Raw genomic sequence first — 121,896 nt, 5'->3', positions numbered from 1 at the left:
GCATTCAGGTCATCACAGACCACAAAGTGTCAAAAAATCCTGGATCCTGGACTGGGAGACCCCAGTCAGAAAGTCCGACTCGCTGTCTCAACTGGGCTTATGTAACCCAGAGTGATTACAAATAGAAATTAAGAAAAAAAAGAAGAGAAAAGTAAATTAATAACTGAATTCAGAGGTGCAAAATTTCTTTTGTTATTTTTCTCCTGTTGTGAATGTAAGAAATAGTTGAATGTTATGTTACCTGTAAGAGAATGTGAGGTGGCGTTCACTGCCGATCTATCAGTGTCACATAATGGAGGCTGAGATGGAAGCAATGCAGGTATGGCAGTTTAATAAAACAATACGAAATACAAAGGATCAGGCAGAAAACAAAGTCCAAGGCTGGCTATGGTCAAACGATCAGTGAAACAGGCAAAACTAGGCAGAACAGAGAATCGAGGTCAACAGGGTAAACAAAGTCCATAACCAGAAACGCAACCATGAGATAAGGCTTGGCAATACAACAGATTAAGCAACTGTACATAATACTTCGTGAAGTCATAGTGTTCAAAATGTCTCTTTTATAACGTGGTTGTGAGTGCTGTAAATTGGATGCAGCTGTGCGTGATTAGAATGAGTGTGCCTGTTCTGTGTGTGTATGTCTGTGAGTGTTCTGGGAATTGCAGTCCATGGTGACCATGTTTGTAGGCTGCTGTGCAGTATGGGAAATGTAGTCACTGGTTTGCTGTGATATGACCATCAGGTGAAAGGGAACAGAAAGCAAGGGGATGACGTCAGCAGAACGGGGAAGAGAGAGCAAAATGTGAGCAGAGATAAATTGGCAGATATTCTTAGAGGAAAATAATAACAATTGTGATTTAAAACTATACAGAATGTTTAGAAAGATATTGATCTTATTTAAACTGAAATATCTTTTGTTATGCAAGTAATTTTGAGTTATTTTTGAGTGTTTTCATCATGAACCCGGCAATGACACGGACTGAGTTCATCACCGTGTGGAACAAGATGGCACCAAATCTTGATTAAACTGAATACAGCAAAATATTTCAGAGTATTCATAGTTTTCCCTGGATGAAAAAAAACTGTGCTGGACGACAGAGTGAACTGACATCGAACTCTCTGCTCATCTTAATCGACGGTTGTCTATTTGTTCAGGTCAACACGACAATAGGCCTGAACTGTTACATCCAACGTCTCCCTGATATTTGAAAGATACACTATTGAATCTATTGATTAAACTGTTTACCTATACTGACAGTTGAATTGTGTGTCTTTATCACATATTGAAGTTTAAAGTTACTGGGTATGTAAAAAGTATAACTAAACCAGTGTAGATTTCAATTAAGTACCCTAAAACCTAAAATTAGTTCAAATACATAATTAGAACACTAAAAGACAAATAAGGGTGGGACTAGGAGTTAAACTAGAGGCACTATACTATAAATCTAGGTTTCAAAAAGAAAAAGATTAAAGAGGGAAAAATAGAAGAAAAAATAGAAAGCCCAGAACCTAGTTTATTTGTTTTTTGTTCTGCATTTATTGACAATCAGTGATTTCATTGTTATTCCACTGATCTTCTTTTCTACTGTTTTTGTTTCCCTAAAGAGAAACAATTCATTAATTCATTTCATTCATCATTTTTCTTAATATAAACTTTTAAACATAATTTCAACTTGCCTTTGTTGCCTGTCTGTTTATTCCATTCAATCTCACTGCTGAACCTAGAGTACTGGTCTATGTTTTCCTTTGTATGACTCATCTGGGCATCCATTAAGTCGCGGTGTCCTGGCGACCTAATGGAGGCGTTACACTTACATCAGGGTTTTTTTTTATGCCATTTGGTCAGAGGTCCGATGTTTACTTGTTCAATTTTTAAATCGCATTTAAGGCTCATCTTCTGACTGCAGCATAGGTGCAGCCTGTATCTGATAACAAACTAAACTTGTTAAGCTTATGATTTTTTTTTTCTTTTCTTTTTTTGCCACGACACATAACTATCTAACAAGTGGATCAAAGTGTGACTGTGTTCACTGTCTGAGGAAATCACACGTAGCTAGCAAGGTTTTTGACAACGTTTGGCAGCCTGCCTACATTTACTGATACATTTGCTATGCGGAAACTGCCCCATATCACGTGCGAGATACAATTTTATCAAGGTTTCATCTCAGTTCTTGCATGAAGGTATGTGGGTGAGAAGAATGGCTAGGTGTAGGCCAACATTGTGCCACTGCTCCTTTGTTATCAGGACTGGTTCTGTAGCAGACCTGGGACTTGAACTCATGACATTTTGTTAGCACAGAACCTTAACTGCCACCACTGCCCCAATGGGTACTATTCCTAGTCCTTAGATTTTACTATACAGTACCTTTTTTGTAACTTATCTGCTGTAGTATACCTGTATCAAGCCCTTGAGCCTTATCAGCTCAAAAACATCTAATGAGCAATTATGTTGTGTTTATTAATGAAGTTTCAAAAAAGCTACAATCACCCCAGTCCTCTTAACCCTAACTAGATCTTTTCATCTTCCAAATTTCAAACTGTGGAATGTATTGCTGAGCCGTGAACCAAAACAAATAACATGTGCCACCAACTGGTCCAAAGTCAACATATGGTGTCCTTTTTTTTGCAATAAAAAAATGCAAACACTGTAAATGATCTGATCTCTTCAGTTCCTGGCGTCAAACAGGCATTTAATAGGTACATGTGATGACATCAGGATGTGAAGTTGTTTATCAATTCCTAAGGGCATCTTCTAATATTAGTCACTAGACACTGCTGATGTTCATGTAATCATGAAATGTTTTTTGACCTGTTGTTCCCTTTCAAAGGGAACGCCACGTTGCATTTAGCATAACACTATGGGAGTGCCCTCGTGTGCAACAGGTATCTGAAGCTTGTGTAAAATCATGCCTATTTGTGATTTATATATGGCACCCGTGAACCGCGCCGTCAGCCTTATTATCTTCAGCGAGACTGCATGTCGGTTGTTTGTATAAAGAAACAAAAATACGCTTTCCTCTCTATCTTTTCTAAAAGACTTTTCTATCCCTTTAAAAAAAGAGAAGCAAAAAAAGGAATGAACATGAGAGAAAAATATGAGTGAGATAATTCAGGAAGTATATTACGCCTTGCTCCTCTTTCATCACAGGGAGTAGTGCACACTTTCTGTGTGAAGTGTCTAAGGGTGGAGCATGCAAGGGCAGCCCTTGAGAGGTCTGACTGCGCATTGTAACGCCTAAATTAGGCAGTTCCGCTCGCTCTCTTCTCAAAAGCCGAAGCGAGTTGGGTTTCAGAGCCTCACGGATCTGGGCTGGCCACTGCTGAGGCAGCTAGCCATCTCAGGTCTGGGGGATCTCTTATGTATCCGGAAAAGGAGCTGGAGACGAGCGCTGCTCTATCTCATGCTCTGTCTTCTGGGTCCGGCTGTCTGCTGGATTTTGGAGCTTGCATCATGACTCCTCCTTCCGCTATGGAAAGCCAAAAAAACAACAGCACACACACACACACACACACACAAATAATAGTAATAATTCCTTTCAGAAGGGTGTGCTAAAAACTGAGAGCAGCATATAAAGAGCTGCTTGAAATGATTACTAAGGCTGGATGAGCTTTTTTCTCCCCAGTGAAAGTAAATCCGTCACACTGCAGAAAACTCCCCTTTCTTCCAGAAGTGCATGACAAAATATCAGGCTTCTGGGGGAAAACCATGCATAAGCCATATTTATAAACCCACGATGTTGGATTATTCGGCCATTGTGGGGATGAACGGCATGGCTATTTAGCTATGCTGAAGGTGGAGGGGGCACTTGTGAGCTACCTCTCCCCATTGATGGCAGGTAATTTAGGGGGGGCGGCTTTGCCATCCAATCCACCATGTAAGGCCACCGTGGCATTGGTGGGAAGGCCTATGCAATAGTAGTCTTGCTTGTGGGTCACTGTGACAGTGACAGTGTTGCAGGCCTACCAAGCAGACCTGCTGTGTGAGCTCAACATATGGTGGCATTTAGCCAGTTCCTTCCCTGTTGTGTCGAGTTCACCCAGGCAACCACGAGTGGAGCCAGCGCTAGTGTGTGGGAGACACAGAAGGTGAGTATGGCAGCCCGTCAACCCCCGCAGACTGCCAGGGGAACCGGGCGGCTACTGTCACAGCCTACTACTAGGCCTGATCTGAGAATGCTCATAAAGGCCAAGCAGAAAAAGAGGAGCGGTCCTGAGGGGCTATGAAGGGACATATCGGGGACATAAGGTTGTTAGGGCAGTTAGCCCCCAGTGCTACTATAGGACCGCCCATAGCCAAAGCTGTCCCAAGTTTTCAATATTCTCTTTTCAGTGAGCTGTCACAGGGCAACGAAAATCTGATGCTTTCCTTCCAATAGAATGTGGAATAGTTAACATCACTAAAAGACCCTCTGGCAGCATGGAATCCACTGCCAAATGTGTCTCCATGGGTTCTGTCTACCATAGAAAAGGGTTACCGGGTCTATTACACAGGAGACAGTGGTGGCTGAGAAGTTGGGGGTTTGGTCTGAGGACGAAACCTCTGAGAGTAATCAGTATCATGTGGCGATGCCTATGTGCTCTGAGAATTGAAGTGTTCCCGGTTTCTAGCCTTGGGTCACTCTCTAGGGGTGTCTCCTTAGCGCAAGACAGTAATGACAGACACCTCCCTCATGGGCTGGAGCGCAGTCTTAGACAGCTGTCCAACTCACTGTCTCTGGAGTGGCCCAGAGACAGTGGCAAGGAGGATTATGTCCACGCCCCCTGTTCAGGCAGGCACAACTAATTCTTCTCTGGGCAGAGGGAAAGTTTTGGCAGTGAGTGCAATGTACATTCTGGGCAACTGGAATGTGGGGGCAGACATCCTGTTGAGGCAGGGGCTGAGGTCCAGGGATTGGTGGCTCCATCCACAAGTGGTGGCATCCATAAGGCAGAGGTTTGGCCAAACAGGACTGCATGTGTTCACCTCCAAGGAGACAACACACTGCCCGCAGTGGTTCATCCTCACTCCTCCCACACAATTAGGGCTGGGCACCTTGGTGCACATGTGGCCAAGGTCACATTTGTACGCTTTTCCCTGATCCCTCTGCATCCAGAAGTTCACCAAGACAGTCTAAGTCTGTTGCTAGTAGCACCTTATTGTCCAGCTCGAATATGGTTCTCAAAGATAATATCCCTGCTAGATGGGAGATTCCGATCTGCAGGGATCTACTGTCTCAAGCTGGAGGCTGATTTATCACCCTCGGCCTGAACTATGGAAACTGTGGGTCTGGCCCCTGAGGGGCACCAGCTCATAGATTCTGGTCTCACAACTGAGGTTGTAGGAGGCCGAGGCCCATTGGCAGGCTGCGCATACCTTCCAGGGACGTTCTGTGACCCCGGAAGGTCTGTCAGGGGCCCCATTTGAGCCCTTAGAGTCAGCCTCTGAGAAGCTCCTGTCTCTAAAGGTAGCTCTTCTGCTGGCCCTGACATCTCTCAAGCGAGTAGGAGATCTAGAAGTTCTCTTAGCTGCCCCTTCCTGTCTTGACTTTACCCCTGGATTAGCCAAGGCCTTACTGTATCCTAGGCCAGATTATAATCCTAAAGTGCTACATCTGCTGCCCAGCCTGTGGGGATGCAGGCTTTCTGCCCTCCTCTGTTCCTCATACCAGAACGAGAGAGAATGCACCTGCTGTGTCCAGTAAGTGCTCTCTTTACTTACGTCCACTGCTCCGGCCAGTGGTGTAAGTCAGAGCAGCTGCTGGTCTGCTTGGTGGTGACAGTAGAGGTGATACTGTGTCAAAGCAGCACATGTCTAATTGGATAGTGGAAGAAATCTCTATCACTTGTGAGGCATATAGTCTCGCTACACCTCTGGGTATTAATAATGATATTAATATCATTATTAATATTATCATTTTCTCACACCTTGAGTTTTTCTCTCCTTGTTATTAAAGCTCGTATACAATACTAATTTTTTTTAATGACCCATTTAAAGCAAAAATCTGTATTAAATATTTATTAAAGCTCCTTCATAAAATTGACTGATGACCTGAGTGTATGTGTGTGTGTGACAGGAGAGAGAAAAATATCTATGCATCAGGTTACAATCTGTATCACACACATTGGAAACCTGATGACAGTCAGTAGTCTGCATTGGCCAAGCAGGCAAACTAACACCAATTGAAACCTCATCCTCCTGCTTTAATATTTAGCGTCCCAATGAAACAAGCAGCTTTTCCATTTCTTCTCTTGCGGTTTTTCCGACCAGACCTGAAGAATATCTACATTTTGCAAACAGGTAATTCATCTTTGAATTTTTTCTTTTATTTCATATTACACAGAATCCATGTTTCCATACAGACAGCCTGCTGTTGATGACTGCTGTTGATGATTTGTGCAGTAGCAATTAAAGACTAATCTGTCTATCTACCTATCTACCAATCTATCTATCTATCTATCTATCTATCTATCTATCTATCTATCTATCTATCTATCTATCTATCTCTGGTCAGTGATTCTTTTTCTCTACTATTCTCTCCCCACTTTCTCACACTTTATTCTAACACATTTTCACTATTACCATTATTAAACATTTTACTTGTGCACAAGAACTCTAGGGTGATTGTCTAAGTATACAGTACACTGTGTGCAACATGTAATCATCCTTCATCTTCAATGCACGTCACTTCTGATTAGTTTACACCTTGTGAGTCAGCTCCATCATAGACATCCATCATAGGTACAGGAGAATATTATTTTAAATGTAACACTTGTGGTTTCTGTGTTTCTGTCTGCAGAACAGTACACACACACACACACACACACACACACACACACACACACACACACACACACGCACACACAACATGCATTTAAACTCCAGAGCAGAGAACGTCACACTGTCTTTGAACTTCATGGGGAGGAAGTTACGAAATCACACAGTGGCTCCAGCTGCTAAGCAACGTAAGTTTTGCATACATACACGTTCCTCAGTATGTCCTCAGACAAATACAAAGGGATTTAAGTAGGAGGTGTTGTGTCAGAATTTCAGGTATTGGGTAACTGTTAACTGGAATGTGAGTTTCTACAGGATACTACTGCTCCTATGTGCAGTAAAAGACAGTTAACTCATTTATTCGGATCAGGGTGTGTCTGTATAGGTGTTAGGCAGTATCATTTCTCAACCACTCAACCAACATGACTAAAATTCTTAGTTTTTTGCATCTGGATTAAAAGTCAAGGCTGGGCAGGTAGGGGACATGAACCACTGGGTGGTGTCATTTCAGGGGTCAAGAATAAGATAGGAGCAGTATCAAGGCCTGAATCAGAGCAGTAGTAGAGCATGAATCTGTGACAGGGGCTATAGCAGGGTCTGAATCTAAGATGGGCAATAGCAGGGCTTGGATCTCAAATAGAATCAATAACAGGTCCTAGATTGGAGACAGGGGGATTAGTACAGCTTGAATCTGAGACACTGGCAGGGGCAAATCCTGGATCTGAAATAGGACCAGTAACAGAGCCTGGATCTGAGAGCAGGGCAGGGGCTGGGGCAGGACCTGAATGTTAGATAGAGAAAGTAGCTGGGCCTGAATCTGAAGTCGGATCAGTAACAGAGCCTGAATCTGAGTTAGTGGCAGTGGCAGGGGTGGGTATCAAACAGGGTAGGTTCAGGGCCTGTATCTGACACAGGGGCTTTAGCAGGGCATGAATTTGAAATAGGAGCAGTTGCAACTGGAAGTCTTAGAGAAAGGCATTTCTCTAAGACAAGGGCAGTAGCCATATCTGAATCTGAGACAGGAGATGGGGCAGGAAAAGGCCCAATCATTGAGATAGTGGTATGAGCAGGATTCAGTTTTGATACTGAGGCAAAAACAGGACCAATGCTTCAGACATGGTCAGAAACAGGGACTGTATTTGAAACAGGGGCAGGAGAAAGGCTAATGATTGACAGAAGCAGGAACAAGGTTAGTGGTTGAGCCAGGGACAGAATCAGGATGTAAGACATGGATGTAAGGCTTAAGGAGGCATGACTAGATACCTGAGACAAGATCAGTGACCGAGATCGTCCACTTTTCAGTGGGACAATTAGTAGGATTATTGATGGATTGAAACTTCAGTATATGTTTACATTCTAACATCTCTGTTTGCAAAGCGTCACAGAAATAATCCATGGGCACGAAGCAGGAGTGCGGAAAACAGAAAGCCACACAGGAAAGTTTTGCGAAAGTTTATTAAAAATCAGCTTTTATATGGAAAGTGTGTTCAGTTCATTTGGACTTAAGATGAGTAAGGTTAAAAAAAAGTAAGTAAAAAGGATTCATTTTGCAAAATCTAAATAAAACTGTGCACTTTTAATATTGTATGTCTATTCACATACTTTAGAAGGATTCCCATGGTATGGATTTTGTGTGTCTACTTCTATAATCTTTGTGAATACCTCTAATAATTACCTTGAGGATTAGATATACTGGGTATTTTAAAATAATCGTGACTGTATTTAATTGTAAGTGTAACAAAAAGGATTATTTAGGCCTAGTAGGGCCTGCTACATTATTTTAAAGAAAGAGTCATTGTGATTCAAGGTAATTTGGAAGAATGTATTATATTTCAGGAGCATGGGAGAGAACCAGTCCATCCAAGTGTGCTGAAGAGAATAGAGGAGGTCTGTCCAGAGTGGTGAAAGCACAGCCACTGGTGTGTGCGCAAAACGAGTTGCCAGGAAGCATACAGGACCTGAGGGAGGACGTGCAACATCAGCCCTGCAATGTTCATAATACACACCTTGACCAGGAGAACAATGCAGGTGAGCCAGCTGCACACTCTACACTTCTAGCATGTATTAAGAAGTGAATCACTTAATGTCTAAACATATGCATATATAAAAATGTGTCTATGTACTGTATATCTCTGATGGATTTCAGTGGTACAGGTAATTTGGGATATTTAGTTCATGAAACCACACAACATACTGTAATAAGTTTTGTCCAAATGATATACCATAGTGGGCAGCATAGTGTCCATATTGATATGTATTTGTGCCATTGTTGAAGTAGTTGAAGTAACATTAGCTAGGTAACATTCACATATATAGCTAGCCACAATTGTGGCTTTTGACTTCTCTTTCCTTTTGTCTTTTATGTCAAACACTCTGGGATGAAAGTAACGAGGTGACTTGCCTCCCATCTGAAAAGAGCAAAAGGGAAAAAGAGAGGGAGGATGGGAAAATGAAAGAGCGCTACTGGACCAATCCAAGTTACTATTGTATTTTGAGTTTCCTATAAACTTAACTTTTGTTAAATTAGCAAATACATATAAAAACCACATAACAAGATATCTTGTGATATGGAATGCATTGCCCCAAAATACATTGTGTCTTGAATTGAATGTCTCAAAATGAATATTGAAAATGATCTTTTAAAAGGATCCGCGACTATGAAGACTTGTAGGCCTTAACATGCAGTAATTGCCCTCTCCAACTAAAATACGTTGTTAGAAACACATGAAATATGTTCATAACTTTAAAAACCCTTAATATTTAATACATATTTTAACTGACGGAGGCCGCCATTACCTGACATGCGCAGTGAACTATGAGTAGATGACGTAAAATGGTTGCACTTGAACACTCAAAAGAATTATATGCTAGTATCCACCGCAGCAGGAAAATAATGCCACACTGTGCTGCTTTTGGCTGTAATTTTCTAGTTCTTGTGTGCTGTGATACAAGGGATATCTGTAAATATAATCAAACCCTTGTTCTTGTTAGTGTTTTTTCTGTATATTCTCATAGCATAGAGCTCCTGTAAAATTAGTCTAAAACGCCTGGCCAAGGCAGAACCAAATAAAATTCAATCTGTTCTTGAATAATTTGGAGTACATGTATGGTTTTGGTCTCTTTTGAAAGCTGGACTATTTTTTACATAATTTCATTATTAGGTCATTTGCCAGTGTAACAAGACTGTTTTTGTCAAGATGTTATGGATCAGTGGATTACTATGAGGCTTCATATGAGGTGAGTTGTCTACATTTTGTAAGTGTTTGTTTGTATGTTGGTTGTCTGACAGAGACGTTGATTGTAGCTGCTGTTGTGATTGTATCTCAAAACAGTTATATCAATCAAATTACAAGAATCTTAGCTTTCCAAAGATAGGAGTACCTTCTGTGTAGATAGCATACATTTGTTCATAACATGGCGACAGCAGGCTGGTGGGCTGGTGGAATTTAAATAGGATTAAATATACGATGGTGAGGTAAAAGCTGATAATCTCTAAAATGATTGATATTAGAATACATTTCATTATAAAATGATAGTTTAATCCATATGCTTACCTTGAATAATAAATGCTCTCGGTTGGCATAGACGTGCAGTTGCAACACAGACACCATGGATTTTGCCCCACTCTCGCCTCCTCACCTGTCTGATCATCTTCATTTCGATGTACATTTTGAGTAATGTTTTCTATATTAGCCTCCTCGCTTATGTTATGCTCAGGTTCAAACTGAAAAGGCTGAAGAGATGTTTATATTGCTGTAGGATCGCTGGAGAACGAAGACCATTGCAACCATTTGACGTCACTACCCAGAATGCAATGGGGGCCTATGAGTGCAAGGATTCTTATTTATTTATTTATTTATTTATTTATTTATTTATTTATTTTTTAACTGACATCTTGAGTGTTTTTGTATAGCGGATTTATTTTGCGGATGTCAGTGTTACTCTAATAAGCCATACAAGTCTTCATAGTTGGGGTTCCCTTTAAAATTATATTTAATTAGGAACTCTTATGTTGATAAATTGGTAAATTTTGCATAGTCAGCTTCCACCATACTTGCACTAACACATTTGTGTAACACAAACCTCTAAACTGTTGATAATTGTAGATCCAGATAATTTTTTTGATTAAAATAAAGTACATACATGTATAAAATATAGATTTTTTCATTCATCCTTAACTTTCTTAACTATCCTAAATAGACTAACAAGTAAATCATGACATAAAACTGTAATGTTATTTGCAGACATATTGGGCCTCAGTTATCAGGCTGGATGCAAACAAATTTATTCGTAAATTCGGATGATAGCCGATGCGTTGCGGTGTCTGAGCTACATTATTAGAATATTTAGCCCACAGCGCACCTAGGAAGCACCCTCACATCATTATTATTAATTTCAGCTCGGTAAGGTTTGCCCTTTGTCGTTTTGTGGGTGTCACTTGATGTGAATTAGCGGTGCCTTGATTGTGCTTGGTGTTACCAAACTTAATCCTGGTGGGAATGATTCATTTTTGGTCTATGAAAACATTTACATACTTTACTAAATGGTTGAGAAGTCAGGCTCAGAGATTCAGATAACTCATAAATCTCCAAAATTCACAGCAGATTTATGGGAATATGCAGCAAGCCCCTCCATATATCCATGCCAACTGTGACACTCAAATGGCCTTCAGGTGAAAAACAGATATAGAAACCCTTTTAATGTAAGTTGCAAAAAAACAAACTGATTTTGTTGTCAAGGAGAACAAAACAAATAACTGAGTTAGCGTGGTGCAGTGACTCAGTGACGGTGACACAGTTTTATGTCAATGACTCAGGTAAGGGTTTATTTGAAACCAATCAAGTACTTAACTCCTGTGTAAGTTGGGGTAACCCGAGACACGACAGACTTCAGAGCTGATTTGATACTTTAATGACAATGTAGGGAAAAAACTGCATAGTTACAGCAGCCAAAGTCACCATGGTGCAAGTACATACCCCTTGCAGAATCTGCAAAATGTTAATAATTGAAAAAAGAGGAATAATTAAAATGGCATATTAACCACTTTCGAACATATTAATTTGAGATCAATCTTTTCACACTTATGACAACTGAGAGATTCATACAAAACTATTACAAAAGGTGCAAACATTCACTGGTGCTCAAGAAGGCAACATGATACATCAAGAGTCAGGGGGATGTAAACTTTTGAACAGGATGATCGGTGTAAATTGTTCATTTGTTTAAAGATCTTTTTTTTTTTTAAATTTAGTACTGTTCATCAGAAGCTATATATGATATTTATTTACATGTTTCCCAGAAGACAAAATAATAACAATTTACCCCGATCATTCTGTTAAAAAGTTTATACCCCCAATGATTCCTCTTTTTTTTTTTTCCAATTATTAACATTTTGCAGATTCTGCAAGAGGTATGTAAATTTATGAGCACATAGTAGCTGTGTTTACATAGACAACAATAATCCACTCTTAACTCGATTAAGACCATACTTTGATTAAGAAACTACCATGTAAACAGCAATTTTTAATTACCTTAATCTAATTAAGGCCATAGCTCTAATGGAATTAAGACATGTGGAGTACTCCTGTTTTACTCACATAATGGACGTGTATTACAGACATGTAAACACCTTAATCACATTATGAACGTCGTGTGAGAGTTTTCACCGCATTTTGCGACAGGACATGATCACACACGGCAATTCTCAACATTTTACGGCGAACAAGAGAGTTTGACTGCGTCCCAAATCGCATACTTGCCTACTATAGGCCTATAGTGGGGAAAAATACATATATCTCGGCTACTATAGACAGTAAGTACGCGGTTTGAGACGCAGACCACGGCTTCAAGCAGTTGTCTATTAGCACCTACAGCATGACAAATAATTAACTGCACTAAAAGCATCCGTAAATTTTTTTAAAAATAAAAACACCCAAAACTGTATAGGGTACCATAACGAAGACCAACTGTATGTTGCTACGTGAAATTCTAGAGGGACGTTGGACAGCATGGCGCGGTAACGTAATGACATGGGCTGTTAATCTGAACAGGAACATGACAGGAGTATTCTAAAAGCAACTCAAGTAAACACCTTAATCACAATATTATCTTAATCAGGGTAAGGTCAATAATTAGATTACTGCTGTCCGTGCAATCACTGTAAGTGCTAGATTATGAGAATATGAGACAACTTGGACAACTTTTGTCGACTGTCTAGTCTTGAAAACCAGCTAGACCTGATTGACGTGATTTCTGCCTTTCCTGTTAAGATATAATTTAGTTCCTACTGTAGCTCCACACCCTACGGTGTTCACATTCTCTCACTGTTCACTCCATGTTCCGACAGTGCTGTCTCAAAAGTCTCAAAGCCATACGTCAAACTGTGGCATCTTTTGACAAGAAAGCTATTGTTGCAACATAGTTAAATAGTAAAACAACAGATGCACATACATCTATGAATGGGACAGATGTCCTCATCAGGAACTTTCATTGAATAGCAAGATTTGGACAGCAACCAGAGGAAACCAGCCAAAACATCAACCCAGTACCAAAGCTCAAAAATCCCAAATCCCACATTGAGCTCCATAATCATGACTACCACTGCCAGTTATAGAGTAATATTTACAATGTAATAACATACAAGTTGTAATGGAACACTTTCACTGAAGTCCTGAAATGGATTTGTATGATCTTATACAGTATATTCTCACATATATAAAGTATCTATGAGAATAAGCAAACTACAATTTTTAATTTTATGATTTATATTAATGATTTATATGGAATTATCATGGTAACCAGCAGATGAACTGATTACATTTTGCAGTTCAGGAAAACGGGGCAACGTCACGACAAGGTCAAATGTCTTAAATAGTTTTATAAATAGTTCTTCAATAGTATTTAAGGCACACACATTATAAATGTAACAGACTAGACTTGTTGGTCGCAGAGGCATCCCTGTCGATGTTATTACCCAGTTCTACTTCATTATACAATGCAACCGGAAAGTATTCACAGTGCTTCACTTTTTCCACATTTTGTTATGTTACAGCCTTATTCCAAAATGGATTAAATTCATTATTTTCCTCAAAATTCTACAAACTATACCCCATAATGACAACGTGAAAGAAGTTTGTTTGAAATCTTTGCAAATTTATTAAAAAAAAAAAAAAAAAAAAAAAAAGCACATGTATATAAGTATTCACAGCCTTTGCCATGACACTCAAAATTGAGCTCAGGTGCATCCTGTTTCCACTGATCATCCTTGAGATGTTTCTACAACTTGATTGGAGTCCACCCGTGGTAAATTCAGTTGATTGGACATGATTTGGAAAGGCACACACCTGTCTATATAAGATCCCACAATTAACAATGCATGTCAGAGCACAAACCAAGCCATGAAGTCCAAGGAACTGTCTGTAGACCTCCGAGACAGGATTGTATCGAGGCACAGATCTCGGGACGGGTACAGAAACATTTCTGCAGCATTGAAGGTCCCAATGAGCACAGTGGCCTCCATCATCCGTAAATGGAAGAAGTTTGGAACCAGCAGGACTCTTCCTAGAGCTGAGCGATCGGGGGAGAAGGGCCTTAGTCGGGGTGGTGACCAAAAATCCAATGGTCACTCTGACAGAGCTCCAGCATGTCTCTGTGGAGAGAGGAGAACCTTCCAGAAGAACAAACATCTCTGCAGCACTCCACCAATCAGGCCTCTATGGTAGAGTGGCCAGACGGAAGCCACAGCCCGCCTGGAGTTTGCCAAAAGGCACCTGATGGACTCTCAGACCATGAGAAACAAAATTCTCTGGTCTGATGAAACAAAGATTGAGCTCTTTGGCCTGAATGGCAAGCGTCATGTCTGGAGGAAACCAGGCAGCACTCATCACCTGGCCAATACCATCCCTACAGTGAAGCATGGTGGTGGCAGCATCATGCTGTGGGGATGTTTTTCAGCGGCAGGAACTGGGAGACTAGTCAGGATTGAGGTAAAGATGAATGTAGCAATGTACAGAGACATCCTTGATGAAAACCTGCTCCAGAGCGCTCTGGACCTCAGACTGGGGCGAAGGTTCATCTTCCAACAGGACAATGACCCTAAGCACACAGCCAAGATAACGAAGGAGTGGCTACAGGACAACTCTGTGAATGTCCTTGAGTGGCCCAGCCAGAGCCCAGACTTGAACCCGATTGAACATCTCTGGAGAGATCTGAAAATGGCTGTGCACCGACGCTCCCCATCCAACCTGATGGAGCTTGAGAGGTCCTGCAAAGAAGAATGGGAGAAACTGCCCAACAATAGGTGTGCCTGGCTTGTGGCATCATACTCAAAAAGACTTGAGGCTGTAATTGGTGCCAAAGGTGCTTCAACAAAGTATTGAGCAAAGGCTGTGAATACTTATGTACATGTGCTTTTTTTGTTTTTTATTTTTAATAAATTTGCAAAGATTTCAAACAAACTTCTTTCACATTGTCATTATGGGGTATTGTTTGTAGAATTTTGAGGAAAATAATGAATTTAATCCATTTTGGAATAAGGCTGTAACATAACAAAATGTGGAAAAAGTGAAGCGCTGTGAATACTTTCCGGATGCACTGTAGTTACAATAACATTACTATAGTGACAATACCTTATTACTATTGATAATTCACTACATCCAAGCACAACCACTGCTCACATACATACATATAGTACATGCAATGCATATTTAAATAAATAAACAAACCCCTGCTGCAGGAAAGAATTGGTTAACTAGTTTTGTCTTTGCCCCGTCACTCAATTTTAGTGGACAGCATCCTTTAGGTATTGTATATATATATTTTTTCAAATTTCCCAGGCTTGTTTTGATAACTCCTTGGTTGTCCTGACAATATTTGTTTACCTATGCTCTCTAACAAACACTAGGGCCTTCCAGGAACAGGTATATTTATACAGAGATCATGTGACATTTTACATGATCTCATACCCCCCAACCCCCAATCAATACTATGGACGATTTTGTTCAGATCCATGACATCTGAATAATCTCCATTTTCCACACATTTTTGTAACAATCAAATGTTCAAGGCACTGTAACTGTACCTTATTCACAGACAACAAATAGAGCAGGATATTGTAAATAAAAAAAAAAGTAAAAGCCTCTTTGATATGTGGAGGTGTCTGGAAACGTGGAGGTGCTTCATGGCTGAGGAAAAGCAGAATCAAGTGGAAAACCTTCAAGCGCTGGATGAGTTCAGACCACAGCATTGACCCCAGCAATACTCCAGCCAAAGGTATCAGAGTCACTTTCTCAGGTGTGATCTACTGAGTAGAAGTTACGTGTTTCTTTGTAATAGTTTTATGATTTCATTCCCAGACCCCAATTTAGCCCCATTTAGCACTAGACTGAGAGATCAAGAGGACAGTGCACCAGCGGACATGAAGATTTTCATCCCTTATGATTCTGCCAAACTGTGCATAACCCAAGTACGAAGATTTATTACATTCACTGTCTCATATAATGTGTTTTAAACTAAAATGGAATCTTTTTTTTGCAGTGCAGACTTTACCAGATATATCTCAAAAAGGGCAATGTTCTGAAGGGGAACACACACTTTATTGTTTGAGGGCTTGAGATTCCCTTAAGCTCTTTTTTTCTGTTTTCACATGATAGTCATGATGCTACATGGTTTCTAGATGCAGAATTTTTTCTTTTGTAAAATTAAAAATAAACAGAGATGGTGAATGTACTCAAACATTATTCTCAATAGCAGACTTTTTATAGTGCTGGTTAATAATTTTTAATAAAAAAAAACTATATCCCTTTCATGTATAGTGGTCACAAGTGGACAGCCATTTTCTGGCTATTGCAAGGATTTCAATAGAATAACTGCATAGCCGCCACTAGAGTGGACACTAATTCTTCATTTGAATGCATGCAGTCCACTAGAGTGGACGCTCCTATAACTTTTTTAAAAATGTATGTAAAAGTAAAGTGAAGGTATTTTTTTTATGCCTAAAGAAGAGTAAAAACACAGAGGAAAAATCCTTGATCAGAATTTCATAATTCATGCATGAAAGGGAGACATTTTTTCTTTATATATATATATATATATATATATATATATATATATATATATATATATATATATATATAAAATTGTAGGGATTTTAGCCAGTGGTGGGCGGAGCACAGACACACAGGAGGCTGTTTCAAGGTTATGGGAGATTTACTGAAGACAATCGGTGAGCGGGGGTGCGCGTGTGGGTGCGTGTGTGGGTGTGTGAAGGGCAATCGGGCGGTGAGGGTCTCAGCCGTCGGCAGTTACAGCCAAGTGGGCGGGGCGGAACTGTCACTCGCGTCGGAGTCACCTGAAACCCGAAAAAACACACAACAGTGATTAGCAAACAGGCGCGTCGGTAAAACTGCATAAAACAGGCCAGAGATTTGCGCACATGCTCGGAGATACTTCTCTCTTTCTGCGAGTGGAATATCGCCCTTTTATACTCTCCCCGCTTGCTGGATGGTGGAATCCTTCCGTACGGTGCACCATTCACGAGCCTTGGGTGTGTCGGCGGCCCCGCCCCGCCGCCACGTGCTCTCTGGATGTCCAAAACATTTGGTGGCGCTGAAGCGGAACTGTCTCTTCTGAGCCACTGCGGCAGTTGCGCGAGGAGCGATCTTTCTTTCCTGTGCGCCGGCTACCGGCCTGGCGCCACAATATATCTATCTATCTATCTATCTATCTATCTATCTTTCTATATATATATATATATATATATATATATATATATATATATATATATATATATATATATATATATATATATAATTTATATAAATATATATAAATTTTGTTACTAGTTTACACAATTCTTTGATAAAACTATTGTATGATGTTTTAACTGGATTTTCCCCATTAAGCCACAAATCACTGAAAAGATACAGTGTAATGTAAGTCTCTAAGCCAAAATAATCCTAAATTATTAAGCAGTATGTCATGGGTGTCATCACAGACTTGTAACAAATATGATATTCAGGAATTTCAACAACTGAATACATTCATAATTAAAAGTCTTTACCAAACAGTTTGATAAGGAAAAACGTTAGTCAGTGTAGTTCAGAAAGAAACCCGGGCCAACCACTATTCTCTACTACTCTACCAGATAGCTGATGACATGGTGGCTATGAAGAGCAGGCATCTTGAGATGGTTCAGGAGCTGGAGGAAAACTTCCTTATTGCATCGCGAGAGAACCAGGTAACAAGGTGACCCTTTAAATAGCTTGGAATGAGACATGTTTTAATGCAGAGGCTCTCAAACTTTTAAAATACAGGGGCCACTTTAATTGTAAAAATCATGGATCCTCACAGTACAGATTTATTTTGAGAAGGAAATATGAAGGAAAAAAAGACCCAGATTTATATATTTTTATATATATATATTTATATATATTAACAATGTTTTTTTTTTAATAAAATTTTTATTTTTATTTCTACCCATTAAAATTAAAATTGTTTATATAACAATAATATTATATAATAATAATGAAATATTTTGTGTTTTTATGTCCACCACTGTAATAAAATAAAAATAATAAAGTCACAGACCCCATAACAATGCTTTATGAATCCCTGGGGGTCTCCAGACCCCACTTTACAAACCATGGATCTAATGATTGTAAATTCTCATTTGTATTGGTGACTGTGAGTCAGGTGGTAGAGCGGGTTGTCCACTAATCACAGAGTTGGTGGTTCAATTCCTGGCCCACATGCCTCCACATACCAAATTGTCCATGGACAAGACACTGAACCCCAAGTTGCTCCAGATGGCCAGCCAGCACCTTGCATGGTAGCTCTGCTGCCACTGGTGTGTGAATGGGTGAATGAGAATGAGAGTGTAAAGCACTTTGTAGAATTGTTAAGCATTTAAAAGGAGCTATATAAATGCAGACCATTTACCATATTAAAAAAAATTCAAAGCAAGTACTGTCAGTGGAAAATCAAGGCTTTTTTTTTTTTTTTTTTTTTAACAATTATGCTTTAAAAAAAGTATTTCACCGCATAGTCATACACAACTCTACATTTTCATTTCTTCTGAATGTCAAAACTCTGTAACAGACCATTTATCAAAACTTTCTGTAGCTTAAATAGGAATAATCTGAGATACAAATCCAGGGTATTAAATGTCAGAGAAAATGTATCCATGAGAAATTAAATGCTATTGTTTCATTATTAAATCCGAAATATGAAACCTTGGTGTAATTTCAGTTACTAATTTAAATAATATTTGCTAAGGTTGTTTTCTATCATTTAAGAAACAGTGCTAAGGTTAGGCTTTTTGTGTCCCAGGGTGATGCAGAAAACCTGTGAATTAGCTTTAGTGAATCTAGTGAAGCCAAATTATCTCATTGATAAGGCTGGCACCATCTTAGCCTGAACATGTAGTGCATGTGAACATGTTTAAGCACAGTGGTCTGCTTTGTGGTTGTAGCAAATATGTCTGTTCCCGAGTAGGAAAGAACAGTACACAAAATCAGAACCTATTACCAGAACAAGCTGAATGCTCTGAAGAGGGTCTTGGATATCTACCAGGAGAAGGTGGAGAGGAGAAGTGCACTTTGGGAGGAGAAGATCAAGGTGGATTTAAACATAGCTCCTTCAGAATTACCTGAAACTAGTACATTGGATAGATATTTCAGTTCATTGCAATAGTCTGTCTCTCAGGCAATATGACTGTATTCATCTACTGTATATAGTTTTTTGTTTAATTATTATTTGTTTAATCTCAGAGTCTGCAGAGTGTGAACGAGAGACTGCAGGATGAGCAGAAGGCTTTGCAGGACAGAAACAGACATGACTCGGCAACCTGGGAGAGAGAGAAAGTAACACCATGTTAAACAGCACACACCAGTGACCTTTAACCTCTGACCCTGCTTCTGGAGAGCTCTTCCTGAAAAATTTCTGTAACCATCCTAATCTAACATAGATTGTGTAGAGTTTAGAAGTTTCTGAAGATATTGTGAGGGTTCAAACTAAACAGTTGCATGCACAAATTAATACTATACATTTGCATATAAGGGCATTTGTTACACCACGGCGAACTCACGGCCACCGAGAAGGCGTGGACTACATTTCCCAGCCACGCCCATGCTCAAGTTCGCCGGAATATTGAGTGCCAACACCTGTGTGCCACCCAAGGTTATTTAAGAACTTGTTAACATCAGCACGGCGCGAAGTAACGCTTAGCTTTCCCTAGACGCTAGCTAGTTACCAAGCTCCCTACTACGTTTCGGACTTACATGGTTAAGGACTCTAGCCTCGTTTTCTACTTATGATTCTCGGATCTCGTCTTGGATTATCCCTTTCGCTTCGGACCGAGTGCTTAGCACTTTACGCTTCCCTCGCCTTCCTGTCACTGCTTGGCCCGCGCTTGCGTACAATGTCATCTCACATTGTACGGCCCCGATCACCATGCAGGCCAGTGCCCTCCATTATGAGACCATCGTCCTGTATGTCACGGTCTCTACTCGTCACCCCATCATTCTCAGCTTACCGTGGCTCAAGCGCCATGACCCACAGATATCATGGAAGGCCAAGCAGATAACAAGGTGGTCCCCTCACTGCCTACGTCACTGTCTGACGGGCCCCACGGCTCCAGTAGTCGCCACCACAGTGGAGAGCCCCCTGTCCTCTGTCCCTGTCACCGTGCCATCCGAGTATCATGACCTCCGTGAGGTATTCAGTAAGGAACGAGCAAGTGGCCTGCCCCCACACAGGGCCTATGATTGCGCCATAGACCTCTGCCACGGGGTCAAGTGTACCCACTCTCCCAAGCAGAACAGTGGGCCATGAACGTATACCTTCAAGAGGCACTCCAACAGAGGTACATTCAGCCATCCACGTCACCCGCGTCCACTGTACATCGTCTATAGGGGTCTCAACCAGGTGACCGTTAAGTACCATTACCCCCTGCCACTAGTGCCCGCAGCCCTTGAACAGCTGAGGTCCGCGGCCTTCTTCACGAAGCTGGACTTACTGTACGCAGCGCGTACAATCCGATCCGCATCAGGGAGGGCGACGAATGTAAAACGGCCTTTAGCACCACTTCCGGGCACTATGAATATTTGGTCATGCCATATGGACTCGCTAACACTCCCTCAGTGTTCCAAAATCTGATCAACGACGTCCTGAGGGATGTATTTGGGCACTGCGTCATCGCGTACATTGACGACATACTGATCTACTCTACGTCCCTGAAGGAACACATCAAGTAGGTCCGAGAGGTGCTGTTCCGCTTGATGGAACACCAGCTGTACGTGAAGGCCGAGAAGCGCGAATTTCACCAACGCACTATCACGTTTTTGAGGTATGTCATCAGTCCGGAGGGGGTCGCCATGGACCAAAGCAAGGTGAGGGCGGTGGTGGAGTGGCCCACGCCCCGAACCGTCGAGGAGCTGCAACGCTTCCTGGGTTTTGCGAACTTTTATCAGCGGCTCATCCGAGATTTTTGCAAGATCGCACAACCCCTGACATCCCTCCTAAAGGGGACACCTCGGTGCCTCGCCTGGACCTCTCACACCCAGGGGGCCCTGGAGAGGCTTAAGAGGGCGTTTACCACTGTCCCCATCCTCTGACACCCGGACCCCTCCAGACCGTTCGTCATGGAGGTCGACACGTCTGAGACGGTACTGGGGGCCATCCTGTCTCAGAGGTTCGGGGACAGACCCAAGCTGCACCCGTGGCCTTCTTCTTGTGAAAATTGTCTCCGGCGGAGCGTAATTATGATGTGGGGAACCGGGAGCTCCTGGCCGTCAAATTGGCCCTCGAGGAGTGGAGACATTGGTTGGAGGGTGCCGACCACCCATTCATGATCTACACTGATCAAAAGAACCTCTAATACCTGACGACGGCTAAGCGGCTCACACCCCGCCAAGCATGCTGGTTTTTGTTCTTTTCCCGGTTCCAATTCACCTTGTCATACAGGCAAGGGACTAAGAACACGAAGGCTAATGCTCTGTCCCGCATCCACTCTCCCGAGGGCCTGGCAGATCAGGAAAAGTACATCGTACGCCCCTCCTCCATTGCGGGCGCCATCGAGTGGGTCCTGGACCAAGCCCTAGCTCGCCTCCCCAGGTCACAAATCCCAGCAGCCTGTCCCCCAGGGAAGCAATTCATGCCAGAATGTTACCGTGTGGAGCTTGTCATCTGGGCTCACACGACACGAGCAACGGGACACCCAGGGGCCCAATGCACTTACAAACTGCTAGCTGAAAAATATTGGTGGCCCCACATGCCCAGGGAGGTACAGCATATCATGTCCTCCTGCTCCACCTGTGCCCGCTCAAAGACGCCCCGTGCCTTACCCGTCAGGAAATTGGTACCACTTCCCATACCTGCACGTCCGTGGTCCCATCTGGCCCTGGACTTCCTAATGGACCTGCCGGAATCACAAGGCAACACGGCTATACTAGTGGTCATGGACCAATTTTCTAAGTCCCTGCGCCTGATTCCACTGCCGGCCCTTCCCTCTGCCTTCGCCACAGCCGACCTGTTGTTCCAGCATGTGTTCCGCTACCTCAGCATCCCAGAAGAAATCATGAGCGACAGGAGCCCCCAGTTCATGTCTCGAGTCTGGGCCAGCTTCATGGAGAAGCTGGGGTCTCCGTTAACCTCACCTCCGGCTACCACCCGCAAGCCAACAGACAGGCAGAGAGGGCCAGTCAAGAGATCCTCTGGAACCTTGTCGGGTTCCTCTCAAGGTTTCTTCCTCTTAAAACATCTTAGGGAGTTTTTCCTTGCCACCGTCGCCACTCAGTGGCTTGCTCAGTTGGGATAAATTCACACCTTTAATATCTGTATACCGTGCTGATATTTCTGTAAAGCTGCTTTGAGACAATGTCTATTGTAAAAAGCGCTATACAAATAAAATTGAATTGAATTGAATTGAATTCCTCCGAACCTTCTGCGCCATGAGCCCGGAGGACTGGAGTCACTTCCTCCTGTGGGCAGAGTACGCCCAGAACTCGCTGCGACATTCCACCACCCAGCTAACCCCGTTCCAGTGCGTCTTGGGTTATCAGCCGCTGCTATTCCCCTGGAACGCCGCCACAACTGACTCCCCGCCAGTTGACGAGTGCTTTCACCGCAGCGAGCAGGTCTGGGAACGCGCCCATCAACAGCTGGTACGGGCCTCCCACACCGCCAAAAGAAAGGTGGACAGGAGCCACGGGACTCACCCGATTATTAGCCTGGGGACAGGGTGTGGCTGTCAACGAGAAACCTCAAGGCACCCCTCTTGGGCGGCAAATTAGGACCTAAGCATACCGGGCCTTTCCGGATCCTGAAACGAATAAACGAGGTCACTTATTGCCTAGACCTCCCCAAACACAGCCGCATTGCCCCCTCATTTCATCTCTCCCTACTCAAGTCAGTAACATCGGGGCCCTTAGCCACGGCGGTTCCGGAGAATGCCCCGCCGGACCCGTTAGAGATCGAGGGCCGCCCAGCTTACCGCGTCCGGGTGATCGTGCACTCCCAACGCAGGAGAGGGGGACTTGAGTATTTGGTGGACTGGGAGGGTTACGGCCCAGAGGATCAGTGTTGGATCCCATCCTGGGATATTCTGGACGCAAGCTTGCGTGACAACTTCCACGCTTCTCATCCAGAAAGACCGGCATCCCGGAGGAGAAGATGGCATCAGAGCAGTTCGGCTCCCGGAGTGAGCCCTTTGGGGGGGGCTCTGTTACACCACGGTGAACTTGCGGCCACCGAGACAGCGTGGACTACATTTTCCAGCCACGCCTGCGCTCAAGTTCGCCGGAATATTGAGTGCCAACACCTGTGTGCCACCCAAGGTTATTTAAGACCTTGTTAACATCAGCGCGGCGCGAAGTAACGCTTAGCTTTCCCTAGACGCTAGCTAGTTACCAAGCTCCCTACTACGCTTCGGACTTACATGGTTAAGGACTCTAGCCTCGTTTTCTACTTACGATTCTCAGATCTTGTCTTGGATTATCCCTTTCGCTTCGGACTGAGAGCTTGGCACTTCATGCCTCCCTCCCCTTCCTGCCACTGCTCGGCCTGCGCTTGCCTCCCATCTGGTAACCTAACACCATTTCTGCCATTAAAGATGAACTAAAACCATTGTAAATATATATATAGATTTTTTTTAAACAATTAAGCATATTTTAATATTTAATAGAATTAAACACAGATTTGTCGAGTAACAAATGGTGGGGAAAATAGAAAATTATTTGGAAAAAAATACATGAACATCAAAGATTTCTTCCTCCCTCTTTCAGAACAAGATGATGGAGCTCTTCTCGTCACGTTTAGATCAGCTCCACAACCACCAGGCATCTAGTAAGTTGCATTTATTGATCTAAAGAAATCATAATTTTAGTTCATTTTAGTTATATTGCTACTGATTCTTTATATATACTCATCTGCTACTGATTTATATATATATATATATATATATATATATATATATATATATATATATATATATATATATATATATATGCTTATTTAATTGATATATCACATGAATTTTAGCACTCCAGGAGCTGCAGATGGCCAGGATGGAGATGGGACGTGTGCAGGAGATGCTGCAGACCTCAACGGAAACCAATGAGCCTGAAGCAAAGGAAACAGTAAAAACCACCTACTGACTGTGTTTCAGCTCTCTCTTATTGCCTGTCTGGTTTTAAATATTTTATAAAAAGTAATACAATGCTCAGTTTTTCAGATGACGTTTGTGATTTGCATTTAATTCAATTTCAATTCAATTAAATTTTATTTGTATAGCGCTTTTTACAATAGACATTGTCTCAAAGCAGCTTTACAGAAATATTAACACGGTATACAGATATTAAAGGTGAGAATTTATCCCAACTGAGCAAGCCACTGAGTGGCGACAGTGGCAAGGAAAAACTCCCTAAGATGTTAAGAGGAAGAAACCTTGAGAGGAACCCGACTCAGAAGGGAACCCATCCTCATCTGGGTAACAACAGTTAGTGTGAAAAAGTTCATTATTGATTTATATGAAGTCTGTTTGGCCTTAGAAGCAGCCGTACTCCCGGTAATCTGGAATTGGAGTAGATGAGAGCTCCATCCAGAGGTAGGACATCCTAAACGGATCAGGCAGGTCCAGAGAGCAGAAAGGATCAGGATCTCTAGTATCTTCATAAAATCGTGTGTGGCTCGGCAGAAGGAGAGAGGGAGAGAAAAGATTATTAGGACTGTGCTTAGCATAATAAAAAGTCTAGTCAGGGTAGGCTTGAGTAAACAAATACGTTTAAGCCTAGACTTAAACACTGAGACTGTGTCTGAGTCCCGAACACTCATTGGAAGACTGTTCCATAACTGTGGGGCTCTATAAGAGAAAGCTCACCCCCCGCTGTAGCCTTCACTATTCGAGGTACCAACAAATAGCCTGCATCTTTTGATCTAAGTAGGCGTGGCAGATCATAGAAAACCAAAAGGTCGCTTATATACTGTGGTGCAAGACCGTTTAGTGCTTTATAAGTTAATAGTAGTATTTTATAATCAATGCAAGATTTCACTGGGAGCCAATGCAGTGTTGATAAGATCGGGGTGATGTGGTCGTATCTTCTGGTTCTAGTTAGGACTCTAGCAGCTGCATTCTGGACTAACTGTTTATCTGTTTATGTTCCTACTGGAACATCCAGACAGTAAGGCATTACAGTAATCTTATCTAGAGGTGACGAATGCATGAACTAATATTTCTGCATCATGTAGTGACAATATATTTCTTATCTTAGAAATATTTCTGAGATGAAAGAAGGCTATCCTAGTAATATAATCTACATGAGCATCAAATGATAGGCTGGAGTCAATAATCACACCAAGGTCTTTTACTGCTTCACATGATGAAACAGAAAGACCATCCAGAGTAACTATGTGATCAGAAAGATTACTTCTAGCTACACGTGATCCTAATAAAAGTATTTCTGTCTTATCAGAATTAAGTAAAAGGAAGTTAGTTAACATCCAACGTCTAATGTCCTTTACACAATCCTCAACTTTATTAAGCTGCTGTCTGTCCTCTGGCTTCGCTGAGATATACAATTGTGTATCATCAGCATAACAGTGGAAGCTAATTCCATGTTTATGAATAATTTGACCTAGAGGTAGCATATATAAAGTAAAAAGCAGTGGGCCTAAAACAGAACCTTGTGGTACTCCAAAGTTAACCTCGGTGTGCGTTGAGAAGTCTCTATTTACATCTACGAACTGATAACAATCGGTTAGATAAGACCTGAGCCAGGAGAGGATTGTTCCCTTAATGCCAACAACATTTTCTAATCTATCAAGGAGAATAGTATGATCTATAGTATCAAAAGCTGCACTAAGGTCGAGTAACACAAGCAGTGAGACACAACCCTGATCAGAGGCCAGTAGTAGGTCGTTTACTACTTTAACCAGCGCTGTCTCTGTGCTATGATGAGGTCTAAATCCTGACTGATACATTTCATGAATGTTATTCCTATCTAAGTACGAGCATAACTGCTTTGCTACAACCTTTTCTAAGATCTTAGAGATGAAGGGGAGATTTGATATTAGTCTATAGCTGGACAGTTGAGACGGGTCAAGGTCAGGTATTTTAATCAGGGGTTTAATAACTGCTAATTTAAGTGATTTAGGTACATAGCCAGTGCTAAGGGAAGAATCGATTATATTTAAAAGTCGTTCAATTACTCCTGGACAAATCTGTTTAAAGAAACATGTAGGTACGGGATCTAGTATGCAAGTTTGAATTTGCTGAAGAGATTAATGAAGCTAGTTCGGTCTCTCTAAGGGGAGCAAAACACTCTAAACATTGATCTGATATTGCTATATTATCATCTAATGGGTTAGTTATAATACTGTCTGGTTTTAATTTAATAGCCTGAATTTCAAATCTAATATTTTCAATCTTACCAATGAAAAATTTCATGAAATCTTCACTGCTATGTAATGATTGAGTGTTTCTTTCTGTAGTGGTTTTATTCCTAGTTTATTTTGCTACTGTGTTTAATAGAAATCTAGAATTGTTTTTGTTATCTCCTATTAAGGTGGAGAGATAGACTTTTTTAGCATCGCTAAGAGATTTTCTATAGTTCAGGAGGCTCTCCTTCCATGCGGTTTAAATATTACCAATTTGGTTTATGCCATTTATGTTCTAATTGTCGAGTGGTCTGTTTTAAGGTACGCGTTTGATTGTTATACCAGGGTGCTAGTTTTTTCTCTTTAATTAATTTTCTTTTGAGTGGAGCCACTCTATCTAGCGTGTAGCGGAGCGTTGACTCTAGGCTTTCAGTCACCTGATCGAGTTCTATCGGACCAGACGGTGATCCAAATCTAATTGATGTGTCTGCGAGGTTATTTATGAAGCTCGGTGCAGTGGCTGATGTGAAAGTACGTTTTATGCAGTAGCGAGGCGAGGTGGAAATATTATGATCAATACGTATTATGAACGAGATAAGATAATGGTCTGAGACAACTTCAGAAAAATTACAATATTCTCTATATTTAATGGCATCATTTGAATTTCCCCTTTTATTTTCAATTATATTTTAATGAGGTCACTTTGAAAGTACAAAACACCCTGAAAGTACCCTGTTACCCAAATAACAGTATAGATTGAAAGTAAATATAATTCTTCCTCTTCTTCTTCTTATTGTTGTTGTTATTGTTGTTGTTGTTGTTGTTGTTATTATTATTATTATTATTATTATTATTATACATTCAGTAAATCATTAGAACATTCTTAATGTCCTCAGACTGGATGCTAGTTAACCACATTTTGCATATTTACTAAAATCTGTGCTAAAAATCTCAAAACTGTTAACAGACAATGAAATTGGTCATCAGAAATATCTGTGCATCTTCTGTACTTTTGTTATCTTACAGGAAAGTACTGACTCAGATGCACCTTTAGATGGAGCTAAAGCCCGTCTGGAGGTGCTGAGAGAGAGTTTGTATAAACGAGAGCGTGAGATCTCAATGCTGATCGATGGAGGAGGATTTCAGAATGGTGTGGCACCATCAGCATACACTCGTCTGCTTGCTGCTGTAGTCCGCCAGGTGGGGTGGTAGTAAACAACAGAAACATGAGTCAGCCTTTGATTATGTTCATTTATTTGTCAGTTAATTTATTTATTGCAGCATACTGTAAGAGGCTGCATTTTATTTTAAAGCTCCTACTATGCACATTATTAAAATAAATTTGAAATTGAATGAAGTCGGCATTGCTTTTCTAGATTAAAAACAACATAATAACTACAATAAGGAAGCAGACTAGCATGCTGCCATATGGTCAAGGTAGTTACAACTGTCATTATTGCTAGTGGATTACTCATTATTAATATTTACAAGTTTTGAATTCATTTCACTATGTGTAAATTATCCAGTTATCCTAGCAAGCTGGGTGATGTTTCCTAGCATAGCAGCTAGCTAAATAATTTCTGGAAAGTTCTATGCCAATTTAACTCAGTTAAGCAGCTAGTTAATGTTAATATAAAATACTGCTTACATGACAGGCAAACTCATATTATTATCATTAGAGATATGCACAGGTATTCAAACACCCAGTTAATCATTTCAAATACTGAAATCACTGTTTGGAAATTTGCTATGCCCCACACTCTTAGGGCAAATCTAGAACCCTGTGACATAGTGGCATCATTTTAACTATTTTTGAAAAGTGGTACCTACCTAATATTAAGGTGCATTTTATGAGTAAACCTCTTCCTCAGGCTCATCTCATCTATGCAGAGGTGACAGAGGCAAAGCAGCAGTTTGACCAGATGGCAGAGGACAACCGCAAAGCTGTTGCTGAGGCTAGAAATATACTGACATCCTTCCAGGACAACCAACCAGATATGGAAAGCATAGATCTTAGACCTCTGAGGTAAAAACATACAAAAATCAGAAGAATGAATGACATATCTCACAGAACAATATATAACTTTGCCTTATGAAATCAAACTTGAATAGAATGTGTCATGTCCCATAATAGGATGGACCAATCAGAAATCAGTCTGGGTGATCAGGTACCTCAAGCCGAGGTTAACCTGCAGAAGCATGAAGTCTTACTAGTAGCCCTGGAATGCATCAAAGCAGGGGTTACACCCACCACCACTGGTAAACAAACCACCAAGAACAACAACAAATAAATTCACCGATTTATCAAAATTTCTTTGCAAATGACTTGTGTTTCCATTTTTTTTCTTAAATATCTGTTATTACATTACCAGGCTCTGTCAGTGAGGATGAACTGACAGCGTTGGATGAGAGTGTGAAAGTATGCATGCACAAACGCACTACACAAAGAAATATTTCAAAGAATGACACCTGTACACCGAGCAGCATTGTCACATCAGGTGTTCTTAACTCCAGGCCTGGGGATCCACTGACATGCACAAGTTTAAAGTTTTCTCTACTTCTGACACACCTGATCTAACTGACCAGCTAATTACAGTATAAAGTTGTTAAAAAGGAGAAAAAAGCACCTTTCAGCTATAGATGTTCTGCTTATGCTCCATGAGACTCAAAATGTCTTTCTTTGCCTAGTTTATTATCAGTTATACAGTATAATGAGATTGAGATTGCTTTATAAGAAATGGCCAGACAGTACCTTGTAGAACCAACAGTTTTTGATTTTACATAATAATGCTGTGTAAAATTTATTTTCTAATTGTCTCAGAATTTTGATAATGGAAATTTGAAGTAACCTTAACATGTAGACCTTGTTGGCACTAATGCAAACCCTTGTTCTAAAATGTCAGTGAATCATGTCATATGAAGTTAATATGGAAATAGTGTAGGTTGACGCAATCTTGATATAACCCATGGTCCATTTATACATTTTCTTGTGATCATTCATCCAATTTGATTCCACAGAGCTTTGAGGAAAGGTTCAAAAACAGTGATGTCCTAAACTTAGAGGTTGGGAAGAGTGTGGGCCAGCAGCTGCTATTCCTGCAAGCTGAGGTGAGAATGGCTAGTTAATGTAATATTCAGAATAGTGTTTTCCAAAATCCCCAAACTGAATTATCTCTTACAATATTATTAGTTTCATCCCAACTTAAACACTGCACATGTTAATTTAATGCTGTAATATTTAATTAGCCACTGTAGGTGTTAAGTGACCATTAGTGTCATATCACAGCAAACCAGTGACTACATTTCCCATCCTTCACTGTGATCTACACAAATGGCCGCTATGGACTACACTTCCCACACACACACTCGTTCACCTTCTCCGGAATTCTAATCACACACAGGTGTTGCCAATCTCACACTCACTCACTCCATGCTAAATAAGAGACTTTTTGAACACCATGACTTTGCTTAGTATTGAGTGTATTCTCGTTACCAATCGGTTGTTCCTTGTTTCTCGGTTTGATTCACGGTTTTTGACTTTATTTGTCATTTCTCGTTTTGGATTCTAGCCTTGCCCAGTTTATGCCTGTTTTTAGATGGCTTGACCCATTGCCTGTTTTGACCACGCTCTAATATGATTTGGATGTGTTTGCCTGTCTCTCTCTATTAAACGTCTTTTACTGCATTTGCACCCGTCCTATCTTCCCTTACATTCCGGAACGTGACAGAATACTAGGCCTCAACATGGATGCAGCAGGAGGATGGAGGAGACGTAACATTAGGAAGACCGAGCCAACTGTCCCAGCCTTGGATTTGATCCAGTTTCCGCAATGGACTTTCATGAAGCTGCCCGATCCTTATGATTAATTTATTTTGCTACCCTGAATATTTCCTTGTGGACTGCGCAGCGTGGCACATAAACCTGACTTGCCATTCACCCACTATTATATGCAGGCAAAGAGGGTGGCCGCCACACCAGAGCTCCAACCTGAGACCAACAGGGTGGTCTCAACTGCTGAGCTCCAGCCAGAGATCATTGTAGCTGCCTCGGCTCCAGAGCTCCAGTTCTAGATCCATGAGGTGGTCTCACCTGCCGAGGTCCAGCAGAAGGTCAACATGGTGACCTCTTCTACAGAGCTCCAACCTGAGACCCACGAGGTGGTCTCACCTGTAGAGCTCCAGCCAGAGGTCAAGGTGGTGACCTCAGCTCCAGAACTTGAACCTGAGACTCATGAGGTGGTCTCACCTGCCGAGCTCCAGCCGGAGGTCAACGTGGCAGCTTCGGTTCCAGAGCTCCAGCTTGAGATCCATGTGGTGGTCTCACCTGAAGAGCTCCAGCAGGAGACGCACGAGGCGGACTCATCCCCAGAGCTTCAGCATGAGACCCATGAGGTGGTCTCATTCCCAGAGTTTCAGCCTGAGACTCACAAGGTTGTCTCATCTCCAGAGCTCCAGCATAAAGTCAAGGTCGAAGAGACAACCTCTCAAGCCAAGTTCCTCTCCGGGGTTAAAGAGAAGGCCTCCCACTCCATGGCTGAGGTAGACGGGGCGACCTTCCACGCCACATTCCAGGCTGAAATCGACGTTATGACCAACCAGGCTCTGCTCACGCCTGAAACCAGCGTCACGACCAACCAAGTTATGCTCATGCCATAAGTCGACATCACGATCAACCAGGTTCTGCTCACACCTGAAGCCGATGTCCCAAATTATGCTCACGCCAGAGTATGTTTATACCACCAACCAAGATCTCCTCATGCCTGAAACCAACATCACAACCAACCAGGTTCTGCTCATGCCTGAAGTCAACATCACAACCAACCAAGTTATGCTCACGCCAGAGTATGTTTATACCACCAACCAAGCTCTCCTCATGCCTGAAAGCGACATCACGACCAACCATGTTCTGCTCACGCCTAAAGCCGACGTCACGATCAACCAGGTCCTGCTCACGCCTGAAGCCATTGTCACGGCCAACCACGTTCTGATCACACCCGAGTCTGCTGACACGGACGACCAAGTTCTGTTCACGCATGGGTCTGCTGACACAACCAACCAAGTTCTGCTCACGCCCGTGTCTGCTAACACAACCAACCAAGTTCTGCTCACGCCTGAGTCTGCTGACACAACCAACCAAGTTCTGCTCACGCCCGAGTCTGCTGACAAGGCCAACCAAGATCTGCTCACGCCCGAGTCTGCTGACAAGGACAACCGATTTCTGATCATGTCCAAGTCTGCTGACAAGGATGACCAAGTTCTGTTCACGCCCCGGTCTGCTGACACAGACAACCAAGTTCTGTTTACGTTCGGGTCTGCTGACACAACCAACCAAGTTCTGCTCACGCCCGGGTCTGCTGACAAGGCCAACAAAGATCTGCTCACGCCCGAGTCTGCTGACACTGACGACCAAGTTATGCTCACGCCCGGGTCTGCTGACGTGGATGATCAAATTCTGCTCACGCCCAGGTCTGCTGACGCGGACGACCAAGTTCTGCTCATGCCCGGCTCTGCTGACGTGGATGACCAAGTTCTGCTCACGCCCGAGCCTGCTGACATGGACAACCAAGTTCTCCTCATGCCTGAAACCAATGTCACGTCCAACCCTGTTATGCTCATGCTCGAGTCTGATGACCCCGGTGAACCAGCCCCAGTCTCATGTCTGCTCCTCAGCTCCTCAAGGAACCAGCTACTGCTCGGACAATGGGGGTTCTGTCATGTCACAGCAAACCAGTGACTACATTTCCCATCCTGCACTGCGTCCTACAAACATGGCCGCTATGGACTACACTTCCCACACACACACAATCACACACACACGTTCACCGTCTCAGGAATTCTAATCACACACACCTGTTGCCAATCTCACGCTCACTTCACGCTATATAAGCGACTTTTTGAAAACCATGACTTTGCCTAGTATTGAGTGTATTCTCGTTATCAAGCGGTTGTTCCTTGTTTCTTGGTTTGATTAATGTTTTTTGACAGAGGAGATGTCTTGCTAGGAAGACCAAGCCAACTGTCCCAGCCTTGGATTTTATGCAGTTTCCGCAGTGGACTTTTACTGCACTTGCATCCGTCCTATCCTCCCTTACATTCCGGAACGTGACAATTAGGGATATTTTGTGACAATGTTATTGTTCTTTTCTGAATGTATTTTCATGAAGGAGTTGTTAATTAGCTTATGTGTTGTGTAAGGTGTGTTACAAAACAACACCCTGATTGTAGTGTAATGTAGTCAAAGTCAATGGTTAATCTGTCCTCAGGCCATCATGTTCAACTCAAAGTAAATGCATAAATGCCTTGATGCCTAATGTTAATTGTGACCGATGATGAACAGGCACTTTAATGTAACATTGCAAACTTGGTTAAGAGAAGAATGACCAAGTCTGATTAATTCTGCTTATTCGCTGCTGTATTTTTCTCCAGCTGAAACAGGCCAAAGAAGAGAACAAGAAAATGACTGAGCACTACACGGCAGAGCGGACCCTAAGAAAGAAGTACTACAACATGGTGGAGGACATGAAAGGCATAGTTTTTGATACACATATCACATAAACTTCAGAATATTGTGAGGAGAACCTTGGATTTCGTTGTTTAACTGTATAAAAATGTTAAAGTTTCTTTTCTAATGTCAATGCTTGGGGATGTTTTAGAAAATTCTCATGCATTAACTGTTCTTTTAAATCTATGAAATTATTCTGATTACTTATGATTATTCTGTAAAACGTCATTATAGACAGTAATTCACAGGTAATAATGCACCCATTACACCTGCATGTATTCACAAATATGCAAAAGTATAAACCAGCCCTAAGTCATGAATGCAGCAGTTATTTGGCAACAGTAATAGTTTATTACAGATTTGGTGTTCTCATATTTTTACCAGAACAAACCCATGCAGTTAAGTTATATACATGCATTCTAAACAGGTAAGGTCCGGGTGTTCTGCCGTATAAGGCCTCAGACACGGGCAGAGCTGGTGAGGGGCAGCAGCACCATTGTGTCATGTTTGGATGATTACTCAGTGATTCTGGAAACTCCACGAGGACCTCGAGAGTTTCAATTTGACAAGATCTTCACCACAGAGCACACACAGAGTGATGTGTTTGAGGAGTCCAGCAGGTAACCAACTGCAGTCCTGTTTCAGGAATGTAGGAAAGTGATGATTTAAAAGGATATTCTGTATTCTGAGGTTGTATGCCCTCTCCAAAGGCTAATTCAATCTGCAATCGATGGCTTCAATGTATGCATCTTTGCATATGGACAGACTGGCTCAGGAAAAACATTTACTATGTTGGGGGATAGAGAGCAGAAAAATCCTGGAATCATCCCTAGGACTTTCACTAGGATCTTTGAAATCATCCAAGAGAACGAGACAAAATTTGAGTTCAAGGTGACCTGTAGTCTGACTTGCAAAAATTGTTCAACAACATCTTCAAATTCATTTTCGCAAATCTTTTTTTTTCTATACTTAACCACATAACTTTTATTTTACTCCTTTTCATGTCTTGTAGCACTGGGGTAACAACAGTTTAAATAAGACAAACAGACAACCAAGAGCAAGAGCAAAATGTGAAGTAGAAAGAAACAGATAGATGCAGATATAGATACATATCATATAGAATGCCATTAACACGGACTAGCAATCAATCTAGGGCAAAACTGGTGCGGGTTGACCAGGGTGCAGGTGAAGACACTAATAAGGGAATAATATAAGCTGCCTGTCCTGGCATCCCAACCTCATCTCCAAGAGGAAATGAGCAACCCAGCAGGCAAGCTTGAGGTTGGGTGGTGGCAGTGGGTCAACTTGTGGTTGATTGTGAACTTATGACATCTGCTTTGACATCTTGGATCCATGACAGTAGGAAATATTGAAAGAAAAGCAGGTGTATCCACCTGGTTTGCTGAGGAGACAAGTGTTGATGTTCTTCATGTTTTAATGGTCAGTGCAGATGACCAAGGGATGCAGGGACCAATCCACACAAAGATGTCACACCTTAAGGGTCAGTTTGATGGACAGATTCTTGAGGGACAGTTTCTTAGAGATGTTTTTAAATATTTAAATTTTTAAATAGTTTTCCAAAAAATTATTGTCTCCGAACAGGGTTTTAAGACTAATCATACTTTTAATCTCTGACCTTGTGAACTAGCATAAGGGTGGGTTTTCAATAGGGCCTACAAACTGTAGTCTATTTCTGTAACTCACTCTGGATAAGGACATCTGCAAAATAACAAATATAAATGGGTTGAGAACAGAGGACCATTAATGAGGGAGGTGACATATGTGGCTGCAGTGCTGAGGTGCCTGATGAACTGCCAGTAGTAATTAATGAAACTAAGGGACCTCTGAAGTTTATGGATGGTCTTGGGATTTTCTCTTTTCTTCTCTTCTCTTGTCTTCTCTTGTGATGTATCTAAGACATACTTCTTTCTGTTTACTTGCATGTATTGAATGCTCTAAACTGGAAACAATGTGAATTGGGGTTTTAGAGCATGACCTTGGGAATCTCTGTTGTGTTAAGCTTTAGTGCATTTGAAGTATGATAACACTTAGACAATCATGTGTCATCCTCATCTATCTACTCTTTCTATGCCTTGTCCAGGTGTTGGCTTCTATGTTGGAGTTGTATAACGATCGGCTACAGGACCTCTTTGTGAGCCCAGCTGAGGCACTGTCAAAACGCATTGAGATTAAAAAGGACAAAAAGGGGCTTGTATTTGCCCAAGGAGCAGAGGCAAAGGAAGCGACTAGTGCTGGCGAGCTCTTTGCTCTCTTTGAACTGTGCTCTGCCAACCGACATATTGCAGCTACCAGTATGTTTTAGTCAAAGTTGCTACAAATGTGTAGGACCCTATAGTTTTTCAAACACCATTGGTTAATTTCTTTTTTGGCTCATTGGCCACTACATAACATGCTAAAATTATTTGTGGGTCAATCATAGAAAGATGCTCTAGTGTATGGCATATTTTTCCCATTTTGTTCCCATTGAGTTTGTGACAAAACCTAACAGCAGCAGGTTTTTGCTGTTATTTGTAATACAGTATTGTCTGCTTCACATCTTCAATATTGTTTTGGTTTTTGTGCATAGCTGAGCTCTGGTACTATGATTTAATGGAAATGGGTACACAATGCTACAAAATAGCTACACTACCACCCCTAACCACTCTCTGCTAGGGTGTGATCCTGTTGACTATATGGATTCTAGTATGTTGTGAATTTTAAATGCTGACTTGGTGCTGTGGTTGACCTTACAGAGATGAATATAGAAAGCTCTCGCTCTCACCTGATTATAAGCATCATGTTGGAAAGTCGCAACCTGGCCAATGGCAGCATGACATTTGGCAAACTGAACCTTGTTGACCTGGCAGGAAGCGAGAGAGCGGCGAAGACAGGAGCTAAAGATGACCAGCTGAAGGTGATTATGTTCAGTAAATTAATAGAATTTAAATGTTATACTATATAGTAGCATTGATCTTAAGGTTAAAATAACTGTTAACAGCTCAAGTGAAGACTAGAGGGATTTAATCAAGAACTGAACCTGCAATGATTTGTAAATGGAAAAAAAAACTACCTACCTTAAACTGCTAAATTTAACTGTTAACGCCCTTGAGTTAGGTCCTGGATAGTGTAGGAGCCTATACACCACCCATCCGGTTTGGGTGGTTTGCACTGGAATGGTGCCTTCCTCTTGTTCTTGCTCAGCTGTAAAACTGTAGAACTGCCACAGATCCTGAGGCAGGTGGGTGCCATAGGTTTATTGCTCCTTAGCACTCTGACTTGATGATATAGGACTGGGCCCAAGTGCTTAGTAAAAAGGCAGGCAGGCATGTTTTCACTGTGTTTGGAATTTGGTGCTCAGGACTTTTTTTCTTCATGCTATCCCTTACATGGACAAGATCTCTCACCCTTTAGGCTTGTTCCTCCTGTGGAAATTGTGTAATTTCTTTTGCCATATTTGCACTGTCCATAGATGTGTTCTGGCAAGAAGTTTTTTAACCAAGAGTTCAACAACCTCTATAAGAGACACCCTTGAAACCCCAACGTCAATGGCACAAAGGGAAGGGTGGTCTGTGAGAAGAATCTGAAATCTCCCATACAAAATATTAGTCCAGGTGGAGCCAAGTGGTAGTTCCAACATCATTCTCCCTTTGGTAATACAGCACACCATGGTGTGGCTCTTTCTGAGGCCAGCACAGACAGTATTTTCGGACAGCTGGGATTTCCAATGTGTCAAACAGGGATCCTGTCACTATCTGTCTCCAGTTCTTTATATTTGTATTGCTTCATCCAGTTAAATGGAATTCATCTCGTTCACATTCTGTCTCAGGGCCAAGGTGAGAGTGCAATACACGTCCTGTTGAGGCTGCATTTGTAACTGTTCAGATCTCCCCACATGTCTGAGAGCTAAAGGGACAATGTCATCTGTGTAAGTCTCTAATATTACCCACTGCTAATGTAGCAAGAATATCCACCACAGGCCATGGTGTTTAGAGTTCTACCAGCTTGATACCATTCACATGTGGATTCTAGACCCTTTCCTGCCAGGACTCTGGCTATACTCTGGTGCATGCCAGGCTAATGCTCAACTTGAAAGTCATATTGTCACAATTTTCCAGCCACCTGTCAGGCTGCCGCTCTGGATATCTGAAGTGAAACCACCAAGACAGGCTGTTGTGAGCTGAGAAAAGAAGTGGTGGCTAAGTAAACAGAGTCTGAAACCACAGCCCAATGTGACCATAGCCATGTGAGTCCAAGAGGGCAAAATTTGACTTGCTCTCTTGGTTGGAGGGATGGCTTGTGCTCTCTCTCCTCATTCAGTAACAACACTCATGTATGAGTTCATGCATGTGGAAGAGGGTGGATAGATGGAACCTAAATCTTTGCAACTGCTGCCAAATATTGACTGTCCAGGAGTAAACAAATGAGTTTTTCTTCTTGCTGCTTACTTGCAGATGTAAATAACTCTTGAAGTAAAGGCAGCTTCAGGGCACTAAAGGACTTTAGGCACTCACTATAAGGGGAGTGTACATATTTCTGCTTGTAATAAATGTGGTCAATGTGCCCTGCAATGGACTGGCTCCCTGTCCAGGGTGTACCCTGCCTAGTGCCTGATGCTCCCTGAGATAGGCTCCAGGTTCCCCGTGACCCTGAAAAGGAGTAAGCAGTAGAAGATGGATGGATAAATGTGGTCAAGACTTAACTGGTTGCCAGGAATCACAGGTTGTTCACATGGATTCATCTCTTTGGTGCTGGACTTTACATAGCTTTTCAGAAAATACATTAGAGTGAGGTAGAGATCAGTATTCCCAGGCGGGTGTCTTAATATAGACTGATACCTGCAGGAGATTATCTGCATACTTGAATGGGCAGCTTTTTACCCATTTCCTCAAGGACACTTCCAGAGGTCATGGCATCCACACAGCCAGCAATCACAAGGACTTCTATTATTCCAGGCCTTGGATCTTCTACAAGTCCCAAGACATCACATTTGCTTTGTGGTGGAAGGGCTAAAGGTTTCAATAGAAGCAGTCTGGATGCTGTGTAAATTTTTATAAATCCTTCTGTGACATAGCTGGGAAAAGTCTTATCATTAATCATAATTTTAGGTTCCTTCTGTATGGTTACAACAAAAATTTCCAACATGAAATCTAGCCCCGGGGGGGAAGGGGGGTTACAGATGGAAGCAACATACACAATCCAATCCACATTTTACTACCCAACTGGAATGTTACATCATACACCACAGAAATGCCACAGAAATTACATCATTTGGCCTTTAACTGGCAGTTTTGTTTACTGTCTTCTGCAGGTTAAGTTACATTGCCTCGTTGACTATCTGCCTTGGCCCTAAGGCCTGGCTGATTCTTGTTTCCCTGCCTCATTTTGGGGCTCAGACAGTGTAGGAGGATCTTTTTTCATCAGTTCACATGCAATTCATTGATTGCAGAGACCTCTTAAGAATGCAGTGGCTGCCAACTGGTCGTTTAATTGCAGATCTACTCTTGGGAATATTAGGGATTTACCCAATATTGTTTGTGTGTGTGTGTGTGTGTGTGTGTGTGTGTGTGTGTGTGTGTGTGTGTGTTTTGTGCAGGAGGCTAATTCCATTAATAAGTCTCTGAGTGCTCTTGGTGACGTGATCTCAGCTCTGGCTATGGAGCAAGCTCATGTTCCGTACCGCAACAACAAGCTAACGCAACTCATGCAGGACTCACTGGGGGGCAATGCCAAAACCCTCATGTTCCTCAATATCTCTCCTTCTGACTGCAACCTTGACGAGACCCTTACCTCACTCATGTAAGACACAAACACAAATATGCACATATTTCCAATTACATTTCCTCAATGCTTCTTTGGATGGTTCTAGCTTTCTAAACGGGCTCTATTTGGAACTGCCTTGCATTTTGTAGTGTTACAACCTAGAAATGAACTTAATTGAGAATATACATCATGAATCTACACATAATAGCCCATAATATTGAAGAGGGGAATTACAGATTGCATAAGTATTCCCATTGGTGTGAAACCTGTACTGTAATTTAGTTCCACCAGGAAATGGAGTCCAACCATATGTAACCAAAGTGTCACACAATCTTGTTACAAGTACACCTTTCCTGAAAGGTCCCAGAGTTTGTTAGAGAACACACCTAAATAAATTGCATAATGATGCCAAAGAAGCTATTCAAATGTAGAAAAGGTTAAAGGGGTGAATGCATCGAGGCAATGTTTTTGTAAAAGGGAACCCTCTGTTGTAAGGTTCTGCTTAAGTGTTTTAAGTGTTGTATCTGAAGGAATAGCCAAATTCTTTAGCGGGAAGAGTCTATTAACTTTTTATAGGTGGCAATTGTGCATCCTTGATCTATAAGCTTTCCATCTCCTTCCTTCATTCCTTTCTACTGCATTTAAACAAATTATGCAATTGTAAATTTTGAAGGCTATAAAAAGTTTCTAAACAAGTAAAAGCATTATGAATCAAGCATGAATGTGATATTAATGTAAACAACAACAACAAAATTAATTCCCGATTCAGATATGCCTCCCGGGTGAAGGCCATCACCAACCACGCACAGAGAAATATGGAGAGCAAAGAGATCGCTCAACTCAAAGAGGTCTTTTCTACTACATTTGATTACACTTCTATTGTTCTAATATGTTTAATTAAGATTTTAAGTAACACTGAAAACTGTTATCTTTCTCTGTCACACACATTCTATTCCTAGGTGATTTTGAGACTAAAATCAGGTCAAGCTGTGGAAGAGGAAGATGTGTGAATGAAGCTCACTCAAATCCAGCACTGTTTCGATCAAGTTTTTGGAGATTTATTGTTTGTTTATTATTAGACTGTGCTTGCACTGATGAATTAAGGCCCCAAATAAAATTAATTATGGGTGTTTTGCCTACAGTACACTAAATTGCCCCTAAGTGTCAACAAGTGTGTGAATGTTTGTTTGTGTGCATGGTGTATTTTGAATCTATACATACAACAGCCCCAAAATGAATATTCATTCATTCAGGCAAGCAAAAACCTTCAGTGTGTAATAAGCAAACAAATGATCTAATAATGACCTTTTTAAACAATGCTAGGTTCTGCTATAAAGTATATAGCATGATGTTGTTGAAAGTGATGTCCTTGTGTAAACTGAACTCCATTTGGGTTGTCTGGCTAATCTGCACCATGGCCTTGCTGGATGACGTTATGCCGTTTGGGTGGATGGTGGTTACACAAGTGTGTCACATAAAACTCAGGGCAGGAATGTTACAGCAAGCATGTAAATTCTCAAGACCAACTTTATTTTGTGCTTATCTTTGTAAAGCATGCTCAATCTAATAATAATAATAATAATAATAATAATAATAATAATAATAATAAATAAACCTAATAAATTAAACCTTCATAGACAAATAGCGCTCAAGTGTCTCAAGTACCAAAACTAATTCATTATTCACCAGTGGTTCCTAATAAAGTTCTCATTATCTACTTCCCCGATCTTAATCCCATCTAATCTTGTGTAATCTAAACCAGTCGATTGTAACAACCTGTCAGTCATCTCCAAGTTCATTACTGGTGCACACACAAACATGTCTAAAAGTCTGTCAATTAACAAGAACTGTATTTATTTCATTAGTTGCCATAACAATACATTTAACTCACTTGATATGTATTGATCAGGAATATAGTATTGTAAAAGCAGACAAACCGATTTGTAGCTGTGTAGATTTGGTGTTGTACTTTATATTTTAAAACTAAGATCAGAACTTAATAACTAAGGGCCATATCCAGAGTCCTCGACAAAAATTCAGAATCAATGTTTACGTAGGGATAAGTCAGGTTACAAAGTTGATTTTCTCATGCAAATAAAATTTAACTGGATTGAATCACAATAACGTATGTGGAGTTTTTTTTTTTTATTATGTAGGTTATTTTATCACACTTCTGAGTTGTCATATTAATAAAATAATACATTTTGGCCTTGAATGGTATTCCATAGTTTTCTGAGAGGTTTTATAGCCCAAAACATGAATTTCAGTACATGTCAGAAGTACTGGACTTAATACTGCTCCTCACTTGAGCCAATATCAAGGAAGAAACAATAGCTTAAGTCTAAAATAATAATTGCAGCATAACAGAGACAGGCCAATAACTCAGTAGCACACAACTCCCATTCAACTGTCTGGGTTGAGCTAAGTCTGCAGTTGTGTCTGAGGTCTGAATAATGATGTGTGCAATTTTAGTATTAACTCCTTACTCAATTCTGAATATGGCCCTTAATATTCATACCAAAGTGACGTGTATCCAAAGGCATGTTCAAATATAGGACACACATTCTGGTGACAAAATAACATTTTATTTTGTAAAATGAAATATAAAAATTTCCAATAATAAACAGCTGTGCAGTTGTCTTGTATATCATCCAGGGTGTGTTCCTGCCCCTGGACAGAATATGCTCTGATTCACTGATTGTGTTTCAAAAATACAGAAAACAAAGGGCTTTTTCAACTACACTTAGGCAATATATAATGAATTGCCAATTTGTCCAGATTATTGAATATCATGGAAAATACAATTTGGATTATGCATTATAAATAGATGCTACTTGGTTTGGAGTCTGTACACTAACATAAAATGGCTCCTAAACTTGACCTTTCCTTTTCACTATTGTGGTAACCTCAAGAATATTTACTATATCTTGTACTTTTAGTATGTATCTTTCACGTTGTATTAAAAATGGTGTAGTGCACCTTTAATCCTTTATACATAAAACACCAGTAGCAATTAAAGATCCATTTTAGTGTGTAAAACTCTTTGTGTGTATGTCTTTATGTTTTCATACTTTATATGGTGTTGCAATTTACCTATGGTTAGAACTGTTTTACATTCTGATTTAGTTTTATAAGTTATTTTTTATTAATGAGGCTTTTTTTATATAGGGTTTTTTTTTTTGAGTAATTTATCATTCTTTGGCAATGGAGGTGTTAGAATTAGGGTTATTACAAAAAAATATGAAGGAGCAAAAAAAAAGGGGGAAATATGTAGAGATTGAAGGAAAGAGTACATTTAGAACACTTTAAAATCTACTTTAAATCATACTTACATAAATGTTTACCTTAAAATTTAAAAAATGTCATCTCAGTTTAGGTTCCAGGACCCTCTGATGATAAAACTGCCAAACTGTAAATTTCTCAACCAGAAGGGCTGATGAAATGATCACAACAGAAAAAATCTCCTAGCCTACTTTGGTTATTTTATTTCTTCCTACTGTTACACAAGGTTGAAGAATATTGCTGTGCTGTTGCCAGTTCTTTGAGACAGGTAAGCTCGTTGGAATACCATCAAAACTCAAGGATCTCTCTGACGTCTCTAAAGTTCAGTTCATTATTTTGAATAAACTAACAAATCTATATGGACTTGGGAAAAGAAGAGATGATGTAATGTTAATAAAGATGTTTAGAGTGAAAGACCAATACTGACTCCCTTTCACTGTTTTACTGAAGTGGAATCAATTTATGAACTTTTAAGTTAATAAAACTTGCCTGTGAGCTGAAACAGACAAATAAACCAACAAGAAGTATCCAAAAGCTGACTAACACTATGTATTGAGGTATGCACCATCACTGAGGTATTTCTTGACTTTGCAACACCACCATTTTCACTATAGTGAGTCGAACAGTGAAAGATAAAACAAGGCAGGGGTGTCCAACCTTATCTGTAAAGGGCCGGTGCTGCTGTAGGTATGTGTTCAAATATACACTATGAAGAAAAACTCAAAAAGAATGGACATTACTGTGTGTTACATTCATAAGGTAAGTATAAAACTTTTTCATCGGCTCTGTGGGAATGCTGGTGGCATCAGAGGGGTGAACAATATACACCAAATTTAATGTGGCAAAAATAAGTCATGACTTCAAGAAACTTTTTGTTATTACTTAAATTGCTTAGTTTTTTCTTTAAATGGCAGTAACGGGCTTACGCAAATATAATACATGCCCCTTGGTCGTATTAATGTATGTATACAATTGCAGTTTTGAAGAGACTTTAACTTAGTAAATCATACCACAGGTGGTATATTAATCTATTCACTCTAGTTTGGCTGCATCTGTTTATATCAATGTACATATGTAAAGCTGCTGTGTAATAATGTCTATTGTTAAAGACTTTATACAAATTAGATTGAATTGAAATAATTTAATCAGTTCATCTTGGCCTTCGGTTGAGGCTCAGTTGTGGCTCCTACTTTCCACCTCCCCATACCTGGCCCTTTGAGGATAAGACTGAACATCTGAAATAAGTAGTTTTATTCTTCATTCTGCACCAGGAGACACTCTCACTTGTTCCCCCTCACTTAACTTCCTACTCAATAAACTCCACCAGGGTTTTACTAGCCATATTTGTCCTCATGTTTGTGTACACATAAGACTTGACTAGCTGATATCACTTTTCAAAGTATGTGCTGTGTCTTATCACACTGGCGGAGGTCCTCTTCCACGGGCAGGTGAGCGGGTCACAGGTGCACGGGGATTCACAGCAGCCAATGAAACGTCCTTCTGCATTTTTACTCCTTTACCATTGGTGGCTGTTCCAGCTTTTTCAGTGACCTTCGGAGATTTACCAGCAGGGGGTTGACGGGCAGAATTCTCTGGGGTTCAAGAGGAAAAGAGACAGACAAAAGTGAACACTGAATGCTTTCACTTATCACTCCTGATCACCCTCTTAAATTTAAAGGTTCTAATCTGACCTACCAGATAAATTTTTTAATCCCTGCTCTAAATTAAAATTGTCTTTTGGACCGTAATTGAATTGAGCAGTTCATTATTCCTTTATAACTCCACTAGGGGGCAAAAATAGAGCAATGAACCTCATTTCATTATCAAGCTGAAGATTTTACAGTGTAACCATGGATGTATCCGAACGTCCCTACTACCCTACAGTAGGTGAAAAGCAGTACTGTATGCCAAAGGAGTAGTATGTCTGAATTCTGAATATTCATAAAACAGCAGGAGAGAAATACTATATTATAATTTCAGCCTGATGTTAACTTAATCTGTAGTGCCATTATGTGTTGTGTGGAATTGTATTTATTTTCTAGTACTTTGACTCCATCATAATTATATATATATATAATGTGAAAACAGAAGTGAAAACAGATCTAAACAACACCAGCCAATGGAAGAATTAAATTGAGTAAACGAGTATGAGTCTGCTAACCTGCTTCCTCTTTAGCAGCTGCTGGTGGTATCAAGGATTTGTTGGGCAGAAGATCCTCCAAGTCTTTCATCACCTGATTAGTGCTGTCTTTATTGTTCCTTCGGTTCTTCTCCTCATCTCTTTGCTAGAGCCAAATCAGATACAAGCTCGGCTTTCAGACTTTCATAGTTCACTATAGGATACTACATTTTTGGATTCATTTACTATTAATTGATATTATATGTTAAGTAAAAGCAGAATCCTGTGTTGGAAAGTACTAGAATGTAACATTAGATATAGTCATAAATGGCACACACCATTTGTATCTTCCTCTTCAGATCCATGTTGGCTTTCTGGTAGGCCTTTGAGACTGTATTCAGGTAGTAAATAGCTAGCCTGTTTAACAACAGACGGTTGTTACGCATACACATAATAACACTCAAAGTACAGAGGCTGTCTGTATATGTTCAGGAATGCCGTTATCTATAAAGTAAGATATATAGGAGGTAAGTTTATGGAATTTAATTCATAGCTAATATGCATTGTTTCCTTGAAACATTTTGACAATAATTATAGCCCCACCATGCTATCCCAAATCCCCCCAACCCCCCCACTGAGAACTCACACCATGAGAAGTACGACAGATATGATGAGTCCGGGGTTGGACGCGTAGGTGAAGATGTTGGCCATAAATGCTGGAAGGTTCTGGATCGTCTCAATTACCACATCAAACATCTTTTCTCTCCCACTGTTCAGAAGAACAAACACAACCATCAGTAAACCATAAACCTACTGGTATTTATTGTTTGTTTGTTTATTTGTTTTATCATCTACAACAGTGGTTCTGAAAGTAGGGTCCGTGGACACCCAGGGAACCATGAAACATTGCCAGGAGGTCCATGATTTTATTTATTTATATTTAGTTTTTATAGTTATTATCCCATTTTACTACTGAAATGAATTTTTATTCATTTTCATTCTTTTATTCAAACTCTATTAAGTATAATAAGTACATTTATAAATACAGTGCCCTCCACTAATATTGGCACCCTTGTTAAATATGAGAAAAGAAGGCTGTGAAAAATTGTCTTGAGAAAATGCCAAGAATACATTTCTGGAAATTCTGGAAATATGCACTACCAATCAAAATTTAGACACACTCATTCTTTATTTATTGTTTCCCCCCACATATTAAAATAATAATAAAGTCATCAAAACTCTGAAATAACACAAATGGAACTATGGGAATTATGTTGCGATAAATACCCCCCAAAATAAATCAAAATAATTTAACATTTTAGCATCTTCAAAGTAGACCCCCTTTTTCTCTAGAATTTCCAGAAATCTATTCCTGGTATTTTTCCATCCGATTTCTTGAGGAATTTCCCTGAGATGAGTTCACACCTACGCTGGACAATTATCAGCTGCTTTTTGGAATATTTCGCTCCAAGTCATCCATTTAAAAAATATATTTTTTGCAAGTAAAATGTTAGTTATCTAATGAAAGAAATAAATATGTTGGCATGATTATATTTTTGTCATCGATTTCAAACATTTAATCATACACTTTCAGATCAAAAGGTTTTTAAGATCATGAGAAACATTTCAGTCGAGTGTCTATGACTGAAATACACCATGAATTTCATGTAAGTCACCCTGAACACCATGGCCCATGCCCCAGGGGGAGACCTAGAAAAAGCAGTGCTCCTAGAGCGAACCCTTCTGCGGGTTCTGTTGGTTTTGAGGTTGGGGTGGGGTGACTCTGTCAGGTTAACCCATACAACAAACTCCAGTTCCCAACATGTTCTACAAGCATGGCTGCCTCGGACTCCACGTCCCAGAATACACAAACACTGCCTCGTTCTCCATCACCAGACTTTTGCTCACGCACACATACTCAATCACACATACTCACAGTCTCCTTTTAAAAGAGACTCTCGCACATGCCATTTGCGAAGTATATGCTCGCAATGTATATAAGCTTACATGTGTTTTCTGACATTATCAAGACTGTTTTTCATTGCCATAGATATCCTGCTTTGACTTTATTCCTATTCCTCATTCTCTGTGTTTTGCCTGGCCCAGTTTGTCCTGTTTACTGATCAATAACCAATGCTTCTGTGGCATTTTACATTTTGGACAAAAGTGGTCCATCAGTCAGCGAAATGGCAATAATTAAAAATGTATACACACTAAAAATGCATCCTATACATTGCGAATGCATAATTACCAGCTCAAGATTATCAAGATGATCTGATAGTGTGTGTGTAGGTGTATGTGTGTGACCTGAAGGGTCCACAATCGAATGAAGGAGACATGGTCATCATGGTGTAGACCACAGGCATGAGGCTGAGGAAGAGCACGACAAGCAGGATGCCCATGTAGAAGTTGTTAGAGCGTGACGCTTTGAACACTCTCTCATGAGGGACATTACTGCTCATTACAGCCCAGCACTGGAAATACATGGAGGTCACCAGGCGCAGAATGTTTATACCCACCAGTCCTGGGGCATAAAATGCACCCATCCTAAAGAAAATGCACAAACACACATATATGTAAGTTCCTTAGTTCACTATAATGTATTATTTTATTTTATTTAGTCCTTTTTGAGCAAGTATTGTATAATCACCAGATCATTCCCTGGTTGAAAATGAGCCCAAGTACATTTCCACTGATATCGAACTCTGCATACGAAGGCTGCAAAACATGAATATACAAACACACAGTTTAATGAAGAGCACAATACATTAATGTAAACGTTGCTTTGTATATTGCTCTCTCTCTCGCTCTCACACTCTCTCGCTCTCTTTCTCTCTCTGTAATTAAGTGCACTGAGTAGAGTCAGGTGTCACTGTGTTTGTCTTGTTGGTAGGTATCACCTATCATGCTAGCTTCTTGCTTTCAGGGTATCATGTTTTCAATGAATAAATGAGTTTTGTAACTGTATTTTTGTGAATACTCAAGTAAACAGAGCAGAATCCAGAACATTCTTGTGAAATAATTCAACAGAAATTAGTGTCTTTCTACATTCTTCATGCAAACAAAAAATACAAATGTGTATGAATGTTATAATTATTTTGTGTTGATTGTTTTCATTAAAAATGTATATGTATTCGTCACATTTATTAATAAAAACTACAGCCTACTTAAAAAAAAACTTACTTTACTAAACAAACATCAAGGTAAGTGCTGAAAGAATTAAATAAACCTCTATGATAGTAACCACATGAAAAGCAAATAAATAAAAGTGATTCATAAAATATATCTAATGTCTCTGCACTTTCCCATCTCCAGCTATGTCTTTTGCCCTGCAAAAGTCAAAGGGCCAGTACAAGGACTTTTTTACCAGTATTCCTGGTTGGACCCACCTCATCCAGTACAGAATCAAGATACCGCCAAGGGTATCAGCACAGCAGTAGCTGTACTGCATATCTAAGACCCCATCTGAGAGGAGACAGGTAGGAAAATGCCTATGCTCAAGCTCCATAGTAATGGTACAAAATCAGGATGGCACACTTTAGTTCTGTAATGATTCCCAGAGTCTAAACAAGGTGTTACTTTGACACTGAACCCATGCCCTGGCTAGACAAACTGATCAAGTGCCTGGGGAGGTCACAGTTTGTCTCCTTTTAGAGCTGATACAGGATCCTAATTTGGTGGCCTTTGCACCAGAGGATGCCTCGAGCTATACCTTTTCAGGTATTCTGTTTAAGGCTCCACTTGACTCCAGCAACCTTGCACTTTAAGTGGCTGGACTAACGTCCCCCCCCCCCCCCCCCCCCCCCCCCCCCAATTATAAATTCAGGGGAGTGCTTTCTAAAATGGTTCGCAGACTTTGCCCCACAGTATGAATACATTCCCTGACAAATCTACATCCTCCTCTCCTCCCAAGAAAAACAGAACCATCTTAACTGAAAGAGTCTGGAATGCAGGATGTTAAATATAGTGGTCAGGTGAGTTCCCCCAGTCATCGCTCAAGTGTTTGATCATGAAGGCAGGTAATTATATAAAGAAGTAAGTAAGCAGCAGCAGCAAATTGCCAATTCATGGCATAATCAAAAAACCGCTTCAATGCTACGGTGGCCCCAAAAAGTATTTGGGCACTTAAGTCACAATTATAAATATATAATTTTTTATATAGTTTATATAAATATTATAAATTTCAATGCATTAGAAAATAACATGCCGAACCAAGTGGTGTTTATTTTAAAGAAAGATACCACAAGTACATTTCTTAAGCAAAGTATTTCCCAGAAATAGAGTCTTATGTTTAAAAATAGATTTTTAAAAAAGATATACTGTTCAAAATTAGACAAAAAAAAGCATTCATTAAGGTTCTGGGGAAGCATACTTTCAAAATGCAGCTAGTATGCTTTGAATCAATTTCCTGCTGAAAAATCAATTTCTGTCACTTGAATTATTTCATTGTTGATTTCTGCAAGTTTGCATCCAAAAGGCCTCTGTACAATTCTGAGTTCATGATGCCATCAATGAACACAAGTTCATCAACACCACAGTAGGAATTCTTGATTTTACTCAAAATTATGCCTGTACTTTGTTTTCGTTCACAAGTCCTTCATCTTTGATTTTTTTAAATTATATATCCAACTGTGGAGGAAGGAAGATTTTGTTTTCTGCTGTTCTGGTGAATAGAGTAGCCTACTTTATAACAGATGATGCTAGAACTTTTCCTCAAAACTTACTTTCCTCATCTTAGTCATTTTTACAATTACTCTTAACCAGCTAGTCCCAAGCTAATTTACAGTGGATGTGTGTGTGTGTGTGTGTGTGTGTGTGTGTGTGTGTGTGTGTGTGTGTGTGTGTGTATATATATATATATATATATATATATATATATATATATATATATATATATATATATATATATATATATATATATAACATTAATTATGGATTAACTGTAACAACCAGAATAGGCTTAAGTGTTGAAATACCTTTTTGTCTAATTTTGAATATTCATAGTAAATAACAATCTATTTTGGGGAAAATGTTTTGCTTGAGAAAACACTTGGTTTTGCAAGTTGTTCTATTATGCAGTGAAATTCATACTTTTGTAAGTGTCAGTTAAGTGTCCAGACACTTTTTGGGGGGGCCACTGTATGTATCTTTCTTCCCCAGCTGCAATTTCCTGTTGTCAGTTGCAGACTTATTCCTGTTAGTTCAGTTCAACTGGAGAGTAGAAAAGTGATATATATGCTCCCCAGGATCTTTTGATGGTGGACCAAGTGGGTTGCAGCTTTCAAAGAGAGAATGTACAAAGTCCACACCACCTCATACAGTGCTGTGAAAAAGTATTTTCCCCATCCTGATTTCTTCTGGTTTTGTGTATATCTCATACTAAATTTTTTCAGAAATTAAAATAAAATCTAAGATAAAACAACGACAACCTGAGTAAACACAAAATACAGTTTTTAAAGGATAATGTTATTTATTGAAGCAAAAAATATATCCAATACCAACTGGGCCTGTGTGAAAAGGTATTTGAACCTGTAGTTATTAATTCCCCAAATCTATGAAACTACATTCAAAATGGGGTTCAGCTGGACTAGGGAAGGGTTACAAACCTATTTCAAGGCTCTGGGACTCCAAAGAACCACAGTAAGAGCCATTATCTCCAAATGGAAAAAGCCGGCACAATAGTGAATCACAAGAGCAACTACACATCCAGGAAGTCCCAAAAGAGCCAAGGACAACATCAAAGTAACTACAGGCCTCTCTTGCATCAATAAAGGTCACTGTTCACGACTCCACTATCAGAAAGACACTGGACAAACATGGCATCCATGGAAGAGTGGTGAGGTGAAAACCACTGCTAACCCAGAAGAACATTAAGGCTCGTCTGAATTTTGCCAAAAAACACACCTTTATGATTCTCAAACCTTTTGGGACAACGTTCTGTGGACTGATGAGAAAGTGGAACTGTTTGGAAGACAGATCCCATTACATCTGGCGTAAACCAAACACAGAATTCCATAAAAAGAATATCATACCTACAGTCAAGCATGGTAGTGGTGGCAGTGTGATGGTGTGGGGATGCTTTGCTGCTTCAGGGCCTGGGCAACTGGAAATAATTGAGGGAAACGGGAATTCTGCTGCCACTCCAAAATTTGAACCAATTGAATGTCATGTAAATACCATTAAAAGACTAGAGACTGTGATACCCATCAGCCACTGCGCCTCACTTGATCACTGCACACATCGTCTTTCATTTGTCTCGTTGTGCCATTGTTGTCTGTTGCAGCGTTATGGTCACAGTTTTATGTTTGTTTCCTAGTGTTTTTGCTACGAGTTCCATAGATACTGTTTTGTTTTGATTTGCATTAAACCTTAGCTACACTTGCATCCGCCTTTGCCTCCTGACGTGACATTGAGATGCTGTGGCAGAACATTAAACAGGCAGTTCATGCATGACAACCCTCTGATGTGGCTGAACTAAAGCAGTTCGGCAAAGATGAATTGGCCAAAATTCCTCCACAGCACTGTGATAGACTGTTCTCCAAGATCTTCAGTTATCGTAAACATGTGGTTGCAGTTATTGCTGCTAAAGTTGGCACAACCAGATTATAAATTAAAGGGAGCAATTAGTTTTTCACATGGGTGATAGGTGTTGGATAACTTTTTTTTGCTTCAATAAAAAAAGTAAAATGAAAACTGTATTGTGTGTTTACTCAAATTGCCTTTGTTTTATATTGTATTTTGTTTGAAGATCTAAAACTATTTAGTATGAGATCTGTGTATATCAAAACCAGAAGAAATCAGGATGGGGCAAATACTTTTTTACAGCATTGTACATAAGACTTTCTTCATTATAATAATAATAATTATTATTATTATTATAGTAATGAACACATTACAGAGTGAACAAGAAACAAATTGAACAGTTTTACATTTTACACTCATAAATAGTAGTCATGTGAAGTGTGAAGTTATCAAACATCCATGAACTGCTCAATATTGCTATCTGAAAGGACATTTACTATAAATTTTAATAGATGGCTAGCAGCATTAAATAGCTCTTTATATGGCTGGAATGAGAAGTTACTTAAATACTTAATTCACCAAATTTTACTTTCAGGTTAAATTTTTATCCTAGGCTGTTGAATGATGTTGTTTGAGTGTGCTTTGAAGTAAGAACTATTCTAACAATAGTTAATGTATGAAGTATATATTGAATTTGAACACACATGGCCTGGAATCACAAAGCACCCAAATAAAACATTTAAAACATTAAATTCTTATAATCATGAATAATGTCTCACAAAGCCAGCCTCAAGGTCCCAGCACCAACAGTAGTTGAGGAAACGCACAGTTAAAGCTCTCATGAAGTCTCCGACTAGGATGGTCAGATACGTCACCTGAATATCTGACACCGTTAGCTTTACAAACTCCTATAGCAGGTAAGAGAAATAAATCATTTCAAAATTAGAACTGCTTATTTACAGCAGTAATTGCAATAATTTGTAGTAATATGTGAATAAATATGCTGGTGTTAATGGATCACATTTGTTCAATAATAAGAAAATGGGCTGGTACGCACAATTCCTACTTCGGTCTCCCAGCAAGGACCCCTAATAACATCAGCAGGTGAGATGTCTGGTGGGGGAATATTCTCTGTCACGTTGTGATACAGTGTGTAGTTAGCATAGTACTGGTTTAGAGCCCAGTCGGTTTCATTCTTTATCAGTTTCTCCTTCTCCAGCTTTTGATGAAGCATTAAAAAGGAATTTAATGTTAAAAATTGTTTTATTAAACATACACTTAGTATGGCTTAAAACATCATGGCATATTTGCCTCCAATATCTGTTGTACCTTCTCATTGACATCATCAATAAGGGCAAACAGGAAGGTATAGAGGTTTCCCAGGAACAGGGCAAAGATGCGGCCCAGCTGCCACTTCAGGGCAATCCGAGGATGATAATCCTCCAGTTCAGCGATGGTCTCAAACAAAGGTGGACACACCAAACCCAACAGAGACATTACAATCTCCACCTGTAGGACACATCATTATTAAGAAAAAAAATCTCGCAAATTACAGAAAGACGGGGAAAAATAAATAAAAATCGCATTAATATAATTAAATATAAATACTATATAAATAAACAGCAGTAAATATTGCTGTTTATTTCAAATCAGCCATTGATTCAAAGGTCAGATAAAATACAGTGGGGGGTGTTTAAAAAAAAAAAAAGAAGTGTAGTTAGTATTATACATAGTCTAAAAAGCAACATTACAGACGAAACCAACTAAAAGAAACACATTTTTGACGTTACCTCATTTTTCTGATACCAGGATAACTGATTGCGTTCCAGTTTAGCAAAATCTTGTGATCTTTTCACCACAAAATAGATAAGATATCCACTCCCTCCCAGGCTGCACAGGATCAGTAAATTAGCAAGAACACGCAGAAATCTCGTCAAGTGAATGTTTTCGTCCTTCAAATTCTCCTGCTCATCCACTATAGATTCCTATGGGAACATGGGTACAGTCAGAGAAGTTATGCAGGGCTCTAAAGTACATTATACTGTATGGCCCAAAGTATGTGGGCACCTGACCATCGCAGCCATATGTGCGTGTTGAACATCCCATTCCAGATTTATTCCCCTTTTACTGTTATAATACCCTCCACTTTTCTGGAAAGGCTTTCCACTAGATTTTAGAGCATGGCTGTGGGGATTTGTGTCCATTCAGACACATGGGCATTAGTGAGGTCAGGCACTGATGTTGGGTGAGGTCTGGGGTGCAGTTGGCATTCAAGTTCATCCTAAAGGTGTTCAGTGGGGTTGAGCTCTGTGCTGTAGTTCTCCTACTACAAACTTGGCAAACCTTGTCTTTACAGAGCTCACTTTGTGCACTGTCATGTTTGGACATTGTCATGCTGGAACAGGTTTGGGCCTTTTAGTTCCAGTCAAGGGAGACTGTAAAGCAACAGCATACAAAGCCATTCTATACCATTGTGTGCTTCCAACTTTGTGGCTGCAGTTTGGGGAAGAACCATATATGGGTGTGATGGTCACACGTCCGCATACTTTTGGCCATATAGTGTACTAAACTCCTAGATGTGTTAACAGGTTAATTTTCAGCTCTAATTTCATAGATACATGATTTCATAGATCTAAACCTGAGTCAATGCAACTTACAGATGAGTTTTTAGAAGTGGAACAAAGGCTTCAACAATGTACTTTAAATTCATTCAAAATATTTATGTTCTGTGTCACTAAGCTTAAGTCTCGGCCTCAACCACTTCAAGCTTCAACCACTGATCATAATTTTTAAACTGAGTTTATGAAAAACATCAAGATTATTTTTCAAATTAGGCTCAGGAATTACACCAATGTATTAAACCAGAAAGCAGGTTCCCTGTTCTTACACACATAATTCAACTAATAAAGCTTCTTTAAAAAACAAAAAAACAGACTAAAGCGTGTTAAAGCAGAGAACACAGTTCACACGAGGCACTCCCTGTGTTTATTATTGTGTGAGAGATCTTGAAATAGTTGTTTGATTATGGTATACTGCCTTATCTGACCTTGAAGCTAGTTGTGATGGAAGCATACTTGTTGTCCGCTGTCTCTGGGTTTCCGATGAGGTAATCCCAACTAGTGAACAGTTTCCAGCAAAAGATAAAGTCACTCTCCTCTGCACCGTCACCTCCTTCCTTGGCATTTCTTGCCATCCTATAAAAGAATGACATATTAACCAGTGACTATCAGCAAATTTCTCCAAGCAATTTAGCATGATTTAGAATTGCTGCATTACATTAAAAAGATTCCATCTGCCCCTTCAACACAGGAAGGTGAATACAGCACAGGAAAGAAAGACTCACGTCCTTATCACCACCATCAGGCTATAGCCGAATATTCCTATTCCAACTAGGAAATAGGACAAGGGTAGACGGAATTTAAGTAATCCAATAGTATTCTGGTTATTATAGTAGCCATAAAAGAGAACAGAGTACTTGCAGTAGCCCTTTGGAAAAGAAAAAGAAAAAATGTTAAGTCAGTTTTCAACCGTTATTTCATAGTATTTCATTTTATTTTCCTTAACAATATATTCCTTACTCCAAATTCAAAAAGGACTGAAAAGTCCATGGCGGTGGGCTGCTCCTCTCTAGGGACTGTTTTCCTGGCGATGGAGCCATACGGCAAACCCATCAGGACCTCCAGAAAGAGAGCGAGATATGACTTTACAGATTACTTCAATCAACAAATTTGTCTGAAAGAGTAGGAATAGATTCAACAGAATAGTAATATCTGTTCAAATTGCTCATCGTGAATGTCCGAGTTGTCGACAGTATGTATATACCATTTGTTATGTCTGAACTGACGTTTAACCATTTAAACTCTCAGGACCCACAAGCAGGTCCAATCCTACATCCCACACTTTTGTAAATAAATTAATTTTTTACTGGCTGTACTGTTGTTACGAAATAATTCATAGTAGTACTCAGTAAAATATGCTTTAGGATGAACAGCTGAAAAAAATTGTGGGAGGTTAAGTACACAAATTTGGCAACAGTGTTACACATATTGCTAAATTTGTGATGAAAATCTTTCCCATTCAATATTGGTAGCAATGCTATTTGGATAAATCAAACCCCACTCCATCATACTGTTCTGATATCATTATTAAAACCAGTCTTTTTTTTAAAACAAAACAAAAAACAAACAAACAAACATACAAAAAAAAAAACAGCATATGAATGGCTTATTCACAAAATATCACAAATTGCAAGTTTACCTCAGGAATGACAACAAGCCCAAACATGAGGCCAAAGAGGACGAGGTTGAGACCATACATCCACCTGAGGAAGATGAAGTAGGAGGCTACAGATGACCCAAAGTGACCTTAGAAAAAGCAGACCAAGTCAGGAAATCTGAAACAAGCAGGAAATCTAAAACAAGCCTGGAAATCAGATCTGTTTCACTTGGGTATAAATGTAGAGACTCAGCCCAAACCAACTTTCTACTTCTTTGATTTTCCTCTCCCATGGAATGCATGCTGTCTTAAAGTTGTCAAAGTCACGATTGAACTTGATCAATTTCTGAGAAATATAAAACAGAAAAAAAATTACAAAGCATTTAGACTCTGTATGTGTTCCATGGTTTCTTACAGACCACAATGCTCTTTTAAAGAAGACGGCATACCTTGGCCATCATGACTTTGAAGGCGTAGAGCTTCCGCCCTTTCCCTTTGCCCAACGCACCTTCAAACTTCTCTACGAATCCTTGTGCCTCTCTAAAACCATTTACAAAGACAGACAAACAAGATATTCTTCATATGGTGTAGTTACAAAAATAAAAATAAAAATTGTATCAAAATGTAGAGCTTGGCACAAAAAAAGGCCCTCAGAAATCCCCATTTTTTCAATTTATTATGGATTCTTAGGTTCTGCAATAAAAAAAGTCACTGATTCAACAAGGTTGGTTGACTGGGATTTGTATTTAAGTCAGCATGCAGAGTTTGTACACTTGAATCTGACAAACAAGGCATGTTTTAATAGAACTAGTTTTACACTCCCCTGATGCTGTGTTAAACAGTCTACTTATATGCAAATACATTACAACACTAGTTTATTTAATTATGTGCTGTGTCTGAATTGATGTTTGTACTTTTCTTGGCCAACAGTGCTTTTAGTAAGTACAGCAACAGCCACCCAGTTAACATCTCTGAGTTAAAACTAAAGTTGTGTAACACACAGGTGGGACAAGGTTTCTTCTGCTGAAGAAACCAATATAAATATAATATATTGCTTTTCTGTATAGTCATCATTACATGCAGTGAGTGGCCCAATACATCATCTCTGTGGAGTAAACACACACTTTGACACCTGTTCATGGAGATCACATTTCACCCGCTACTAGTTTCCAATGTAACCCAAGACACTGGCCAATTAATTACCTCCTGGACTGATGATATGTGAGGATCATGACAAGACACATTAAATACAAAACAAAAGAAAGACAATATCTTTAGCAATAAAGTGCAACAATCAAACAGAGACAGTTATAAGCCTGGACTAACAATTATACAAATTAAAAAGAATATCATAGTGCACATTTGGGTTTGGTAGTTTTGTATAATTTTTCACAATTTTTTAATTTCAATTTCAAAAACTCTATGCTATCTATGCCATACACCAGAGGAATCATGCTAGTAGAATAAAGCAAATATGTACAATGTCCGCGAAAAGAGCAGAGTGTATTAAGTAGCATTCACAAAAATGTAACTACCAACTCTAACTACCAGCTATTTAATAATACACAGAAATTTCTGCCACATACAATATGACTAAGTCCAGACAGATAATATTCTAATCAAGCAATCAATGAGTTAACTTGTGGCATGTTCTGAAATAATCATCTGAAAAGAATTACTAAAAAAAAAAACCCAATATATCCCGTCATCTAGCCAGGCTGGTAGATCTCCAGGAATTCCTTCCAGGTACCAGGTCAATTAAAAGACTCCCTTGCTACATTGCCACCCTTTTTGTCTAGGGATCTATTTCTCTACCACTGAGGTACTCTGCGAAATACAAACCCCTGAAGCCCAGCTGCCAGCACAGGCTATCAGTGTTCTCTTGGACAGTGTTTGATTCTACTACCTCTGAACTTGTCTAAACTATCACCACCTATTCTGCCTCAAGATTGCCTGGGGCAGTCTGAGGTAAAGGTTCGACATAAGGCCATAGTATTCAAGAGCACTTAAACAAACTTGTTCAGATAGTTTCAGTTTCTACTATTCTATAATATTAGAATTGGGTGATTTCTGCAAGATATATCTGAGCTAGACTCATTAGACAAAACTAGTTCCTGCTGAAAATCACACCAATACAGCCACACTGATGCAATGTGGTGTCAATTCTGTTAAACTTCTAAGAAGGCATCCAAGAGACAGCCATTTAGTGATACAAGAAAAGGCTGTTACCTCAAAATCCCCAGTCTTTTTTTCATCCTCCATGGTTTGTTTCGGAGTGTGGCAATAAGTTTCTTCTTTTCTTCGACCTCCTCTTTTAGCCGAGTCATTTCGCCCTCTGATAGGGACTCGGCGTCTGACTCGGCAGATGAGCTGCCAGAGAGGGACATCAGATATCACAATATGTGGCAATAAGTCTTGGAGTGACTACCAGTGAAATGAGGAAGGCTAATTTCCACTTATTTTTAATCTCTTAAACAGTGCAGTTTGTAAATTGACCATGATAAATGGTCACCCTAACCCTAACCTTAGTATTCTAGCTCAATGGTGTTGAAATATAGAGGAAGGAGAACAAAAGAAACTGATCAAACCTTGGATAGAATTGTCACACTAAAGATTGATTTGCAAGTCACACTGAGGTTCTGAGAAAGCATTTGATGGCATCTAAAAGATGCTTCTGTACACTTCAGAATTCATTCTACTGCAATTGTTTCTAATTAATCAGTATAGTAATACAGTATAGTAAACTGCCAGCCGTGACTCTACCACCACCATGTTTCACACATCAGGAGGTATGCTTTAGGTCCTGTCTTTTCTCTGTTGTCTTCTAAATGATGCAATTCTTTATAAAGATTCCATACATGGTCTATATAAGCCTCAGTCTCAGGGTATTTATATGTAAATACCCTGGATTTAAAAATGAGTTTCAAGCTGACAAATGTAAGATTTAGGAATTTCACATCTCTGGCAGAAAATCCTACAGATAAGTTTCTGAGACCATGGCTGTGAGCTAGCCAGTTGAAGCACAACCTCTCAGGAAAAGGCTGTGTTGTCATGGAGCACTGTTTGCATAGAAATACAAAATGAGCTTGAACGCTTTGCCAGTATTGTGCTAGCTGTAGTTTTTCCAGTTTTAACCTCATTCTCATTGTTTCATTTCAAATCCAAGATGTTGGAATATATATATATATATATATATATATATATATATATATATATATATATATATATATATATATATATATATATATATATATATATGGTCATGTCAATTTCCAGTTAAGGACTTTATGATGTTGGGTTGAAAGTGTGTCAGCCTGATATATTGGAACTTATTGATTTGAATCCAGGCAGTGTAAAGAGAGGTACACTAAAAATCATTCACTTCTCATTGAACCCATCTTATGTGCACTTGAAACAAATTACCAACCCAAACATTCCCCAATGTTAGTGTAATATTCCTTGTAATATTTGGAAGACTTGACCAAGTATTGGGTTATTAAATTAAATTATGAAATATTTAAAGCTAGAAAGAAGGCCTATAGAATACTCTACCCGCTACCATCTCCTTTTTTCTTCTTGTCATCTCCCTTTTCTTTCCCATCTTTACTTGCTCCTTTTCCAGTCTTCTCTGTACTGTTCTCTTCCTCTTTTTCTTTCTTGGTCGCTCCTTTTCCTTTCTTCTTGCTCCATTTGTCTTCTTCACTGTTCACATCAGAGTCCTGGGCCATGGCATTGGTCTTCTTTCTGTTGGCTGCTTTCCTCCGACCACGGGGTCTCCCGCTCTGGTTGTCCTCGGAATTGTCATCTTTCTTCCTTCTTCCTCTTCTTTGGCGAGGAGCTTCATCTTCCTCATCATCGTCACTGTCTGCTGGTTTTGCTTGCGTTCTGCGAGCAGCAGGTCTGGGTCTTCTTGCACTTCTTGGTCTCCTGTTGATGTCCTCTGAAGAACAGGTGACACATTGCACTGTATCGTTTTAAATCGCATGCTGTATACTGTATACAAACAAAAATGCATTCATTTACTCATGTAAAATGTGTAAATGTTAAAAAAAGGTTTTTAATATTATTATTATTTCTTTAGTTATTAAGATAAAACTTGCATTAAAATTGATATCAAACTACATCAAACAAGATTCTATGCTTCATTAATATGTCAAAAAAGTTTCCTTTACTGAATGCGGTGGGGATTAATGAAATTAAATTAATTAATTTGATATATTTCATCTAAATCCAAATTTATTTAAGCTAATTTTTTTTAACTCTCCATTTTAACTTGGAGTGTCTCCTATAATTATTGTCACCTTTCATAAATAAGAAAAAATTTTACTGCGTAAAATAGACATTAAACACAATCAGTCAAATGTTCCTTCCACTCATATAGGAACAGGAAAAAGTCTATTTTGTGGAGGATGCTGCTATATGTATGTTTAAATAATAATTGTTAACCTTTTATAAATAATGTTTTTATAAATAAACTGTAAAATTGAACATAAGTAGTAAAGTAGAAAGTAAAGTTCTATGTGTTCCGTCAAAGACTTGTGCTTTTATACACAGGGCTTAGCTCAAATGTACTCATGTGCATTAACTCGGCAACTGTGTAAACGTGAATAAAAACCATATTTAAATGACACCACTCTCTCTCTCTCTCTCTCTCTCCCTCTCTCTCTCTCTCTCTCTCTCACACACACACACACACATACACACACAGAGATCTAAATACTGAAAGTCATTTTAAAATTTCAATCTATCGCTTTACATGACTTACCATCACTGTCTAACTCGGCATCTATCTCGATCCCAACTATAACACACAAACAAGCAATATGCTGCATGTATTAACATCCTGTTCAATTCTAAAGAATGCATATATTGTTAAATAAACAACTGAGTAAAATTTTTTATACACATATGCATATGTGTATAAAAAAGTAATTACAAAACAATCATTTTTCCAGTAAAATAGAAAAACCCTCAACACAACAAACAAAACACTCAACAAATGCAACCAAATGTACAAGCAAAATGTACATTAACCCTGCTGTTACTCTCACCATCATCCAGACTTGCAGCGATGCCAGTTTTTGGGCGCGGCATTTCCACTGTCTGTGCGTGTGATTTTAGCGTTCGGTCATTCTTGTAACCCGCAGCGTTCTGCTAGTGAAGGCATGTGACGCAGAGGATACAGTTGAGTGGCACTTGGCTCTCAGTGTGTGGCAGGTGCGTAGTTCCAAAGCCCGAGCATCAGATGTCCCCTTGGATACGGCAAACGATATCACTCTGGAAATTGGCATCAAAAAGCTTAGCGTCCAGAGGAGAAATCTCAAGAGGAGAATGGACAAAAGGCGATGTAAAATGACCTGGTCCTAACCTGCACGGAACCACATGTTCAATTGATGAGCACATGGACCTCAGAGATATTGAGTGTAGACAACACTGAAAATATTGTCTACTTCAGGAAAAGTAAGATTCGCAGACCATGCAAATTTTTTTTACACAATAATAATATTTCAGTCACTATATATATATATATATATATATATATATATATATATATATATATATATATATATATATAGTGACTGAAATATTATTATTGTGTAAAAAATATATATATATATATATATATATTGAAAAAGCATCACACTTTTTGTATGTCTAATGTTTGTTTATGACCTGTAAAGGATTAGCTGATTTTTAAAAATTATTTTTTTATGTCTCTTTAATTAGTCAAACACATGTCTGGTTATGTGGACATAGCTCGGCCTGATGAATAATTCAGGTGGGAATCGGACACCAAGGCACAACCTGTGCAACCATTAAAACCTTTTCCTTCCTAGAATTATTGCTCTGTTAAGCTGACCTTCACATGTTGGTTATGTCCAGTCTTTTTTTTTTTTCTTTTTTCTTTCTTTTAAGTGTTAGTGACTTCTGCGTCTTTTCTAATGCAAATAAGACAATGATGTACTGTAATTCCGATAAGTTTATAATATAAAGCACTTTTAAGAGATGATCCTGGAAACAGACAGATATGGGGAATTAATTCTCTGCCACAAAATCACTTTCATGCCAAAACCAAATAACGCCTTGCTGCACTTTGTCCACAAAGCCTTTGGTCATTATATATTTGTGCAGACTGCCTATGTTTGTGTGTATGTGTATATATGTGTATACAGTGCTGTAAAAAAGTTTGCTGATTTCTTCTGTTTTTGTGTATATCTCATACGGAATATTTTTAGATCTTCAAACAAAATACAACATAAATCAAAAGCAACCTGAGTAAACACACAAAGTTTTTATTTGTTTATTTATTTATTATTGAAGTTATCCAACACCTATCACCCATGTGAAAAACTAACTGCCCCCTTAAACTTAAAATCTGGTTGGCCACCTTTAACAGCAATAACTGTAACCAAACACTTCCGACAACTGGAGATCAGTCTTTCACTTACTTCTAGGACTAGGACTTACTCCTATGATTTGGATCATTCTCCCAAAAGGTTTGAGGATCATCAAGGTGTTGTCGTTGGCTCTTTTGTGACTTCCTGGATGAGTCATTGGTGTGCTCTTGGAGGAATTTTGGAAGGTCGTCCACTTCTGGGAAGGTTCACTATTGTGCCGAGTTTTTTCCATTTGGAGATAATGGGATAATTATTTGGAGTCCCAGAGCCTTTGAAATAGCTTTGTAACCCTTCCCAGAATGATGTATCACCTTCTTCCTCATCATTTCTAGAATTTCTTTCAAATTTGCCATAGTGTGTTACTGAGTAAGACCTTTTAACCAACTTCATGCTGTTGAAAAAGTTCTACTTAAGTGTTGATTTGAACAGGGTTTGCAGTAATCAGGCCTGGTCACATCTAGTCCAGCTGAACCCCACTTTGAATGCAGTTTCATAGATTTGGGGAATTAGTAACTACATTATCATTTAAAAAACTGCATTTTGTGTTTACTCAGGCTGCCTTTGTTTTATCTTAGATTTTGTTTTAATTTCTGAAGTCATTTAGCACGAGATATACACAAAAACAGGAAATACTTTTTCACAGCACTGCATCTGCTTATTTGTGCATATGCACTCACTCTCCAATATACTGCGTGACTAGTCTGTCTGTAGGAATGTTTGCCAGGTTCAACATCCTAAATGTGACCTACAGCCAGGTGAGAGAGACTAGGATTTTAACTACTCCCACTGGAATGGCCAATCCTCTATGCTGGCCAGCACACGTATGGTCCCCCTCTGGTGATGGGAAAGCTGTTATATGTGACGTATTATACAAACACTGAGGCCCTGGGACAAGCGGTCTTACATCAGAACTGCATTTCATCATGCAGTTCCCTAAGAGTGCCCCAAGCTTCCCAGGAGGATCAAGGTGTCCATGGCATTTTTTTCAGCCTTAAATTTGAAGGCAGAATTTAATGTGTCCTTCTTGACAAATGCAATCCCACAATGCAACAAGAACGAGTTTCTTCAGTGGAAAATAGGCTGGAAGATTGTGCTACGACCATGACTAGACAAATGGTCAGATTTTTCTGCCCACCAAATTGAGCTTTACTGGATATTTATTATGGCAATCTCTAAGTCAATATATGGCAAATAACATAATTAAGAAGATAAGTGGCATCACCTTTATCAAGAATTAATTAAAGGCTTTTATTCACGTGTAATGGTTTGTGAATTAAAACAATTCATTGTTCAATTGATTGCTTATTGTTTTAGTCGGGCTTTTAGATGGTAAATGGATCCAGTCTAAGTCAGATCCTTGTCAACAGCGGCTTTCGAAAGTGAATGAATAAAGAAAAAAAATTCACTTGTCTTAGATTAATAGTTAATGATATATGCCAGGGCATTTTGCATGAGTGCCTGCAATGTTAATCAAATGTATGCACCAAGTCCCTGATGAATAAATGGCAAGATTGCATAAATTTAACACACAGCTGTTGACAGTCATCGTTGCTCATATTTTAGAGCTAATCAACCATTTTAAATATGTGGAAATCATGTAATTACCAAAGGATGGATACAAAAAAAGTCAGTACACACACAGGGTAATCAGTACTGTAAATGGTACACAAGGGCAGGCCAAATGACGTAGTCAAGGCCATCAGACAATTCATGGGCAACATATATCGGTCCTGCCAAATCTCTAGCAGTGGGGAAAAGGATCTATCTATGGGACACAGTACACCATCAGAGATAACAGTAGATTTGGAAAATACAGTGAGGGGGCATCTGAAACTCCAGCAGTGTATATTTGAAAAGCATGGAAACAATGAGCACAATGTACCTCAGGTTCATTCTGTTTCAAGCATTCAGATACCGCTCTCTATACACCTCGAATTAACTTTAACAGAGCTAGAAACGGGATGTACTTATTACATTGGACCATTTTAAATATTTATACATGAATCCAGGTGTATTTACTTGTAAATGTGTGTCTTATTAGAACATTGGATGTTTCCACTGAATTTGTATTTGTGTTATTTTTGTTTTTCTGTGGTGCACTGTTGAAAATCCACTCTGGATATTTTTAAGATTTTTCTGCCATAAAGCAATTACTTAAATACTTTTTAACTGGGGTTATTTGTTTATTTATTTATTTATATATTACAGATATTATCAGGAACTGGAATACACCACTAAAAATGTTATTGTAGATTGTTTAGTCTGTTTAGAGTTTGGTGATTACAGATTAGATCATTTTGAAAGAAACATTTATGTACTGAAACCTATTTGATGAGGTTGAAATTTAATGAACTCAGAGTAAAAGAAAAAAGAAAAAAAAGAAAATAATTAAATGAATAAAATAACAGAATATATAATAAATTATATTTAAAAAATATATATTATTAGCTCATTTAATTTTTATACCAATTGCATTCATACCATGAATTCATAGGTAGTCCCAGACAGTGTAAATCCTGAAAATAAGCTAAGTACACTATTTCTTTTTCTTTTTTAAAATCCAACAGAACTGAATAATTTTAAAAGTTAAGGGCAGTGTTTTAAGGACTTTTTACTTGTTTTTAATTCATTTTTAAAAACTCATTTAGGGATCTAGATAGCGATCCAGATTTCTGCTTTATGACAATGTCTATTATTAACGGTGATAATCATCATCATCATGATCATCATCATCATTATTATCTTCTAGAGAAATTTTCACATACAAACTAAGACCTCAATATATTGTTGCCATATTTTAACTTATTTGATCACACAGCTTCATAACTGTCAAAGAAAAATATAATGCAGCTACTGGGTCTGTAGAGAGAGAAACATGTTCTGGTGTAGTCATCTCTGAGATCAGACAGGTGAAACTTGACTAAAGATGTGGCAACAATGAGGCATAGAGTGCACAGGGTAAGCCAAGACCTCAATCTGTCACTCACATGAAGGCTTGATAAAGTATTGTTAGTCTGAGATCAAACACAGCTGAGATACTCTATCCATAACGACAAATAAATATCAGGTTCGACTGAAGAAGTAGCAGGTCAGTTTGTTTAACAGGTAAAATTAATACACAATATTATAATATAATGTTGGACACAATAAATATACGTTTGAAAAGCGCTTTAAGATTCCAGGAAGCCTACATGGCAATTCATTCGAAATGACTTTATTCAGAACAATGAAACCCTCTCCCTGAAGAAAAAACAATCTATCGCTGTCACTAAAGCTTCCTTAGCTCCTGTTTGTCTCTTTATCTCCTGCTCTTGCTCTGCCCTCGTCACACTCCTGGATCATTGTTGCCCCATGTCTTTAGTTTATTTGACTTATGTCATGCTGTTCAATGCCCTTTAAATTAGGGGTGCTGGAAATTTAAGCAGAACACGTGTTATGAGGTTATACGCTGTCTTTGGTCATCTTTTGTGACATTCTTGTGATTTGCTTAGGCAATTACTTTGTACTGTACCTAGTTGAAATAAATTTCGCATGACTGCACATCAGCCACAATGTCAAATATGAAAAAATTATGACAATTAAATTTTTTTTTTTTTTACAGAAAATAAAAATACTATTGCTGACACTCAAACTTAAAAATGTAACTTTTTTTAATCTAAGTATTATTAACATGTATTTGTTTAAGTAGGTTTTATTATTATTATTATTATTATTATTATTATTATTATTATTTATTATAGCAGTTACCTGAAAGTTAGCACGCTCATTTCCTGTATACTTGTAGAAGCACATACTCCAGAGTTCTTACACTCATCTGCTATAAAGGTCACTTTGTACGTGTACAATGTCTGATGGTCATTCATCTGTTGATCTAAACAGTTTATCATCCTCCCTCTACTTTAGCCATTAGTGAAAAGAGACCACTAAAATACTATCACATGATATCTTTCATGCCATTATCCCTGCTGGGTTGAGAATGGACCAACACCCAAATAATAGTTAGTTACTCAGCTTTGTGGTATCTTTTGGCCAATGATTGTATAATAATATTCATTTAATTATATTTTTTAATTATATTTTATTTACTCTTTGTACATATTTTTTTTCAACTACTTTATTCAAAAATAAAGCTACATATAGGCTATTAAAGTGAATTATTAAACAGGATAATGCATATATGTTGTCCAAACTAATGTTCAGTTGCGTTGTAATTTAACTTATTTATTAATTTAACATATTTATTAAAGCTATTTATAATAAAGCTTGTCAAATAATGTCTATGAATGGGTATTAGTTTATTTGTTAAAGCATTAAGTTACAGCAAAGTAATTTGTCATCTTAATTAAAATTAGTAATATCAATGACATTTATGTTCCCCTACAGTAATGACCTTTTCTTTTGATAAATAATAAAATCATTTCTTTGTGCATTTATCACAGATCATACAGCTAAAATACATTTAAACATTAATTAAACAATGTTTAATGTCAACATTAAACAACAATAAATCATTCACATATCCTGGTAAAGTCTGGAAACATGTTTTTAATGGTGCATTCAGTAAAACCTCAGAACGTTTGGAACGACAACTGTGTCCCAGAGGACTGGAGACAAGGGAAACAAGGGAAATCTCCTGAAGCAAAAATAAATAAATAAAAATATCCAACCGTGGCATGACTGGCATTGATCAATAAAACATGCATATCTCCACAGGTACAGAATGACTATTTTTGTTTTATTGAAAAGTAAAGCATGACTGAATGTTAATTCAAGTTCTGCTGTTCTGTAAAACAATTCAATCTCCATTCACCACCATGAACTGAATTTGCTGCAGTACATTTGTTTTGAATCCAGAAGGCTTAAAATATAGAAGGGCATATCACATAACAAGAACAGGAGGTGAGGTTTTAACCTGACAGAGCTAGGTAGAATTGACAACCAATATTCTGAATAAAAATATTTTTTAGAATTAGCCACATTAACAATCAATGCCTCTTACCTGCTTGGTCAAATCCATATCAGTGCCTCACCCACCCACTCCCATCCCCACCCCTACTCACTTCCACTTCCACTTCCACCCAACGTTCCTGTCTCCAAATATACTGTATCAAAGTTAAGTCATTGATTTGTCAGTAGATGTTGCAAAGATCTGTGTGTGTCAATATTACCTTGCTCTTAAAGGGAAATCTACGGCATGCAACAGAGATCTGGAATGATGCTTTTCAAATATTCAATTAAAATCATACAGCCCTCTGAAACTACAATTACAATATTACAATATTAAAACACTCTGGTCTAGTGCACTTTAACATTTTGATCAACAACTAAAGGTGTTAACAGTTCTAGATAAAGAATAAAATGTTAACTTATTCTTTTCCCTTTATCTGAAATAAACACCTATGACAATAAGACCAGGTGCCTTAGTTGACAAAACATTTCAGACAGACAACTTCCCACATCTTTATTAGCCAGGGTGAAGAACTTTAAGGCAAGCTGCTAATTCTGAGCAGAACAACATCACTAAAGCCCTTGTTACGACACGGCGAAATCGGCGCGGCAGCTCACAAAGTGTAGTGCTGCCCAGGGACGTGGCGGAGGAGGACTACACTTCCCAGTCATACCCGCGCGCGAGTTCGCCGGACTTCTGATTACGAACACCTGTACACACCTAAGGTTATATAAGGGCCTCCCTAGCATGAGCCGCTTGCGAAGTAACCGCTCAGCAGCCTCGTCTCTGTTTGATTACCAAGCCGGTTTCATTATAAGTGTTTTCCCTGGTGCTCGATTTCACGCTCGTCGCTCACTACGCTTTTGCCTATGTCCCTGATGTATAGCTTACCTGCTCGGTCCCGAGTCGATTCTCGTCCTGTGTTCAGTCACACGCCATTTCTCCGCTCGCCCGCGCTTGTCTCCGTCAGCGCCTCGTAACAGGTTACTTCGCCGTACTATGGAGGCAGCGGTCACCTCGGATTGGAAACGTCTCATCCTGGAACAAAACCGCGCGCTAGCGGTGTACCGGGATGAAATATCCGCGTTGCGTGCCGAAGTCTCGCAACTGAGCGTTTCCGCATCCACCACCGCCACGCCCCCTTCCCTCGTGTCACCACCGCCGACCGCCCCAGCGCATATTCAGCCGACACCAGCGGCGCACAACCCACCTCTGCCCACACCAGAGAGATACGCTGGGGAGCCGGAGCGATGCAAGGGCTTCATGTTACAATGTGCGCTGTTCTTCGAGAGTCACTCAGAGATGCCTGAGCTCCGTAAGTTGACCCATTTTATGGAATTACTCTCCGGAACAGCCTTGGCGTGGGCCAAGATGATTAGATGACTTCCTTGCCCGGTTCCAGGGCGCCTTTGATCATTCTCCTGATGGCTGGGAGACTGGTGATGAGCTCATGCAACTCAAGCAGGGCTCTCGTACTGCAAGAGAGTATGCGCTAGAGTTTCGCACTATCGCTGCCCGAAGTGGCTGGAATGAACCAGCCCTGAAGACCACGTTCTGCCGTGGCCTCGATCCGGAGTTACTGCATGAGTTGGCCTGTCGGGGTGAACTGCTAACTTTTGATGACCTCGTGGATCTGACCATAAGGCTGGACCGTCTGCGCCGTACCAACCATTCCATGTCACACGGTTTACTGCCAGCTGAGCTGGGTGCATCAAGCGAACCCATGCAGCTCGGAAGGGCACGGTCCCGCGAGGAGAAGAGGGAGAGAAGACGCAATGAGTTCCGGTGCTTCTACTGCAGTGAGGACACCCACGGCGTCTGCCAATGCCCGCACCGGAGGCGCCGAGGGAACGGGGGGCGCACTGACAACCCACCTTGTCATGCCCGGGTGAGTCCTAACCAGTCTTGTAGGTCTCACGTATTTTCTGTACCTGTCGTGATAGAACATTCAGGTCGTTCTTTTGTTCTTTCAGCACTCATCGACTCCGGAGCGGCGGAGAACTTCATAGATGAGAGGACGGCACAGGAGCTCGGCCTTCCCACACGTCCCCTCCTCCGTCCTCGTGAGCTCCAGTCCATTGATGGGTCGCCTATAAGGGGGAGGCGTAATATCTCACAGCACACACCCTGTCTGCCTTCAAGTTAGCGCCCTTCACCACGAAACTCTGGTCCTTTACCTCACGGTCTCCACCACACACCCCGTTATACTCTGACTCCCCTGGCTGGAACTGCACAACCCCCAAATCTCCTGGACTGACAAGCAACTCACCCAATGGTCCCCGTATTGCTTGCAGAAATGTTTGAGGGGCCCCACGGTCCCTCTGGCCACCACGACTGTGGAGAGTCCCCTGTCGCCTGCCTCAGTTAAAATTCCCCCCGAGTACCACGACCTCCTTGAGGTGTTCAGCAAGGAGAAGGCCAGTTGTCACCCCCCTCACAGGTCCTACGACTGTGCCATTGACCTCCTCCCCGGGGCCAGCCTACCTCTGGGCCGTGTTTACCCGCTCTCACAAGTGGAGAAGCTGGCCATGGAGGAGTACATTCTGGAGGCTCTCCGGCAGGGGTACATCCGACCGTCCACATCCCCTGCGTCTGCCAGGTTCTTCTTTGTGGAGAAGAAAGGAGGGGGCCTCCGACCATGCATTGATTATCGGGCCCTCAACCAAGTGACCGTTAAGTACCGATATCCGCTGCCTCTCGTCCCCTCAGCCTTGGAGCAGTTACGGTCCGCCACCCTCTTCACTAAGCTGGACCTCCGCAGCGCTTATAACTTAATTCGTATTAGGGAGGGGGACGAGTGGAAAACGGCCTTCAGCACCACGTCCGGCCATTATGAGTACCTGGTCATGCCGTATGGGCTTGCTAACGCCCCCTCCGTGTTCCAGAACTTGATCAACGACGCTCTGAGGGACATGCTAGGAAAATACGTCATCGCCTACATTGACGACATCCTGATCTATTCGACCTCCCTGGAGGAACATGTCCAGCATGTGCTGCAACGCCTCCTGCAGTACCAGCTGTACGTAAAGGCCGAGAAGTGCGAATTCCACAAGCACACAATCGCTTTCCTGGGGTATATCATTGGCCCAAGGGGAGTTGCCATGGACCAGCGTAAGATTCGGGCGGTCATGGAGCGGCCCACTCCGCTAACCGTCAGGGAGTTGCAGCATTTCCTAGGCTTTGCAAATTTTTACCGAAGATTCATTAGAGACTTCAGTAAAGTAGCGCAACCCCTGACGTCGCTCCTGAGAGGTAGGCCCAGACGACTGCTGTGGACCCCAGCTGCCCAGGAGGCCCTGGAGAGACTTAAGCGGGCCTTCACCACAGCTCCCATTCTCAGACACCCGGATCCCTCCAGGCCGTTTGTCGTGGAGGTCGACGCGTCGGAGGAGGGAGCAATTCTATCGCAAAGGTTTGGCGAGAGTCCCAAGTTACACCCCGTGGCCTTTTTTTCCCGGAAGTTGTCGCCAGCAGAGCGCAACTATGATGTGGGGAACCGTGAACTTCTGGCCATCAAGCTGGCCCTTGAAGAGTGGAGACACTGGTTGGAGGGGGCAGTACACCCATTTGTTATCTTCACGGACCATAAAAATTTGGAATATCTACGAACCGCCAAACGGCTCACTCCTTGCCAAGCCCGCTGGTCCTTATTCTTCTCCAGGTTCCAGTTCACCCTGTCTTACCGACCTGGGTCAAAGAATACAAAGGCCGATGCCCTGTCTCGCATTTATGCCCCAGAGTGGCCAACGGAGCAAGAGAGCTACATTGTGCCTCCCTCCTGCATAGTGGGTGCCTTGGAGTGGCCCCTAGCACAGAACTTAGCCCGTATTCCCAGCGCAAGAATCCCAGCAGCCTGTCCTCCTGACAAGCAGTTCATGCCCAAGCGGTACCGTCTTGAACTCATAACCTGGGCCCACACGACTTTGGCCACAGGCCACCCGGGGGCCCGCCGCACTTACCAACTGCTGGCCGAGAAGTACTGGTGGCCCAACATGCCCAGAGAGGTTCAGCGCATCGTATCCTCGTGTTCCTCTTGCGCTCAGTCCAAAGGCCCACGTGCGCTCCCGGCTGGGAAGTTGGTGCCCTTACCCATACCTGAACGTCCGTGGTCCCATCTGGCCCTCAGTTTCATAACCGACCTGCCAAAGTCGCAGGGGAAGTCCGCGATACTGGTGGTCGTAGATCGGTTCTCGAAGTCCCTTCGCTTAATTCCATTACCAGCCATCCCATCTGCCTTCACCACAGCGGAACTCCTGTTTCAACACGTCTTTCGCTACTTTGGCATCCCCGAGGAGATTGTGACTGATAGGGGGCAACAGTTCACATCGCGGGTTTGGGCCAGCTTTATAAGGAAGATGGGGGTCGCCATTAATCTCACGTCCGGTTACCACCCCCAGGCCAACGGACAGGCAGAACGGGCCAACCAGGAAGTCATACGGTTCCTTCGGACTTACTGCTCTACCAACCCAGGGATCTGGAGTCAGTACCTTCCATGGGCGGAATACGCCCAGAACTCGCTACGGAATTCCGCCACCCAGCTCACCCTGTTCCATTGTGTCTTGGGTTACCAACCGCCATTATTCCCCTGGAACACGTCCCACACGGACTCGCCAGCAGTGGATGAGTGGTTCCGCCGAAGTGAACAGGTCTGGGAACGTGCCCATCAACAGCTGGTGCAGGCATCTCACATCGCTAAACGAAAGGCCGACCGGCGCCGGAGGGCTCACCCTAATTATCGACCCGGGGACCAGGTGTGGCTCTCCACAAGAGATCTGAGACCCCTCACGGGCACAAAACTTCAACCGAAGTATATCGGGCCCTTCTGAATACTGAGGCAAATTAATGAAGTCACGTATCGTCTGGACCTTCCGAGACACAGTCGCATTGCCCCGTCTTTCCACGTCTCACTTCTCAAACCGGTGATCTCAGGCCCCTTGGCCACAGCGGTGTCGGGGGATTCCCCACCGGAACCGTTGGAGATAGAAGGCCGCCCAGCCTACCGTGTCCGCGACATTCTAGACTCCAGACGGAGGAGAGGGGGCCTTCAGTATCTGGTAGACTGGGAGGGGTATGGACCAGAGGAACAGTGCTGGGTCCCAGCCCGAGACATTCTGGACGCAGGCCTGCGTAAGGACTTCCACGCGGCTCATCCAGACAAACCGGCCCCTGGAGGGGGGGGGGGGGGCCTCGGAGAACTTCGGCTCCCGGAGTGAGCCCTTTGGGGGGGGCTCCGTTACGACACTGCGAAATCGACGCGGCAGCTCACAAAGTGTAGTGCTGCCCAGGGACGTGGCGGAGGAGGACTACACTTCCCAGTCATACCCGCGCGCGAGTTCGCCGGACTTCTGATTACGAACACCTGTGCACACCTAAGGTTATATAAGGGCCTCCCTAGCATGAGCCGCTTGCGAAGTAACCGCTCAGCAGCCTCGTCTCTGTTTGATTACCAAGCCAGTTTCATTATAAGTGTTTTCCCTGGTGCTCGATTTCACGCTCGTCCCTCACTACGCTTTTGCCTACGTCCCTGATATACAGCTTACCTGCTCGGTCCCGAGTCGATTCTCGTCCTGTGTTCAGTCACACGCCATCTCTCCGCTCGCCCGCGCTTGTCTCCGTCAGCGCCTCGTAACAGCCCCACATTACTATTTTTGTCCAGTCCTTTACATACTATTAGGGCCATGTGTTTATAATGAAAGGTGTTATTCTGATATTCACACTGGCACACAATACATTATCATTCCACTGCGATTATGTTTGCATCTGTACATTATTTTTTGCATTAAACCATCTTACAAACAACAAAAAAAATAATAGTTTTCAAAGTCAAGTCCTGGCCATATTTGACCCCATTAACAGTCTTTTGGAGAGTCAAAACTGAAGAAGGCCACTGCAAGTCTGTGTGTCTTGACAGTGAAGGTACATACAAGACCAGCTGCTGCATGTGAGAGAAGGGACCAATTGTGCTGACAATGTCAAGTTGTTGTTATTGTTATATGCAAGATGGAAAACTGAGTTGGGGTGTGCCAGCAGCCAAGATTGTACAGTACTTGCCATGGTGATAGCATTTAAGACAGCAACTTCCATTTTAAAGCTTGTACTCTTGGGGACAGCTTGATCCAATCCAATACTAGGAAACATTTCTGAAACATGAGGTTGAGGGAATAAATCAGCCCCATAAGCAGCGCACAAGCTTTATCAGTACTGCCACATCCTGGCAAGCTCTCTTTGCCTTCAGGAACGACGGATACATCCACCTCTCCATGAACACCATGGATGTCCAGGATCTTGAGGATGTGTTGAATACCATCACTGTGGCTGTCCTCCTGTATAACATATACAAGAAAAATTAAGACAATTCTACTGAGAAACAAATAAAAATAGAATTGCTTGACTCATTTGAAGTGAATTCTTTATCAGGGCAGAATGAACACTTTCATTAAACACGACCATAATTTAATATAGTTCAGATTACGTTAAACTGAGTGAAACCTATTTTACAGTGAGCCAGAATTAGTAAAACATTTGTAGAACATGGCATAAGATGGCTGCACTCCACAGATTGTAGCTCCCAAATGAATGTTGTGTGAATATTGCATTGTGTGCCTCTCTTACTTTAGGGTTAATTTGTGCTTTAAATGGTAACACAAAATTTTAAAACGTGTCATTTAGCAGACAATCTTAAAAATTTTCTTGCCGAGGTACAGTATGAGGCTGTGGATAATAGCTTCACATCTCATCTCAATGAACAGATTAATATTGTGTCAATACTTAACCATTATTCATACACAATGAACTGTCAAGAGAAAACACAAAAACATACATGTGCAAGGAGCAGTGATTAGAGTGAACAAAGCAAGAGCCACGTCTGGAAAGATGGATTATGATGGGGCATAGGAGGACACTGCTTCCTGTTCCTGTCTGCCTCGCAGTTTGCATTTGTAGCTGTCGAGCTGTATTTTGAATCTGTAATCCGTTACCATTCTGTGCTACTTAAACTGCTAAATATAATCCCAATATTAGCATATATTAAACATGTAGCATCTCAATCAGAATTTTTAACATTAACATTACATTAGTCCTTTTACTTGTCTGTCGTGTGTACCGTCTCTTTTCTCTTTTTCGCCTTCATCTTCTACAAGTCCAACAAACAACTAAGGAAGGTGGAAACCACCTAATAACTACAGTGAGTCATGGCTTCCTCCCTTGTTGTTACTTGTACTACATGCTACATGTTTAGTATAGCTTCATCCATCATTGGGGAGGATTTCATCCAGCAGTTCAGTGACCATAACCTGCTTTAAGCTACATGACCACGCCGCATTGGGAAGGGACCAGAGCATACTGCATCAGACATTGCCTTCACTAATTTACACACCTCTACAACGTTACTCTTATTAACCTCTGACTGAAGAATGCGTATATCATTAGCTTCTACATGAAAAACTATCTCTGAAACTTGTGCTTGCCTAAGGCCCTAAAATTACCTGCTACGTCCAGTACCCTGGCTCTCAGTATAGACCTAACTAAAGCTGCTGGAGCCCTAAAGGCCTATCTAATTTCTCCTGCCTTAAGATAGAGTCTCCTATAACCAGAGCTCTTTCAGGTTTTTCAGCGGTTTCTTCACTGAAGAGAACAAACCTGTTGGACACGTGAAGTGGAGAGGAGTGGTGCTCCAGTGGGTGAGCCTTAGCGTTAGCTTTGCAGTTATGTCACCGAGTCATCACCCATTCGCACCCACTGTGAGGGCTCTAATGCCGGAGTTGGGGGATTGCTGTCTCCGTCTGAGTCATCCAGACGACTTTCACCTACAGAAACTACACTGCTCTCATTCTCACGCTCACTAACCCTCTCTAGAGTCTGGATGTGCACCTCTAATGCTGTAATCTTCTCTGTTAGAGTTAATATACATTTAGTACATTAAGCTATTACTAACAACATCCTGCACTCAACACACTGAACATCTGCCAAATTTAGTGTTTAACATACCTTAGTCAAAGATTAGTTGCAAGGGCGTAACCATGGTATGGACACTGGGGGGTCCAAGCCCCCCCCCCCAAATCCAAAGTTTGATACTGAAAATTTGCATAGAACATAGTTTTAGGATTACAGTTACCATTTGAATTCACGTGATTTCTGAGTGATAGAAGCTCCCACAGCATGGGGAAATCGTAGGGTACTGTGGACGTTTTGTGGGCAGATGTATTCTCTGCTCCATAACCTACCATGAAACCTACCACACCAAGTAGAGGCGAGCTAGGATGTGTGCAGGTAAACCACAAACGCTAAAACATGCAATCACGACTTTTAAACAAACGCAGAAAGGATGGCTACCCATGAAACTAAATACAACACTAAATATGTTGTAAATACAATTACCCCACGGATAAAGATTCCAAGCAATGCTGTGCTGCCTGCATTGTGACCAGGTACCATTATTTTCCCAGAAGAGCAATGACTGACTTAGATGATCATTTTAATTTGATAAACTGAATATTCTGTTTGTGTAACTGGTGTCATTTATTATGTTAATTTCATCATGCTGTTTAGTTTGCTATGTAATAAGTGTACAAAATGTACAACAATATATAGTGGTAACCTGAAACGTTAGCTATGTAAAGGGTACTGGAGTTTTCTTTTCTTAATTCTAAAGACAAACTGCCATAACTAGTTCTGAATGTTTAACTACAATATGGCCACAACTCAGACATTAGTTCCATATCTCTCGTTGCCAAGCTAGCACATCTCGGCATTATGCTGAGCCTTATATTTGTAAAATCATTTAGTTGTCCTTAGGCCAAATGTAGTGTAAAGGAACGAAATGCTGTGCAACTTTCCTCACTTTCACTCGCATTTATAACAGTCTGTCACAACGTGAGGGTTCACAACGAACTCGGCGGGAGGATATGCAAGTGAGTGTAATATTAATGTTCAAAAACTGGAACTGACGTTAGCCTAGCCTACTTCGAGGGTGTGCAGATATTAAAAGTTAATTGACGTTCTTAAGAACAAACCAAACCTTCTATACTAAGCTAAGGTTACCTACTATTTAGGTATCTAGTTACTTACTGTCTGAAAAAAAAGCTTGTATGCTCTGCGGCACTTTTCTACGCTTGGCTGCTGTCTCCATTTCTTACAGAGTGAGCTGCTAAAATATATCAACGAATTTGCATTGAGTATGGGCGCAACCAAGTGTACAATTGGAGGGGGTGCACACACCTATTTTCCTTAACAAACGGAAATATATTAAAAAGGAATAGACATAAATAAATAGAACAGATGAAGAAAAGACAGATCCATTGGCAGGGTTCATTAAGGGGGGACATCCATACATCTTCTATACAGTTTATCCTTCACTTCAGGGTAAGGGGGGAAACCTGGAGCCTATCCCAGGGAGCATCAGGCACAAGGCAGGGTACACCCTGGACAGGGTGCCAGTCCATCGCAGGGCACACTCACATACACATTCACACACCCATTCATACACTACGGACACTTTGGACAAGCCAATCAGCATGTCTTTGGACTGGGGGAGGAAACCAGAGTACCTGGAGGAAACTCCCGCAGCACGGGGAGAACATGCAAACTCTGCACACACAGAGCCACGGTGGGAATCAAACCCCCAACCCTGGAGGTGTGAGGCGAACGTGCTGCAAATATTTTGTACTGTATATTGGGGGGGACAGATTGGTATTTCCACAACATTGGGGGGGAGGGGGGGGGGGGGCACGATCCCCCTAAAGAATGCGTGGTTACGCCCATGATTAGTTGACTTTTTTTTTTGACAGATCCGACGTGGACAGACCCCGCTTGCTGTCTTTAGTCAAAAAACAAAAGCGTTCTTTAAAAAAATTAAAATACGGTAGAAGCGAAAGAGAAACTACAACCAATGAGAATGATGGCACAAAATGAATAATGAAAAAGAAAGGAACAGTATAATTTAAATGCCGACACAAAGATCCCGGCAAACAATTCGAAAAAGTCAGTGACAATCTCAGCCGAGCAAGGAGGTGCACCGCCAACCCCAGATGGTCAAGGGGGCAGCATGATGTCAGCGGTGGTTGCGGGGGGTGAATTCACCAGCTAGGGAGGGTGGGGTGATGGATGACGCCCTCAGTGGTACAGGGAGGCCACGCGATGCCCTCAGCAGGAAAGGTTGAGTGGAATATTAATGAATAATAAAAACAGAGCCTGATTTTTCAAAAAACCTACATCCAAACCAAAATGGCTGACTTCCTGTTGCTTTGAGCTAACAACTGTCATTTTGAAAGTTGTCCTGCATGATGAGAGCAATATATATAGTGAGTTTGGTGACTGTAAGTAAAACTAACCCCCCCTCCCACTTTTCTCAAAAGGTGGCGCTACAGAGCTCCCTCTCCACGCCCGTTTCTAAGGCTTTGCCAGTGTCTAATGACCGACAATTCTGATGCGTGTCATTTGAGCCTCAAAAACAAGAGCCCAAAAACACCCAAGAAGATTATTAAAGTTTGATGCATTGTCATGGCAACAGTATTTAAGATATCAAGAATACTTTCATAGGTCTACATCTGCTGTATTTTGACATTGTTCTGATGAAATTTGAAGCAAATCGGGTAAAAATAAGAGGGTGATTTCAAATCATTTTGAAAAGTTACACACTTCCTGCTGCCAGTTGGTGGCGCTATGACACAATAGTTGCATCCATGTGATCGGCCTCTTTCAACGAATATACAGCTGAAGTTTCATACAAATCAGTCAATGTATGCAAAAGGATGCACTTCCTTTTTAAATTTTCTCACCATAAATTCGTTTCAATGCCACAGGCAAACCGCTCAAGATATCAAAAATCTGCTTGCACTTTAGCATCTATAATGTCTTTTGTTTATGATGACAGAGTTTGGTGGTGATTGGATGAATTCCCTAGGAGGAATATATCAAATTCCAGAGCATGCACTTTTCAAACAACCCTAAATAGCCGACTTCCTGATGGGCCGAGCTAATGACATACAGTTGTTCAGCCCGATGAGATCTATATGTTTACCAAGTTTCAAATATATAGGTGCTAGTATGTATCCAAGATTTCAGTTTGCTTTCAAGGGGGCGCTGTAGAGCCCCCCGCCATGCCTGTGTACCAGCTTATGTGTACCCTAATGGCCACGGATTCCAACCGGTGTCTCAATTATGAATAGTTTTTGACGAGCTTAAGGGCCCCAAAAGCCCCTGAAACCTTGAAGAAAAAATAATAAATATACCTGCAAGCGGCAATGGTGGATTCCTCCTCCACTAATGACTTTGTACTGATAACACTACTTTAGAGACATCATCTGACACCACCTTAGTCATGTCACTTTCTCATCACCCAAAGGCCATACCAGAAAGCTTTGAAGATGAAGGTTGGCTCCATAGTTTACCTATCATCCCCCATTTCACAGCTACTGAGTTGATGGAAAAACAAAGAGCTAATAATGTAATCCGAGAAGTGATCAACCAGATGGAGTCTGGTGTGAGACCCCCACCATCTCTGAGGAAAGAACTCCCTGAGCTCTGTCTAATGGTAAAGGAATGTAACAGGCTCGAACTTGTAAATGGCATATTGTACCGTAAACGACAAGAGGGTGCACAGATGTGTTATCAGTTTGTGCTACCAGAAGAGCTGAGGTCACTGGTCTTGAAGAGTTTGCATGACAACACTGGCCACATGGGCATTGAGCGTACCTTTAACCTTGTCAGGGTGCGGTTCTATTGGCCAAAAATGTCAGCTGACGTAGAAAACAAAATCAAGACCTGCAATCGCTGCATATGACATAAGTTCTTGCCTGAGGAAGCCGCACCGCTTGTTAACATCACAGCTACAAGACCCCTTGAGCTTGTATGTATGGACTTTCTCACAGTAGAACCAGGTTCAAGTAACACCAAAGACATTCTGGCCATCACAGACCATTTTACGAAGTATGCCATAGCAGTCCCCACTCTGAACCAAAAATCTCGAACAGTCGCTAAGTGCTTATGGGACCACTTCCTTGTCCATTATGGCATTCCTGAGAGACTTAATAGTGATCAAGGTCCCGACTTTGAGTCTAAAACAATAAAGGAGTTGTGTGAACTCATCGGTACCCAGAAAATAAGGACTAGACTCTATCTTCCAAAGGGGAACCCCATTGAACGTTTCAACCGGACCCTACTTAACATGTTGGGAACCCTTGAAAATCAGAAAACGTGTCAATGGCATAATTATGTCAAGCCATTAGTACATGCCTATAACTGTACCAAGACTGGAGGTGACTGAGACTGGAGAAGGTCCGCAAAGAACCCTTCACCGTGACCTTCTACTGCCATGTGGTTTCCTTCCCATGACCCCTGTGGAAGGTGAAACCAGCAAGACTAAGAAAGTTAGGCGGCCAAAGACTCGACAGAATCCAAAAGACAACAGCTCAGATGAAACTGATGAGAAGGAATCCCAATCTGACCCTGAGGAATATTATCATGATGGTTATGGGAACATAAAGAGTAGAAACTCTACCTTTCAACCATACCTCTGAAACCATGGAACACCTTCTAGAAATAACTGAACCAGAACCTTCCACAATGACTGCTGTTGAGCAAGATCTTTCGGACGTAGCTGAAGCTTTCCATGGGGATGGAATAGTAGATACTATTGACTTGAACTCACCTGATCCTGAAGAAAGTAATTCACCTAATTCTGGAGAGGGTAACTCACCTGACCCTGAAAGGAGAACCTTACCTGATATTGAGGAGAATCACTTCCCTGTCAACCCTGAAAACCTACCAGGGGAGGACCAGAGTACTGTCCATTCTCCTACTCAAACCATTCTGAGGAACACCTCAGAAGATCCACCAGAGACAGAAAGGGCACCAGATGACTGACTTATCATGAACTAGGGAATCCATTAGTTTAAATAGTCCAGGCTCTATTTCAGAGTTTGAGTGAAGTGATCACAGACTCACTTACAGAATCTAGTTTTCCAGAACCGAGTCATGACAGTGTAGGCTCCTAAGACAATGCACAGGGACGTGCATTGGGTAAAGTGGGGCAGGATGTAACCCACATTGAATTATCACTCCTACCGCTCTGGCAGTGAGTTTACTGGCGTCCCATCATACACAGCAGATCCTCTCTGGCACGAAGAAGCCGAGTTGTCTCTAGAAACTTTGTCCATGGGTTTGGCTCGCCATCTTGTATCCCGTGTCTGTGTATGTGTGCTTAGTCCCCACACGCGGCAGACCAAAGTCCAATTCCAAGCAGGTACATAAACAACAACAACAACAAAAAAAACCTGACCAAAAACATTGTGGTTTTCTTGTATTTAAGCTTCATAAATGCCCAAGTATTGTTTTTGAGCTTCTAAATCAACTCTTCACAAAAGCTTTTAACTTTTTAGCTTGTTAGTCTGTCTGCTTCTCCTCTCCACTCTCTGCTCAGTGCTGCTTCAAAATGGGCCAATGAGTCTCTTAAAGGGGAAGCGTCACCACAATTCCTTACAGCCATACTTCTATTTGTTTACATTAAATCACTGTCAAATTGTTTTTAACCATTCGTAATTGTTTCTTACATGTATGTGTTTTAACTGATTAGCTTATTTATGCATTTTATGAATTATTTATTGGTGATAATTCAATGTGGGTTACATCTACATTACATTAGGAATTGATTGTGTGTGTGTGTGTGTGTGTGTGTGTGTGTGTGTGTGTGTGTGTGTGTGTGTGTGTGTGTGTGTGTGTGTGTGTGTGTGTGTGGTTGTCTGAGAGTGAGAAAGAAAAAACATACTAGTGGGAGGGATGGGCACACCTAGTTGTTAAGGTCCCCCGGGCGGCCCCCACTTTGAAAACCACTAGCATAACACACTGTGGCACAAGGTTCTTTGTCCATTGGATATAGATGAATCGTATTTCAAACCATTTCAAAGTGGGTCCCTCCCTCTGAATGTATGAAGAGATAGGGTACGATGAACAAAATGCAAAAATGCAACTTTTCTGCAGCTGAAAGCCTTTAAGCCATTGACTTATGATGGCACAGAAACAAACACATCCTTCAAGGGCTGGTGAGCGAAAAGCTAAACAGACATCCAAAGAAAGAATGTTAGCTGTCATCATCTATTTTGGAGTGATTGTAATGTATTCTAAAAATAAACTGGGCCTTGTTCTGTCGATCAGAGTCACTTAAGGATAGATTATTTGCCAGTTTATTCAGAGTTCAAAAGAGCGTTGAGGCTGTCAGTGGAGTGACGTCAACTCCCCTCTTCGATTGATTGAATAGAGGAGCTGCAGTGGACCAATGGTGACACTAAAGCCCACCCTCATTTACATGAAACTCGAACTACAACATTTGGAAAAGCAAGCGGAGAATGTGGAAACAAGCGCGAGCGTTCAGAAAAAGAAAACATGAGCAGAAAATGTCAGAGAGCACAAAAACACAGTAATATAACCAAGGAAACATGATTTTGTGTGTGATTCAGAAAACTTTAAATTCATGTTTCAGTCTTGTGTGATACAATTGTAAAAGCATTTTAAAAATTTTGATTTATGCGTATTATTTTTGATCCGTAACCGCAATACTTTTGATGGGAAAGAAATCCCGTATATATCCAGAAAGGGAGACTAGGGGTACTTTACATTGCAATTTACCAAAGGCGGAAAAGTTATTGCTTTTTTGTTTTTGGAACGTTTGTCAAAACAAGTCTCCAGTTACTTACAATCTCCATAGTTAGACTTGGAAAATTATTCATTATCATAAGGAATTGGGAAAAGCATAGATTTGGCTTATTTTTCTTAGTTAATAAATGCTGAGACATCCCTAATGTAATATAATTTAATGCACATGAAATGTGAAAATTAATTTTTTTTTTGTGTGTGAAAATGGATTTTTCTGTTTTTAACCCCATATTTTAGCTTTTCTTCTACTTCAGGTCAGAAATCTATTAACAAAGCTCATTCATTTTTAAATACTGTATAAAAAAATTAAATAAAATAATAAAATAAAATAAAAAAACCAACAACATAGAAATAGTGCATCTTTAAGTATGGTTTGAGTTTTTGGATAGTTCAATATAAATAAAACGCTCAATAGACGTGGGTAATGTTTGATATATTTACATTATTTAAGGTTTTGTACAAAGTTATGTACAATTAAAGGTGTAGTATAATTACACTGAACAATTTAAGTGATACATGTGCACATATACTAATCATAGGTCAAAATTAGGCCTGGACAATAATTCAATATCAATATATATCGCAATATAAATTTTTTCAATAACAGTGATATGATTTTTAAACACATTTCCAATATTTCGATATACATTAAAACATTTGTCACCGACTGACGTTCAGGGCGCAGGAGTCAGTTTGTTGTATTGAAGCCGAGGAGAATGAGCAGAACACAATTAGCTGCGTGCGTGATGACGTAAACCACAGGCACGCAGCCAGTCCTCGGCAGTGTTAAGCTAAGCTCCAACACGGCAAGTTTTAGCTATAAAATGAGTACCCCTGACCACAATACAAATGCGACTGAGCGAGCTTCCACAAGTGAAGAGAAAGTGAGAGGGTGCAGGAGCAACTTAAGTCAGCGTCATATTTTGCGACCACAGCTGACCTGTGGTCAAGCCGAACCTCGGAACCATACTTGAGCCTGACGGTCCACTTTATTGACCAAGATTGGAAGCTTGTCAGCTTATGCCTCCAGACGGTTTACTTTCCCGAGGATCACACGGGCGAAGCAATTGCAGCCAGACCTACGGACGCGCTCGCCTCCTGGGGACTCGGCGAGGACCAGTCTGCATCACCACAGATAGCGGGACCAATATCATCAAAGCTACTGAGTTGAACAGATGGACAAGGCTACAATGCTTCGGGCACCGACTGAACTCCGCTATTGGTAAATTACACACAGTTAATATACATTTGAGTAATGTGTTAAGTTATTCTGCTTATGGTATGAGGATATATTACTACAATCATTGCAGTAACAAATAGGCGATATGCTTAACACAAAATAGGCCTAACCTAATTGTAGCTTATCAGTGCTTGTATGTTTTGATAGCTTTTTTTATATTCTTTATATTTGTTTATAGTATGTTTGTGTTCACACAATTTTATGCTTGCTATGTGGTTGTTGCATGCCATGTCATAAGAATTTCATTGAGCATGTGTTATAATGTGCATTTGATTTGATAATTAAAACACTTGTGTTGAGGTGCTCTGTGTTGTGTAGGCTATGATTTCATGTGATTTCATTCCCCCAGTTTAAGTGACTGAATAGGCTATTCATTTATTCTTTAATTAAGACATACATATTTGTATGGATTTATACATACAGCAGTTATATTAATAAGATTCAAAGGTGTTTTACTGGCATGGAAACAGATGTTTACTTCGCCAAATCAGGTGTGAAATAAAAACAACAAAATGTACATAAGCAGAAGAATTGTGATTTTGCTGTAAGAATAATATAAATAAATCAAAGTTTGTAGTTAAAATACAAATGAGAACTATATATTGCAATATTTTTTTCTCTCTCTCTGTGTACAGAGATAGTTCACCAAGACAAGCGAGTGGACAGAAACCTCTAGAGCCTGTCATAGGGTGTCATCAACCCCCAACAATGTCCCGGCCCCAGCAACGTGCAGTTGTTATTGCTCACACTTGCTGTTTTCTTCAGCAACTCTGAGCATTTTTCTTTTCTTTTTTTTTAATCCTGGCTGAAGCACTTTAATTTCAGTCTATAAGAATAAAATAATCAGCCTATGTTGTAGTTTAAAGTGAACGATATTAATATTGACAAAGGTGAGTGTTTTATGTTTATTTGACGGTGATTTCACATTTCTTGTTTGTATGAAAGTTAAATTCAAATAAAAGGTGAACGTTCATTTATTTATGCCATTTTCATTTCTAAATTATTATATAGTTTTATAGGAGGAGAAGTTTACAGAAGTTTGAAGGTACAGACATCTGTTGTGGGCGTCCTTGGCAGTTTTCTGAGGATTTATATTGTTCATATCGATATCGGAATTATATCGTATCGACTGAAATTAAGAAATATATCGTGATATACATTTTGGCCATATCGTCCAGCCCTAGTCAAAATATTGCTAAATTTGGCTGAATTATAAAATCCAGAAGTCGTAATAAATGAAGAGCCGTTTGGGAGCCGAAAGCCAGCTCCTGTTGCTGATCCAAATGAACTGGCTACATAAAAAGATCTGGAATTCCCATCACTAATTTGTGTATAATATCATTGATTTCTATACTCATCTATAAGTCCTTATTTTTATTATAAATTTTTTTTTAACATTTACAATTTTACAGTACAGTCATATTCAGAAAAAATACCGTCACGGTACTGTCACGTACCGTAGGGAGCATGGAAGCAGAAGCGGGCGGCAGGATCAATATATAGGTAAAGGGGTGATCAAAGTTCGTGGTTGTAAGGCAGGCAGAGGTCAGGCAATCGGCGAACAAAACAATAGGGGGCAAGGCAGGAATTCGTAGTCGGAAACGGAAGCTAAGGTCAAGGAAACTAAGCGAACAAACACTAGAAAACAGAGAACAAGTCTACTAAATGTATACTTCGCAAAATCATTGTGATGAAAGAGTGTCTATATGCTGTGGTGTGAGCGCATGTAAGATTGGTGACAGGTGTGTGTGAATAGAACTCCGGGGAAGGTGAGTGCATGCGTGTGTGGGAGGTGTGTGTTGCTTCTTGTGAAACTGAGTCGTGGCTGGACTGGGATATGACAGAACCCCCCGCCCCCCAAAGGGCTCACTCCGGGAGCAAAGTTCTTTCTGGGTCTCCCCCGGGGTCGTGGACCTGGAAGCTCAGGATGAGTTGCATGGAAGACCTTAATGAGTTGTGGATCCAATATGTCTCGTTTGGAATCCAGCACTGTTCTTCTGGTCCGTAGCCTTCCCACTCGACTAAATATTCAAGCCTGTCCCTCCTGTGCCTAGAGTTGATGATATTCTTGATTAAGTAAGCTGGTTGTCCATCGATCTCCAGTGGAATCGGAGGAGTTTCTGAGGGCACTTCCGTGGCTAGAGGTCCGGTGACAACTGGCTTAAGATGTGATATGTGGAAGGAGGGGGCGATGCGGCTCTGTCGTGGTAGTTGCAGACGATAGGTAACCTCATTGATTTGTTTGAGGATCTTGAAGGGCCCAGTGTATCTCGGGGTGAGTTTCTTACAGCTATGTGGTTGTCTTAAGTCCTTGGTGGATAATCATACTCTATTGCTGGGTTGGTAACATGGATGCTTACTGTGGTGGCGATCAGCTTTGCGCTTGTATGTGTGTGTGATCCGTCTCAGGCGCTGGTGTGTGTCGGCCCAGACTTGCTCACTACATTGGAACCAATGGTCTACTGCAGGTGATTCTGTGGGAGTCGCATTCCAGGGAAATAGTGGAGGTTGGTATCCAAGTACGCACTGGAATGGGGTGAGATTTGTGGCAGAGTGTTGGAGGGAGTTTTGGGCATACTCGGCCCATGGCAGAAATTTGCTCCAATTTTCACGGTTAGAGGAACAGAAAGTTCGGAGGAATCTGCCTAATTCTTGGTTGACCCGTTCCACTTGGCCATTAGCTTGTGGATGATAACCTGATATGAGATTTATGGGGATTCCCATCTTTTCCATAAAGCTGGACCATAGCCTGGAGGTGAATTGAGGGCCCCATCGCAGACTACCTCCTCCGGACTGCTGAAGTACCTGAAAACATGTTGAAATAGTATTCGGCTGTCATAAAGGCGGTGGGCAGGGCGTGTAGTGGAATGAAGCATACTGGCTTTGAGAATCGGTCCACCGTGACAAGAATGGTTGTGTTTCCCTGGGACTTGCGTAGATCGGTTACAAAATCCACAGATATGTGACCAGGGGCGTTCTGGTAAGAGTAAGGGCTTGAGCTTGCCAGCAGGAAGTGTCCGTGGTACCTTACTTTGTGCACACGAGGAACAGGATGCCACCACTCTGTGTACTTCCCTTTCCATATTAGGCCACCAGTACTTTCCCCGTAGCAGATGGTACGTGCGTTGTGCCCCTGGGTGACCTGTACCGACTACTGTGTGGGCCCAGATAATGAGTTTCTGTCGGTAATGCTCGGGCACGAATAGTTTTCCTGATGGACATGTTTCGGGAACTTGTGACTGGGGAACGTTCTCTAATTCTTGATCAAGTTCCCACTCAAGGGCACTGATGATACATGAGGGGGGAATGATGCACTCTTCGTGGTTATTCACAACTTCTGTGTGGTCCAGACGAGACAGGGCGTCGGCTTTCATGTTCTTGGATCCTGGTCGGTATGACGGGGTGAACTGGAACCTGTTAAAAAATAGTGACCATCGGGCTTGACGGGGTGACAGTCTCTTTGCAGCGCGTAAATATTCCAAGTTCTTGTGATCTGTGAATATGACGAAGGGGTGTGTAGCTCCTTCCAACCAGTACCGCCATTCCTCCGGGGCTAACTTAACGGCCAAGAGTTCTCAATTGCCCACATCATAGTTTCTTGTGGCGGATGAGAGCTTACGTGAAAAGAAAGCCACAGGATGGAGTTTTGGCCTTTCTCCGAGAACCGTTCCTACACCTGTCTCCGATGCATCGACCTCCACTAAGAATGGTCTAGATGGGTCTGGGTGTTTGATAATGGGGGTGGTTGTAAAGGCCTTCTTGAGCTGATCAAGTGCTGCTTGGGCAGCTGGGTTCCATGGCAGGCATCTCGGTTTCCCTTTTAGCAAGGACGTCAAAGGATTGGCTATGGCACTAAAATTCTGGATGAATCGTCTGTAAAAATTAGCAAAACCCAGAAACCTCTGTAACTCCTTCACCTTTGTGGGTGTAGGCCAGTTCACCACTGCTTTGACTTTTTCCATGGTAACCCCTTCAGGGCTAATGATGTATGCCAGAAATAAAATAGTGTCCTTATGAAATAAACACTTTTCAGCTTTGACATACAACTGGTGTTGGAGTAATCATTGCAGAACGTGATGGACGTGGTGAATGTGTTCTTCCTTGGAATTGGAGTAGATCAAGATGTCAATGTATGTGATTACATGACGTCCCAGCATGTCCCTTAAGACGTCGTTGATGAGACACTGGAAGACAGAGGGAGCGTTAGGAAGCCCATATGGCATGACCAAGTATTCGTAGTGCCCAGACGTGGTGCTAAACCCCGTTTTCCACTCGTCCCCCTCTCTGATCCGGATTAAGTTGTAAGTGCTGCGTAGATCCAACTTGGTGAAAATGGTAGCAGTGCGCAGCTGTTCTAGAGCGACAGGTACTAATTGTAGTGGATAGCGATACTTGATACAGCATTGGTTTAAGCCCAGATAGTCTATGCATGGTCGTAACCTTCCTAATTTTTTCTCCACAAAGAAAAAACCGTAGATGCTGGGGATGTAGAGGGTCGTATGTAACCCTGGGGTAATGCTTCTTGAATGTATTCTTCCATAGCTCTCTGCTCTGTCTGCGTTAGTGGGTAAACTCTTCCTCGGGGTGGTGTCAGGCCTGGAAGCAGATCGATGGCGCAGTCGTAGGGTCGATGAGGTGGTAATCCTCTAGCCTTTTCTTTACTAAACACTTCACTGAGGTCCTGGTATTCAATGGGAATATGGATGGTGGTCGTATTGTTAGGGCTCTCTATGGACGTGGTTGCTAACATGATCACAAGTGTCTGGAGACAATGTTTGATGCAATGAGGGGACCAGTATATTATCTCCTTTTGAGTCCAAGAAATTCTCGGGTTATGGTGTTCTAGCCAGGGAAGGCCTAGGACCACTGGATGTCAGGCAGACACAGTGACATGGAAAATCATACTCTCCTGATGGAGGGTGCTGGTGCGGAGGTTGACTGGTTCAGTGCAGTGTGTAATGAACCCCCTCCCAAGGGGGGCTCCATCAATAGCTTGAATCCGGCGTGGTGTGATTAGTGGACGGACAGGGATGTTGTGCTGCTGTAGGGTGGTTTGGTCAATGAAATTTCCTGCCGCTCCTGGGTCGATTAGCGCTTCTAAAATACAAGACAACCCTGAGTACTCTAATATGACCGGCATAACAAATGCAGATTGAAACGAGCTCTGGGATGCTGAAACCAAACTCACCCCTGGCTGATGTTGCTTAGTGGTTGCGCTCTCTCCTGGGGCATGGTGTTGCTTAAGAGGGCATTGTTGAACGAAGTGCCTTTCTTCGCAGCAGTAAAAACAGCTATGTTTGCGGCGTCATCGTTCTATCTCCTCCACACTAACCCGTGTCCGATCTAGTTGCATGGGTTCAACGGGAGGACCTTGCACTGCCACCTCGCGGTGTACAGGGCGGCGGCTTTGTAGCAGACGGTCCAGGCAAATGGCCAGGCTAATTAGTGAGTCGCGTGTTAGTTGGTCATCTCGACATGCCAGTTCGGTCACAATGTCAGGATTTAATCCCTGGCGAAACATGGTTTTGAGGGCGGGTTGGTTCCATCCGCTCCTCACTGCTACAGTGCGAAACTCGAGAGCATAATCCGCCACGCAGCGTGATCCTTGTTTCCGGGTTAATAATTTCTCCCCAGTCTCCCTGTTGTCTGAAGAGTGATCAAAGACGGTCCGGAATTGCTCCGTCAGCTGATCATACATGGTTAGGGTGCGATTTCCCTGCTCCCACTCCGCTGTTGCCCAGAGCAGAGCTCTCCCGGTTCCCAAAAGTTCCATAAAATGTATGATCTTCCAACTCTCCGTCATGTCTGGGTAGGTAGAAAAGAACAGGGAGCATTGTAGGAGAAAACCCCGGCAGCGTGCCGGATCCCCGTCGTATTTCTCCGGCGCCGGGGTGGGAGGTAAACGCGTAGTCGCCGCTGTAGCGAACGGCGTGGTTTGATTTGGCATAGCTACCTGATCGGTCAGGTCGGCTAGTCTTTGGTCATGGTCGCTGATAAGCCGGCCGTGGCCGTCGATGGCTTGCTGCCAACGCGGATCACCCGCGGCTTCCATAGGAAGGCGAAGTATTCTGTCACGTACCGTAGGGAGCACAGAAGCAGAAGTGGGCGGCAGGATCAATACGTAGGTAAAGGGATGATCAAAGTTCGTGGTCATAAGGCAAGCAGAGGTCAGGCGATCGGCGAACAAGACAATAAGGGGCAAGGCAGAATTCGTAGTCGGAAACGGAAGCTAAGGTAAGGAAACTAAGCGAACAAACACTAGAAAACAACGGCTTGGAAAAGGACAGTGAACAAGTCTACTGAACGTATACTTCGCAAAGTCATTATGATGAAAGAGTCTCTATATGAGTGTGTGTGAGATTGGTGACAAGTGTGTGTGATTAGAACTCAGGGGAAGGTGAGCGCATGCGTGTGTGGGAGGTGTGTGTTGCTTCTTGGGAAACTGAGTCGTGGCTGGACTGGGATATGACACTTACATAGCCAAGATACCATAAAATACAAATAGAGTCCCACACTGAAGAGTCTTTAAACCAGGATGCGTGTTTTTAGTCTTCTTAATTATTTTTGAATGTCATTATCACCACTGGTTATGAAAATTTGGTTTAAAGTCATTCTAGGTCTTTTTTTATTTTTTTTTACATAGCTTAGATTTAGTTAAACATAGTATGAATCAGATGAAGTCATGCCAGGTTTTATTATAATTTTCTTTAAAGATACCATAAAATTTTTTGTTCATATCACAGTAGACAATGTCTATTGTAAAAAACAAATAAAATTGAACTGAATGAATTGAATTTATATATTACGACCAATGTTTTTAATTTCTCCCATGTATCTTTAGAGCGGTAACACTCTAACAGGAAATGTTAGAGTGTTTCCTCTTCATCAAAGTTAAAATATAAAAGATTTAATAATATTATTTTATAACTTAAATTGCATTTATCAATTTCATCTCATGTTCTCTTTTTTTTTTTTTACCAATTATGATCGACACAACCATTATTGTCATTATATACATATACATATATATATATATATATATATATATATATATATATATATATATATATACATACATACATATATATATATATATATATATATATATATATATATATATATATATATATATATATACACATACATATATATATATATATATATATATATATATATATATATATATATATATATATATACACATACATATATATATATATATATATATATATATATATATATATATATATATATATATATACACACACAGACACACAGTGAGGGGAAAAAAGTATTTGATCTCCTGCTGATTTTGTACGTTTGCCCACTGACAAAGAAATGATCAGTCTATAATTTTAATGGTAGATTTATTTGAACAGTGAGAGACAGAATAACAACAAAAAAATCCAGAAAAACGCATGTCAAAAATGTTATAAATTGATTTGCATTTTAATGAGGGAAATAAGTATTTGACCCCCTCTCAGTGAGAAAGATTTCTGGCTCCCAGGTGTCTTTTATACAAGTAACGAGCTGAGATTAGGAGCACACTCTTAAAGGGAGTGCTCCTAATCTCAGCTTGTTACCTGTATAAAAGACACCTGTCCACAGAAGCAATCAATCAATCAGATTCCAAACTCTCCACCATGGCCAAGACCACAGAGCTCTCCAAGGATGTCAGGGACAAGATTGTAGACCTACACAAGTCTGGAATGGGCTACAAGACCATTGCCCAGCAGCTTGGTGAGAAGGTGACAACAGTTAGTGTGATTATTTGCAAATGGAAGAAACACAAAAGAACTGTCAATCTCCCTCGGCCTGGGGATCCATGCAAGATCTCACCTCGTGGAGTTGCAACGATCATGAGAACAGTGAGGCATCAGCCCAGAACTACACGTCAGGATCTTGTCAATGATCTCAAGACAGCTGGGACCATAGTCACCAAGAAAACAATTGGTAACACAGTACGCCGTGAAGGACTGAAATCCTGCAGCGCCTGCAAGGTCCGCTGCTCAAGAAAGCACATATACATGCCCGTCTGAAGTTTGCCACTGAACATCCGGATGATTCAGAGGACAACTGGGTGAAAGTGTTGTGGTCAGATGAGACCAAAATGGAGCTCTTTGGCATCAACTCAACTTGCCGTGTTTGGAGGAGGAGGAATGCTGCCTATGACCCCAAGAACACCATCCCCACCGTCAAACATGGAGGTGGAAACATTATGCTTTGGGGGTGTTTTTCTGCTAAGGGGACAGGACAACTTCACCGCATCAAAGGGACGATGGACAGGGCCATGTACCGTCAAATCCTGGGTGAGAACCTCCATCCCTCAGCCAGGGCATTGAAAATGGGTCGTGGATGGGTATTCCAGCATGACAATGACCCAAAACACACGGCCAAGGCAACAAAGGAGTGGCTCTAGAAGAAGCACATTAAGGTCCTGGAGTGGCCTAGCCAGTCTCCAGACCTTAATCCCATAGAAAATCTGTGGAGGGAGCTGAAGGTTCGAGTTGCCAAACGTCAGCCTCAAAACCTTAATGACTTGGAGAAGATCTGCAAAGAGGAGTGGGACAAAATCCCTCCTGAGATGTGTGCAAACCTTGTGGCCAACTACAAGAAACGTCTGACCTCTGTGATTGCCAACAAGGGTTTTGCCACCAAGTACTAAGTCATGTTTTGCAGAGGGGTCAAATACTTATTTCCCTCATTAAAATGCAAATCAATTCATAACATTTTTGACATGTGTTTTTCTGGATTTTCTTGTTGTTATTCTGTCTCTCACTGTTCAAATAAATCTACCATTAAAATTATAGACTGATCATTTCTTTGTCAGTGGGCAAACGTACAAAATCAGCAGGGGATCAAATACTTTTTTCCCCTCACTGTGTATATGTATATATATATATATATATATATATAAGTTTTTGGATGGGATTCCAGTTCAGTGTCCACATGTAACCCACTGCGTATTACAGTAAATCACCTGATGACTATTCACCTTTTAATTTACTAGGCCTTGATCTGATGCATAAATTTAATACGTCACTCACTTAATGGGCTTTGCAGTTGTGTGTTCCCAGTTGTCTGTCTCTAGTTTCCAAATCGGACAGTGATGGTGGAATCCCTCATTCTGAACTCGCTAACATACCTGGCACTCTATGGGCTAAACAAGGTCGAAGCAGGACAGGTATGTACACCGTATCAGTCTAAACTGAATCATAGTTGTCGTGTTTTGTAAACAATACCCCTGTCCTCAGAAAAGGAGGAAAGGATACGCACAATTATTCAAGCATGAATTACAGAAGGGTGTGATTGTGCCAACAGGTCCACTATATAGCATAATTATTAACCACTGTCTAAGGCTGGAGGAAGAGGATGGTATTTTACACGAAATGTGTACAATCAATTAACTAGTCATCCCAGTAAATCCATTAGTGTACTGTAGTGTAACTGAAACCTCTTACATTCTACATGATAATCATTATTTTTCTGTTGTTGACCTGTGTTTAGCTCTTTTTCCAGTGTGCCTGTATAAGTGTTTACCCTTTCCCTCCTTCTCTCACATTTCTTGCCACATTCCTTTTATTGCTATTTTTACCCCTTTATTTTTGAATTTGCTTAATGTAATATTTAGTTCTATTTCTGAAGGTATTTTCCAAGGTCTTCTTGGCTGAAGCATCTGCTTCTTCATTCTCTTCCACACCAACATGATATGGTACCCGTATTAAGAACATTTTTGTACCTTGATTTTGTACCCTGAATGTTGTTTGTAGGATTTCAATGACTATATCTTGTCTCGATGTTGATTTACCAAACATTATGCTTATTAATACAGAATAGGAGTCTGAGCAGGTTACCACAATAAGATGACTCATGTCCTCCACCCACTGGACTGCCAACAAAACTGCAATCATCTCTGTTGTGTACAGATCAAAGATTTGATGTCCTTTTACTTATTGTATATTTTAATTTAGGAATGACCACTGCTGAAGTTGTTCGTCCATATTCTGGTTCTTTTGATCCATCTGTATATACACTTGTATACCGTGACTATATTTCATATCCAGATATTGCCTCACTGCCATCTCCTTTGAAACATTTGTTTATCTAGAATGACATTTTTCAGCTGAAGATCATCTGAAGGATAATGATATAATCATGGTGGTATAATAGGCATTAGGGCTAACTTCTATATCAATAATTCTCATTCTCTGTGCCTCTTTATCATCTATCCATCCATAACTTTCCAACTCGGAATATTCAGATTCCCACATTTTCTCCAGGACTTCTAACTGGGTGCTTATTTTCATGACTCTAATGGCATTACCCCCATTTCTACTTGCAATGATGTACAATACCCATAATGCACTTTGATGTTTGAATGGAGTAGAAAATTTAAGTGGAGTTTTGCAGATACACAACGTCTCTCACTCTGCCTTCTGTTGCTCCTGAGGTTTTAAACCAGAACCATAAAGAGGACGGTGTGAAAGGCAGCGGGAATAATACTGAATAAATTCATCCTTTACAACGTCAAGAAAATTCGACCCTACATCACCAAACAGACTACACAGATTCTAGTCCAGGCTCTTGTTATCTCTAAACTGGACTACTGCAACTCACTGCTTTCAGGCCTCCCAGCCAGCTCCATCAAACCCCTTGAGATGATTCAGAATGCTGCAGCGCACCTCGTCTTCAACCAGTCCAAGAGAACCCATGTCACACCCCTCTTCATCTCCCTCCACTGGCTTCCTGTAGCTGCCCGCATCAAGTTCAAGGCCTTGATGCTCACCTACAAGACCTTGTCAGGAACAGCACCCTCCTACCTCAACTCTCTCCTGAAGGCCTACGTTCCCTCTCGCACTCTGCGATCGATTAGCGACCGACATTTAGCAGTTCCAACTCAGCGTGGCGCAAGGTCCCTTTCCAAAACCTTCACACTAACTGTTCCTCAGTGGTGGAATGCACTTCCAATATCAATCCAGACCACAGAATCTCTCACCATCTTCAAAAAAACAACTGAAGACCCACCTCTTCTATGAACACCTAACAAACTCATTTAAAAAAAAATAATAAATAAATAAATAAATAAATAAATAAAAAAATTTAAATTGCACTTACACCTCTACTCTGCACTTTGCTTCTTCTGGAATTCAATTAATAGATCTTGTATGGTAGCACTTCTTGTATTGTTCTCTGCTTGATAGCGCTTTGCTCGTATCTTTCTCATTTGTAAGTCGCTTTGGATAAAAGCGTCTGCTAAGTGAATAAATGTAAATAAATGAAAGGTGAATGGAGATGGAGAGAGTGAAGAGCATGTACAGATGAGAGAATCACGGGACAGTGTGGGCTTGTCAGTGTGTGTTCTCTCCCAGAGACGGGATCAAGCCAGGACCAGCAGATTTAAAGCTTCATGATGAATCTCTCAGTAACTTCACATCATTCACACGCAAACTGAAATTATAACTCGGATGAACATGCTGTAAAACATTCAGCAGTATAAACAGTTTATTTTGATAAAACTTCACAATTCAAAATATGTCTTTAAAACAAAATACAAAATGTATTTAAAAAAAAACAAACATTTTTTTGATGAGGCACTTTTTCAATGTAAACTTGTTCAACATGCTGTAGACTGAATAAAAATAAAACACTAATGACATACAAGAAAAATAACTTCAATTGCTTAAATGCCCACGAGATGTGAAATTGACAGGGCGCATCTAATAGCTGGTGCGAACCTGTTTTAGTCATCTGGGAGTTTTAATCATGATGCTGGAAGAGCAAACAGATCGTGAGGAAGACCAAGCGTTTCAGTGCAAAAATACCATTGGGACGATTCAATCACTGACTACGTGTACATGGACAGCAGTAATCTAATTATTGACCTTATAACATAAAATTAAATCATATTGAATGCACAGCCAGCACTTTTGATCTGAGGCTAGGACTATTAAACATTAGATCTCTTGCGTCTAAGGCTCTTATTGTTAACGACATCATTACTGATCAGGAATGTAATTTAATGTGTTTAACAGAAACTTGGATTAAACCAAACGAGTACATAGCTTTAAATGAAGCCAGTCCTCCTGGATACAGTTATGTACATCAGCCTCGTTCAACTGGTAGAAGAGGAGGTGTTGGTCTCATCCATAGTAAAAATCTAGTCGTCACACAAAAACCTAAGCATAAATTTAATTCTTTTGAAATTCTTTATGCCAGTATAAGTTATGTAGCCACAAAAAATAAGTCAATTTCTCTAATTATTATTTACAGACCCCCAGGGCCATATACTGAATTTCTTAGTGAATTTGCAGACTTTGTCTCAAACCTGGTTGTGTCTGTAGATAAAGCATTAATCGTCGGAGACTTTAATATTCATTTTGATAACCTGGAAGACCCTCTAAGATTAGCAGTTGTGTCCATCGTAGATTCAGTAGGGATTAATCAGAACGTAATCGGGCCTACTCATAATGGTGGTCACACTCTTGACCTCATACTAACATACGGACTAAGTATAGAAAATATCATTTTTCCGCAGTCTGAAGTTGTCTCAGACCATTATCTTATCTCGTTCATAATACGTATTGATCATAATATTTCCAGCTCGCCTCGCTACCGCGTAAAACGTACCTACACATCAGCTACTGCACCGAGCTTCATAAATAACCTCGCAGAAACATCAATTAGATTTGGATCACAGTCAGATCACATAGAACTCGATCAGGCGACTGAAAGCTTGGAGTCAACGCTTCTCTACACTCTATCTAGAGTGGCTCCACTCAAAAGGAAAATAATTAGAGAGAAAAAATTAGCACCCTGGTATAACGATCAAACGCGAACCTTAAAACAGACAACTCGACAATTAGAACGTAAATGGCGTCAAACCAAACTGGTGATATTTCAAACAGCATGGAAGGAGAGCCTACTGAAATATAGGAAATCTCTTGGCGATACTAGAAAAATCTCTCTCTCCACCTTAATAGGAGACAACAAAAACAATTCTAGATTTCTATTCAACACAGTAGCAAAATTAACTAGGAATAAAACCACTACAGAGAGAAACACTCAATCATTACATAGCAGTGAAGATTTCATGAAATTTTTCATTAATAAGGTTGAAAATATTAGACGTGAAATACAGGCCATTAAATTAAAACCAGACAGTACTGTAACAAACCCATTACATGACAATGTAGCGATATCAGATCAATGTTTAGAGTGTTTTGCTCCGCTTAGAGAGACCGAACTAGCTTCATTAATCTCTTCAGCCAATTCATCAACTTGCATACTAGATCCCGTACCTACATGTTTGTTTAAACAGATTTGTCCAGGAGTAATTGAACCACTTTTAAATATAAATCAATTCTTCCCTAAGCACTGGCTATGTACCTAAATCACTTAAATTAGCAGTTATTAAACCCTTGATTAAAAAACCTGATCTTGACCCGTCTCAATTGTCCAGCTATAGACCGATATCAAATCTCCCCTTCCTCTCTAAGATTTTAGAAAAGGTTGTAGCAAAGCAGTTATGCTCGTACTTAGATAGGAACAACATTCATGAAATGTATCAGTCAGGATTTAGACCTCATCATAGCACAGAGACAGCGTTAGTTAAAGTAGTAAATGACCTTCTACTGACTTACGATCAGGGTTATGTCTCGCTGCTTGTGTTACTCGACCTTAGTGCAGCATTTGATACTATAGATCACACTATTCTCCTTGACAGATTAGAAAATGTTGTTGGTATTAAGGGAACAGTCCTCTCCTGGCTCAGGTCTTGTCTGACCGATCGTTATCAGTTCGTAGATGTAAATGGTGATTTCTCCATGCGTACTGAGGATACTTTTGGAGTTCCACAGGGTTCTGTTTTAGGCCCACTGCTCTTTACTTTATATATGCTACCCCTAGGTCAAATTATTCATAAACATGGAATTATCTTCCACTGTTATGCTGCTGATACACAGCTGTATGTTTCAGCGAAGCCAGAGGACAGACAGAAGCTTAATAAAGTTGAGGATTGTGTAAAGGACATTAGACATTGGATGTTAACTAACTTCCTTCTACTTAATTCTGATAAAACAGAAATACTTTTATTAGGCCCACGTGTAGCTAGAAATAATCTTTCTGATCACATGGTTACTCTGGATGGTCTTTCTGTTTCATCATGTGCAGCAATTAAAGACCTTGGAGTGATTATTGACTCCAGCCTATCATTTGATGCTCATGTAGATAATATTACTAGGATAGCCTTCTTTCGTCTCAGAAATATTTCTAAAATAAGAAACATATCACTACATGATGCGGAAATACTAGTTCATGCATTCGTCACCTCTAGATTAGATTACTGTAATGCCTTACTGTCTGGATGTTCCAGTAGGAACATAAACAAACTCCAATTAGTCCAGAATGCAGCTGCTAGAGTCCTAACTAGAACCAGAAGATACGACCACATTACCCCGATCTTATCAACACTGCATTGGCTCCCAGTAAAATCTCGCATTAACTATAAAATACTTTTATTAACCTATAAAGCACTAAACGGTCTCGCACCACAATATCTAAGCAACCTTTTGGTTTTATTTGATCCGCCTCGCCTAATTAGGTCAAAAGACGCAGGCTATTTGTTGGTACCTCGAATAGTGAAGGCTACAGCAGGGGGAAGAGCTTTCTCTTATAGAGCCCCACAGTTATGGAACAGTCTTCCTATTAGTGTTCGGGACTCAGACACAGTCTCAGTGTTTAAGTCTAGGCTGAAAACGTATTTGTTTACTCAAGCCTACCCTGACTAGATTCTGTTATACTATTTCGCAGTCATAATTATCTTTTTTCTCCCTCTCTCCTTTCGGCGAGCCCCACACGAATTTATGGAGATACTGGAGATCCAGATCCTTTCTGCCTCTGGATGGAGCTCAAATCTTCTTTAATTCCAGACTGCTGGGACTACGGCTGCTCCTAAGGCCATACAGACTTCATATAAATCCATAATGAACTTTTTCACACTAACTGTTGTTACCCAGATGAGGATGGGTTCCCTTCTGAGTCGGGTTCCTCTCAAGGTTTCTTCCTCTTAAAACATCTTAGGGAGTTTTTCCTTGCCACCTTTGCCACTCAGTTGGGATAAATTCGCACCTTTAATATCTGTATACCGTGTTGATATTTCTGTAAAGCTGCTTTGAGACAATGTCTATTGTAAAAAGAGCTATACAAATAAAATTGAATTGAATTCTGAATAAGACAATATTGTGATTAAGGTGTTTACATGAGTCGCTTTTAGAATACTCCTTTCATGTTCCCGTTTTACATGTTATAGAACATAGAACAATTAACGGCACACGTTATTACGTCACCGCACCACACCGTCCGTCCAGAATTTCACGTATCAACATACAGTTCGTCTGCGTTATGGTATAGACCCAGTGAACTGCAAGAACGTTTCTCAGCAGGGTTGGCTCCTTCTACACTCAGGGTTTACGTGGCCACCATTTCGGCCAGGGTTTACGTGGCCACCATCTATGGCTTACGAGGCGTGATGGTAAGCAGTAAGGGATAAAAGTTAAGGATAAAATTACAAAAGATGAGTGAAAAGAAGACACTTCGTTGTAAATTGAACAGAAAAGGCAAATAAAAGAGAGAGCAAGAGAGAGAGAGAGAGAGAGACAGGGAGGGGAGAGAAAGTAGGTTTAGGTTTAATATTTTAATGTAAACTAAGTGTAGGGGAAGTTTAGCTTTAAATGGAGAGCTTTACTTATTAGGAGATTATATATTTATAATTAATGTTTAAAGTGAACTCAAAAGAATAAAGTGAATATAATGCAGTTGGCCCCAGTAGATGGACTGTATTTAGGCAATAAAAGGTGCTTCAGAGGATCATCTCTAAACAGCTCTGAGCTCTTATTCAGCTTTTATACTCTACTGTAGTGTAAGAGAGAGGAAGAGAACATGGAGGAGTGTGTGAGACAGCTTTCTGACACACGGTTACTAAAATATTTCTATTGTTTATAGAATCTTCATCTAATTTTCATCTGTCTTTCCTTCAGAGCTGTTTATTCTATTCACCACCTAACAAAATAAATGACAGAGTCTAACTTCCATTGTTTGAGGAGTGAGTGAGTACTTAAAGTTCTTCTCCTGGATTGGGGTTGGCATCTCCATTAGTTTGGGTCAGTGTGAGTTCGGTGTCTGCAGGATTTTTCTGGAGCTGCTGAATTTCTTTCTGCTGATAAACTATCACTCCCATCATCACAGCCATGACCAGTGACATCAGTGCTATCAGTGTAATCCCCCATGCTGGCATAGATCTTTCCTGCTTAAATTCTGGACACGGATTCTCCTCTGCAACACACACAAACAAACATTCTCATTATAACATCACACACATCATTTACAGACAGAATGTTTTGTCCCTGAACCCCAGCAGCGCTGCGTTTTAGTTATTAATCAGTCCGTACAGGATTTCAGAGGGAATATATATATTTTTTTTTTAATTTTTTTTTTATTTAATTTTTTTTTTTTATTACTGTGACCAAAAATGCTCGATTTTGTTACACTTTTTTTTTTTTTTTTTTTGCAGAAAACTACTAGAATCTTCTGCAGTGATGTTTGTTGGTAAATGAGAACTTTTAGCTGTACTCATGTTTGATGCATGTGAATCTAGGAGGGCTTTGGCTGAGTGTGCGTTGTGACGATGTCACATGACACGTCTCGGCCCAAACCTGCAGCAATTTTGAAAAATTGCAAGCTCCTTGGATAGGATCACACACACACGCACACGCGCACGTACCAGAGGAGACACTGCGGCGTCTTCGAATACGAGTCTGGGACACGGGAGCAGCTCCAGAACTCGGCTTTTCTGGTTCAGACCCTAACAAAAACATCACAACATGATGACTCTGCAAGACATCCCCATACTGAGTCAGGATAGAAATGGTGTTTATGTGGTGAAGGTTTGATCCATATGAAAGTGTCCGGAGGTAAAAATACACTCCAAACACATCAGACTTTATTTCTATTTTTACACTGCACCAGTTGTAATTTAGACATAAAGGCTTAGGGTGCTTTTAAAGTGAATTAAAGCCGTCTGCTGATCTGGACTTCCATACAGAAAGGTAGGTGACACCAGAGGATACAGACACCGATACAGATCTACAGAGCTCTTATTGATTCATTCCATCACTGATGGAGAACTGGTGTGGGTCTTGCAGAGTGATGTTGTGATGTAGCCTGACTGACTTCCTGCTTTATTAACTAGATGTGCGCTCTGAGCGCTCTAGAACTGAATCCAGTGTGTTCTGCAGGGAGACGTGCTCTTTCTTGCTGTGTATTAACACACACAGGTTACGCTGAATTACACAGAGACTGCACAACACCTGCTGTGGTGAAATTTACACATTCCGTGCTCTTTACTGCACTGATACAAACACTCAGGCTCCATCACGCCATGACAGTGAGAGTCACTATAAAGCTATTCTGAGAAGAGCTGTTTCTCTCACTGATCAGACTACACCACACACACCTCTACACCACACGCACGTCTACACCACACCTCCAGTCTCATGGAAAAGTCATGGAGAAGTGACCAGTCCAGACATTCACATATAAATTGAAACCCAATCAATGTTTAAAAAGGTGCATCAATGATATAGTGCATGTATACAAACAGAACATTTCTTTAGGAACATCTCGACATCTGCACATTCATGTAATGATCCAATCAGCCAATCATGTGTCAGGAGCACAATGTATAAAATCATAAGACACAGGTCAAGGGTATGTAATATACCATATATGATGATTTTTAAGTCATTCTTACCTCTCATATGGACCGTCACAATGGCTAAAGTCTCATCATTGACTTTATCCCGTACTGTGTAGTTCCCACTGTCAGAGACATCTCCATCTTTAATCTGAAGAGTGTTGAGGAGAGATGCTCTCTCTTTATAATCTGGACTGCACTGGATCTTCTCCTTATCCACGGTGCAGATCTGTGGGTGTGATGGTTGTACGGCACCACTCGCAGTAAATATCACCTCCACCATGTCAGTCAGGGGTAAGTACACATCTATGGGTTCACCTGGGGTAATCACATGGGTCATCTCTAGAGCTAAGGAGAGGAAATAAAATGAGAATGTGTGAGTGCAGATGTACTGATGACCTGCTGATGAGGGATCATGAGATTACCACCCTGAGATGCATGGGTCATTCTTTGGTGGTTTTCCAGCTAGCAGTCTGACAGCAGGGCAGACAGCCTGGGAGATGGGAGAGCTCTCCACCATTCTGATGAACATGTGGCTCTGAGAGTGGCTGGGACAGTCCATGCTGCTGTTAGCATTCACACAGTCCGTCCTCTAGCCCTAACAAATACAGTCCCCTCCAAAAGTATTGGAACAGCAAGGTCTTTTGTCTGAAGACATTTGGGTTCAAGATCAAAAGACTGATGTGAGATTATGGATTATGGATCAGAATATCAGCTTTCATTTCCTGATGTTTACATCTAACATGTGTTAGACAACTAGGGACCTTTTGTTTGAAACCACCCATTTCCTCAAGTGAACAAAAATATTGGAACATGTGATTGAAAGGGGTTTCTTGTTACCTAGGTGTGTCCTGTTAGATCAAATCTTTAAACAATTAAAGAATCCATGTTTGATCTCTGGGTTTGCCTGCAAAGGCATTTGTTATTAAAGGATAAACCAACATGAAGATCAGAGAGCTGTCTATGGGAGAAAAGCGAACCATTTTGACGATGAGAAAAGAGGGAAAATCTATCAGAGGCATTACATAAGCATTGGGTATAACCAATACAACCATTTGGAATGTCCTGAAAAAGATAGAAACCACTGGCGTACTGAGCAACAGACACTGAACAGGTCGACCAAGGAAAACAACAGCTGATTACAACCATTCTAAGAGCTGTGAAAAAAACCCAAAACAACAGTCAGTGACATCACCAACCTGATGGCAGGGGTGAAGGTATCACAATCCACCATTTGAAGAAGACTTCGAGAGCAGAAATACAGAGATCACACGACACGATGCAAACTACAAATCAGCGGTAAGAATGGATTCAGACAGAGAAGAGTCACAAAAGATCTGGAATCAAGACGAACCTCTAAAAACGTCATGGAAAGGCCAAAGTGTGGAGAAAGAAAGGATCTGCTCTTGAACCAGAGCTCATGTGTGAAACATTGTGGGGGTAGTGTCATAGTTTGGGCTTGCATGGCTGCTTCTGGAACATTCTCACTAATCTTTACTGATGATGGAACTCATAAGTAGCAGCAAAATGAAGTCAGAAGTTTACAAGAACATTGTTACCAATTTACAGAGCAATGCATCTAAATTAATCAGGAGGAAGTTCATCATGCAGCAAGAAAACGATCCAAAACACACTTCCATTTCAACATGGGACAACAACTGCAAAAGGCTGTGGTAAAAACCTAGAAAAGTTTCACAGAAGAAACCAGCAGTGTGGTGCCAGTGAGTCGCAGGATTGATGCAGTCACTGCAAGTAAGAAAAATGCAACCAAATATTCCATGTTATTTACTTTAAGACTATCTGTTCCAATACTTTTGCTCATACCCAAACTGGGTGGTGCGTCACCGAAGGTGCCATGTTCTGAGTTGTGTAACACATCTAGATGTAAATATGAGGAAATTAAAGCTGAAATTCTGATCCATCGCCTCATATCCATCTTTTGATCTCAAACCCAAATGTATTCAGTGTATATTGAGAGAGAGAGAGAGAGAGAGAGAGAGAGAGAGAGAGAGAGAGAGAAAAAAAAAAAAAAAATTCCAATACTTTTGGTGGGAACTGTATCGCCATGTCTGTGGTCCACCCAGTGTATTAGCCTCTGTCTTTAGAAAATACTCATTACATGTACATGTCTGTATGAGTGTCAGAATTACCATCAGTGTATTAATAACATGAAGCTACACTCACTGTCCACTTTATTAGGAACACATGTACACATGCAGCAGAAGACCACATCAGGTTCCACTCCTGTCGCCCAAGAACAGGTATATGAGGCACAGGCTCACCCAAACTGGACAGTTCGAGAATGAATATGTTTTAAAAAAAAAAAAAAAAAAAAAAAAAAATCATCTGGCCTTTCTCCAATCTTCAACTGTTCAGACTTGGCGAGTCTGTGCCTATAAACTCCTATAATAAACTCAGATTCCTGTTTTTTGTTTTTCACACCACTGTGTGTAATCACTAGAGAGTGTTGTGTGTGAAAATCCCAGCAGGAGATCAGTAGTTTCTGAAATGCTCAAACCAGCCCATCTGGTACCAACAACCCAGACACGGTTAAAGTCACAGAGGGCAGACTGTTTCTTCATTCTGATGTTTGATGTGAACATGACCCCAGGGTCCTCCCCAAATTCCCCCACTGACCCTCTCCATCACCCCCTAATAATCTCAATCCCTGAACTGGCTACATCACTCTCTCCTCTCCACTAATAGTAGGTGTGTGGTGGGAGTTCTGGAACAATATAGCGGCCATCACATCCTCCAGGTCGAGGATATACACTAGTAGTGGTTAAGGAGACTCCCCCCAATTCTATGTAAAGAGCTTTGAGTATCTAGAAAAGTGCAATATAAATATAACTAAGTAACAGTAGAGCAATAATAAATTTTCAGTATGAATACTCACGAGACAATGTAAAGACGACTTCACAGACTGTCTCAGAGACACACTTGGCCATGTAGAGTCCTCGAAGGCTGTAATCTGCTTTCAGCATCGTCAGGGAGGAATTCCCGTTCAGGTACTGTTCATAAGGGAGAATAAACCCGTGTTTAACCCAGCACGAGACACTGCTACACCTGACCAGAACATCGTCCTGCTTCTGAAACCTGGTCCAGGTCAGTTCACCAGAGCACTGCACAGTACAGGGGAGAGACGCAGACTCATCCAGATTCCCAAACAGTTTGTCTGTCTAAGGACAGCACCACACAGGGGACTGAGAGAGAGAGAGAGAGAGAGAGAGATTTTTATTCATTTCCATCACAGCACATGCTGCTTCAGTACACACATACAAAATAAAAGTCCTTACGTGGCAGTAATATCACTGCTGCACAAAGATGCATGATTGCTGGCGTTGATTGTTCTGGGGAAAGGGGGGGGGGGGGGGGGGGGGTTATAAAAAAAAAAAAAAAAACAGGTTAATGGTGAAAATTAAAAGTGTGGAATGCAAAACTCTACAGTACAATCTGTTCATTAGAGCTTTCCAGTATTTTGGGTAGAGTGTCCGTTATTCTGTGAAGAAGCAAATGTAGTAAATTACTAAAGCAGACTCCCCCTGGTGTGGAGGGACATTGTGGACATTTCATATTCTCAGACAGATCTTCCACACACACACACACACACACACACACACACACACACACACACACACACACACACACACACACACACACACACACGAATTAGAGTAACTAAATGTTTTCAAGGTTTATAAGTTTATAAGTGTTCATACAGAGAGCAGTTTCATGGTTAAACACACATTAACATTATAATTAATGTCAGCATGGACTCTTCTAAAGATCGGATTATACACTAAGAGGAGCTTTTAGCTGTAAACCAAGTGTCTATTGACCTCTTGGGATGGACGCTGAACTACAGCTGATCTAATCAGGGAGGAAATAATCTACACACTGTGTCAAACATTGAGGGCTCTCCATCACCAAATCCCAAATAAGTTACATTTGTTCTTCTCAGGGCGTCTGATCTAACATGGTAAATAAAACGAAAGGAAAATGTGTTGTTCTGCTGTAAACTGATCCTCAGCAGGGGTTCTCTCTGCAACAAACTAAACTCAGTCAGTACATTTACATAGAAAACAATAATCCAATATTAACCCGATTAAGACGAAACTCTGATTAAGAAACCATGTTTTGTAGGAGTTCTCACCGCATTGTGCGACAGGACACGTACACACACGGCAGCGCTCAACCATTTTACAGCAAACAAGAGAGCACGGCTACATCCGAAACCACATACTTACCTGCTATATAGTAGTAGAAATGAATGTATATAGTAGGTGAAATACACAATAGGAAGTCCTAAACTTGGCAGCCTGGTGTTCAAAGAACAACCTGACTCTAAACACCAAGAAAACCAAGGAACTTATTGTAGACTTCAGAAAACACAACACGGAGCTGGCCCCCCTCTTCATTAATGGCGAGTGTGTGGAGAAGGTCCACACCGTCCGGTTTCTTGGCGTCCTTATCTCTGCAAACATCTCCTGGACGGACAACATCACAGCGGTTATCAAGAAGGCTCAAACGCGGCTACACTTCCTGAGGGTTCTCAGGAAGTACAATCTGGACTCCAATCTGCTGCTGATCTTCTACCGCTCGTCCGTCGAGAGCTTGCTGACATACTGTATCACGGTGTGGTACGGTAGCTGCACCGCAGCAGACAGGGAGAGGCTTCAGAGGGTAGTAAGAGCAGCGCAGAAGATCATTGGCTGCCCTCTCCCCTCCCTGATGGATATTTACACTTCCCGTTGCCTCAGCAGAGGAAAAACTATCATTAAGGACAGCTCTCACCCTGGCTTTGATCTGTTCAATCTGTTGCCCTCAGGGAGACGTTACAGGTGCATCAAAACAAGGACTAGTAGATTTAAGAATAGTTTCTTCCCGAAAGCTATTACCATGATAAACACATGTACTGAGTCCACAGCATATGTATATATTGTCTCAAAAACTGTGCATTTCATAGTACCTCCCCCATCCACCCCAATATCTATCTATCTATCTTGCATATCTATCTTGCATATATTGTATATCTTGTTTATTTATTTTGTTTATTTATCTTGTTTATTTATCTGTGTATTATCTGTTTATTCTTCTTGTGAATTGAATGTATATGTTTGCACGGAACAAAAAGGAGTGGCTCTTAATTTCATTGTACATATGTATAGTGACAATAAAAGGCATTCATTCATTCATTCATTCATTCATGCGGTTTGGGACACAGCCCGCGGCTTCAAGCAGTCGCCTATTAGCACGTATAGCATGACAAATAATTACCTGCACTTGAAGCCTTAATAAAATGTTTGAATAAAAACACACAAAACCGTATACGGTACCATAACAAAGACGAACTGTATGTTGATACGTGAAATTCTGGAGGGACGTCGGACGGCGTGGCGTGGGGACGTATTGATGTGTGCCGTTAATCAATCTATGTTCTATAACATGTAAAACATGAACATGAAAGGAATATTCTAAACGTGACTCATGTAAACACCTTAATCACAATATTGTCTTACTCAGAATAAGGTCAATAATTAGATTACTGCTGTCCATGTAAACGCAGTCAGTGAAAGAAGTGACGTCATCACCCAAGGAAGCAAAACGCTAGCTCAATTTCATAATCATTTATTTACTACCTAACCACAGTTTCAAAACAAACCCAATATAATTGTAGCCCATTATGGCCTCAGCTACATTTTACACTGTAATCACTCAGGAGTTTCAAAATCCAAAAAGAATCCCAAAGTCGTGTATTATAAGCGGACTAATATAAGCAACCCTGTGTGTATTCTGACGTGATGCAATATCAAACCTTCATGCTACATCCGTTAGCTATATCCAGAAGTTAGAAACAATCATTTATTAAAATGAATCGTTATTGAGGAATAAATTATCGTAATGCAGACAGATTATTTTATCTCCCAGCATTATTCCACTGACTGGAAGTGTTTATATTTACATTCATTTGATTAAAATTATGGAGGATGTCAGCTAGCTAGCAAACAGAAACAAACAAAAAAAAAACCCTAGTAGTAATAATAATAATAATAATAATAATAATAATAATAATAATAATAATAATACCAAAACGATACTGTATGCACAAAGAAAGTAAAGAGATATATACTATTTATTCGTACTATAGATTACTAAATTCTCTCACTTATACCAGTACTTTTTAAAGAGTTCATTAGGGGGTGGTGCATTTCCCCAGATGTTTCCCCCAGCAAGCTCTCTAGTGTCATGTTTTGTTTTCCAATCTGCATCTCTAGCTCAGTTCTTTCCTCCTCATACCTTTTGCAGTCTAACAGAATGTGTTTCACTGTCTCTTGTGTACTGCAGTGTGTGCAGAGTCCAGTGGGGTGTTTTCCCATTCTGTTTAATGCTAGATTTAAGCCAGCATGACCTATTCTAAGACTCGTAACCATCATCTCTTCCTTTGATTTTCAGTCCTGCCTTACACTCATGCCTACTTGTTTTTGTATGGTATATAGGTGTCGTCTGGTGTCAGCTGTGTCCCAGTATTCCTGCCACATTTTATGCGCGTGTCCCTTTATAAAGGTTTTGATCTCTGCTCTACTTAATGGTACTTGTATATCAACTGTTTCATGCTTTATAGATCTTTTTGCCAGTACATCCAAATTTCATTCCCTTCTACCCCTACATGTGCAGGAACCCAGAAGAAGGAAACACTCAGCCCCTAGCATGAAGTATGAGAATCAGATTAAGTATTTGGTAGACAATGTCTTGTCTGCATGATGTTTTCCCAGACTGTATGCTTGATAGCGCTGATAGACTGTCAGAAGCTATAGCGACATCTTGGCTCTGATGATTTTTTTTCCAACCACTGCAGTGCCAATAGGACTCCTAGTAACTCTACAGTGTACACTGATAAATAATCGGTCGTCCTTTTTTTGACTGCTACTTCATAAAGAGGAATGAAGAAAGCTGCACCGGTGCGGCCAGTCTCAGGCTGTTTTGACCCATCTGTGTATACGAGTAATTTATCTTGATATTGGTCCATATAGTTTTGAATTATTATCCCTTGTGTTGCTATTTTCGAATTCTCTTTTAATATTTGTTGTAATCTTGTATCTACAGATGGTTTTATGAATCTCCAGGGTGGTACAGTTGGTATCACCACAATGGGGGTTACTTGTAGCTGACTGAGACCTGCATTTTGTGCCTTTACATTTCCTAACCATCCAAAGCTATTAAAGTTAGTCCTATAAAACTCTGAGCATTCTTGTAAGGTGGCTTTCGTAGGGTGCACCCTGCTATGCCCTTGTAGATTTACCCAATATGCCAGCATGATCTTAACCCTCCTGATACACAGCGGCATCTCTCCTGTCTCAACCTGTAATGCAGTCACTGGTGATGATTTAAATGCGCTAGTACATATCCGGAGTGCTTGTGCCTGTTCCACATCGAGCTTTTTAAGATTTGATTGTGATGCCAACATATATTCTAGGCAGCCATAATCAAAGGCGGCCCTCATAAGAGCCTGATATATATTTATGAGCGATGCCCTACTTGCTCCCCAGTCTCGCCCTGACAGACATCTCAGAACATTACTAATCTTTGTACATTTGTTTTTAATTTTATCAATATGCAGACCCCAGGTCAGCTTCTCATCAAAAAACATTCCTAAAAATCTCACAGCCTTGACCTGTTCAAGATCCAGCCCATATAATTTAAGTGGTACTGTTTTATGACGTTTAGAGAAACATATACCTTGTGATTTTGAAATTGATAGCTTAAATCCCCCTTCATTTGCCCACTGTTCTACTTTCCCTATTGCATGTCGCATTTTCTTTCTTAAATGTTCTATATTCCGACCCCTAACCCAGAGCGCCCCATCATCCGCATAGAGTGACTTTCCTATATTTCCTCCGACCTGATCAAATGTGTCATTAAATCATAATATTAAACAGTATTGGCCTACATACACTGCCTTGTGGGGTACCATTTTCCACTGCATACCTATTTGAGTACTCTGCACCTACTCTAACTTCTATTGCTCTTCTGTTCAGGAAGTCTAAGTGTATAAGACTAAGACTTCCTGAACAGTTTTAAGTCTAAGACCAAGTGTATCTGAAAGTGCACGAGAGTAGGCGGAGTCAGCAGGGAGCCCACAGACTTACGTTAACACAATACTTTTTGAAGAAAAGGGAGCTAGGATGAAGACTACGGGAATCAAATCTCTTGACACTGAAGTGGAATCATTTGTGCACACAACACCTGCCCATGTCTCATACATTACAAAACAAAGAAAAACAATAAATTGATAAGCAAAATGAGATTTCCCTCTACTGATGCAACAATGTAACCTTGCTTTACTTCCACTAAGGGACATTCCAAGCTTTGATGGAGATCCATTAAGTTACCATGATTGTATGCCTCATTTGAGGAAGTGGTGGAAAATAAAGCAAGTAGTTATGGAGATTGTTTGCATTTCTTGGAGTAGTACACCAGAGGACGACCTAAGGAGATTATCCATCGTTGACAACATATGATTCCTTCACAATGTTATGTAAAGGCAAAGGCTTTGCTCAAAGAACACTTTGCCAATTAAGTAAAATTAGCTTCCGCTTATATGGGTGAGGCGCCCTCATGGAAAGTCATACAATCTGAAGATGCTAAAGCTCTGCGAGATTATGGTCTCTTTCTCCGAAGTCACTGCAACGTTATGCAGGACATTCAATACATGAATGAACTGAATCTGGCCACCAACATGCAAGCCATTCTGGCAAAGCTTCCTTATAAGCTCTGAGATAAATGGCAAAAGGTGGCATATGGTCTACAGGAAAGACGCAACAACTCAGCTAAATGTCCAGATATTGTGGACTTCATAGAAGCACAAGTAAAGGTTGTCATGAATCCCATATGTGAAAACATTCAGCATGTTTCGCCAGGTGGAGGCAGTACCATGAGCACCAAATTACCTCGCTCGAAACCCAGAAGTAGTTTTGCTACCACCATCACAACTGGGGCAGGGGAACACAACAGGACCTCAGGCAACAAAACCTGTCCTTTATGTGAAGGAGAACATACCTTGGATTCCTGTAATAAGCTTGTCAGAAAACCTCAGAGAGAAAATGAACTTTTTAAAGGAGAAGGGTATCTGTTTTGGTTGTTTGGGTACAGGACACATCAGCAGTGATTGTAAAAGTTGAACTATCTGTAGGACATGCAGTCTCAAACACCCAAGTGTTCTACACATTCTTACTCATGAGAAGGGAGACATTCTGGACAAAGGAGACTTGGACTCAAAGCCAACAAGAGGAAGTGCTTTGGTCTCTCTTCAATCCAGTGGTATTACTGGAGCTGGTAAAGATAATTGTGCATTGTCTATAGTTTAGGTATGTTTGAAATCAAAGAAAGGAAATCAAGTTGTGATTAGTGGAAAATTTGATATCATTCTGTACCTTTTAAGAAAACTTTATGTTCTTCTTTAACTCATGTAACCCAATGTTTGAACTGTCTGTAACATTTTGTACTTTTAGCCGTTTCAGCAGAAGAAATCAGCTCTTGTCTCTTCATACTCCATGTTGAAGGGACGGGGGACCAAAAGCTTTTATAAGTAAAAGGATTCAATGCTGTTATTTGACTCTTTTCTATATTAAATTATCCTAGACTAGATCATTAAAGTAAAAAATATCCAACATTACTTTGGGGCTTGGTCTGAGATTAGAATATCCTTCGCAGGATTTGGGGCTGAAACCGTGCAAGGGGGAGTCCAGGACTTCTGAATATGAGACCACGGGCCTGAGGAATATCCTCTCAGTTTGATGTATAGGAGGCCAATTTTGCTGCGAGGGAGAAGCGACGGTGACCTAATCCTGAATATAGATTTGGAACAGCCATCTGACGGTCAGTATTGTTTCCTTTGGGAGTCTGAGACTGCCTAGGAGTCAGGGACTCCTTGTGAATCTGCAGTAAAGGTCAGGAACCTGTAAACGTTTAGAACCATTCTTCTTTGCTATTTTTTAAGACAGTCAGGGACTTCAGTTTGGGTCTTAAGAGAGAAATAGAAATTATAAAGGATGGGTAACAGCATGAGTTCACACCAGGAACTTTGGGGATTTGCAAAGCAGATGCAGATTAAATATGGGGACAGTTTGGTCTGGTATCTAGAGAAGTGGAATAAGTATGGTCATTTTCCCATTAGGGGAAGTTTGAAAATAGAAGACAGAAAAGTTAGGAAAGTTTATTTAAAAAATAATTTTAAAAAAAGTTTCAGACTAAGAAGGATAAAGTGAACGTGGGGGTGGTCAATTTTTACATTGTGGAAGACTGAAGGAGAGATGATAAGAAAAGAGAATAAAGTAAGTTGAAGAGGGAAGACATAGAAAGAAAAAATTCTGGTCATTATCACCGTCCACTTTATTAGGAACACCTGTACACATGCACATATCTAATCAGGCAATCATGTTGCAGCAGCACAATGAAAAAAAATCAGGCCAATGGCTTAGGTAACTGCATGAATGTGCATGATTGTACAGGCATTCCTAATAAAGTAGACGGTGAGTGTAAGTGTGATAGATAGAGATATATATATATATATATATATATATATATATATATATATATATATATATATATATATATATATATATATATATATATATATATATATTAGATCTATGAGTGCGTCACCTGTATTATGTGTGTGATCCATTAACAGTGTTGTCTCGATCAGAAGTTCTCACACTTGGTTTGTAAACTGCAGCGCAATGGAACAGTGTGTCCCCTTACAGACTCCAGATGTGTGTGTGGTCTTCAGCAACACACACACACACACACACACACACACACACTTCATCCACACTGTGGAGTCATACATACAGTATCTCACAAAAGTGAGTACACCCCTCACATGTTTGTAAATATTTGATGATATCTTTTCATGTGACAACACTGAAGAAATGACACTTTGCTACAATGTAAAGTAGTGAGTGTACAGCTTGTGTAACAGTGTAAATTTGCTGTCCCCTCAAAATAACTCAACCCACAGCCATTAATGTCTAAACCGCTGGCAACAAAAGTGAGTACATCCCTAAGTGAAAATGTCCAAATTGGACCCAATTAGCCATTTCCCCTCCCCGGTGCCATGTGACTTGTTAGTGTTACAATGTCTCAGGTGTGAATGGGGAGCAGGTGTGTTAACCTCATTTACCGGTAGCCAAAAATGTCATTTTTGTCTGTTTTGGGGGTACCTGTGTTCAGCATTGATTTGTTTTGTGATCTCACCACAGTAGTGGTTAATGGCTCATATGAAAGTAGACACTTAAGACTTTAAGAATTAGCAGTTATTTCAAGTATTTCTTCTTTGACCTAGCCTACCTGGGGCAATATATTCAGAATTTTAAAAAAAATAATAATAATAAAAAAAATAATAGTTACATTTAACACATTATATCTTCACAGCAAATGTTGATATCAACCCCATTCCTGGTCTCAAAGATGCTCCAAGTACTTGTCCATGAACAACCAAAATATGAGGACGTTATCTCTAACCACTAAAATTGTGTGTAAGCTAATCCAAACACAGGTAAAAACCTCTGCAAAATGGCACAAAACCTCTCCAAATGGCACCAAATGTCTCTAAATGGCACAAAGCCTTTAAAAATCGCAGACTTCTAGAAATAGCTAATTATTTATTTTATTTTTTTTTTTAAAGGCACAAAATAACCTCTCCAAATGGCACAAAATGAAAACAAATGGCAGTAGCATGAACTCTGTTACACTGTGTAATTTCATACACACACAAAAAAAAAGTCTGAATCATACTTATAAAATAGAATGTTTATTAAAAATAGTGCCAGAGCCCCAGGTGAAGGAGCACTTGCTCTCCGCATGGCTCAAATGATAGACACACGAGTGACCCCTCTCCTCTGACTTCTTTGGTGGGGTAGATAGAGCCCCTCAACTCAATCCACATAGTCTTATTTTCGAAAATAACTGCTCCAGAAGCTGTGAAGCATTCAGGTTTTTTCGGGAGCGCGCCGCCGCTATAAGACGCCGATAAATCGCACGCTGAGCGAAAACCAGTAGAAAACTAGCGATCAGGAAAAACTGCCAAACATGCAAAAACCTGCTGTATAAAGTTCTGCAGGAAGACTGCTAGAGCAGAGCTGCCATTTACTGATGGTGTCTCTGCACGACCCTGTAGCGCTGTGCTGATTGGCCTGTACCCGCTGACACAGAACTCAAGACGCACACGTAAAACGTTTGGTTGTGCTGATTACGCATTTGATTTTCTCAGCCTCTGAGTGGTCAATCATGTCGAGTTTTGGCTCGTTTGAAAGCTAGAAGTGTCAATCAAGTTAGACTGCCTGATTATAATTTAGGAGGCGGGTTGTTCAGCATAGCTAAAGTAGATTAGCTTTTTTTTTTTTTTTTTTTTTTTTTTTTTTTTTTTAAAATGGTGTCTCAGTTCAGTTTATGGCTAATTACTAAGTTCCAGATGGGTAGGATACCACAAGAAACACTTAATGCATTTGAAGAGGACATTTGCGACTAAATATGGATTTGCTTTCTTCAATAAAGCTGATGGACTTTATACCGATGGAAATGTGCATGATTTATAAAACCGCGAGCGAAATGGATTTGTCTATGTAGGTAGTGTAAGGTAGTAAACGTTTATACAAGTCAGATCCTTGGTTTAAATGTTATAATTTTATTGTGGCAGATGTATACGGTGTTTAACTATTTAAAAAAAAAAAAAAAAAAAAAAAAAAATTTAGTCGTGCTCTCGAAATTCTCTGTCCCAATGTTTTCCTGGAGACTCCACCCATTTCCCACCCCCCTGCTCATCAACAGTTAAGCACACAGACATACAACTGTACACACAGAAAGCCACAAGCGTCCTGACTAATCTTGTACCAGAACTGCGGTGATACAATAATTCATTTGTTTATACTAATTGAAAGTGTCCGATAAGTCGTTTTCCATTCCGCCGGCGGAATGAACGCTAGTATCGGGGCGAAAGGGGTTCAATTTGGTGTTATCGTTCTCACAATCGCTCATACTGGTCACTGGAAGTTCAATATGGCACATCATGGCAAAGACCTCTCTGAGGATCTGAAAAAAAGAATTGTTGCTCTACATAAAGATAAAAGAGAATTGCCAAGACGCTAACACTGAGCTGCAGCACGGTGGCCAAGACCATACAGCGGTTTAACAGGACAGGTTAAACTCAGAACAGGCCTCGCCATGGTCCGCCAAAGAAGTTGAGTCCACGTGCTCAGCGTCATATCCAGAGGTTGTCTTTGGGAAATAGACGTATGAGTGCTGCCAGCATTGCTGCAGAGTTTGAAAAGGGGGGGTCAGCCTGTCAGTTTTCACTTAGGGTTGTGCTCCCTTTAGTTGCCAGCGGTTTATACATTAATGGCTGTGTGTTGAGTTATTTTGAGGGGACAGCAAATTTACACTGTTACACAAGCTGTACACTCACTACTTTACATTGTAGCAAAGTGTCATTTTTTCAGTGTTGTCACATGAAGAGATATAATCAAATATTTACAACAATGTGAGGGGTGTACTCACTTTTGTGAGATACTGTACATACATACACAATTGTTATATGTATGATATCTAGAGTGTGAAAATATGTGTGTGGATTGCTCGAGTGTGTTCACCAAGGCACAGATGGATAGTTTGTGTTATCTCGGTGCTTTTCACATTTTTCGGCATAATGTTGATTCTGAAGCGAGTCAGTGAGGCCGCAGGATTAGTCCTAAACCTAGCGGGACACACACACCCCATCCATCTTCTATACAGGTAAAGCAAAACAGCAGCGGCGTCACATGTAACGTCTTTGGCTAGGAGTTCGTCTTAAAGACAGCTCAACTCCGCACTCTCGCCTTAACACAAAGATCAGAGTGTCAACCTGAATCTACCAAGTTCCAATGTGAAAAAGGGAGAGGTACACTTACCCTTAGATTGAACAAACACCAGACTGCGAAGTTGTATAATTACTCACAGGCACCGCGGCTCGACATACACACTCATCATTCAGCCACCGGCTAAATGTTGTGATCACTGGCACCGATTCGCTAGCACGCACGCACGCACTAGCATGCATGCCAAAATAAGGGTCCTTAAATAATCGGGTAGCTCTCATCCCATTTGCTCTGCCGAAACCATATCCCAAGCAGAAACTAATAGGATAGCCAAATTACTTACCCTGCCACAAAATGAAAGGATAATACTATTTCTTTTAGTGGTGCATTAGTGTTGATGTGCAGAATGATTTGATTAGATAATCAGTGCTGTAAAATTTCAGACTATAGAAGGAAAAAATAGTCCAGACCTGCAATAGTACTTTTTAGTATTTTTATATAAGGTGGTAGCTTAATGCTAGTTGCTAGATGCTAGTAATGGAAATGTTTTTGTTCAAATCCCAGGGCTGAGAGAAAGCCACACTTGCACCCTGTCAGCTAACAAAAGTGTTACAGTTCTAGTAACTTTTCTTGAGACCATATAATCTGTCGACATTTATACACTATTGCTGCAACATTAAGTGTATAGGGACATTTTCACTAACCTTTCGTGTGAATGTTGTGTGAGAAATGTTCCAAAAACATTTTTATGTTTGTAACATTACAGTCTAACACTATAAGGGGAATATAAAACACTTTGGGATGTGACATCACACCACCTCATCTTTGATTATTTTCCTGTAAAAGTGAGCTTTGTTCCTTACATAATCACATTCTCTGATACCTGATAGTTGGGTTTGAGCTCAGCTTCAACATGGATTTTTTCTAAGTAAGTCACTTTGCATAAAAGTAACCACCAAATCGACTAATGAGGGCTGACAAAAAAAAGCATAAAAATGTCAAATCAGGCAGAAGCTTCCCAACATGGACACGACAATGTTACACACTGACAAAAGGCTCTCAGTACATGTGGTTTCATACTATATTATCCATCCATCCATCTTCAACCACTTACTCCTTTTCAGGGCCCCAGGAAGCATCGGGCACAAGGCGGAGTACACCCTGGAGAGGGTTCCAGTCCATCACAGGGCACAATCACATACAGACTCATTCATACACTACAGACACTTTAGACACCTACCATTAATATATATGAAAATTTGTTTTTATTAATTTACTAAAAATGGTAATCCAAAATCCAGAATCTCTCTACACACTGTTTATATGGATACAGTACTTAAATATGATTTACTATTTATATATTATTGAAATATAAATATATATCGAGAGCGAGAGAGACTATATTATGTGCATAAATTATATATTAAAATTATAAACAACTGCTACAAAACTCGAGAAAGCCACCATTATAAAATATAAAATAATATCTATAAGACTGAATGAGTAATTGGTTCCGGGAGAAACAGCGCGTGCCACTATTGGATGTGACGTCACAGGTCAGGGCGACAGCTTTAAGACTTCTGCTTGTTCTTAAATGTTTATTTTCAAATTTTAGAATGTTTATTTTCGAAGGTTTAGGAGGGTATATAAAGCGAGACGGAGCGATGGAACTTCAGTTCTAAACCTCTCAAACTCTCTCTGGATTACACGTGCGAGTTTCAATCTCTGACCGTTTTCTACATGGCGATCTGCAATCAACTCCTGAACCGAGTCACCGCTACGATCATCCCGGCACCGCTACAGTCATCCCGGCACCGAGTCACCGCTACAGTCATCCCGGCACCGAGTCACCGCTACGATCATCCCGGCACCGCTACAGTCATCCCGGCACCGAGTCACCGCTACAGTCATCCCGGCACCGAGTCACCGCTACGATCATCCCGGCAGCACTTGTGGCGTCGCAGCGATGATCTTTAGGAGAGAAGAATTGCCGCAGCTCCTGGAGGATAAACCTGAGACCGGAGTGAGCGGACTGTCTGACAGCAACGGTAAGTTACCCCTTTTCCTTTCAGCATCACACACACTTCATTTCAGTTAAGCACAAGTGCTTTAAACACAGCGTTATCAAAATAGCACTAAACCGGTGTTCTACCGAAGCGCACAATTATAGCTAATATCTATGGATCCATCATCCTACCACATCAAAAACCCCCTACTGTGGGTTTCTGCTGACTTCGGAAAATAATTTAGTGTAACTCTGTCGAAGATTCTTATTAGGCAATGGTGTGGTGATTTTACACTGCAAAATACCCTATCAGACTGTCCTACTGATATCAAATAAACAGGTGTGGTGAGTTTACACTGCAAAATACCCTATCAGATTTCCAAGTCCACGAGCAAGTAGTATAAAATGATGGGCGTGTTGTGCAACGTCACAAAAAGAGGCGATATTGATGTGCGCATGCACAGTAAGCCCTGGTAGAACACTGACTGTAGGATGAAATGTCAGGACACCTGATTTGCTAGCGCTTGGTTTAAATTGTTGTTTTTTTTAATGTTACATGGTTTACTTAAAGTTTGTTTTGATTCTTTTTTACGAAATGTGGAGATGTATCTCACTTCATCTCCCTTCACACAGGAACATGGATGGAGGAAACCCCGTCTGACCTGCTGCTTGCCAGTGAGCTCCAGTGCAACACCGTGGAGGCTCGTGACAATGAGGAGTCCTACAGTCCTGATCAGGTAGGTATCACTTGTTTTGCTGGGGAGAATGTACACCGGGGGAGGAGACGGAGGGAGCAGATGAGTGAGGACAACACCGAAGAGGCCCCTCCGAGAAGAAGACAGCGTTTGGAGCAAGAAGATGAAGACGATGAGCTGATTGACTTTGCTGGTTGGGAGAGGAGCTTGTCCCCTTCGTGGCACGTATCCCCTACATTGCCATTCGTACCAGCTGAAGATACTCCATCCAGCAGAGCGAATTTCTGGATGAGGATGAGGGTGCAGATGAGTGAAGAAGAGGACAACAATGAAGAGGATACTCCTAGAAGTAGGCAACATGAGGAGCAAGAAGACACTGAGAATGATTTGGAGAGGAGCTCATCATCCTTCTCCCTTACTTTTCACTTCTTTCACACTAAAGATAGTGCGATTTACGTCCTTCTTGTCGTTATCAGCATTCACGACGTAATTTTGGGCCCAACTGGACTTGTTCCCGTTTCCACTGACATTCCCCTTAGTTTTCTAGTTACTCTTAATTAGCAGTATGGCACTCGCTATTAAGCTTCCTTGAGGTAAGCTCCAGTCTTAGGAATTTTCCAGTCTGGTAAGTATTTCACCTCTAGTCTCCAGCATCAGTCTTTCTAAAAATCTGTGGTAAGTATTTTCGGACGCTAGCCTTCTCTCCGGTTCACTCATTTCATTTGTACAGTAGGATTTGTATTGTGGATTTAGGATATAAGCATTAATATAATGTATAGTTATCAAATTTAAATATATTAAATGTGTAGGCTAGACATATTAGTGCTAAAATAGGTTGTCTTTTTATTATGTTTATTAAATACAATAAACTTTTTATTAATTATTGCATTTAGTTAAATCTGTAATAATCAATAAACAATATTTTTTATCATAATATGTCTCAAGTGTCTCTGTCTTATACTATAACACTGTAAACACTTCTCATTGATTTCTCATATAATTACAGTGTAGAAATACAGCTTCAGTTGAAACCTTGGTGTGCAGAAGTAATTGCACTGTTTTCCTCCCACAAGTATTGGACAACATGGACATTGTTTAAATTCTAATAAGCAAAAATATTCCAAGCTGTCATATCTATAATTATCTATAATTAATAAGCTGGTATTATAACACAAAATAAACATAAATCCCAAGGTGCAATTTTACTGTAGAAACAAGTTCATTCTCACACGTGATTGCAGCATGTTGGTCAATTTATTAGTTTACAGGTGAAACAGCAGATATCAGAGAGATGCAGATAGACCGGAGTGTTTGAATAACCAGTTTACATTACATACAGGGGGTGACTTGTTCATGAACTATTTTTGGGAAGTGCAATACCCATGTGGGACCATCCATAGAACCCAGAAGAAGCATCCATAGAACATAGAAGTATTTTCACTTAATATTTCGGGAAATATGCTTAAGGAAGTTCAAAAACTCAACCTATAGGCTGATAAACAAACAAACAAATAGATGTATAAGCTATCAATGGTGTGACTTACATTTCAGAGTGGCGAATGCCAACTCATAAGCCCAGAGGTCATTTTGTTTAGTACTGCGTCATTCTCAGTGTCTTAGTGTGGGACAGGGGCATATCAGTTGGCCCTATAATCCAGCATCTTCCACACACAGGCTGCTTGAAAAGTGTCTGCTTGTGTGTAAATGCAGTCAGGAAACCCTTGCTTAGTCATGATTTTAGCCCCTACTGAGGGAGCTTAAGATGTGCGCTTTGTAGTGAACTTGGTGCGTGCGTCTCACTTTAGGAGCAAGACGAAGGGCACAAGCTCAGAGTAAACACGCAGACCCACACATCCACACAGTATACACACAAATTTGGAGCAACTTGTTGCAGTGACTACCACTGGGAATGAAGACAGTAGAGCGCATATGCCCACTAGCAGAAGCAGTGCCATTGTGGAAGTAGCCAATAAGCTTAACTTAGGTGCTTAGCAGGATTAAAGCAAATATATTTTTTTTCAATTAAATAATTAATTAATAATTAAATACATTCACTTTTTGTTGCAATTGAGCAAACTCCCAATGTAGTGCCTATCTTGGGTGAAGGGTCACAGACGGCTTCTCCTTCATCTTGTAGGATGGTTGGTTGGTCTACTGCTCAGAAGGTTGTGAGTTCAAGCTGCCACTGTTGGGCCCCTAAGCAAAGTCCTTAACCCTCAGTTGCTCAGATGTACGAATGAGATAAATGTAAGTCGCTCTGGATAAGGGTGCCTGCCAAATACCATAAATGTAATATACACTGGTGAATTTTATATAAGATCGCACTCCCTCCAGAATGTTTAATTTTAGTGGCAAGAAAACTGCTTTGTTGTCAAAAGTGGAATGCTAGTTGTACCACCCATGTTACACATGGCGAGGTGTAATCAGTTCAGCACCTTACGTGCAACTCATGGATGGACTTGTGGTTATCGCCATCTAGGAGTCATGAACCGGAAAATCCCCAAACTAGAATGATAGCTCTGTGTGTGTTGTGTGTGTGCATGGGGTGAACACTAAAGCCCTGTCTGAAATTGCTCCTTCACTTACTTTCACTATTTACTATATGGCCTGTTAATGTAGAGCGCTAAATAAAATCACAGCATGATCTGTACAATTTAAGTGTGCCTTTTGGGGTGTTGCCAGACAGTAAGACCACTGATTGCATGAATTTGTTATTTAAGCAGTTATGTAACCAGTTTTTTGACATTTCCACTAAAAGAAATGGGAATATGTATGAACTTGATGACAAAGATGGCAAAGTTAATCTCATCTCGCCGAGCTTCTGGGCAAACCACCCAAACCTGAATAGTTAAGACAGCCCAGCAAAGACTCAACGTGAAAACAAACATTTGAAAAAAAGTCAGAATGAAGGAGTAGCTGGCGATTCAAATTCATTCATCAATGATACGGTCCAGCTCTATTGATGAAACAAGTTTCCAGCCAATAACACCCCCTTCAAAAATGGTTTAATAATCCAGTGTCCATTGATTGAGTGCGATGAGCCTCGCTGAGTTGCCATGAGAAAATATAAATAACAGATAAATAAATAAAGTAGAATTTCAAAAATGGTATGAAAAAAAGGAAAGGAGTAGTGCCAAAATGTAAAATGTTAAACACTTTGTTTCTGAGGAAAGCTAAGCGTTTTAAGTAAATTTGCTGTCCCCTCAAAATAACTCAACACACAGCCATTAATGTCTAAACCGCTGGCAACAAAAGTGAGTACACCCCTAAGTAAAAATGTCCAAATTGGGCCCAAAGTGTCAATATTTTGTGTGGCCACCATTATTTTCCAGTACTGCCTTAACCCTTAACCACTGGAGTCCTCTTCCACTCCTCCATGACGATATCACTTAGCTGGTGGATGTTAGAGACCTTGTGCTCCTCCACCTTCCGTTTGAAGATGCCCCACAGATGCTCAATAGGGTTTAAGTCTGGAGACATAAAGAGAGGAGAGGCTTCCTTCTGGGAAGACAGCCATGCAGACCAATTTTATGCAGTGTGCAGCGTATGGTGTGAGCCCTGACAGGCTGACCCCCCACCCCTTCAACCTCTGCAGCAATGCTGGCAGCACTCATATGTCTATTTCCCGAAGACAACCTCTGGATATGACGTTGAGCACGTGCACTCAACATCTTAGGTTTACCATGGCGAGGCCTGTTCTGAGGGGAACCTGTCCTGTTAAACCGCTGTATGGTCTTGGCCACTGTGCTGCAGCTCAGTGTCAGGGTCTTGGCAATCTTCTTATAGCCTAGGCCATCTTTATGTAGAGCAACAATTCTTTTTTCCAGATCCTCAGAGAGTTCTTTGCCATGAGGTGCCATGTTGAACTTCCAGTGACCAGTATGAGGGAGTGTGAGAGCGATGACACTAAATTTAGCACACTTGCTCCCCATTCACACCTGAGACCTTGTAACACTAACAAGTCACATGACACCGGGGAGGGAAAACAAGCATTAAGACTAATAAAACATAGATGTAAAGTGATGTATTACACAGACAAATTAACCATGAGTAAAAACATATGTATATATACCTGTTTTGCCTTTTCAGCATCTATGGTTTCTCTGATGCTGGTCCTTGCTCTTTGATTCTGCCCCACCCTCTCTGTCTCTTCATCATCCATTGAAGAGAGTGAAAAAGTATCAGTGCATGTACTGGGGGTTGAGGATGTTGTGGGTGAAAACTCTGACAGAGAAAACAAAACATCATTTTCATGTTTCTGTTAAATTCAATCAGAGATACAGATACACCTTTCAGACAACCATCAAACACCCATGAGTGTTCTTTGCTGCTGGAAGGCAAGGATTTTGCATTACAAATCAAAGTACAACAACAACAACAATAATAATAGTAAAACTAAGGATGCCCCACCAGTGTAATATTGGGATTGTTTCTCTGTCCCAAACGCATTTCTTTTGTCCCCAGAATATTGTTACACTGGAGCCCTTGAAAGAATGTCTGAAATTCTATCATTTATTTACCTTCAGGCAATCCAGCAAAAAGATTTTCTTCCAGACATCTTACAGTTAAGCATAAATGTGGACTGCTTTCAATCAATTCGTGGAAGTTGTCCTCCTCTACATTAATATCTGTGTCATCGAAGACTTGAAGAGCAGCAGTTTTTGCTTTTAGCCCAAATTTGCTTTTAAATGAAAAGTAATTTTATCATTGGCATGAACATAGACATTAAAATTTATTTGTTCATATTTAAGGTAAACCAAATCATGACATGAGAAATCAAAATCTAAAATAAAATTGTCCTTAATCTTTTAACATATCATTGTACCATTAAAACGTCCTGCAGGTTTCATAGCGTAATACATCTGTTTTAGTACAAAAAGAGCATTTATTTAACCAAGCTCCAAAAACGGCTCATTTGGAAGTGGCAGGATTTGTGACATCACACGGGCAAATACATTTGTATATGACTGACCCTACAGCAAGACTTGGTGTAGCGACTACCAATGGGAGTGAAGACAGTAGGGTGTATGTTATCCATAGCCATGAGTGGTGACATCCATCCATCCATCCATCCATCCATCCATCTTCTACTGCTTACTTCTTCTTCAGGGTCGTGGGGAAACCTGGAGCCTACCCCAGGAGCATCGGGCACAAGGCGGGGTACACCCTGGACAGGGTGCCAATCCATCACAGGGTGAGTGGTTACATTGAAGTCTTAACAGTAAAGGACAAAAAAATTGTTGTTTCAGTCAGAGAAAGTGTAGAAAAAAGTTATAAATTGCTACATTTTGTATGTTTTTTGTGCAAAAAACTTTACTAATATTATAATTATATCTCAGGGA

General features: G+C 40.7%; 6 protein-coding genes across 9 annotated transcripts; 4 read left to right on the top strand and 2 right to left on the bottom strand.

Moving 5' to 3' along the window:
* The first annotated feature begins 19,094 nt into the window (after nt 1–19,094).
* On the top strand, nt 19,095–34,386 carry LOC108255364 (uncharacterized). Of its 2 annotated transcripts, XM_047149904.2 has the most exons (10): nt 19,095–19,369; nt 19,522–19,614; nt 24,034–24,094; nt 24,290–24,387; nt 27,650–27,823; nt 28,495–28,649; nt 28,758–28,882; nt 28,996–29,042; nt 29,642–29,731; nt 33,050–34,386. In XM_047149904.2, exons 3-10 carry the CDS (start codon nt 24,040–24,042, stop codon nt 33,176–33,178), a joined length of 873 nt encoding a protein of 290 aa, XP_047005860.2. In that variant the 5' UTR covers nt 19,095–19,369; nt 19,522–19,614; nt 24,034–24,039; the 3' UTR covers nt 33,179–34,386. The 2 variants fall into 2 exon arrangements, with proteins under 2 accessions (XP_047005860.2, XP_053530594.1); XM_053674619.1 differs by lacking the exons at nt 19,095–19,369; nt 19,522–19,614 and having other exon boundaries at nt 22,753–24,094.
* Nucleotides 21,031–21,366, top strand: LOC128628963 (uncharacterized). The gene has a single exon (XM_053674661.1). It carries the CDS (start codon nt 21,031–21,033, stop codon nt 21,364–21,366), a length of 336 nt encoding a protein of 111 aa, XP_053530636.1.
* A 536-nt stretch (nt 34,387–34,922) lies between the features above and the next one.
* Nucleotides 34,923–40,782, top strand: si:dkey-96l17.6 (uncharacterized). The gene is made up of 5 exons (XM_047149905.2): nt 34,923–35,437; nt 35,879–36,039; nt 38,719–38,921; nt 39,655–39,733; nt 39,845–40,782. Exons 1-5 carry the CDS (start codon nt 35,164–35,166, stop codon nt 39,893–39,895), a joined length of 768 nt encoding a protein of 255 aa, XP_047005861.1. The 5' UTR covers nt 34,923–35,163; the 3' UTR covers nt 39,896–40,782.
* LOC108255389 (transmembrane channel-like protein 2-B) lies at nt 40,669–60,264 on the bottom strand. Its single transcript, XM_017451328.3, has 20 exons — nt 60,075–60,264; nt 59,789–59,824; nt 58,576–58,963; nt 57,253–57,393; nt 55,473–55,563; nt 55,288–55,369; nt 55,066–55,172; nt 54,387–54,485; nt 54,152–54,294; nt 53,855–54,002; nt 52,599–52,793; nt 52,138–52,317; nt 51,866–52,027; nt 51,588–51,716; nt 46,937–47,004; nt 46,594–46,833; nt 44,933–45,055; nt 44,625–44,703; nt 44,329–44,452; nt 40,669–43,759 (listed from the first exon to the last, which is right to left on the bottom strand). Exons 1-20 carry the CDS (start codon nt 60,115–60,117, stop codon nt 43,584–43,586), a joined length of 2,754 nt encoding a protein of 917 aa, XP_017306817.2. The 5' UTR covers nt 60,118–60,264; the 3' UTR covers nt 40,669–43,583.
* A 33,480-nt stretch (nt 60,265–93,744) lies between these two features.
* LOC108255357 (uncharacterized) lies at nt 93,745–114,068 on the bottom strand. 3 transcript variants are annotated; one of them, XM_053674621.1, is made up of 6 exons: nt 113,948–114,068; nt 103,301–103,354; nt 102,901–103,207; nt 100,062–100,352; nt 99,033–99,113; nt 93,745–98,584 (listed from the first exon to the last, which is right to left on the bottom strand). In XM_053674621.1, exons 3-6 carry the CDS (start codon nt 102,986–102,988, stop codon nt 98,367–98,369), a joined length of 678 nt encoding a protein of 225 aa, XP_053530596.1. In that variant the 5' UTR covers nt 102,989–103,207; nt 103,301–103,354; nt 113,948–114,068; the 3' UTR covers nt 93,745–98,366. The 3 variants fall into 3 exon arrangements, with proteins under 3 accessions (XP_053530596.1, XP_053530597.1, XP_047005891.1); XM_053674622.1 differs by lacking the exon at nt 99,033–99,113; XM_047149935.2 differs by lacking the exon at nt 103,301–103,354.
* Nucleotides 114,069–115,411: 1,343 nt separating this feature from the next.
* Nucleotides 115,412–117,380, top strand: LOC108255455 (uncharacterized). Its single transcript, XM_017451396.3, has 2 exons — nt 115,412–115,902; nt 116,493–117,380. The coding sequence occupies exons 1-2, from the start codon at nt 115,821–115,823 to the stop codon at nt 117,113–117,115; spliced, it is 705 nt and encodes a 234-aa protein (XP_017306885.2). The 5' UTR covers nt 115,412–115,820; the 3' UTR covers nt 117,116–117,380.
* Nucleotides 117,381–121,896: the final 4,516 nt, after the last annotated feature.

This window comes from Ictalurus punctatus, chromosome 22 (assembly GCF_001660625.3).
Source record: "Ictalurus punctatus breed USDA103 chromosome 22, Coco_2.0, whole genome shotgun sequence".
Classification (NCBI taxonomy): domain Eukaryota; kingdom Metazoa; phylum Chordata; class Actinopteri; order Siluriformes; family Ictaluridae; genus Ictalurus; species Ictalurus punctatus.
This window is presented reverse-complemented; position numbering and strand designations above follow the sequence as displayed.

Excerpts from the sequence above, each read along its gene's own strand:
- LOC128628963 (XM_053674661.1), top strand. The coding sequence starts at position 21,031 with ATGGAACACCAGCTGTACGTGAAGGCCGAGAAGCGCGAATTTCACCAA.
- LOC108255364 (XM_047149904.2), top strand. The coding sequence starts at position 24,040 with ATGATGGAGCTCTTCTCGTCACGTTTAGATCAGCTCCACAACCACCAG. Across the intron at positions 27,824-28,494 it reads TTGCTGCTGTAGTCCGCCAG|GCTCATCTCATCTATGCAGA; the intron begins GTGGGGTGGTAG and ends CCTCTTCCTCAG. Across the intron at positions 28,650-28,757 it reads ATAGATCTTAGACCTCTGAG|GATGGACCAATCAGAAATCA; the intron begins GTAAAAACATAC and ends GTCCCATAATAG.
- si:dkey-96l17.6 (XM_047149905.2), top strand. The coding sequence starts at position 35,164 with ATGATAACACTTAGACAATCATGTGTCATCCTCATCTATCTACTCTTT. Across the intron at positions 35,438-35,878 it reads CCGACATATTGCAGCTACCA|AGATGAATATAGAAAGCTCT; the intron begins GTATGTTTTAGT and ends TTGACCTTACAG. Across the intron at positions 39,734-39,844 it reads AGATCGCTCAACTCAAAGAG|GTGATTTTGAGACTAAAATC; the intron begins GTCTTTTCTACT and ends TTCTATTCCTAG.
- LOC108255389 (XM_017451328.3), bottom strand. The coding sequence starts at position 60,117 with ATGCCGCGCCCAAAAACTGGCATCGCTGCAAGTCTGGATGATG. Across the intron at positions 54,003-54,151 it reads CTGATGGTGGTGATAAGGAC|GATGGCAAGAAATGCCAAGG; the intron begins GTGAGTCTTTCT and ends ATTCTTTTATAG. Across the intron at positions 43,760-44,328 it reads AGCTGCTAAAGAGGAAGCAG|AGAATTCTGCCCGTCAACCC; the intron begins GTTAGCAGACTC and ends CTTGAACCCCAG.
- LOC108255357 (XM_053674621.1), bottom strand. The coding sequence starts at position 102,988 with ATGCTGAAAGCAGATTACAGCCTTCGAGGACTCTACATGGCCAAGTGT. Across the intron at positions 100,353-102,900 it reads AGTCGTCTTTACATTGTCTC|CTCTAGAGATGACCCATGTG; the intron begins GTGAGTATTCAT and ends TCCTCTCCTTAG. Across the intron at positions 99,114-100,061 it reads TGTGACGGTCCATATGAGAG|GGTCTGAACCAGAAAAGCCG; the intron begins GTAAGAATGACT and ends TGTTTTTGTTAG.
- LOC108255455 (XM_017451396.3), top strand. The coding sequence starts at position 115,821 with ATGATCTTTAGGAGAGAAGAATTGCCGCAGCTCCTGGAGGATAAACCT. Across the intron at positions 115,903-116,492 it reads CGGACTGTCTGACAGCAACG|GAACATGGATGGAGGAAACC; the intron begins GTAAGTTACCCC and ends CCCTTCACACAG.